This window comes from Delphinus delphis, chromosome 18 (assembly GCF_949987515.2).
Source record: "Delphinus delphis chromosome 18, mDelDel1.2, whole genome shotgun sequence".
Taxonomy (NCBI): domain Eukaryota; kingdom Metazoa; phylum Chordata; class Mammalia; order Artiodactyla; family Delphinidae; genus Delphinus; species Delphinus delphis.
In genome coordinates, this window is record NC_082700.1 from 4,693,787 (window position 1) to 4,837,965 (window position 144,179).

Here is a 144,179-nt window from a genome sequence, read left to right on the forward strand (position 1 = left end):
AACCCAGATACCTCTTTGAAAAACAGTTCAGCATCATCTTTAAAATTACAGATACGCAAACCCAGAACTTCCATTTCGCAAGGTACAGCCCCCAGAGAAACTGCACGTGTGACTCATATTCAGAAATATTCATAACAGCATTGCCCACTGCCAGCAGCCCTGTACAACGGCCAATTCCCAGTCTACAGTCAAATGAATAAGTAACTGTGGTCTACTCACTGGAGACAATCCTATAAGCAGTGAAAACCAGTGCACTAAGTCTGCGCACAACAGCGTGGCTGAATCTCAAAGCACGATGCTTTGAGAAAGAAGCAGGATAAAGGAACGGAACGTGACTCCATTCCTGTGCAGTTTAGAAATAACGCTAAAGTACAGTGTTTAAGGTACACACATGCATGCTTGCACTATAAAGGGCAGTAAAGAGATGGTTATCACACAGTCAGGTTGTTGGTCATTCTGGGAGGTCAGGGGGTTGACCAGAAAGACGCACACAGGGGATTTCTAGGCTGCAGGTATTAAATTGTACCTATATTTTTATGCAACTTTAGGTATGCTGGTTGTTATTTACCAGTAAAAGCAATATTTTCAAAACTTAATAAAATCTGGTCGAGCGCCCCCAGGAGCTGTCCTGCCTGGAGAAGCGTCACCCTCTCCTCCTCTGGTCCCCTCAGGCACCTGATCCTGCCTGCACCCTCAGCCCCCTCCCCACCCAGACGGCCCAGGGAGGTAGGCAGCTCATCCTGGGATGGAGGCCCGGGCTCTGGCCTCTCCCTGATGGGCAGGCCCTTTCTAGGCAGGAATGCCTGTTTCCTACCAGGAAAGAGGCAGGTGTGGGCTGTGAAGCAAGGCCCACTCAGCCTGTTTGGGTTCGGGGCCCTGACCTGCCTCCAGCCCAGGAAAGACGAATCCCTCACGGGGGCCACACTAGATTGTAAGGACCCACGTGGGGCTTTCTTGTTATAAAAAGCACACGTCTGCCTTCACCTCCCGGTCTCGGGCTTATCAAGGGCAAGCAGGGCTGTGCTGGGGCAAAATTCAAAGGTTTAGGATCTTCAACCTGTTGGCATCGGCTGTTCCCAAGGGCCGGAACCGCGGGGTTGAGGCAGAAATGGCAGAAAATTAAAGCCAGGCCGTCGGGGTAACATCTCTGAACCATGCTCCTTCTTCCATCCCTCCAGAAATTCCTGGTCCCCAAGGGTGACCGGATGCGGGATATTTCCGGTCCGCCCCAGGTCCCGAGGCTTCCGGGAACTTTTTTTTTTAATAGCTTGCTGACACCTGTATATAAAATACATTCTCATAACAGACATTTTCCGAAAGCCTTCCAACCGCAGAGCGTCTACCTAAAGCCTGAGAAGTGTCAGCCTCGGGCTTGTTTTCCCTCTGCGGAATTCTGCTGAACAGCTTCCACGGGCGGCGCCGCCAAAAATGGGCAAGAGCGGCCTGGGCCCACCTCCCAACGCATCAGCTGCGGAGACAGACAGAAAGCAGGCTTCCTCGTCGTCGCTGAACCCAGTCCCGCCTTCTTCCCTCTAATGAACTCAAAGGCCGCAGCACCTCGCCCTCCAGGGCGCCCCTCCGCTCCCATCCCCCCGGGACGCGCCCACCAACATCCCTGTCCCTTCCCTAAGCCCCCCTCCCCCTCCCTTCCGTGTCCATCAGGCCGCTTGTAGGGGTCACTCCCTCCGCCTCCACCTGCTTCTCTCGCTTCCCCGCACCGCCCTGGGCGTCCGGTCCTCCCTGCTTGTCCTCCTGGGCATCGCTGGCTGGGCCCTGTCTGTGCCATTTGTGACTTCCGGCTTCCACCTTTGCCCCTCTATCTTCAATTCTCCATACAGCAGCAGAGCGGCCTTTTAAAATGAGAAATCAGGGCTTCCCTGGTGGCGCAGTGGTTGAGAGTCCGCCTGCCGATGCAGGGGATGTGGGTTCGTGCCCCGGTCCGGGAAGATCCCACATGCCGCGGAGCGGCTGGGCCCGTGAGCCATGGCCGCTGAGCCTGCGCGTCCGGAGCCTGTGCTCCGCAATGGGAGAGGCCACAGCAGTGAGGGGCCCACGTACCGCAAAAAACATAAATAAATAAAAATAAAATGAGAAATCAGACCTAGCCAGGCTCCTTCCTCCCATCCCTCCCACCACGTGGCTTCCCTCATTTTCTGAGTAAGATACAAAGTCACCCCCACGGTGACGTGGCCCTGCCGGTGTCTCTCCTCACCCCGAGGTACTCGCCTTCCAACCCTATCCCCCAGGTTCCTTCAGTACGTCCAGCTCAGGCCCGGCTGGGGGTCTTGCCCCACTGGTCCCTCTGCCCCTATAGTCTTCCCTTTGATCTCCACGTGGCTCTCCACGTGATTCCCTCTCTGCTCTCACGTGTCCTCATTACAGAGGCCTTTCCTGCCCCTGCCTCCTCACCCCATCACCGGCTCTGCTCACCTGCACGGTTCACAGAGGTGCATGACGTCACAGGTATATATTACACGCCTGTTTCCTGCCGACTCTGAGCACAGGGACTTGGTTGGTCTGAATCATTTCTGCATTCCCAGAGCTGAGAACACTGACACACAGTAGGCACTCAATACGTATATGTTAAATGGATGAATCGGTGATTTAGGAATTATATAAATACTTTAAACATTTTATTTTACCTTAAAACACATATATATGGCCAATTATTTGCCAGTATTTTGACCCAGGGCCAAAGCCTTTTCTTTGCGCAGTGCCCCAACTGGGGATTCTTGCTGTCTCCTTTTTTGCATAAATCACACCTATAATGTGTTATCTACAATTTCAAATTCTGATTACTTTAAATGGGCAGGAGATCTTACAGACTGTTGAAAAGCAATTTCAGTACAGAATGCTTCCGTTCTTAAATTATTTTCCCCCAGTCTCCCCTACACTTACTTTAAAGCAAATCTTTAAGTTACCTATATTGAATCTTTTCAAATCATTCAACTCAGCTTTCAGAGAAGCAGTTCTCCCTTTTACACTCGTTATATTCACATATGTAATAGTTAATGGGCTGACTTCTTAGTGTGTAATCACATTTCCTAAGTACAATAACATGAACCACGGGCATCAGCGGGTTTAGGAACAAACCCAGCTCCCCTCAAAGGTGTGCAGGTGAGCTGGGGAGACACCAGGTTCACTGCTACCTGCCAGCGAGTTTGCTCCAGTGAGACAGCATAGAGGAGGTCGGAAAATAGGACTCCTGCAGAAAACAAGTCCCTGACGCAAGCACGTAGTTTATCTGATGGAAACCGGTCTGAGTCCCACAGGAGAGAATCAGAAAAGCAAAATTAGGGTGGCTAAATGTAGCGAAGATCCAAACACAGCCTAGGCAAGAGATTTCCCTCTGCCCCCCTGGCCAAGGAACTAGTGTTCATGAGAAGGAACTAAAGTTAGTATCAGAGCCATACTGAATGCTGGGTTTCAATCAATACAGTTAACCTATATCATTGGTTAGTAAACCGAACCTAGCTCTCACTCTCTAGTAAGAAAGACCAGATGGTCATCCTCAATTCTTTGGTGATCTTTAAATTCTAAATAAATTAATCCTTTTTAAAAGACAGACTTCTGGGGAGTTCCCTGGCGGCCCAGTGGTTAGGACTCGGTGCTTCCACTGCAGGGGGCCCAGGTTCAATTCCTGGTCAGGGAACTAAGATCCCCCAAGCCACTCGGTGTGGCCAGAAAAAAACAAAAAGACAGACTCTGAACCCGAAGTGAACCTAACTTTGAGCTCCTGCTTTCCTCCCTGGGTAACATTTTATACAACCCCAATGTCTCAGTCACCCTGTTCTTCTGGTCATTTGTCACCCACGTGCTGATGGGGAACGATGGCCTCAGCTGTGGGTCTCCTCCCATCCGGTCACTCACTGACACCCTCTTCCTAATGTCCCCCTGCTGGGAACCCGGCCTGGCAGGATCACATGCACATTGGTCATAGGATGTTCATCCTCTCCTCAGATGTACGGGCTTCAGAAGCCGCTGGGCCCTGGTCCACCATCCCCAACTCGGCCCAGATGTGGAATCAGTAACGAGCTCTACAAGCCAAGTTAAAAGTTTATAATCCTTCAGGCAAAATTTTAGCCACAGCTTTCATGGCAGTTTTCAAATCTTCCTTGGGAATGAGAAGGACAGAGCTCAAGGCCCAGGTCCTTTCCTCTGGGGCACTCATATGTATGTTTATGACACCTGCTCTCATCAAACCAGAGCTACAGGGACTTCCCTGGTGGTGCAGTGGTTTAAGAACCCGCCTGCCACTGCAGAGGACATGGGTTTAAGCCCTGGTCCGGGAAGAGCCCACGTGCCACGGGGCAACTAAGCCCGTGAGCCACAGCTACTGAGCCTGCGCTCTAGAGCCCACGTGCTACGATCACTGAAGCCCATGCGCCCTAGAGCCTGTGCCCTGCAACAAGAGAAGCCACCATAATGAGAAGCCCGCACACCACCATGAAGAGTAGCCCCCGCTCGCCGCAACTAGAGAAAGCCTGTGCACAGCAACGCAGCCGAAATTAAAAATTAAAAAAAAATAAACAGAGCCACGGTCCAGACCTTCCCCTTCTCTGATGGAATGACCAGTCACTTTGTTAGACACAGATGTGAGCTAGTTCTGCTGCCTTGACTCCCATTCTGGAATCCATTTCTGAATGACCTGATCATGGTGACCTGCAAAGGTGATCTGGAAGCAAACCGACGACACGCCGTGCAGACCGATTCACGGGTGACAGAGGACCTGGCAAAGAGGGCCCGTGCATCCAGCCTTCCCAAAGGGCACATACCCTTCGTGGGATCTCAGGCCCGACGGCAGTCAACGTTCAAACCACGGGGCCACTTCCTCTGTTCCGAGTCCTTCCTCGTCATGTGGCTTCCTTAGGAGTTTGCTTAGAGGGAAAATACGCTGTTCAGGCCAACACATATACTTGGTCAGTTTGACAGGTATATTTTTCATCATAAATTAATAAGACGACATTCAGACCTCTCCATTTGAATCTCACCATGTGTCTGTCTCTCCATGACCAATGGCCTCGAGGGTTCTGATAAGATAGTTCTGAACGTATGAGGCTGAAGGCCAGATCCCAAGCGAATACCACTGTGAGGCTTCCTGACGTCTGGTCAGCCTGTCCCAGATGATTAGGACGCAGAGCAGGGCTTCTCAGCCCTGACAGCGCATTAAGTGCATGTTGAAAAGAATGTGGAAACACAGAATTCCTAGAAGAAGACACGGGCTCTTTGACATCAGTCTTAGTAATATGTTTGTGGATCTGTTTCCTCGGGCTAGGGCAACAAAAGCAAAAATAAACAATTGGGACTACATCAAACTGAAAAGCTTTTGCACAGTGATGGAAACCAGCAACAAAATGAAAAGGCTGCCTACTGAATAGGAGAAGACATTTACAAGCGATATATTTGATAAGGGGTTCATATCCAGAATATATAAAGAACTCACACAACTCAATATCAAAAAAACAAACAATCGTTTAAAAATGGGCAGAGGACCTGAGTAGACATTTTGCCAAAGAAGACATACAAATGGCCAATAAACACATAAAAAGATGCTCAACATCACTAATCGTCAGGGAAATGCAAATCAAAACCATAATGAGGTATCACCTCACACCTGTCAGAAGGGCTATTGTCAGAGACAAGAAATAACGAGCGTTGGCAAGGATGCGGAGAAATGGGACCCTCCTGCGCTCTTAGTGGGAATGTGAATAGGTGCAGTCGCTATGGAGGTTCCTCAAAAACTTAAAAATAGAACTACCATACGATCCAGCAATTCCACTTCTGAGGATGTATCTGAAAAAAATGAAAACACTAATTGGAAAAAATACGTGAGCCCCTAAGAAATCTCGCCATTTGTGACAACGTGGATGGACCTAGCGGGTACTATGCTAAGTGACATAGGTCAGGCAGAGAGAGACAAATACCATATGAGTTCACTCATATGTGGAATCTAAAAAACAAAACAAACAAACATAACAAAACAGAAAAAGACTCATAGATACAGAGAACAAACAGGTGGTCGCCAGAGCGAGGGGTGGGGGGGATGACTGAAATAGGTGAAGGGGATTGCGACGTACCAACCTCCAGCTGTAAAGTAAGTCAGTCACGGGGATGTAACGTACAGCACAGAGAATATAGTCAATAGTGCTGTGATAACCTTGTACGGGGACAGATGGCTACTAGATTTACCGTGGTGATTAATTCATAATGTATATAAATTCAAATCATTATGGTGTACACCTGAAATCGTATAATATCGTATGTCAACTATTCTTCAGTTGAAAAAAAAAAGGGAAGAAGAACACCCGGCCTCATCCCAGATCAGTTAAAAGCAGAATCTTTGGGGCTTCCCTGGTGGCGCAGTGGTTGGGAGTCCGCCTGCCGATGCAGGGGACGTGGGTTCGTGCCCCAGTCTGGGAGGGTCCCACGTGCCGCGGGGTGGCTGGGCCCGTGAGCTGTGGCCGCTGGGCCTGTGCGTCCGGAGACTGTGCTCTGCGGCGGGAGAAGCCGCGGCAGTGGGGGGACCCGCGTACCGCAAAAAAAAAAAAAAAAAAAAAAAGCAGAATCTTTGGAGGTTTCCCAGGAGATTCTAATCAGCTGCAGAAACTGAGAACCACTGGCTTAGTGTATTTCCCTTTCTACGATGAAGAAAAAGCCCTTGGGTTCTGGAACCAATGTGTACAGTCTTCTAATCTGAGTTCTCCTAAGCATTAGTAATAGTACTGGTTACCATATCCTGGGGGCCTAATCTTTGCCAAGTACTATGTTATGCACTTTTATATACAGTATCTGAACACCTAAAAACAACCGTATACGGTAGACATTGTTATCCTCATTTTAAATGTTTTATTTCATTTGTTTACTTGAAAAAATAGACTCAGAAAGGTTAAGTAACTTGACCAAAACTCACACAGCTGGTCAGGTAAAGAATCCAGGTTGATCGGATTCCAAAGTCCAAGCTTCCCCATTCTGCCATGTTGCCTCTTAGCCTTTAATGATTGTAGGAAGCAGATTAGTCATGTTTTGGCCAAAATTCCATCCATGGAAAATCCAAGCTAGGAAGGTTGTTTCTCCAGAGACGGTTGACGTGAGGGAAGCGGCTTGTGTTTAAGAGAGTCAGCTCATTTATGACTGGAATCTAATTTTGTAGAACAGCAAACTAGAGAATGATTTTGAGCTGAATTACATTTGTATTTTTAATCAAGGGGCCAACATTATTGAGTATGTAATAACCCATCCTCTCTGTTTACTTTAATCCTTGAGAAAACAATAATTTCCTCCATTCATCTCACCCCCGCCTTGATTTTGGGGACTCACTGCCTGAGTCTGACAAGACTCCCGCATGGAACCAAATTATGTGCGTAAAATATCAAAATGAAGCATTGCTCTGTTGCAGAAGCAGTTGCTGAGATGTAAAGGGTCCACGGCACTAGGCTAGAAGCACTTGTGGGGAGTGGCCTCCCGTCTCCCCACACCCCCAGTCTGCCCGCCCTGTTCCGGAGTCATCAGTGGATCGCGGCACCGGCTCTTGGTTCCGTAACAATTGCTGGGAAACCAAAGAGCTGGGCTGAGTTGTGCAAACACTGCCCTGCACGGAACTCTGATCCCATCTCACACTGCTCACGAAGGTAATATCCTTTCATAAACTGGAGGATTAGGCTTCAGCGGTCAAGGTCAATGACGTGCACAGCGTCAGGGGCGCTGGCGTCCATAGTGCAGGTGCAGGAAGGACCCTCCTAACAACATGGTTGGATGGTGTGTCCTGACATTTTACTTCCCTTTGAGAGTTTGTGATGATCTCTCCACTTTGATGCTCTCAAACCCTGGACCCGCAGCCTGAACCCCGAGACACTGTTCCATGGAAACAAGGGATAAATCTGATGTTTAGCCCCGTGTCTCGGCGGGAGGTTCGTAAGTATCTGTTGAGTAAACGAGGGAGATGGGGGCAGGTGTGGCACGTGCCCAGGACTTTAGTGGGGGCCGTGTTTCGTTATTGCATCACGTAAACGTCACTGCTCTACCCAGCTGGCCTCGCCGTGGCGGGTCCTGGGTTTGAGAGGCAGCTCCATCCTGCCCGCAGGGGGCCCGGCCGGCCACGGCCCTCTGGTGGCCAGGAGAGCCCAGGACACGACGGCCCAGGGCGGCAGTGACATCCTGCTGAGGGATCCGTGAGGGTACGATGAGGATGAGGGCAGAGGGCACGGCCCGCTCTAAGGCCCGGGGCAGAAAAGCTGGGCCTGGGAGTGGAGGTAGGGTGAGGGCGGTCCACTGTGCAGGCTGCAAACTCGAGCCCAGCGTCTCCTGGGTCCAGATCCCAGCCCCCTCTTTCCCAGCTCCCACAGGGGAGAAGCGTCAGGCGGTGCGAGGGTAGGGCGAGCCCCGGCCTGCTCACAAGTGCTCCCTAAGTCGCCCCGTCACTCCTGTTCCTGGGGCTGCAGCCACAGTGCAGCGTGACTGAGGACAGGGCGTGGGCAGAAGCAGCCTTCCACCCCAGCACTTGGCACACTGCTCGGTAGGTATTAGACGTTCATCGGAACACAGCCCCTGAATCTCCCACCCTTCCCAGTAAAACAGAGGGCATGACCGCTGCTCCAAAGGGTTGAGGTGGGGATTAAACGAGACGAGACACCTGAACACTTTCCTGCACGATGCTTGGCCAGAGCAGGTGCACAGTAAAAGCCGCGTGAGTCTGACCTCCTCCTGGGTCAACAGGCCTGCTGGGCCTTTCTAAAGCAAGATGTACTAGTTCAGTATTTCTCAAATCCAGGGAATGCCTGTGTTCCACAGGACGCCAATAGCGTTCTGTGAAAAAAAAAAATCAGTGCCCAAATACTTTCTGAAATGTATTAAATAGTCAGAGACAGAAAGCACTAGGCACTCCTGTATGCTTGTCCGTATTATTTTTCACTGAAGTGCTACTAAGACGTGAAGACCATGGGGTTCACAGCTATGTGGTCCTGGGACTAGACAGGCAGGTCTGGAAGCCGAAGAGAGGGCCCCAGAGAGCTCCAAGTTCATCCGGGAGGTGACATTTCTTCAAATCAATGGGGCAAAGAGGTTTTATCCAGGGAATGACATTGGAACAAGGAGCTGGCTGTCTGATTTCTCCCTTGACTACTTCCAGGAAACATTCTATGATGTGCACAGAAGACGGATGTAAAAATTTTTAAGCCATTTTTCAAAATCTCCACCTCATGAATATTCAGACATTTGCACTCAGCAAAACACTTGCTCCGTTTAAGACACAGCAGTGAAGCGGTTCGTGTTGAGAATTCCCAGTGAATCAGCCACACGATCTCGTTCTGCACTAGCTCGGTCCCATTTCATGTGTGCGTTTTAGATGAGTTCTTCCAGCATGTATTCAGAAAGTGTGCACGCTTTAAAAAGAGCCCTCAGGGGCTTCCCTGGTGGCTCAGTGTTTAAGAATCCACCTGCCAATGCAGGGGACACGGTTTCAAGCCCTGGTCTGGGAAGATCCCACATGCCGCGGAGCAACTAAGCCCATGCACGACAACTACTGAGCCTGCGCTCTAGAGCCCACGAGCCACAACTACTGAGCCCGCGAGCCACAACTACTGAAGCCCGTGGGCCTGGAGTCTGTGCTCCGCAACAAAAGAGGCCACCGCAATGAGAAGCCTGCGCACTGCAACGAAGAGTAGCCCCCGCTCACTGCAACTAGAGAAAGCCTGGGCACAGCAACGAAGACCCAATGCAGCCAGAAACAAATAAATAAATTAAAAAAAAAAAAAAAGCACTCAAATTTCACTGTGGGGAACGGATTTACCGAGGCCAGGACTGGAGGCCGAAATGCTGATTAGGAGGCACAAGGTGGTGGCGACCTGGACCAAAGCCATGGCCTACAGATATCAAAGTAGGTGGGCTCAGGAGATTTAGGGGGTCGTCCTGAGAGGACTTGAGGTCTGGATGTATTGGCAGGATGGACATAAAGGCGTGGAGGACGATTCCCAGTCTCTGACCTGTGTACGTGAGTGAGGGCAGGATGGGGGTTGAGCCAGGTGAGTCTGAGGTGTCTGTGTAACATCTGGATGGAGCGGCCCACGTGACAGCTGGCTAGAAGGGCCTGGAGCTCAAGGCACCTAGGCAACAGGTAAAGGTTTGTCACTAGCATCGCTGATAGTCGGAGGCGTGGAGTAGGTGAGGTTGCCCCACCGGAGCGTGAAGAGAGGGACCAAACGGCCTGCAAGAGAACCCGCAGGAACCCCACCACGGCAGTCACGTCCTAAAGATCCCATCTCAGCGTCTGGTGTCCCAAACCCGCCCCCCACCCCCAAAGCCGCCCCTTGGCCAGGCTCTCACGCCTTCTCAGCTGGACGACCACAGCCTTCTCACTGGTCTTCCTCTTCCAGGCAGGAGGAATCTGCTAAAAGGCTCTTCGCAAGCGTCGCTCTGAGAAATCAGTCCTCTGCTTAGAACCCTCCCGAGGTCCCCTCTCTGCCTTTTAGGAAAATCCAGACTCCTTACCTGATCGATTATGCTCTTGGATTTACAGCCCTTCCTTCCTTGCCTCTTGGTTCTGACCACGCTACAGCCGCGCCTCCCAAGGACGTGACGCTTCCTGTCCACGGCACTTTCTTACATACTGTCTTCTTTATAATCAGAGGCGTCCCCTCTCTATCCCCTCCTTCTTCTGAATAACCCTCACTTCTCCTGGAAAGCCCGGCTCAAGTGGCGTCTCCTCTGGGCGCCTTCCCTGCCTGCAGTCTGATTTAGATGCTCTGCCTCTGTGTTCCTGCATTGTCTTACTTATGTCCCCATCAGGGCTCTCCACACTCTGTATCCTTGCAGTTAATTACTGGCCTGCCTGCTTGCTCCACTGAGCTGCCCAAGGCCTCACTCTGTGCTCTTGGAAGCTGGCGGCACACAGTGGGCTGGGCGCTCAATCACAGGAGCTGCATCAATAGATCCTGCTGGCACTGGCTGAGCCCTTGCAATGCAATCCTCACCCTCTGGACCCTCAGGCAGCATCCACAGTGATGTCTATTTCACAGGCGAGGAGCTGGATGAAGCCTGGCGTTTGCTCAGCTGACACGTGGAGCGGGGCCAGGATGCGCTCTAAACCACGTGAGTCTCCTCTGACACCTCCTGCGGAAACCGAAGAACATTTTACTCACGTTTTGTCTTTCTTCTTCAACTATGAGCTTATTTTCTACACCGTGAGCGCCGTGAGAACAGAAATGGTGTCTTAGCCATCTCTACATCCCCTGCAACAACTGAAGTGATGCTTTTCACATAATAACTCTTCAATATCTAAGAAATCAGTACTAGGTTTCCGCTGAAGTTTCTAGACAATGCTGTTGAGGGACTGTCGCCCTGAACTGTACCAGGTGTATCTTACATGTATCTCAATTCCATTTATGACATTCCTACAAGATGGCCTTACTTTTGCCATTTTATAAATGAGGAAAGTAGGCTTACGGGCTATGGGACTGGGTCCTGAGGCTCTGAAGGGCTGGCTCGCTGCCCACTTAATGTGTGTCTGATTAGCCCGGCATATAAAGGAGAAGGCAATGAACATTACGGTCACCAAGTGACCACCAGTTCAGATCTAGATTGGTGCTGGGAAAGATACCAAGAGACCTGTGTCAGAGAAACTTGACGCGTCAGCAGCTATCTCTGACAAGAGTTCCCTGTGGAGAGAATGGGAGCATATTTGATACCAGTGAACCGGGGACTGCAAGGCTGCCCTGGAATCAGCCCTCCTCCTATGGGACTGCAACCCCTGCATCTCACAGAGTGGCACCCGGCTCCTGGGGCAGGTCCATCAGATTCATCGGACTGGACTTCAATCTGTCTAGCAGTAAATTCACTTCACAAAACTTCCTTTGAAAACTTTGCAAGTTGCCCTTCAACTGAATTTTTTTTTTCTCTCGTTCTAAAGCCCCTCCACGGTCCTTAAGACGTATCACCTTTCCATAGAAGGAAATTATTTATGCCAGAGCAGAGGATAGATACGATTCATTTCCAGTAAAAGCTTTCAAGACACCCAACGTTCTTCACCATGAGGCTGCTAAGCTTATCAACCTGTCCTCAGTTATTAAATACCTCGGAATCACTGTAGACCTTGTAACACATTCTGGGAGTTCCCTGGCCACAGAGTAATTATCTCAGAAGTACAAGAGCCATTTCAACTTTGTACCTAATCTCAAATTCTACTGTTAAAGCTTTGCCCCGTGGCATGTGGGACAGAGGCTAATAGATCCTGAGCGTGTGAATTACAGTGATTCCCCGGCCATCAGGGCTAGGCCTCCCCGAACTGCCAGGCGGTGTGAGTTTGTTAAAAGCAAATGCTTATGGGGCTTCCCTGGTGGCGCAGTGGTTGAGAATCCGCCTGCCGATGCAGGAGACGCGGGTTCGTGCCCCAGTCCGGGAAGATCCCACATGCCGCGGAGCGGCTGGGCCCGTGAGCCATGGCCGCTGAGCCTGTGCGTCCGGAGCCTATGCTCCGCAACGGGAGAGGCCACAGCAGTGAGAGGCCCGCGTACCGCAAAAAAAAAAAAAAAAAAAAAAAAAAAAGCAAATGCTTATAAAGAAACCGTGGTATTCATAGCGTGGAGTACTATGACGTAACCCCCAAGCCTGGCCCTCCTCCAAGGTTCTCAGCAGAAGGCTTCTGTGTCGTAAGCTGTGCCAGTGAGACAAATCCAGGAGTCCTCCTAGACACTGCTCCCCTCGCCCGCGCCCCAGTCAGCCCGCGGCAGAGTCCTGTTGCCCTGAAGCTTCATCACACACGCCCACTCTGGCCCCTCCAGACCCCTCTCCACACCACAGCTCAGGATTTGCTTCTCAGAGCACAGATCTCCCCACCCCTGCCTGCCTGCTTTGGGATAGGATCTTAAGCCTTATGTCACTGTGTAACTACATTCAGTAAATCAATGTAAGTTCAACCCAATTCTCGTCAATAGCTTAATATATAGTAAAATAGAGTAGATATGATGTATAGAAGTCCAGACACTACATTGCTCATACGTGGGTTCACGATAGGAACTTAAAATATACATCTGTTGGGCAGAGTGCAATAATTGAGATGGCTTTTAGAATGATAAATACATGTAACGCTGGGAAAATAGGTAAGATGCTTATATTTTCTGAAGCTTCCATGATCCCATCTAATCATCTTATCCACGGACAGGCCATTTTGTAAGTCTACGTTCCTCATCATCCTATCATCACTTTTTATTTTTCCTTAAATAAGTGCGACACTCTGGCAGGTTATTAAAAACTAACCAGTCAAGTCCAGCCAAGAAATTCTTTTTTTTTGTTTGTTTTTTTGTGGTACGCGGGCCTCTCACTGCTGTGGCCTCTCCCGTTGCGGGGCACAGGCTCCGGACGCGCAGGCTCAGCGGCCATGGCTCACGGGCCCAGCCGCTCCGCGGCACGTGGGATCTTCCCGGACCGGGGCACGAACCCGCATCCCCTGCATCGGCAGGCGGACTCTCAACCACTGCGCCACCAGGGAAGCCCAAGAATTCATTTTTGCATCCTAAAACAAACTCCATTTGGAAAATGGTTCCTTCCTGAAGGGAAAAGCTACCAGCAAACAGAAGTTTCAGTAAATAGGTTATAAACAACACAAGTCATCATTGCTTTTATCCCCCCAAAATGTGCACAGACAGTATGCGATCACGGTCTTGTTCCTGGGCCTTGCAGTGGGTGAGACTCTGTGACGACATGACCGAGTACAGTAAACTCACGCCTCTTCTTCCGCAATCTTGTCAATGACCCAACACGCGCTTGCCAGGATGTACTGGGCAAGGGCTGCACCACCGCACAAGGGGAGCCATCGCTCCTTGGTCACGTTTTAATGTCTTCTACCAAGTTGGCCACAATTTGGAGGTCCCTAAATCTGAAGAACCTGAGTGTTCTCCAAAGGAAAGTATTTTGAGAGACGGTGGAGTGCGTCTTTCATGCAGGGTAGGTTCACCCAAGGCCGCTGTGCCCGCACAAACTGAAGGCATACGGAATCAGCTCCTGCCACCTGAAACCTAGAGACGGGTGTGCTTTGCTCAACCCACCTACCTCTTTTCAAGTGAGGGACAGGCGAAGGGGTGCTTCCCACCCTAACTGACCAGTGCAATCTAGATTCTCCCTGCGGTGAATGACAGCACCCGACGCCCAGCTAGTTTAAAAGATGCAGGGCAGTGTGATGTGGAGGGAATACGAGCCCTGGCCTAGGGCGCATGGCTCCCCGTCCGCCCTGTCCCTGCGGCCTCACGTGGGACGGAGCTTGTTTTTCTGGCACAACCTCTGAGCCAGCCTAGGCACCCCACCTGCCAATGGTAAAACGCGTCTGCTCGAGGCTTCATTTCTTATCTTCTCTCACTGCTGAGCCAACAGAGAGCTCTCCCTTGTACTTAAGGGCCTTTCTGCTCTTCCCACTGCTATGTCCCAACTCAACCCTAGAAGCAGAACACCCCCTAGACGGCAGCCCTTCAAATGCTGTACGTAAAGACAAGAGTTCTGTCCCTCTTCAGTATCCCATGAGTATTCCTTAGATGATTTCACTTTTTGACAATGCTCCCAACAGGTCAACTCCAGGTTGGCAGTGAACTTATAGAAACCCTGATCTAGAACTTCAGGTGAGTTCTAACACAGGCCCAAACCTGGGTGACGAGAATCACCTGGGAGCCCTTGAGAACTCGATTTCTCATCTTCAGTCGAAATCTTCGGGGATGGATCTCGGGAATCTGAACGTTTGTAAGATTCCTCCAGTGATTCTGCTCATTATCCAGATTCGGGAACGACTTCTCAGTGGAGTGGGACTGTTTTTTTGATCTTCAAAGAGTTTTGCTTCTTTGAAAACAATTAGAAGGTATGACGTTTTCCTTAAGTCCTAGATCAGTTTAATTATAGGGCACATCATTGACAGCAGGTGAGGAAATTTAAGAAAGGAACCCAGTATTAAGGTGGATTATAGTTAAGTGGCATATGATGGATCGTGTAAGCTTGTTTCTTCAGAAATCAGGGGTCCATAGTGGCTGCTTGAGGGAGACTTCCTGAGAGTGATTTAGAACCTTCCACAGGGCAACAAGGGCTTCAGATCCACTGACACTTGGATCTACTACCTTCCAGCTGAGTGACTTTGGGAAAAATCACTTAACCTCTGAAAAGCCTTAGTTTCCTCTTTTGTAAAATGAACCTCATAGACACTGTCTTCAAGATGAAGCTTTAAGAAACGTAAAATGCTGAGTCCAGGGCCTATCACATGCTCAACTCAAAAATGATGGGCTATTTCAGCAGCTCTGGAGATGTAAAAAAAAGGGTTATCACAGAAAGCACATCAATGAGGAGAAGAGGAAGGGCTTTCAAATAACAGGCACAGGTACTGGAAGACAAGGGAACTTGGAAAACGGGAGGGGTGGTCTTGGCTTTCCAACAGTCCACGAAAAACTCTTGAAAACAGACGGTGTCATTTACTCAAAGTTCAACATGATACAGATGATTATCTCAGTTCCCCACCTACGGGTACGGTGTTCACCCTGAGAACAGTCCTTCAGAGACGTGAATAAACAAGAGCGCCTCCAGGCCAGGGTTCCCAAGAATGGTGAGGATAAATAAACAGCAGTCACTCAACAGCTGACGAAGCTTCAAGTTCTCAAGTTCAAGTGCTGATTTTACAGGAGCAAGTACCACCCTGGAAGGGAGGAGGGGTGCTAGCAACAGTGACTGTTAAGATACCTTGCCCTCTGAGATTCTAAGTTTACATTTCTAAACTTGGGATTTTTGGAAGGACAATGCTACTAAATAAAGACAAATAAATGCAAGGTACGTGCTGAAGAAACACGCAGGCACGTACAGAATGCTATTTTACACAAATGGGATGTGTTCTGGGAAAATCTCTTTGGGTCACAAAAGTAGTAACTTCTGAGCAAAACCAGTAACACAGTGTCCGAAGTGTGTAGTACTTCTAGTTTGCAAATGCATTTGAGGAAAAAAGGAAAAAACACACAAAACCCCACAAGCACAAATAAACCAACTTTAATAGATATTATTTTGTATTTATATAGCGCCTTCTTCAAGAACCTTAGATGCTTTACAGACATTATATCTAATTAATCCCCACAACAACCCTGTGAGGTAGGTATTACTCCCATTTTACAAGATAGGGAGACTGAAGCACAGAGAGGTTAAGTGACTTGCCCAAGGTCACACAGTTAAATTCACTGAAGAGCCAGGACCTGAGCGCCTTAGCCTCCCAACTCCCAGGTAAATACCTCATGAGAGAATCTTTATTGAAAAGTAGCTTTAAAGAAAGTATCAAGAGTAGTAAGTTATGGGAGTGAGGTCTTTCTACTGCCGTCAAGGAAAGAAAAAACCCTACACGGATGGTTAGAGGCGACGAGACCCATATATTACATTCCTCACCTCTTCTCTTTGCCCAAAGTCTCAGGGCTCCTGTCTCGAGCCAACTTTAAAAGGTAAAGCCGCCAAGACAGAAGTCATGTGACTTAGAAGTGAGACTTAATTTAGAATATTTACTTTCAGTTATGATAATTTATAGAAATTTGTATTCCAATATACAAAATATGGGATAGCCATCCCAACATACATGTACACAGTTAGACAGCAATCAGCCACCATTTACAACTGAAACCCACCCCTCAGTTCCATCAGTCGGACCAGCACACAACCTCACAACGCGTTCGATATGGGTCACTTTTCTTACTTACTGTATCTGCATTTTCCCCCCCGACCCTAACCCTACATGTTTTTAAAGTATACTGTATTTCTGAGAAGCTTCAAGACATTTTACGTAGATGCAGCTGCACTCAGAGTGTACGCAGAAAACTGACAACCGTCACCCCATCGTCCCCTCCTGACAAGTCATCCTATTAAACAGGGTGTAGATGTGAACAGTGTGTGACTACCATGGAACTCAAAAACAACGCTAGAACTTGCTTTAATAGGAAATCTAACCTTGGCTTTTACTTCACTGTATGTTTTTTTAAATGCAAAATGTAAAAACAAACACAACATAATATCCCAATGCTGTACCTTTATGCAAATGACTTCATCTCTCTTTCTCATACATGTTGTGGCCCAACGCAAGGAAAAACTGGTTCAGCTTCACGTTACTCCTCATCTCCATACTGAAAGCTGCAGAAATTTCGCTTTAAATTCCAAGACAATTTGGCTAAAGCCCTCAAAATAAAAGATGCCTCCACCTCCGCGGCTATCACCTTGCCCACACTCTTGGTCGTGACTCTCTGTGCCGTGGCGGTAGATCAGGCAGGCCATATAATCTGTACCAGAACCATTCCAGCCAGGGCAAGGCTTTAGAAACTGTCTCTTAAAAAGCAATCTGTCAAAATATATCATCATTTTCTCCCAGTACATCTGTTTCAACAGCCCCATTAGCTAAGTGACCCTGTTAAAGATCGATCCATGGAACGAACAGGTGAAGTCATTTCCTGAGCTAAAAGATACAGATAATAAATGTTAATAATAGCAGCAGACAAAACATTTTTTTGTTGCTTGTTTTTCAGGTTCAACAGTATTAGTAAAATAAGTTTACGAAATTACAACGATTAAAAGAAAAAGATTCCTGCCTCGAGAAAACATGAATAAAGAACATCTAAGGCCTGATTGCTATTATCTTGAATATATATTCAATTATTTTTAGCAAGTTACATTCGGCCACTGTCAGACAACTTCTTGATGCATGGCAAAATGTCAACTGCAACGGTTTACGTACATCTTGCATCACACATATTACTTCTTGAAACTGCCAACAGAATGAAGTCTTAAACACAAAGTTAAATTCCAATAACATCTGTAAAGGTGGAAGGGGAAAAAAAATAAAAAAAGACTTGCTTTCAAAGTACTTCTGGTCGACCTCATTAAAATGTAACCCTCACAGGGTCTGTTAGCTCTCCAGGAGCTGGGGCTGGGATGGATCACTTCGTTCCAGGATAAAGAACATTTAAAAGTAACGTAGCTGCTATGACATGAGTTTTCCAAACGTGGCCTCAACCTGAAGCAGAGCACTGACGAACTCTCAAGGCCGCACACCACCACCGCACCAGGACTTCTTAGATCATTCCACAATGACAGGGAATTTGGGATAGTTTTTAATTTTACTGAAATTAAAACTGAATGAAATAAGTGACAACTAGGACAAATCTTTAGCCAGAGATATCAGTTCCTCCCGAAAAAGAGTATGTACCTCCTCTCACTGCTATTTTTCTTAAGGTAACTTATGATTTAAAACAGAGTTTAAAATTCACCTTAAAAACAGAAACAAAAGGATTAGTTAAACTGACAAAAACTAATAAAAATATGCTGAAATTTACGACAGAATCATGGGCACTTCATACAATACTTAGACTCTACCAGTTTTAAGTAAAATAAATAAGGAAAAAAATTATAATTACAAAGCCAGTCTTTCCCCTTGGGGAAACAAAAAGCCACTTTTGACCAACTGTTCCCTAGATATACATATACTGTATATTATTATAAGCTTCTTCAGAGAAGCAAACGTATTTGTCTTCCTGACACTGGATTCTAGTATCTGTTAGTTTCTTTACATCAGGAAGGCAACTGCAAGTGTTGGGCCCAAAAGTATTTCTGGTTTACGCTTGAAAAGACCACCCAGTATTGCTTCTCGATGTGTTCAACCAGGCAAATGTATGCAGTGTGTTCAACATCATCTCCTGCAATTGTCAGTACAACCTCACAGATTCCTTTTCTTTCTACTGCACCCCCAAGGAGTTCAATCATTACTGGTGCAATTAATGAAGAGAAAATGCATGTCAATTACTGGAAGGCTGTTTTACAAGAGGAGCTGGTATCTCTGATTTCACTGCCTCGTTGTATGGAACTGTGCAGACAGCATGATACCTGAGCAAATCAATCAACTACCACGGTAGGAAGAGCGTGTGAATCCAGTCTTTGCTTTACTGTGTGCAAAGTGTGCTACTGCCCCCTGAGCTTCCTGCATTTCTCTTTTCTTGGAAAACTGGTGCTTGATCCTTTCCCAAATAACCAGAGAAGAAATGAGGCAGAAGGTCTCTCTTCATCGCGGTTCCCTCAGTCCCGGGACTGATAGAAAAGGATGTAGCCAGACTCAGAGTTCTTTGAGATATCTGACGTCAACCCGTAGAATTCTTCGATAGCTTGTGCATCTATTTTCTGTGAGGCAAAACACAAACTTTAGTACAAAAACAAGCTCTTTGAACTGCTTGAATCCAATAAAATCTTCAAGCTTTCTTAGAATAATGCCTTTCATTTTCTCATTCATAAAACAGCTCTGCACAACCCAAATGGCTTAAATTAAAAAGACGGACGATGCCAAGTACTGGTGAGAACGTGGAACAAATGCAACTCTCATGCATAGCGGGGAGGAACGTAAAATGGCACAGACGCTGGGGAGAATGTTTAGCATCATCTTCTAAGGCTGAACATACAATCACCCTGTGTGTGACCCAGCAATTCTATTCTACCCTGAACTATAGGAAACCACTAATTGTCAACCATTTGGGACCTACAAAAATGGCTGTTTCATATGGTTCAATCTACAATATACCCAAGGAAAATGAGGGCCTATGTCCAACGAAAGACTTGTACAAGGATAATCAAGGCAGTTTTATTTGTAATAGTCAACAATGGACAAAAAGTCAAGTTTCTAACGTGGTTTAGCCGTACAATGGAAAATCAGACAGCAATAAAGAAAGAACTACCATTGCAGGCAACAAGATTGAGTTGCACAGGTACTGATGAGTGAAAAAGCCAGACACAAAAGCAGTCATACTGGATGAGCCCCTCATATTCAAACACAGGCAAAATTCATCACAGTAACATAGTAAAATTCAAAATAGTGGATTCCAGAGGATGGTGGCTAGGGGAGGAAAGCTGTGGGTACTGACCAGGAGGAGGAATAAGGGAGCTTCTTGGGGTGTTGAAAATATACTATATCTTGATCTAGATGGCGGTTACGTGTGGGCACGCATTCACATGTAAAAATTTAAGTTGTTTAAAATTTGCATGCTTTACTGTGCCTTATAGCTCAATAAGTTATTTTGTTAATAGTGTTTTTTTTTTTTTTTGCGGTACGCGGTCCTCTCACTGTTGTGGCCTCTCCTGTTGCGGAGCACAGGCTCCGGACACGCAGGCTCAGCGGCCATGGCTCATGGGCCCAGCCACTCCGCTGCATGTGGGATCTTCCCGGACCGGGGCACGAACCCGCATCCCCTGCATCGGCAGGCGGACTCTCAACCACTGCACCACCAGGGAAGCCCTAGTGTTTTTTTTTAAACTAGCTCTGTTGTTGAAAGATTTCCCTTGTTTTATTCTAAACATTTTTTAAAATTTTATTTATTCATCTATCTATCTATCTATCTATCTATCTATCTATCTGTCTATGGCTGTGTTGGATCTTCGTTGCTGCACGCGGGCTTTCTCTAGTTGTGGCGAGCAGGGGCTGCTCTTGGTTGCTGTGCAGGTGTGAGGGCTTCTCATTGAGGTGGCTTGTCTTGTTGTGGAACACAGGCTCTAAGCACGCAGGCTTCAGTAGTTGTGGCATGCGGGCTCAGTACTTGTGGCAGGCGGGCTCAGTAGTTGTGGCTCACGGGCTCTAGAGCGCAGGCTCAGTAGTTGTGGTGCACAGGCTTACGTGCTCCGCAGCACGTGGGATCTTCCCGGACCAGGTGTCAATCCCGTGTCCCCTGCATTGGCTGGTAGATTCTTAACCACTGTGCCACCAGGGAAGTGCCTATTCTAAACTTTTTTTTTTTTTTTTTTTGCGGTATGCAGGCGTCTCACTGCTGCGGCCTCTCCCGTTGCTGAGCACAGGCCCCAGACGCGCAGGCTCAGCGGCCATGGCTCACGGGCCCAGCCGCTCCACGGCATGTGGGATCTTCCCAGACCGGGGCACGAACCCGTGTCCCCTGCATCGGCAGGCGGACCCTCAACCACTGCGCCACCAGGGAAGCCCTCTAAACATTTTAAAGGTTAGCTGACCATTACAGCAATGGGACTGGATGTTAGGGAGCAAGAAGTAGAAATTAGACTACAATCTGAAGACCTGTCATATACAATGAGAAGCTGGAAGGAAAAAGTTAAGAGCAAAATACACACACAACTTTGAAGAAAAACAAGAAATTAGGAAACTACTTACTTCTACAATGTCGTCATCAAACAACAACCAAAAATCATGACTCTTAACTATTGCAATATAATGGCCTCGATTGGGACCACTGAAACAAAGAGAAATAAAAGTTAATTTTATACAAAGTTTATTAACATTGCTCTTCTATGCCCTATATTCCACGTTTTATAAAGTAGAAAAACTGAAACAGATAAAAATATTCCTTACCTATTCTTTCCCCCAAAAGATCAAGCTACATTGATCTGAACTGGCATTCAATTTTAAGACCAAATAATCAGTACTCTACTCTGAGAGATATAACCAGTATTCTCTTTATATAAAGCTATACTATAAAATTCTTTGTTGCCTTTTAAAATTATTATTATTATTATTTTTTTGCGATACGCGGGCCTCTCACTGTTGTGGCCTCCCCCGTTGCGGAGCACAGGCTCCAGACGCGCAGGCTCAGCGGCCATGGCTCACAGGCCCAGCCGCTCCGCGGCATGTGGGATCTTCCCGGACCGGGGCACGAACCCGCGTCCCCTGCATCAGCAGGTGGACTCTCAACCACTGCGCCACCAGGGAAGCCCTAAAATTATTATTTTTGAAGTGATTTTCCAATATGCTTCTATAAAAGATTTAAATAAAAATTTCTAGCATTTTTTTGGGGGGAGGAGAGGTGATCACAGGCAGAACACGCTGAATTAAACTATAAAACAACGCACGTAGTTATTTCTGAGTCTCAACCCTCGGCAATAGTTTTTCTCGAGGAAGGATTCCATGTGATGCTTGAAAAAGTACAGATATCGAATCCTGGGCTCTGAAATCAAGCTCCAACTTCATAAACTTCTTTAAACAAGTGACTTTTTTTTAGTATTATTAGTGCTAGCTTTAAGTACTTAACTCTTAGCACCATTATAATTATTATAATTGCCTCTGCATCTCATTTTCAACAAATCTGGAATACAGAAATCTAGAAGAATGTAAAAATAAAGGTGGGATTATTTCTTTTAAAAGAAATTCTTTTTTTTTTTTTGGCTGTGCCTCGTGGCTTGCAGGATCTTAGTTCCCTGACCAGGGATCGAACCCCGTGTCCCCTGCAGCAGAAGCGCAGAGTCCTAACCACTGGACCGCCAGGGAAGTCCCTAAAAGAAATTCTTTACAAAGAACACGTCAAAGATTTTTAACCTCTCCCAGTTTAAGTATGACTCACTATAAAAGCTTATATATACTTTTAAAATCAAATTATAATTCTACCACAATTATTATATTACAGACTTTGAAGTAATTTTCAACACAGATTATTCTTTATGGTGAATACTATTTTAAAAGTAGCAACCTCAGATATAAGAATAAGCTGCCTCCAAGTTTCCTCAGATCTTTGATTCCATAGTTGAGATGAATATCTTAGGTGACAAAATGACACAAAGATAGTACTTTTTCACTGTAGAGGAAAATACCTCAAAACTTAAAAAAAAACACCACTTTTAATGCTAAAATAAACCTCCAGTCTGATCATCACACCAGGGTTCTGTAAGGTACCCGATATTGTTTTCCTCTGTTCAGATGTCATCACTCTTTCTTTAGAAACATAATGCTCCGAAAATGGAAAACAAAGATTTCTGCTGAGGATAAGAGGCAGGAGATGGGCTGACACAGACCATGGAGGTTAAAGACTGTGACAGAAGTGGACTCCCTCCCAGCTGTCCTGACATATTCTGAGCAGAAAGCTGGGAGAGGGAGGGACAGCTAAGGAGAGGCTGGAGTACAACACGCTGTTAGTACAAGTTTGCAACAGCCAGGGGGAAAAGGATGAGTGACCTGTTTTAAAATTATTACAGGAGGAAATTCCCTGGAGGCCCAGGGGTCAGGACTCGGCACTTTCACTGCCAGGGCCTGGGTTCCATCTCTGGTCGGGGAACTAAGATCCCACAAGCTGCACAGTGTGGCCAAAAATAAATAAATAAAAAATAAAATTATTACAGGAAATTCTAAACAGTCAATGAAGACTGTATGTTCCAAATATAAATGTTGATTATGTGACACTCTTGTGGTTTGAGAATTTTTTGAGCTATTCTATAAATTAAGATCTATAGATGAGATAGTACACTCTATTGGCTAACAGGAAACAAACACACGGACTTATAAAATCAGAAAGCTTATCTTTGAAGATTATCTCCAAAACCTTTTAAAGCGTTTTTCACAATCATTAACATGATGAACATATCCAATTAATCTCAGAAAGAACTTATTTTGTAAAATCGCTTTAAGCAGTGTTTTTTTTTTTACCAATAATCAAGAAAAAAGGAAACGAAAAACTCACAGGACTTAAAGTTCCCAGAATAATATTTAAATAATAAGAACAAGTATCAAATCCAGGCAATAACACACTATTTTAATATGTAAAGGTTTTAAGAATGAAATGGTAAAATGCATCTGAAATATCCATTTGAAACAAACTTATTTTCGTCCTACAGCACCGAGGGCTACGGAAACCTCCAAAGGGCCTGCATATCTGAGCGGCTCACGAGCACCCTGTGCGCGCACCTGCCCACCACCGACCATCCTGCCACCATGGCCCACGGCCCTGTTACCTTCCACAGTGAACCACGACGGCCACGAGGTCGTACATTCTGTCAGGATTGGTTGCATCGCCTGAAGTGTTAAATAGACGAAGTTCTAAGGGAAAAACGACCCGGTAAGAAAGTTTTGTGTATCGATGAAGTTGATCCATGTATTTAAATCTTTTCAGATGCAGAGCTAGAATCATGGGCAGCTTTTTAACTTTCATCCTGTTAAAATAAACATGAAAACAAAATTTCATAAGACGTTCACCATGTCCTTAAAAGAACTATCAAACTTCACGATTCAAGTAACAGTTGATAGTTTTCAAAGCCTGGCACTGCCCACTTTTGCGTATTTCTACCCATGACTTTTGTATTAGCAAAGCAAAAGTCTTAAGACGGCCCCTGCCCCCCATCATCACCAAACCACATAATCTGACACAGCACTCGGTACGGCTCCCAAAGAGATATGATGGTACATTCCTTTATTAAGAACTCTGTACTTCTGAAATATAGGTCACTGTGCCAGCCGCAGGAAAAACCAGTTCCTTAAGGCCGCTCACTCCTTCGGAGGTGAATGGAGGCTGAGATCCATTTGTTCTATTCAGCTATATAATTCAGTAACAGACAGAGCAGGGGACAGCGAGAAAAGCATTAAAGACCATCCATTAAAGGTGTTTGCCAGAGACAAGGAGCAGCTCCTTAGTGAGAGCGGTGGCTGCGTGCATCCTGGAAAGGGAACAAAATAACCTGGAAACGCAGGAGTGAAGCTTTCACCTGTAAAGCACGGGCTTCCCCATTCCCCAACGCCCTGAAGGACCCCTCCGGGCAGCCTCTCCCCGAGATGCCTCTGCTCCCCCATTTCACTTCAGCGCCGACGCCTGATCTTCTGGCGCAAATAGCTGTTCTCCTCAACCCTCCATCAGCACTTTACACGCTCACTTCATATCTGTACAGTTTATTACACTATAAAACATTTAGATGATTACGGGTCTTTCTCTTCTAGGGTCTGGACTCCGGACGGACAGGAACCATCTCTTTTATTATATTTCTCCACCTAGCACACGTAGGTACTTGACAAACACTACAGAACTGAATTCTGTGTGTGTTCAGTGAAGCAAAACACTTTTCATGATTAAAAAATGAAACTTATTAAACCTCTGCCTCTAACGAAGTGAAAACAACTCATTTTACAGCATCATTCTAGATCTGCATTCTACAGGTCTTAAATGTGGTGCGGTAGCTTATTATTCCAGAAGTGTTTATTAACCTGGCTTTTGGAAAACATTAGCGAAAATAAATGTAAAACCTAATCGTTCCTGGAAAGCAATCTAGCAATACGAATTAACAGCCTTTATGGCCTTTGCCTCAGTAATCGAAACTAAATAGATCATCTCAAATACAAGACTTCTGAGAAGAATTCAGTTCTGGAGTTATTTTATATTGTGAAAAAGTAGGAGAATCCTAGCTATTCAACAACATGAAACGCTGAAATACATTACAATACAAACACAACAGAGTATTTTACAACTTCAAACAATGTTGTTGAAAGTTTCTAAATGGCATGGGAAAATAGTTACGGAAAGTAAAAAAGTCAAGATATATATTTATATATACAGTAATCCAACTCTTAAACATCAGATGTTCAATTAAACTGGTACAGAGTTGCTAAAACAAACTCTTTCAAAACAATAAAAGCAAACCATCCTTTGAAAATGTCCAGTGAGGTGCAAACCCACAAGGATTTTTCTAAGTGTTAAATACGTTAGTAGTGTATTAGACACAGGCAGTTAAGATGAGGAAGAGGAGACAGATATGGCCTGGGGGTTAGGAAAAATGTGCTTTTAGAAATTAAGCCAGAGCAGAGGGGGAAAGGCCCAAATGGAGAAAACAGAACATGTCCAAACGCTGGCTTATAAAACACGCCCCATCAGACAACACGGGAGGAACACGAATCCTCCCAGCAGCACTTCTTCCCAGAGGAAACCCAACACTTGTGAAGAGACACAGGATAAAGTCAAACACAAATATTTGTGGAGCCACATTTTATAGATGATGAGAGACTATCTCACAAAATTCTTCTCATACTGAAATGGCTCAGGAAGAAATGAACACATATATAAGCTGAGTCCAATTCATCATGGAGACCGTGCAGCAGAAGGAAGAACTAAGAAGTTCATTTCCTGCTTGAAACACCAATTCCACCAACACACCAAAGAACTGATAGGATTCTGGTTTTCCTTCCATTCAAACATGTGTGGAGAAAGGTGACCTTAGGGAGCTCTTGATCTCTGTCACTGTTGTTAAAAAAGTGGTCTCAGAATGTAACGTTTTCTCCAAAAGACAAATATGCTAAAGAAAAAAACGGGAGGACAGAGAACTTTTTTTTCCTTTTTAGTTAAAGTCTGAAATAGGCATTGATTTTTTAAATGTATTGATTTACGTATGCACGCATGCACGCATGCATGCATGCATGCTGTGCCGGGTCTTAGTTGCAGCACGTGGGATCTAGTTCCTTGACCAGGGATCAAACCCGGGCCCCCTGCATTGCGAGCACAGAGTCTCAAGCCCTGGACCACCAGGGAAGTCCCCGACATTGATTTTTATCTTCTGTAAACTGACTTATAAGTTAATTTTCCATTTAGATTTTTTTAAATGGCATTTACCTACTACACAATGATTAAAATTTGGATGAATTTATGATCTACATTTTCTTGCTTTTACATCTTTAAAACAATAAGGTGTGTTCATTTTGCACTAACGTAAGAGGTATTTACCTTCCTATTATCTAATTATAATTAGATAATATCTAATCATAATTTAAAACTATTTTTAAAAAGTAGAAGGATGGAAAAAGACATTAACAAAGTCAGCAAAGCTGGCTCTGGCTGATTCTAATATCAGACAAAGTAGAACCCAAGCCAAGGAGTGTTACTAGAGATAAAGAAGGACATTCCAAAAACAAAAAAGAAGGACATTCCATAATAAAGAGGGCCAACTGATCAAGAGGACACAATCTTCAAGTACCAAGTACCAAATGTGATAGAATTAAAGAAATAAACAGATAAATGCACAGAGGTAAAGTCTTTAACAGACTTCTCTAACCAAAAAAGTCAGTAGGAATAGGGAAGGTATGAACAACCAAATTACAGATCTAATCAACATTTATGGAACACTCCATTTCAAACTGAAGAATATGTGTTCTTCTCAAGTACAACTGGACATTCATTAATGTACTGGACAATGAAAGAAGTCTCAATAACTTCCAAAAGACAGAGATCACAGGATATATTTTCCTGACAAAAATTAAAAAACAAAAAATAGCAAAATCCCCCTGAAATATGGAAACTAAGCTATATGCTTCTAAATAATCCATGGGACAAAGACAAAATCACAAGGGAAATTAGAATAGATTTTTAAATGGATGATAACGCAAATACAACATGTTAAAATTTGTGGGAACACAGCCAAAGCAGCGTTTAGAGGAAAATTTATAGCTTTAAATTTTTACATTAGAAAAGAAAAAGGGCAAGTCTTGACCACACAGAAAAGCTTAATAATTGTACATAAAATTCCACAGTTTCCTCTTATAAACTTAATGTCAAGCACGACTAACTGGGGCACATGGTGCTGGGGGTGAGGGGAACATGACCTATGACCATGTGTGACTGTCAGCAGACATTTAAGTTGCCTCCACCTCTTCTTGGTTATTGTAAATACTAGAGCAATGAACACGGGAATGCACATATCTCTTTGAAAATCCTGTTATCAGTTCTTTTGGATATATACTTAGAAGCAGAATGCTGGATCATACAGTAATGCTATTTTTTTTTAATGCTATTTTTAATACTTTTGAGGAACCTTCACACTGTTTTCCACAGTGGCTGCAACATTTTACATTTCCACCAACAGTACACAGTTCCCTTTTCTGCATATCCTTATCAACACTCATTATTTTCTCTTTTTATTTGAAAGTGGCCATCCTAACTAATGTGAGGTGGTATCTTACTGTGGTTTTGATTTGCACTTCCCGGATAACTAGTTATGTTATCTTTTCATATGCTTGTTGGCCATCTGTATGTCATCTTTGGAGAAATGTTTACTCAAGTCCTTTGCCCAAGGATGTGGTTTCTACTGTTGAGTTGTGTGAGTTCTTTATATTCTGGATATTAACCTCTTATCAGATATCTGGTTTTCAAATATTTTCTCCCATTCTGTTAATATTCTGCAAATATTTTCTCCCATTCATGTCATTTCATTCCGTTGTTTCCTTTGTTGCACGTAAGTTTTTAAGTTTGATACAGTCCCATTTATCTGTTTTTGCTCTTGTTGCTTGTGCTTTTGGTGTCACATTCAAGAAATCACTGCCACACTCAACATCGTGAGGCTTTTTTTTCCCCTATGTTTTCTTCTAAGAGTTTTATAGTTTCAGGTGTTATGGTTAGGTCTTTAACCAATTTTGAGTTAATTTTTGTGAATGGTATGAAGTAAGGATCCAACTTCAATCTTTTGCATGTGGATACCCAGTTTTCCCACCACCATCTGTTGAAGATCATTGAGCATACAGATGCAGGTTTATTTCTGGGGGGCAGGGGTGCGGTGATAAGCCTGGCTACCTACAGGGGCACTGACCAAACTATTAAATATATAAGGATAATGGGAGCCAATCTGTACTGTCAGAGGAGGGGCTTACAAATATTAAAAAGGAGAAAACCAGAATAAACCCTATGGTGTTGGATGAAACTGGAGGTACTGTTGTGAATTTGTGGTTTTTCGATACAGAGAGACCAACAGATAAATAAGCACAGATGTAAATGTGTGTACATATGTACACACACGAGCACACATGTCCTCCAGCTCTGTTCACTAAGTGGGCCCAGGAACAGTGACACGGCAACGGCAACGAGCACACCTATACCACGGTCCTGGTTTTTAAACGTTATTCTCCCCCTAAAAGGAACCAGGGCTCCTTCGAGAAACGGCTGGTACCAGCGTGGGCGGCAAGGAAGGGACAAAGCGAGCCTGGACATCTTGTTGCACTACAGAGTAAAGAGGGGCTGGAGAACGAAGGGACGGGGCAAAAGACACAGGAGGCAGCGGGAAGGGGCTCCTGCTGGCCAAATCGGGATAATGTGAACATGAAAATAAACGAGACAATCATTACCCACGGGATAAAACAGGAATCTCTGAGTTCTCACTGAGATTTAAAAAATGAAAAAAACTGTAAATATCCCCATTTCTCATCAAATTTTCAATCTCAAAATACATATGAATTACAACTGGGGAAAAGCACAGCTTCACAGTGAAGAATCCTGGGAGACAGCACCTCAGTCAAGTGTCCAAAGAGAACAGTACCAGTAACGGGATGTGCAAGACAGAGTCCCAGAGCAGGCCTCAGACTGTCCTCGGAAAGGCCGGGTGCGAGGATGCTCCTGGGCTAACATCTGGGAACTTGATTGGGGGGTGTCCCCACCGTTTCCTAACTGACAAGCGTGTCTCGATGCCCCTGAGAACTGTCTGTGCAAATCATATGGTTTATGCTGAACACCTGCTTTCCTTCCGGGAGGCTGGAATTTTGGCACATGCCAGGCAGAGGATGCCTACGTGTCCAGCCCCCAATAAATCTCGGCCACCGAGTTGGTAAGGAGCTTCCCTGGGAGACAACACTTCTCCCGTGTTATCACATTTGATGCTGGAGGAACTAAGTACGTCTGTGTGACTCCACGGGGACAGGACTCTTGCAAGCTGGCCTGGCTTCCCCTGGGCTGATTGTACTTGTCCCCTTTCCCTGTAATAAATCTCAGCTGTGAGCACGACTATACATGCTGAGTCCTGCAAGTCCTTCTAGTCAATCACCAAATCCAGGAGTGTCTTAGGAACCCTGACACCTGACACATATTATAGAATCGTGTGCCATTTAAAAGAACACAATGAGAAGAACACAGCATCACTTCTGTGTGATTCCCGCCCAAAATACATAACCTGAACCTAACCATACAAAAACATGAGACAAACCCAAAGAAGAACATTCTATAAAATAACTAATCTGTAATTTTCAAGTGCCAAGATAAGGAAAGTCAAGAAAAGACTAAGGAACTGTTCTAAATGTAAAAAAGACTAAAGAGACATGAATACTAAATGCAATGTGTAATTCTGGACTGGATCCTTTTTTCTATAAAGGACATTACTGGGATATCTGGTGACAGTAAAATAAGGTCTACGATAACAGTAACACATCAGTGTTACTTTCCTGACCTGGATGGATACAGTACATAGGAGACTTCCTTTTTGGTAGGAAACAGCTACCCAAGTGTCCAGGATCTTGGGACATCATATCAGGAACTCACTCTCAAATGGTTTAGGGTAAAAAAAACACATTGTTGGTATTGTTCACGCAACTTTTCTGAGTTTGATTCAAACTAAAACGTAAAATAATCAGGATGATGATGATGATGATGATTCAATTCCTTGATACCAAAATACCGTCTTCATAATAATATACTGAGAGAAGGTACAAAACGCCATGTAGGAACAGTGGAAACTAGGGTGAGGGTGAGGAAAGTACTTTCCCCTCATCCTTCCTCACCAAGAAAAACTTTACATAATCAAGAAAGCTTCAAAGCAAAATATGTTAACTGTATCGGTTTATGATTATTAAACAGTCACTAAATGCAGAAAGTCACCTGAGGGTACAGAGTTGAATACTGTTTATCTAGGAATTACCTAATGAGTCTGAGCTGTTGGTGATAAAAGAAAGAATGTTTTCTCATTGCAAATTGTCCTAGATCGCTTTCAGCTAGAAAAGCCCATCCACAGCACTGGCAAAGAATCGCTATAAATGTCAAACACGCTGACTTACCGTTTATGTGCTTCCTGTTTGCTGCGGCACTCTTCACAGTAGTATTTGTATTCACTGCATAGAGTTTCTGTGTTGCTAAAACCCCTGTGTAAAACACAAAATGATTCTGTCTATACCAGAAAGGTATGTATTCATTTAAAAATATTCTAAACCCAAAGACAGTCATTACATGTCAAAATAAATAACTCTGCACTTACCTTAAGCAGTGAGTAATGGATGTGTTTTGTTCCACGTCAACAGAAAGGTCTAAAAAATCTTCATCTTTGCTGCTTATCTATAAAAATAGGGAAATACCTTTGATTTCTTTTTTTTTATAAACATCTTCATTGGAGTATAATTGCTTTACAACCTTTGATTTCTTTAATCACTGTTCCAAAATGATAGAATTAAGTGCACTCTATTATTAGTATTATTAAGTATAATTAAGTATATAAAGAATCCTTTTTCCCCCAAGTTATTCAAAAGGACACTGAATGAGTAACTTTCATTATACGTAGAGGTAAAACACCAAAGTGCACCTGTGACTGCTTACTGGCAAAGGCTACTGTGATGTGAAATTCCATTACTTCCCCTAATCTTGGTAATACTGTGAAGCATAAAACAAACTGTACCATATACACTATTTCTTTAAAAAAAAAGGCCAAGACTGAATGAGAATGTTTGGCAAAGGATGTGATATCTGTATTGTTTTATCATTTAAGAAAAAAATTTAGCCCAAAATGCCAAACTGTAATCTTCACTTATGACTTTCTTTTATTTCCCCCCAAAATTGAACAATGTTCTGTTTGAATTATGAATAAATCATCTTATAAAAATGAAGTTACTATTTATTCATCTGAACTGGAGTAGGACAGAACTTTAGTCATCACTTTTCCTACGTGCAAGGAGACGACGCGATGCAATGGGAGGGACCTCCGACTCGGTTCCCGGGGCCTCCCACTCGCAACGACTCTACACCCGTTGACGGTTTGTGATGACTTTTCAATACAACACCAAAAGCATTTAAAGAACATCGAAAGCATTTCCATGAAGGAAAAAACTGGACTTTATTAAAATTAAAATTTAATACTTAAAATTAAAAACTTCTCATCTACCAAAGACACGGTTCAGAGGATGAGAAGACAAGCCACAGACTGGGAGGAAATCTCTGCAAGAGACACACCTGATAAAGGACTGGTATCCAAAATATACAAAGAACTCTTAAAACTCAACAACAGGAAAACAAACAACCTGATTTTAAAAATGGGTCAAAGACCAGTACAGATACCTCACCAAAGAAGATGTACAGATGGCAAACAAGCACATGAAAAGATGCTCCACATCATATGTCATCAGGAAAGTGCAAATTAAAACAAGACACCACTACACATCTACAATAGAACAGCTAAAATCCAAAACGCTGACAACAGCACCCGCTGATAAGGATGTGCAGCAACAGGAACTCTCACTCACAGCTGGCGGGAATGTGCAATGGTGCAGCCACGCTGGTAGCTCCTCACACAACTAAACATACTCTTCTTACCACGCGATCCAGCAACTGTGCTCAGCGCTGTACTAACCAAAGAGGCTGAGAAGTTATGCCCACACAAAAACCGGCACATGCACGTTCATAACAGCTTTGTTCATAATTATCAAAACTTGGAAGCAACCTACATGTCCTTCAGTAGGTGAATGGATAAACTCTGGTACCTCCAGACAATAAATCGTAATTCAGCAATAAAAAGAAATGAGCTGTCAAGCTGGGACCAGACATGCAGGAACCTCAAATACACACTGCTCAGTGAAAGAAGCCAATCTGCAAAGGCTGCATACCCTGCGATTCCAACCACATGGCATCTGGAAAAGGCAAAACCATGGAGGCAGTAAAACAACCAGTGGCTGCCAGGGGTTGAGGAGGAGGGAAGCAGGAATCCGTGGAGCACAGAGTGAAACCACTCTGCAGGATACTGTAGTGATTGACACATCATTATACATTTGTCAAAACAAAGAGAAATCAAAGAACAGACAGCACCAAGAATGAACCCTTAAGTAAACTATGGATTTCAGATAATAACGTATCGACATTGGCCCATCAACTGCAACAAATATACCTTACTAATGCCAAGGATGTTACCATTAGGGGGAAGTGGGGAGGGGGGCAATTTGGGAACTCTCTGTACTTTCCACTCCATTTTTCTTAAATCTATTTAAAAAGAAAAAAAAAAAAAGAGTTCCTTATTAGTCTCTGCCAGTATAAGTTTATCCGATTCAGTTAACCGAGTAGACTATGTTATTCTTTCCAACATCCATAAAGCATTTCCCTTACCTTTCTAGCTTGTGGACTCTTTTCCAGTTGACCACGCTACTCTCCTCTGCTACTAAAAACTAGCAGTACAACCATCTCAGTAAAGACTGGATTGGGCAAAAATCATCAGTGAATGCTAAGTCTGGGGGGAGATTCTGATGAGGAACGAGAATATCTGTGTCTCCCACAGTCTCCCTACTAGTTACAAGGGCATAAAAAACAGTCATTATGAAGTGGAGAAACTGAACAACATCCTGAATCGGAGATCAAAATTAATTTTACCAACGAGGGGCAGAAGGAACTGTGTGCCTGTATGTGATATCCTGACGAGGACACATTAACTATGAATTGTTCCGGCCAAGAATGTACAAACCGGGGCTTCCCTGGTGGCGCAGAGGTTAAGAAACCGCCTGCCAATGCAGGGGACACAGGTTCGAGCCCTGGTCTGGGAAGATCCCACATGCCACGGAGCAACTAAGCCCATGCACCACGACTACTGAGCCCACGTGCTGCAACTACAACTACTGAAGTCCATGTGCCTAGGGCCCGGGCTCCACAAGACAAACCACCGCAATGAGAAGCCCACGCACCAAAACAAAGAGTAGCCCCCGCTTGCCACAACTAGAGAAAGCCAGCGTGCAGCAACGAAGACCCAATGCGGCCAAAAATAAAAAATTAATTAATAAAAGAAAAGAAAAAAGAATGCACAACCTGCATCTAATTAGAAGGAAACATCAGGCAAACTTGATACGAGGAATGTTAGATTAAAAGGGGGAGGGGCACAGTCTTTAAAAATGTAAGTATCATAAAAGAGAAGAAGACTATGAACATGTTCCAGATTGCAGGAGGCTAAAGGAAGCGTGGTGACCACATGCGATGCAAACCACTGAACTCCAAAACCAGACCCTGTGCTGAGAGGAGGCTGTGCTGTAAAGGGGTCACTGGCAGAACTGGATAAAGATGCCTAAGTAAGAGTCTGACCTTTCATTCGTCAAGGGAGAACAAGGTAAGAACTTAACAGGAGGCCTGCGTTATCCAACCCTACGAGTAAATCGTTTTCAAGAGATTTACCTACTGCTCATCTTTACAAACTACCCGGCAAGTGGGTAGTTTCCCTCCTTGAGTGTGCGCAGTAGGCTTCAGTTGTTATTCCAACCATAAACAACAAACATGATTGTAGGAAAAGGGGCAACAGATTAATATACTTCCCTGACCTGTAGGTTTTACGAGCTCAACTAAGACTATAATTTCCAGAATATGGCTCTACGGTCTCCTGTAGTGAAACAAACTCAAATAGTTCAAACGGCAGCAAGTACTTCTCTGCCACCTCAGTATTCACTATTAACCAGCGGACAACTGAGAGGCACATCTGTTGCAGTCATTACTCTACACCTGAGGATTACAACCTCCCAGTGCATCTCTCACGCCCAAAGAACACTGAATATAATGGATTAGATTTGTTCTACACGACATTTTATGATATACTTACAGTTTCACAAGTAAGACATCTGGTTTCATTAGTTAATGTTCCCTGAAAAATCTCATGAACCCACGTTGGGTCTGGTGTGCTGTTGTTATTTTCACTGTCAATATTACCGTTGGGCAAACGACCATTTTGCTTTTCCTGCTTTCTCTCTTCTTGTAAGATATCGGCAATCGTGTTTAGTAGGTAATTTAAGAATTCATGGGCATCTTGCTGCATGTAGTTGTCAAAAAGCTCTGAAAATAAGCATATTTCAGAATTAATAACTTCATTAAAAAACTAAATTTAAAAAAGAATAGTATTCTATCAGAGCTAAGTAAAATGTTTGGAACTGTTAGAGTAAGGTATCTTTCACATATACACATTATGACTGAATTTGGAGAAAATAAAGTTACGATGAAAGAGAATCTTTAAAAGAATACTAATAGATCAATGAGAAAAGAGCAAAACCTATCCTCACACATAATGTACTGAGGAGATAAGAAACAATGGCTTTTTATTAACTCATTTAATCCATTACTCCACAAATATTACAACATGGCAAGTTTTTTTTATTTTTGGCTGCTGCATTGGGTCTTTGTTGCTGTGCGCGGGCTTTCTCTAGTTGTGGCGAGCGGGAGCTGCTCTTCGTTGCGGTGCGCGGGCTTCTCACTGCGGTGGCTTCTCTTGTTGCAGAGCATGGGCTCTAGGCGCGGAGGCTTCAGTAGTTGTGGCACGTGGGCTCAGTAGTTGTGGCTCGCAGGCTCTAGAGCGCAGGCTCAGTAGTTGTGGCGCACAGGCTTAGCTGCTCCGCGGCATGTGGGATCTTCCTGGATCAGGGATTGAACCAGCATCCCCTGCATTGGCAGGCGGATTCTTAACCACTGCACCACCAGGGAAGTCCCAACATGGAAAGTTTTAAAGTAGAAGCTGGACAACCTCTTGGCAGTGCCAACGCAAATGCATAAGAACCACAGAGGAAGTTGTTAACATTAAAAAATACTGGGCCATACATGCTAGAGATTCTGATTAAGTCAGAGATGAGGCCTGGAACCTGCACTTTTCAAAGCTCCTCCAGGTGACTCTGCCGTGCAGTCAGGCTTAGGGAACAAAGGCATCATGAACTACCTATTTAACCCAGAGAATCTCTAAGGCCCCTTCCAAATGTGAGGTCTGTAACTCTGTGGAACGTTCCCTGTAGTTACAGGAATAAGTAAACGTCGTGGAAACCTGAGGGTCGCTAACATTAAGTGCTTGACCTGTGCTTGCATCACGCACCCTGAGCCTGAAGAGGAAGGACTTCAGGGGCAGGGTCTCATGCCCTGTGACACTGCTGTTAACGGTATTTCACAAGCGAGGAAAGGGGATCAAGTGGTAAAGTCACTGCCAGGAAGCGGCAGGGCCCGGATTCAAGCCAGGCCATCCGGCCCCAGCGAGCCATACACAGGCAGCCGGGGCCACCTGGCCACACAAGGCGCCCGCGGTCCAGCCAACAAAACGCACTCAGATGACCACCCAGTCAGGAAGCTTCACCTTCAGAGCTTCCGTAAACATTTAATAAGTGCCAGGAAGTTCACAGTTTACAGTTTTTTAAACGATAGAATAGAAATTGAGAAGAAAATTTAAGGAGAGCCTTCCTAAAATAAAAGGAATTAAAAAATTACATTTTAGAAGAGCTACAGACATGACTGCGTAAAACTGAGTTCCATGCATTAGATCTCATTGAAAAAGTTAAAAACAGTGAAACCTGCAAGTTATTAACATCTTCAACATATAATATAAAGAGTTTATCTCAACACAACAGAAAATACAAAGTTGGCAAAGGACTTGAAATCAACAATTTATAGAAACAAAACTCAAAAGTTTAAATAAAACACATGAAAAAACATTCAACCCCACTGTAACGAAAAAGGTCTTGATTTTCCTGTCTCTAAAATGGAATGCCATCTTCCTCTGCAAGGTTATTATAAAGATAAAATGGGAGCAAGTGAAAATATTCATTTTCATGAACATTAAAAGAAAATAATGATTTTAATCTAGGTGTCAAAAAGACCTCTGAAAAGTATCACATTTAAGATGCAGGTGCTAGAGCAGGACTGTCTGCTCCATCCTGTGGCTCCACCTCTGGCCACGGGCATGTCACAGGCCAGCACGATGATGCAGGACTGCACCTGGAGCCACACTTCACTTCTCTGCCATAAGTCTGTCCTGAGGGGCTTGATTAGCCTTAAACAAACTCCCTATGTTATTTTTAAGAACAATAAAAGCCCTGAGTCCTAAGAGTCCCTGCATTAGTCCATGTGGACTTAACCTCTGACTGATCTTTAATTTGCTGTACTGCGTGTCTTCTGGGTTTTGCCCACGAGGGACAGTGGATCCAAAGCATCTGACACCACTCCCACCACCTGCTCTGGCAGACGTCACTGCACGCCACCCACACCGTGAGACGCCTGCACCTCTGCAAACCCTCCGGCCATCCCCTCCGTCTCCGAGATCAAGCCAGGTCGTGCTCGGAACCCTCAGGTGGCGCCGCCAATGGACCGGTCTATGCCAAGGCTGAGATGACTGAGGTCAACGACCTTTCCCCTTGCCTCTCATGGCAATAACCTCCATCCCTAAGAACACCGCCCTGCCCCTCCCCCCAGTCTCCCAGCCTCCACTTATTGTACCTCATTTCCTTCCTCATCCTTGGGATTTTCTTCTTTTGCAACCCTTTGTCTGCTGTTCCTTCTAAGAGCTGCTTTCTGTTCTAAACTCCCCATTTCTTCAACCTTTGGCATCTTCTAGCTTCCTGCTGCCACCCCTAAACCACTACACTTTCACTTGCATATAAAAACTCTCCCTCGGGCTTCCCTGGTGGCGAAGTGGTTGAGAGTCCGCCTACCGATGCAGGGGACGTGGGTTCGTGCCCCGGTCCGGGAGGATCCCACATGCCGCGGAGCGGCTGGGTCCGTGAGCCATGGCCGCTGAGCCTGCGCGTCCGGAGCCTGTGCTCCGCAACGGGAGAGGCCACAACAGTGAGAGGCCCGCGTACCGCAAAAAAAAAAAAAAAAACTCTCCCTCAATCAAGAAAGCGCATAAGATCTGGCCATCCTACCCTTAACCCTCACCCTTCTGTGGTCATGGCTAACCTCCCCTCGCCCACTAATGGCCTGACCCATGGTTTCTCCATCCACCCCGACTCCTGCCCTAACCTGCTCTGTGTCCAGGCAGCTCCTGGACGTGAATGGGGCCCCTCAAAGACCAAGAGCTTCCATCTCTCACTCACCCCTCCCCAGGTCACAAATCTAGAATCACCAACCTCAGGAGGCCCACTAAGATGAGGACTACAGGGAGATTATGCTAGAGGCAATTCGGGGTCTTGAACAAAGTGGAAACAGACTGGGGGGTCATGGAGAATACAGAGGGAGGGATGATGGGAGAGGGCCAGGAAAAAGACTTGTAACCACTGCTAAGGGCCTGGTTAGGGTGAGGGATGAATAATTCACCACAGTGGGTAGCTACATGACGGCTTAATGCCACAAGCTAGACTCACTCTTCCCTCTTAAATTATTTTAGCATACATGCATGTTTTTCAAAACAAATATTTTTGTAAAGCAGAAATATGCAAATGTTTTTATTTTTTTAAAAGATTTTTTTAAAAGATATCTTTTGGGGGGGGATGTTCCTTTAATACAGAACAATGACATCATATTCAAAGAAATACCTCAATTGACCTGAATGCTCTACAAATGAGATGCAAAGTAAATCAGAAAATACTCTATTTTGTTAAAATATTTTAAATATTATCATCCATTTTCTATAAACATAGTAAACCGAACATACCAGAACCTTGCAGAGCCTAAACTACAAGCAGCCACTGTAGTTTTAAACATCAACCAAGACCACGTAAACATCCAAACATCATCGACTAAATGGCCTCACGACAGTCCCTGTAAACTGTATTATATCTAATTTCTAAACCCTTAGCTTTCTTCTGGGTGGCTTTCTTCTCTGCAAAGCAGCATAATGGGCAAGGCGGACTTCAAACTTGCTTTGGCAAATTAAACAAATTCACTCATGCATTCACTCATCCAACAAATATCTAGTAAGCACCCCCGATGTGCCAGGAACTGGATTAAGTCCTCGGACTACAAAGGTGCATAGAAACAAATGGCTCCCGACACTGAGGAACTGACAGTCTAGCGGGAGAGACAGACAATGTCAATATTAAATAAACGTATATGAGGGCTTCCCTGGTGGCGCAGTGGTTGAGAGTCCGCCTGCTGATGCAGGGGACACGGGTTCGTGCCCCGGTCCGGGAAGATCCCACATGCTGTGGAGCAGCTGGGCCCGTGAGCCATGGCCGCTGAGCCTGTGCGTCCGGAGCTTGTGCTCCGCAGCGGGAGAGGCCACAACAGTGAGAGGCCCGCGTACCGAAAAAAAAAAAAAAAAAAACGTATATGAAACATATAAGCTATCAAAGTCCTGGTACAGCTGTAACATCAATGCAAAAAAAATAAAAGAGGGAAACTGAATCACTGCCTAAAAGTAAGTTTTCTTCATAATTCAGAAATAGCTACGCTTTTCATCATACAAAATACCTTTCATGCTCTTTTGGAGAAAAAGGATTAATGAATATAAGAAATTATTTACTAAAATCTATTTCATAGCTGTTATTTGTGAACAAGTAGTTATTTCCTCGCTTGAGGAGGACGAATACTTGAATATGTGTTTATATTTTTGTATCTGTGTCTCTGCATAGCACCTGAAATGCTGCTGTGCACATACAGGTTCCCGGAGAAGCAGCACCCTTCCTCCTGCATTCACTGCTGTATCCCCCGCACTCAGAACAGTACTGCCGCACATTAGACGTGCCTGACATTTCTCGAGTGAATGAATGAAGGAACAGACAACAGGGGTTGGAACAGCTCAGACGACATGAGAAGAATAAACTTGGCCCCAACCAACCACGTGAATAATGCACTTTGCCTCGAGCCAGCTGGTCTGACTTCAAGTCCTCCTTAGATGATCCAGCTGCGTCAACTCAGTTGGTTAGGTCACAAACCTGTGTGTTAACTCTTCTAAACAAGGGAGAGCTGACAGGAGTCAATGGTCATAAGCGGACGGCTTCGTCTCCTACCTCCACGACTGCAGGGGTCTCCCGGCCAGTCGCCATGCTTCTCCTCGCGCTGCCCATGGGCGCCCCTTCCTGCCGCCAGGCCCCCCGGCGGCCAGGGGACCTTCTGATGCAGAGCGGAGCCCTCCAGGGGCCTCCCGTGGCCTTTTCACAATAAACCGGGAGCTGCCTGGCCCTTCCTTCTCTCTGACTTGACCTTCATCTCACTCCTCTCTACCTGCAGTAATTTTCTTGCTGTCCTTCAAGCACTCAGGGCAAGTGCAGTTTCTGTCCTACCTGCTTGGAACAACCCTGCTTCTGATCTTCAAATGACTTGTCTCTCACTTCACATCTCTGCTCTCACACCACTTATCAACTCCCTCATCCTCTACCACCTTGCCCTGCTTACTTTTATTTGTAGCAATGACACATTATCTTACGTAACTGTTTGTCTGTCTTTCTCGCTAGAATGTCAGCCCCATGAGGGCAGAGGTCTGTCTTATTTCATTATCCCTAATTCCTGCACAGTGCCTGGAACACAGTAAAGACTAAGCTTTTAATCATTAATGCAATGCAAATATCCCCGTCATCAGAGACAACATACATATGGAGCACCTGTTGTCACACCACGTGCAGGAGCACAGTGCTATAGTGTCTTCTGCTGCGAATAGGTAACATAAATGAAAATTTTAAAAACAAAAATCCATTACTGAAATTAAAATAGATTCTTTCCAAGGGATATCTAAATGATTAGTAATATAAAGCAATAGTGGTTAAAACAATATAGAGCTAACATCCACTGGGAATACAGAATGGGAAGTTTTTAACGTAACATGGAAGGAGACTGATTTAAGAACACTCCAGAAAATACATTCTAAGATGGCGGTGTGGGAAGATGCCGAGTTAGCGTCTCCCAACTAGGGTGCCTGCCAGCCACTTGTGGGGACCTTGACGCCCAAGGAGACGAGAGGAACCCCCAAGTGAACAGGCAGGACGTGGGGGGACTGAAGTGGGAGGAGAAGTGGAAGCCAGACAGGATCGGCGCCCCTGAGGCCGGGGAGATCAGGAGAGGCAGGCGGGAAGGGCCCTTCGGGAGGAGTGGGAGAGGAACAGAGGGCAATGGCCTGGCCCACTTGCGCCGGGAAGCCTGCTAAGCGCCCAGGCTGGTACCCCCGCTCCAAAGCCCCCTCCAGGCCTCGTGGGCCAGGAGGGAGGCTGGGGAGAGCAGGAGAGGCAGATGGGAGGGACCCTCCCGGAGGAGAGGGAGAGGAGCGCAGGGCGTGTGTCCTGCCCACTCAGCCCGGGGAGCCTGCTGGGCTCCCAGGCCGCTCCTCTGCCCTCCAGGGCCCACCCCTCTCCCTGGCCCCGGGGGCATAGGAGGGAGGCCGAGGGGAGAACAGGAAAGGCAGGTGGGAGGAGCAGGAGAGGAGAGTAGGGCGTTTGCCCAGCCCACTAGAGCCCAGGAAGCCTGCTGGGCTCCCAGGTGAGGTCTCTGGCCCTCTGAGACCAGGGGTGGGGGGCACGCCTGGGCCCCTTCTGTTCCTTCAGCCTAAGCCCCACCCCCCACAGCCCCAGGGCCTTTTCCAGTCCTGTGGGTCCTAAGAATAGGCCCCACCCACTACCCAAACCTCGCCCTTGCTTAGGCCCCGCCCTCCACAGCCAAGGCCTTTTCCTCCTCTTTTTTCTCCTTTTCTTTCTTTTCTTTTCCTTCTCCCTCCTCCTCTTTTTCTATTATTGTGGTACTGATGTACTCTCCGGTTGTTGATTCATCTATATTTTTATTTTTATAGTCTTTCTAACATATCTGTTAGTTTCCTACTCTAATTTTATTTTTTACTTTGTTATTGTTCTCTTTTTTTTTTTTTGCCACCCCACGTGGCTTGCGGGATCTTGGTTCACGAGCAGGGGATCTGGCTGAAGCTCCTGCGGTGGGAGCTCTGTGTCGAAACCACTGGACTAACAGAGAACCTCAGACCCCAGGGAATATTCACTGGATTGAGGTCTCACAAAGGTCCTCAGCTGAGCACCAAGACCCAGCTCTACCCAACAGCCTACAAACTCCAGTGTTGGAAACCTCAGGCCAAACAACCAGTAAGACAGGAACACAATGCCACTCATTAAAACAAAAAAAAAAAAAAAAATGAGATGACAAAAAATATGTCAAAGGTGAAGGATCAAGGTAAAAACCTATAAGACCAAATAAATGAAGAGGAAATAGGCAATCTACCTGAAAAAGAATTCAGAGTAATGATAGTAAAGATGATCCAGAACCTCAGAAATAGAATGGAGGCACGAATTGAGAAAATACAAGAAACGTTTAACAAAGATCTAGAAGAACTAAAGAACAAACAAACAGCGATGAACAACACAGTAACTGAAATGAAAAATACAGTAGAAGGAATCAATAGCAGAACAACTGAGGCAGAAGAATGGATAAGCGACCTGGAAGACACAATGCTGGAATTCACTGCTGTGGAACAGAGTAAAGAGAAAAGAATGAAAAGAAATGAAGACAGCCTAAGACACCCCTGGGACAACACTAAACACACCGACATTCAAATCATAGGGGTCCCAGAAGAGAAAAAGAAAGGGTCTGAGAAAATATGAGAAGACATTACAGTCCAAAACTTCCCTAACATGGGAAAGGAAATAGTCACCCAAGTCCTGGAAGCACAGAGAGTCCCATAAAGGATAAACCCTAGGAAAAACACACCAAGACACATACTAATCAAAATAACAAAAAATAAATTCAAAGAAAAAATATTAAAAGCAGCAAGGGAAAAACAAAAAATAACATGCAAAGGAATCCCCATAAGGTTATCAGCTGATTTTTCAGCAGAAATTCTACAGGCCAGAAGGGAGTGGCAGGATATACTTAAAGCGAGGAAAGAGAAAAACCTACAACCAAGATTGCTCTACCCAGCAAGGATCTCATTCACATTCAGAGAAATCAAAAGCTTTTCAGACAAGCAAAAGCTAACAGCATTCAGCACCACCAAACCAGCTTCACAACAAATGCTAAAGGAACTTCTCCAGGCAGGAAACACAAGAGAAGAAAAAGACCCACAAAAACAAACCCAAAATAATTAAGAAAATGGTAATAGGAACATACATATCGATAATAACCTTGAATGTAAGTGGATTAAATGCCCCAACCAAAAGACACAGACTGACTGAATGGATACAAAAACAAGACCCATATATATGCTGTCTACAAGAGACCTACTTCAGACCTACAGACTCATACAGACTGCAAGTGAAGGGATGGAAAAAGATATTCCATGCACATGGAAATCAAAAGAAAGCTGGAGTAGCAATACTTGTATCAGATAAAATAGACTTTAAAATAAAGACTATTACAAGAGATAAGGAGGGACACCACATAATGATCAAAGGATCAATCCAAGAAGAAGATATAACAATTATAAATGTTTATGCCCCAACATAGGAGCACCTCAACACATAAGGCAAATGCTAACAACCATGAAAGGAGAAATCGACAGTAACACAAAAATAGTAGGGTCCTTTAACACGCCACTTACACCAGTGGACAGATCATCCAAACAGAAAATAAATAGGAAATACAAGCTTTAAGTGCCACAACAGACCAGATAGATTTAATTGATATTTATATAACATTCCACCCAAAAGTGGTAGAATACACTTTCTTTTCAAGTGCACATGGAACATTCTCCAGGATAGATCACATCTTGGGTCACAAATCAAGCCTCAGAAAATTTAAGAAAGTTGAAATCGTATCAAGCATCTTTTCTGACCACAATGCTATGAGACTGGAAATCAATTACAGGAAAAAAAAGTGTAAGAAACACAAATACACAGAAGCTAAACAGTGCGCTACTAAATAACCGAGAGATCACTGAAGAAATCAAAGAAGAGATTAAAAAATACATAGAAACAAATGACAACAAAAACACTACGACCCAAAACCTATGGGATGCAGCAAAAGCAGTTCTAACAGGAAAGTTTATAGCAATTCAATCTCACCTCAAGAAACAAGAAAAATCTCAAGTAAACAATCTAACCCTACAGACTTAAAACAACTAGAGAAAGAACAAAGAAAACCCAAAGTCAGTAGAAGGAAAGAAATCATAAAAATCAGAGCAGAAATAAATGAAATAGAAATTAAGAAAACATCAATAAAACTAAAAGCTGGTTCTTTGAGAAGATAAACAATACTGATAAACCCTAGCCAGACTCATCAAGAAAAAACAGGAGAGAACACAAATCAATAAAATTAGAAATGAAAAAGGAGAAATCACAACTGACACTGCAGGAATTACAAAGGATTATAAGAGACTACTACAAACAACTATATGCCAATAAAATGTACAACCACAAAGAAATGGACAAATTCTTGGAAAGGTACAATTTTCCAAGACTGAACCAGGAAGAATTAGAAATAATAAACAGATCTATCACAAGTAGTGAAATTGAAACCATAACTAAAAATCTTCCAACAAACAAAAGTCCAGGACCAGATGGCTTCACAGGTGAATTCTATCAAACATTTAGAGAATAGCTAACACCGATCCTTCTCAAACTCTTCCAAGAAGTTGCAGAGGGAGAAACACTCCCAAATTCATTCTATGAAACAACCATCACCCTGATACCAAAACCAGAAACAGGTATCACAAAAAAAGAAAATTAAAGACCAATATCACTGATGAACATAGATGCAAAAATCCTGAACAAAATACTAGCAAACAGAATCCAACAACACATTAAAAGGATCATACACCATGATCAAGTGGGATTTATCCCAGGGATGCAAGGATTCTCCAATATACGCAAATCAATCAATGGGATACACCACATTAGCAAATTAAGGAATAAAAATCATATGATCATCTCAGTCGATGCAGAAAAAGCTTTTGACAAAATTTAATACCGATCTATGATAAAAACTCTCCAGAAAATGGGCATAGAGGGAACCTACCTCAACATAATAAAGGCCATATATGACAAACCCACAGCAAGCATCATACTCAATGGTAAAAAACTGAAAGCATTTCCATTAAGATCAGGAGAAGACAAGGATGTCCACTCTCGCCACTCTTACCCAACATAGTTTTGGAAGTCCTAGCCACAGCAATCAGAGAAGAAAAAGAAATAAAAGGAATACAAATTGGAAAAGAAGAAGTAAAACTGTTTCTGTTTGCAGATGACATGATATTATATATAGAAAATCCAAAGATGCCACCAGAAAACTGCTAGAACTAATCAATGAATTTGGTAAGCTTGCAGGATACAAAATTAATGCACAGAAATCTCTGGCATTCCTGTACACGAACAACGAAAAATCAGAAAGAGAAATTAAGGAAACGCTCCCATTTACCATTGCAACAAAAGGAATAAAATACCTAGGAATAAACCTGCCTAAGGAGGCAAAAGACTTGTACTCAGAAGACTATAAAACACTGATGAAAGAAATCAAAGATAACATAAACACATGGAGAAATATACCATGTTCTTGGATTGGAAGAATCAATATTGTGAAAATGACTATACTACCCAAAGCAATCTACAGATTCAATGCAATCCCTATCAAACTACCAATGGCATTCTTCACAGAATTAGAACAAAAAATTTTACAATTCGTATGGAAACACAAAAGACCCCAAATAGCCAAAGCAATCTTGAGAAAGAAAAACGGAGTTGGAGGAATCAGGCTCCCCTACTTCAAATTATACTACAAAGCTACAGTAATCAAGACAGTATGGTACTGGCACAAAAACAAATGTACATCAACAGTACAGGATAGAATGCCCAGAGATAAACCCACACACATATGGGCACCTAATTTATGACGAAGGAGGCAAGAACATACAATGGAGAAAAGGCAGCCTCTTCAGTAAGTGGTGCTGGGAAAACTGGACAGCTACATGGAAAAGAATGAAATTAGAACACTCCCTAACACCATACACAAAAATAAACCCAAAATGGATTAAAGACCTAAATGTAAGGCCAGACACTATAAAACTCTTAGAGGAAAACATAGGAAAAACACTCTTTGACATAAACCACAGCAATATCTTTTTTGACCCACCTCCTACAGTAAAGGAAATAAAAACAAAAATAAACACATGGGACTTAATTAAACTTAAAAGCTTTTTCACAGCAAAGGAAACCATAAACAAGACAAAAAGACAACCCTCAGGATAGGAGAATATATTTGCAAATAAAACAACAAAGGATTAATTTCCAAAATATACAAACAGCTCATGGAGCTCAATATCAAAAAAACAAACAATTCAATTAAAAAATTGGTGGAAGACCTAAATAGACATTTCACCAAAGAACACATACAGATGGCCAAGAGGCACATGAAAAAATGCTCAACATCACTAATTATTAGGAAAATGCAAATCAAAACTACAATGAGGGGCTTCCCTGGTGGCGCAGTGGTTGAGAGTCCGCCTGCCGATGCAGGGGACACGGGTTCGTGCCCCGGTCCGGGAAGATCCCACATGCCGCAGAGCGGCTGGGCCCGTGAGCCATGGCCGCTGAGCCTGCGCTCCGCAATGGGAGAGGCCACAACAGTGAGAGGCCCGCGTACCGGGGAAAAGAAAAAAAAAAAAAAAGAGTAGTAACCTAGAGCCATATTATTTCAGCACCTTCATATGTTTTAGGGAACGAGATATGACCCATGCTCATCTCAATTCATGTGATAATGAACAGTGTCAGCTGACTTAAGGGCAGGCCTCCCCACTGATGTGTTTAAAAACCAACACTAAAGGCTTCTCAGGTCATATTTCTGTGCGCATCATTGTATTTAATAGAGAACAAATCTAACGAAAAACGCTACTCAATTTTATTTCTGCAATGATTGAAATGCCTACATCCAAACAAACGAACAAACAAGCAGCATTCTACATGTTTCTTGAGTCCATCTGAACCTTCTGAGGTAGCACACCACACTGGACAGAACACTGGGCCCAGATGTCAGGAAGAAGTGTGGGGCTTGACAGGTGCCCTTAACGTCTCTGAGAGCCAGTGACATCATGTAAAGTGAGGAAGTAATGTCTAACTTATGCACTTGCTATGAAAATTAAATGAAAAATATTTTAAGAGAGAAAAGAGAAGTGGGATGCAATCAGTAACTATTTTTAAAAGTGGGGTGGGGACAGGAGGTAAAGTTAAAACTACCTACCCTAAGCCAGAAAGTTTACTTTATTGTGTTAGGTCTTTCCTTTCCCTGGGGTGTGACTTCTGGCAAGTCTTTTAGCTTCTGTTTTTTTCATGGCTAAAATGGGGTAAATAACATGCTCTCTCATCAGGTTATCGTAAGGATCAAATGAGTTAACATACATGAAAGCATTATGAGAACAACAAATGAACAATAAGTGAAAGAAAAACACCCCAAAACCCCACAACTCTTCTTGATAGAAAAGCCAAGCAGGCAAAAAAGAGAAATTATGATTTCTCATTTCCTGGCACACAGAATTTGATCTTTGTACAACATACTTCAAACAGCAATCACACCTCACAGTGATCACTGTGTGACTGTCTCGTCACTAAACTGGCACTGCATTAGAGACAGGAATATCACCGCTGGCTTTTCAGCAGCTAACGCATCATCAGCTGATGCTTGTTGCACCTGATCTTCCTGTTAAATAAGCAATACATTAAGAAGTAGACGAGGGCTTCCCTAGTGGCACAGTGGTTGAGAGTCCGCCTGCCGATGCAGGGGACACGGGTTCGTGCCCCGGTCCGGGAAGATCCCACATGCCGCGGAGCGGCTGGGCCCGGGAGCCATGGCCACTGAGCCTGCGCGTCCGGAGCCTGTGCTCCACAACGGGAGAGGCCGCAACAGTGAGAGGCCCGCGTACCGCCAAAAAAAAAAGAAGTAGAAGAATTACCATTTTCTTTCCGTAATCTTGTTATGAACTTCTTAGGAGGTATGACTCCAACCTTTTTCTTCTGGGTAGCAATGCTGTGGAAGAGGTCTGCTAAGCACGTCAGAAGACTCTCCTTCTTCCTAGGTTGACTCTTGTACGCGAGAACTTTTTCCCGAAATGGACGACAAAAATAAAGTGCTTGAAGAACTGAATTGCAGTAGCAAGTATTCCCAAACTAGAATAGAAAAAAACATTTTTGTTAAATTTGAGGCAACACAGTTTTCAGAGAAAGAATGTCTATGCCTAAAGCTGAGAGAAGAGAAAGACAAGATAGGGAATTGATGATCCTCATAACTTAAAAGGTATCTGAGAGCACAAGTAACTGTCCTGATTGCAAACCACCCAATTCTAACATTAAATGGATGCTCCTGGCATCAGTTTCAGGTTAAAACGGAAGAAAAATACATGCAATAAATCTGGCCTTTATTAAAACTGAGTTAAAGAACTACATAGTTTAAATAGTGAGATTAGTTAAGGTTTAGGCTTCTGGCGAATTCCTTTTCCAATTCCCATTGTTATGATAGTACTGGTTGTATACAAAGCATTTTCTATACTGTACGTGTAAAAATGTAACTCTCAAAAATTCTTTAAAAAAAACGTAAGAGTGAGGTTTACTATCAGGTTCTTCAGTGCCATCCAAAAAATAAACAAAAACAAAAAATAAGAAAAAACAAGATACTCTGAAATATTAGATGAAAAAGTCATCAACGTGACAGCCTAACAACCACTGAAATGCCGAAATGCCAGGTCACATTATTCTCCATCCGTCAGAAGGATGTGGACTCGGCTCCAGAGTTGAACCCTGAACTGCAGCCCCACCTCTCACTGGCCACGTGGCCTGGAGCAGGTGACTGATCACTCAGCCTCAGTTTCCTTCTCTTTAATAGCAGGGGAGAAAGTCATCCTACTTTACAGAGAAAATAACACAGGGTTTAATAAATATTTTTCGCCTTCTTTTTTCCTTCCTATTAATAGACACTGACTCCCGAAGCTGGCTAATAAAACCCCTAGAAGTCCATCACTGAGGAGCTGGGGAGTAAACAAGGGATGAGGACAGTTCTCAGAGAACTGCCACGGGGCGGGGTCAGGCATACAGTAACCAGAAACAGGCAAGTGGAGAGAATGCTGAAGAACGGGCACTCTTCAATTATGTCCATAAATACATGCACACGTTTGCTTATATTTTAAAACTAGGAAGAATATATCAAAAGCTAATAAAAATGGTTATATAGAGAGAGAAAGGGAAAAGAGTAAGAGCAATGAAAGTGAGACTGCTGTACACGTACACGGTTATAAAAAGTTTACCTTGTAACTATACTTTTAAAAACTAAATTAAAATGAAAAAGACAGAATAAATTCCTAAAATTGAAAATAAATAGAAATAAATCAGACCTAAACGTGTACCAAGTTGGTGGTAGAACTACGTAAAGAAAAGAGTGAGGGCTTCCCTGGTGGTGCAGTGGTTAAAAATCCGCCTGCCAATGCAGGGGACACGGGTTCGAGCCCTGGTCCGGGAAGATCCCACACACTGTAGAGCAACTAAGCCTGTGTGCCACAACTAGAGCCCACAAGCCGCAACTACTGAAGCCCATGCGCTTAGAGCCCGTGCTCCGCAACAAGAGAAGCCACCGCAATGAGAAGACAGCACCACAAGGAAGAGTAGCCCCCACTCGCCACAACTAGAGAAAGCCCGTGCACAGCAAAAAAACCCCAACACAACCAAATAAATTTTAAAATAAATATATAAATAAAGCTTTTAAAAAAAAGAAAAGAATGACTTCAAATAACTTTAAAACACAGGATTTTTACTATCCATGCCTACTGAACTACAGTCTAAGAACAAAAAGAACAAAGAAGTCTTAAAACAGCAATCAGTACTCACACTGTTAGAATTAACCCATTGATATTGCTATTTTGAAACCACTAAAGATATACTGTAAGACAAAGCAAGGAAGGAATTATGTTAATATCCCCTAGGAATCAAAAAAAACGTTTTTAAATTTATTTTTGGCTGTGTTAGGTCTTCTTTGCTGCGCACAGGCTTTCTTCAGTTGTGGCGAGCAGGGGCTACTCTTCGCTGGGGTGCGTGGGTTTCTCACTGTGGTGGCTTCTCTTGTTGGCGGAGCACGGGCTCCAGGCGCGTGGGCTTCAGCAGTTGTGGTGCATGGGCTCAGTAGTTGTGGCTCGTGGGCTCAGTAGTTGTGGCATGCGGGCTCTAGAGTGCAGGCTCAGTAGTTGTGGTGCATGGGCTTAGTTGCTCTGCAGCACGTGGGCTCTTCCTGGACCAGGGCTCAAACCCACGTCTCCTGCTTTGGCAGGCAGATTCGTAACCACTGCGCCATCAGAGAAGCCCGTAATCAAATTTTTTAACGTAAAGGAAAAAAGATACAATAGTAAAAATCAGAAGAGTAAAAGCCCTTTAAAGTTAAATTGGAATTAGAACTAGCAGTATAAACTCATGCCTCTTTGTAAATCTTAAAGTGTGTGTGTGTGTTTGCGTTCTCAGGTTCTGTCCACTGAAAAGGCCTCCACATCAATAAATTTCCCCTGAATCCAGACTGTGGCCTCTAAAAACCCTTTTCCCACAAAAAGGAACGAGGACGACTTACAGATACGGCTATACAACGTAATGGACGGAAATGTACAATGTACAAGATTAGCCTGGAATATCTTTTCCTGTGGCTTGAAGAGCCAACTTTCATCAAAAAGAATTACTGCAATGGATTAAAAAGCACATCAACTACACAAATATCTATGTGGTTTATTAGTCTCCAGTGGAAGTTGTAAACAAGAATATAAAAAAGCAAAGCATCAAAGTTCTACCCCACCTTTCTCATAAAAACCATATTTCAGAGGGCATTAAAGTTATTGTTTAGAGAATAATTCTGGCTAATAAATCCAGAAGAAATCATTGTAAATAATGGATTGGGTGATAATTATCCCTGGATACCTAAAACATTTGGTTAAAGGTTGGTGGGGAACTTTAAAATGGGGGGCTCAGACCTGAACGCCCAATGCATTCCAGCATCATTCAAAATGAACAGCCCAAACTTTACATCCCGTGATGTGGTGCACCAAGAAATATGTGGCAATTCCTATAAAGTATTCTTGCCTTAAAAAACAAAATCAAATGCCTAAACTTTAACCACGTGTCTAGATTGAACTACCAATTTACAAGATACTCAGGGAACAGAGGAAGAAGTTAAATACCCCAAAAAAGGAACAGGACAACGGACTCAGCGAAGATTTACAACTTCTATGTTCACATTGCCAGTCGGAGCCAAGAACTGATTTCGTAAAGACAGATGTGTTTACAGGCTTTCCAGAGGAATGCTAAAAGTATATGACAATGATGCACAGATATCACTGATCATGAATACAACCATGGATATCCTTCAATAAAGCCTATCCAGGGGCTAAGTACACCTGCAGTACAATCTCCAATACGACTAAGATTATCTTACCAATTAATCAGTATTAATTAGTCTGAAAAATACTAGTAATTGTACAACAGTCTAATGACTCCAATGACCAACAAACTATGGCTTTGTAAACTGAACAGAAGATACAATCCCCATAATTTGGACATTTTATTAAAGAATAAACAACAGGGAACTCTAACAACTTCCACAGAGCAGGTAGATAAACAAAAGACAGCAGCTCACAGTATATTAGAAACAATTATGATGATGAAGCTTTTGACCCACTAATAAAAAAGCAAATAAAATAAGCTAAGGAACTGGCATGTGGAGACTGCTGAAGTCCGCCTCCTGCTAATCTTCTGACTACAAGCAATAGGTAACATTACAACCAACCTTGGAGGCTTTCTACTATGGCCTTCTTTACTTACCTTCATCAACCCCATTAAAGAAAAAGTAAAGGTTGAAACTACTACTATTTCTCCAGAATAAACTAACTTTCAATCTTATTCATAACTTTGAAGCTTTTCCTTCAATTTCCCTGATTTTTAGTAGTGACTTTCACTGAAGTTCCTGAAACCTAAAAACACATCCTTCAAGTATATAGCTTTCATGCAAAAGACTGTCTGGGATGATTTCCTCTGCACTCTTGCTTCTGAATAGGATTGAAACCTACCCTGTGCTTTTTCAGCTGGTTCTGAAGATCAAAGGCATGACCAGGTTTAAAATCAGGGGAAACAAGTATTAAAGGTCTCATCACTGACTTCTCAATTGTTTATTGAACACAGTGACCTATCCCTGCTTTCTCTGAGTCTTGGGAAAAAAAAAAAAAAGATTTCTCATATCCCCATCAATAAGATCATTTTGAGCACATATCCCTAATACATGCATATTTGTTTAGAAATAATATATGTACTACATTATGTACACTAAAAATGTAACAAATGTGATTAAGATGAACATTCCAAATTATTATACTAATTTTTTATTTTCACTAAAAATTATTAAGTAAGAGCGATGAGACTTAGTATGCTTTTTTGTAAACTATGGGCTATAGATTTTAATAGAGCGATTTGACAGTTCAGTTACTTGGCTATGTAGTTCTAAGGGATATCAAAGTTGAAAAAGGTATCTCCGTAAAGATACATACATAAGACCAAGTGGAAAAGACTCTCTCCTTGACAGCCTTTACTTTCTAAACTATGGTATTAGATAGTCGATCCTATCTATCAAATTTGTTTGAATTCATTTAAGTAATTATCTGTCTTGACAGCAGCAAAGCCTGGCCACTGAGCACACAGGATCTGAAACCAAGCTATCTAGGTTCAAGTCTGGTTCTGCTACCCGACCCTAGGAAATTACCAAGCCACTCTCTCTTCGTCGGTTTCCTCATCTGTACATGACATTTATAACAGCGCCCACCTCTACAACCTTGCAAAGAATTAAATGAATGATCTGCGTGAAGCACTTACCATGGTTCAGAATACCTCATCACTACACGGTTATTTTTGAAACAACCTTTTTGAGCCATCTGTCCCTTTTGAAAAATTAGCTTAGCTGAAATAGATTAAATCCTGTAATCCTTAAGTCTCCACTTGAATCATAATAGATTGCAACAGCACAAATGAATAAGAGGGGTGATACTGTTAGCCTTTGGTACTATGCAACTTGCAGTGACATAGGAACACTACACACATGGACAGAGTAGTATGGGTGCCAGTGTCAACCAATTATTAAGAATTAGTAAAGCTTAACCTATATCTTTCCTTTTTAGATAAAAATAAACACTAGAAATGCTCATACTTTGGTCCCCAATGACTCATCTTACGTATTTCACTTGGAAACTACTGGTTTTAATCACGATTATGTCAACAGTATTACCTTTAAAAAATGTTTTTAAATGTTTAAGTGCCCCACGGTCCTCCATGCTGGCTGGCGACAGTGCCATCCTATGAACACCCTCCCTTCTACAGGAAGGCCCTCCTCCCCCGACCACAATCTGTTCAGGTGGCCCTGTTTTACATAGGTCTAGACCCCACGTGCCCCTACCCACCCCCCCTCTGCAGCCAGGTGAACCTAATCCAGATTCCCATGGACATCTGTTCCTCCCCCTCCCTTGCCCCCCTGCCCCAGGCTTCCTCACGGGAACCCACTTCTCTGTGCAAGCTCTGTATGACTGTCAGTCACAAGCTCTTTTGTAGACCCCGCAACAGGGTCGGGCACTGGATCCAATCTGGCCAGAGGCCTTGGGGCAGAGTTCTTTGGTCAGGTTTGATATGGACGGTCTGGGATCTCTGATGATATAAGATGGCCATCAGGTGGAGAGAAGCTAAAGGAAAAGGAAACCAATGCAAAAGAAAACAGAACCAAGAGACACAGGCCTAATCAACTTTACAACCTACAAAACCTTCCATTTTTATTTCTCACTCTCCTCCATAATGGCCCCTGTTCCCTGGATTCAGAGTTCCAACTAGTGACTACTAGCAATTCAGTTTAAAAAGACTTATAACGGTCTAGCCCCACAAACCTACTTGTGTTTGGGAACCTATTGTGTTAGAAAATTAAAATAAAATCATATAATGAAATGATTTTTAAAAGGCTATTAAAAATGGAGAGACTGGGCTTCACTGCTGGCGCCGTGGTTGGGAATCCGCCTGCCAATGCAGGGGACAAGGGTTCGATCCCTCGTCCGGGAAGATCCCACATGCCGCGGAGCAACTAAGCCCGTGCGCCACAACTACTGAGCCTGTGCTCTACTAGAGCCCGTGAGCCATAACTACTGAAGCCCACGCGCCTGGAGCCCGTGCTCCGCAACAAGAGAACCCACTGCGGTGAGAGGCCCGGGCACCACAACGAAGAGCAGCCCCCGCTCGCCACAACTGGAGAAAGCCCGCGTGCAGCAACGAAGACCCAGTGCAGCCAAAATAATAATAATAATAAAATTTTTTAAAAATGGAGAGACTGCACAGAAAGTAGGAGAGAGATACTACTAGTCTAAATCACTACTATCAACTTTACTAAAATAAGTACTCATTAGCTACAAGACAAAGGAAAAAGGCAATCTGGTTTATCAGATTAAACAATTTGCTTTCAAAGAATCTAGCTGACTATAAACAGCAGACAGTAAGGTGGGTATTTCACAGCAAGAGAAAAGCTTCCCCAGGCTCCTCTCCCTCCTCAGGGCGGCTTCTGCACCCCGAGCCACACAAGTATTTCCCCTCTCCTAACATCCTGTACCATCAGAGATACTAAGTATTCACAAGAGTTAACCCAACAGGAAATCCCCACTCTATTATGCAAATCACAGTGATGGCATCAGAGTTACCATTAAGAGTAAACGGCCATAAAAGCTATCCTTTGTGAAAATATTCCTCCAAGATAAAAACATCTACAACTGAAAATAATGGAAAACAGACGGTTATTGACAAAGTGAAGAGTAACCACTCTGCATTTTCTGGTAGATTAATTAACTGTGGGGTTTGGGGGTTTTTTTTTCCCCTTCTCTCCATAAAAAAAAGAAAAAAAGTCTAATTTTCTAACTGCCCAAATACACACACTATTTCCCAAAAGCAAGTGCTATTGAGTGATTCTACCACTTACCGGTCGGTCGCAAAAAGGGATCCAATCAGGCAGATCTAATGGGAACCCTTTTCAGTATTAGCTTTTTGTAAGAGCAATTAAAATGAACCTGCACACTTAGCTAAGAACAGACTGATGAAAAGAAAATGTACATGTGCCTCACTTTAACAGAATCCAATTGCTAGGAAAGATTAACCACCAAGTGCCTTCAAGCAGCTCCCTTCCATGTTGTTTATAACACTAACTACTGGGCAGACAGGCACAGGGACAGGAGGAAGATGTTCAAATGTTCACCTCTCAATTAACTAAGCCATCTCCCCGACCCCTCAAAGCTCCAACCTTAATTTTTAAGGGACTCTAATAGTGTGATAGCTCTACAAAGAAAAAAGGGGGAAGGAAACGAGAGAGAAGGGTGATGACAATTTAAGAGCTGAAAACAGGGCTTATGGAAAAGGTTAAAGGCACGCGACACAGCTGCAAAGTAGCCTGAGGGCACAGATCAAAGAAGAAGTTCATCACTGTCCTAGTTCTGCTGCATCTACTCCGACCACCAATTTATTTCTGCATATAATTCAAGGTGCTCCTCAATGTTTCACAGCTGGAGCCCTGGCTACCTTAGGGATCTCAATTCTTCATCATAATAACCAGGCACAGAGATCAGAAACTGTTCTCAGAAACTCCTGCTTTCCTTGGTTTTACTGAATCTCGGTTACTCAGCTTCAGGGAGAAATACAAATTCTACCTTTTGAATTTAGACTGATGCACGTGAAGTAGTAAAAATGATACCTTCTTAGAAACTTTTTTTGTTTGTTTTTTTACACACAATCAACACTGGTATTTGGATACTGGTATCCAATTAAAAACAACATACCAGCAGAAGAAAAAATAATATAGAGCTTTAAGACTCGTTTACTTGTTTTGAGGTTATCTGCAAAAAAGTCAGACACAAAATGGAGAGATTGGAATGTTTATGCTGGAGAAGGTAAAGGGAAAACAGCCTTCAATATAGAAAATACTACTACTCTAACTAAGGAAAATGGGTTCTTCTGGGACACTAAAAATGGGCACAACTTTTCTACAATTTAAGACACAAATTAGCTTTGGAGGCTGAGCCAAGTAAGGGCGGTAGCCACAGCCACAGGGAAAGGGCAACGAGACTGAAGAGCTGGGGTCTGCCACCCCCAGAACTGAAAGGAGGCTTCTGATCACTAGACCACTCTGTAAGTGTGCGCATTTCAGATATCAGAAGTAGAGGCCAGCCTGCTCGATAAACAAGAAAAATTAAATATATTCATTTAACTCTCCTCCCCATGATACCCCAATACAATGACAGTAAAAGAACAGATTAGGCAAAAACTCAAAAGGCCAAAGAAGACAATGAGAGATTAGAGGTATCAGCGAACTTCCAGAATACAGAAGGCAGATGGAGGAGAAGTAGCCCAAATGTCTCTAAGAGACAAATGGGTAACAACGGACTCACCTCTAAAGGGTCAGAGACGTTTTGTGGGGTGGGGACCTCTGAGAACACAAGTCTGGTCGTCAGTCTTTAAAAGGACCATTGAGACCCCCAGGCACTCAACTCTTCCTTCAGCTGCAGGTTTAGTCTCCACAGAAGATGAAGAGGAGACTCTGGGTGGAGAACCCTTAAGGACAGCAGTGAGGCACCGAGCAGGAAACAGGACCAAATAAAACCCCGAATAACCCCCCACCCCCACCCCAGACAGGCGCCGGAGGAGGCTTCCCGGCAGAAGATAAACAGCCCCAGAGAGACAGCTCCAGCTACTGAAATGGGATGGGGGCCGTGGAAGGGAGGGGCATTCGCCAGGGGCCACTCTAGACTGAAAGAGCAGCCCCACCACAACACAAGAAGCCCCAGTCATCCTTTCAGCATTTCACCCTTACAGATGAGTACAATTTGAGGAAAGCTTCCAACAGGAAAGATACCAAAGTTTAAAAGGGGGCGGGGAATAAACTCCAAGGTCTCAGAAGCAATCCAGTAAGCATCAGAAAACCTCAGCAACAACAAAAACTATAAATGACATCCTGCGAAAAGGAACAGAAAATACTGCCCCCATGAAACAAGAGAAGAAAAAAAGGTAACATTGTAAGAAATAAAAAATGCAATGAGCTGGACAAAAAAGTTGAAGATATAGTCTAAAATGTAGAATAAGGCAGATGATCAAAAATGGGAGAATAAGAAAAATACTCAGTCTAAGTGTTTCAGTATAGCAACCATATCAAAAAAAGACAAAACAGAGAAATTACAACGATAGGAAGAAAATGATCCCAATAGTAGTATCAGCAATGTTTTACAACTGAGGGAAATAAATCATCAGTCTGAATGGGTCCATAAACACTCAGCACAACAGGGTCCCCATCAAGACACAGGATTAGATTTCAGAACACTGTGGATAGAGAATATCCTTAAGGCCTCCCAAAAACGTTTTAAAGCGGGGAAAAAAAAAGCCCTGTACATAAGAGATCGAGAACCAGAATGGCATCCACCCTCTCAGCATCAACGGAAGCCAGAAAGCAGTGGAGTAAGCCCTGATGTAACCTAGGATGGATATCTAGCTCTAACAATAACCGAAACAGTCTTAAATATACAAGATCTCAAAGTCTGTATCCATGCACATTTCCTAAACAAGCATCTACAGAAGGTGTTCCACAAAGCAAGGGAGGAAAAACCCGGAAAGAAGTCGGGAAGAAGGAAAGGAGACAAGTGCAGGGAATGTGAAGGGCGATGGAAGAGACATCGCCAGGTACAGGCTACACAGAAGGAGCACGGGGGGGGGGGGGGGCGCTGGGTGGTACCTGACAGGCACGGCTCAGTGGAAACGGATACTGAGAAGGTCTTTTTGGCTTTCTTTAGTTCTGCTGAAGGCTTTGGGAAGAATAAATGAAAGTTTAGGACATGGAAAAATAAAGCAATGATAAATTCCATATTGGGAGAACGGGGGAAAGTGAATTTGGGCAGGGATGGTGAGAAAAGAGAGTGAAGTTTCTTATCTGCCAAAACAGGAAGTCAGTAGTTTGTTTGTTTTTTTTTTAATGGCAGTATAAGTACCTTATTTAGGCTGTAAGGATACATTCCAGAAAAAATAGCCCGAGGACTAATGAGTGGCCTCCTCTAGGGAGGGGAAGAGGAGGAGGGTGGGCACTGCTGACCCTGTGTTACTAGCTTATACCCAGCGCAGACGGACAGAGAAGGGTCCCCAAGCAAGGCAAGACACACATACCACTCAACTGCCCTCCTCAAATTGCACAAGGAACCTATCTGTACATAATGACGTGCTAGTACTCAGTAACACACCAATCTGTTCAGCATAACTTACTTTCTTACCTGTATTATCACCAATACACATATTTTAAAACACTCACCATGGACCCACCTAACAGTACAGTGCAGCATAAACTACCATGACAACTACATAACAAAGATTCGTGGTGTTTTCTCATGATTCAGGAAAGAGTTAAAACTTCTAAAGAAAGTTCTTCCAAAGTTTTAATAATGTATAATTACAATGATTACCTCCATAAGGGCAAGGCTATGTTTTTTTCTTATATTTCACCCTTTTAAATCTATACCACTGGAACAACGCCAGAAGCAAACTGACAAAGACGCTATAGACACATGGGGGCATTTACAAAACTGTATTTATATCTGTACATTTGGACCACTTATATTTAGACACGTAAATAATTCTCAAAGAATCAAAGAGATCAGTTGGTCTAGGCCATATGAAATTTTGGTTCTGAGAAAATTCTGACACAAAATAGGAAAAAAAATCAGGCCGACAAGTTAGAAACTGTTCCAAGACTCTTAAGACTTCAGGCAATGGGGACTTCCCTGGTGGCACAGTGGTTAAGAATCCGCCTGCCAATGCAGGGGACACGGGTTCGAGCCTGGTCCAGGAAGATCCCACATGCCACAGAGCAACTAAGCCCGTGCGCCACAACTACTGAGCGTGTGCTCTAGAGAACCCATGAGCCACAACTACTGAAGCCTGTGCACCTAGAGCCCGGGCTCTGCAACAAGAGAAGCCACCACAGTGAGAAGCCCGCACACCGCCATGAAGACCCAACACAGCCAAAGAAAATAATAATAATAAATAAATAATAAATTAAAAAAAAAAAAGACTTCAGGCAATGTTGTTTCCCTCCCATTAGAGATAATTTTGAAATTCCAAGTCATGTTTCTTGGCATTAAGTCTACTGATACAAAGGAACAAATTTCCTTTAATAAATTATGAATTGCATTCATCATTCTTAACACTACTTCCAAGCATAATTTGAAGGCTATGTATCAACGGATACTTACATTGACTAATCCAAAATAGTGCTCATTGACTGGAAACTGTTCTGGACCAATCTCTTTCTCTAATGCCGAGGCATTGGCGCCCTATAAAATGAAAAACAGACATCTTAGTATTTACAGTATTTTCCCAATACTGTCACAGTTATATACACATTACAGAGAAACCCTTAAAATAATTTTCTTGTTGGGGCTTCCCTGGTGGCGCAGTGGTTGAGAGCCCGCCTGCCAATGCAGGGGACATGGGTTCGTGTCCCACTCCGGGAAGATCCCACATGCCGCGGAGCGGCTGGGCCCGTGAGCCATGGCCGCTGAGCCTGCGCGTCCGGAGCCTGTGCTCCGCAACGGGAGAGGCCAGAGCAGTGAGAGGCCTGCGTACCGCAAAAAAAAAAATAATAATAATAATAATTTTCTTGTTCCCTGTAACTACCTAACATTATGGAAAGAAAACAAAGGGTGATAGTGAAGAATAAAGGCTTTTAATAATATGACCAAAAACTAGTTTGCAGGAACATTCTCATGGACAAAGCCTGGATCAAGGAATTATATCAAATCCTGTTCCTTGTTTTAAGTAATGGATGTGAGCCCCTGCTGAATCACATGGTCTAACAGGAGTGTCATCTCAGAGCAGCCATCTCAGAGAGCTGAAATTCTGTGAAATTAAATATGCATATATTCAGTGACCTAACACTTCTTCAGAGGTATATACCTGAAAACTTCTCACACAGAATAAAAGGTGACAAGAACGTTTGCTGAAATGTCACTGACGACTGCACAGCTGACTGCAGTCTAGATGGTCCATAAAATGACAGCATACTATGCAGCAGTCAGAATAAATGAACTAGGTTTACATACAAAAACATGGATACTTGTCAAAAACATAATATTAGGTAAACAAAGTAAAAACGAGATCCACATATATATATAAAACAGTACATGGCAAATGGGCTGGAAGAATGTACATGAAACCCACTTGAGTGGGGCTGGAAGAGGGCCGGGATGTGGAACTGCAGGGTGAAGGACAAAAAGGAAAAAATAAAATAAAACCCAACAAAAGAGGGGCCTTGCCCAGACAGTAACTGTGTGTCATGGTCTCAGGAATACGACCGACTCAATTCTGTGCATCTGAGGTCTCCGAAGGAAAAGGGACGGGGAGTCAGGGGAAGTGGTGGGCAGCACACAGGCCCTGAGTACCAGCACACACTAGCAAATGGGCTCAAGACGTAGCCTGAAAGGGAAGTAAAAGCAATTCTGAGAACACAGTAACTCTGCATCAGTCTACCTGGAAATTCCCAAGAACACACCCTACCAGACAAATACAACTGATACTACTCACAAGACAGCCCAACACCACCTTGCGGAGCTGCACACAAGACGACAACACGACACACACACCATGCCTCCCCAAGGGTGCGACCACGGTCAACACCACGGGGTGCCCATAGCCCACCCCTGCTGTTTCCTAAGCCTGGGAAGCCCAGACCTTTTTGTCAGACGACGCCTCTTCAACTTCCTGATGGGCCAGGCCTGAAGTAAGTACTGATGAAAGGGACCAGGTGGGTTGGTGGTCGAGTTCCACCAAAACGAGACATTTCCTCTAAAATGCCCTCCAGCCATCCAGCACTTGGATATATACACGATACTGTCTGTATTTTTTAATTTAGGAATTACTATTCGGCTTTCTATAAATCCCCGACACAATCACTAGTTCACAGATACTATTTATTTCTAAATTTGGCTCTCCATGAACTGTTTTATAACAACATGAAATTCAGTTATTACAGCAACTTCAAGATCCACTGAATAGAACCGTCTTGGTGGAAGGCTACAAGCCCGCTCTCCGCCCCCGCCAGCTCAAGTATCTTGTCGCAGAATTTCCTCACATATATTGAAAACTATCACTAAGCCACATGCAAGAATTTAAACTGATATTGGTGTATTCAAATGAGTATAACCCCTTTCCCACACACACACAAAAAAGACAAGAAAAGGTGCTATTATCCAAAGTACGACCTCATGCATCTATGTACTTGGGACAATAAAATGCCGGTACACATACCTGGGGAAAGCATTTCTGGCCCTCGGGATGAAGCAAGAACAGAACACCATGTGAGCATTCTCCGCTGTAACACCGATCCATGTGCTCGGACCACCCCATGTCCCACTGGTGTCCCTACACGCTTCCAGGCGCTGCTCAGAAAGCCCTTCCCCCACCCATCCTGGCCTCAGGGTAGTTTTGACTACAGTTCAAGTTCTTAGCCTCTCTGTGCCCCAAGTCCCTAAGGGTAAGAGGGAAATGGTACCAACCACCTTACAGAGCGGCTACGAATAAACTGAGCTGAAGCTTTTGTGAAAGCATCTGGCTGTGCCTTGTACGTGAGCCGCTGTCCGTAAATGCTGCTTCCCTTCTCTCCCCTCCCTTCAATTCCAAGGGGAAGAAAAGTTACTCTCATTGGCCAGTAATATTAATAAATATGACCGGCTCCATGCAATAGCTAAGAAATAACAAGAGAAGGAAACAAAAATCAGAAGGAGGAAATGAGGAAGCTTCATTAAAAAAACCAGATCCTCTCCTCAATCTGGCCAACTCCACAACACGGCCCCTGGAAGAACCCTCATAGTACTCCCCCAAAGCCGAACCACCAGCAGAACCGCAATCCAACGAGGCTGGACTGAGGAGGAGGCTAAGTGCGATGAAGCGGAAACTCAGACCACTGTCCTTTAACCTTTCTGGTAATTTAAGAATGTTTATTTGCAAAATAAAAGGGCCAGTCTCCTCAGCAATTTTCTAAACCCCCAGCTCTAAGCTTATCTGCTGGGTTTTCAAGTAAGCGTTTACACAAACTTAGGTTTTCACAGCCGAAGATCAGGTAATTTCTAAAGTGCCTTCTAACGTAACATTCTGTCATATTTCCAATCCCTTTTATCGACACTTCTGAGGACACTACTGTATTAACACAAAGCTCCCGGGAATTCTAAGCCAACCGACACGTGCTGAGCAACACGATTCGACAGGGAGGGACTGTGGCTGCAGATACGGCAAGGGCAGCAGATCGACACGGACAGTACAGAGAGGACGGAATTCGCTTGGCGACAGTTCTAAAGTGAGGCACAGCACAGTAAACTATACCTCAGTAGAGCATAAGGACGCCGCAGAGCGGATCCTGTGAACTACAGGAGGAGAGTCCCACGGCAGGAATTCAAGACTTTCTTGCAGAAATGACCAGAGCACACACCTACCTCTAGCCAAATGCTAACTACAAAGGCAAAGTGTAGACAAGGCAGTCCAGTTTCCGATGAGTGCTTTTTTTAAAATTTAAGTGTTTTCAACACTACAGTTAGTCTAACTGGTGAAAAACCACCACGAAGCCGAAAACTTGCCACACAATTTTTAGTGCGTTTACCAGAGTTCTCGAACATCATCCCTTGAAGATGTTATTGAAGGCTGACACTCCCTATCATGTCAAATAACAGTCAAGCACCGCAAGATTTAAGTTGAGCCTAGAACAGGTCAACATCCAACAGTAATGGCTCTGAACAGCCTTGCATCCCCACACTTGAGAAATAGGACCCTATTGCAATTAACATTGCTTTACAGAATCACGATTCTTTACTGGGATAAAGGGAAGAAACGTTGGTGTTCTCAGTTAGGAATTTCTGCTCTAAAGCTTTCGTGAGGAACAGGATTCATCTGTTTTGTCTGAGAACACAGCACGCTCAGAAGGAAGACGACATTCTTTCTGACCGTTCTGTCTCCATTTTTGTAACTTACATAAGATTATTTTAGACTCAGTACCTATTACTACAAATTCATCAAGAAGAAGTAATTAGATATTCGTGACCCTCCTGATGAAAACAACCAAAAGGTGAATGAATTTTTTAATTAAAACAATAATAATTTACTGAGCTGGTGAGAAAATAAGGAATCTGCAGAAACCAAAAAACGAAGCCATGGGAGAACCCTGGGAGATAAGCAAATGCCAAAGACAGATTTTACATGGAGGTCACCTGCCAACACTAGTAACCTGTGCACCCTACTCTGACAGCTGGATGGAACAGAACATGGTAACCAGGTGCTGAAGCTTAGGGCCCACTAAAGACAGGGAGGCCAGCAGAAGACCCCAGCATGACAGTGAGCCCAAGAGGGCTACGTCTTCAGCTAAGGGGGAACGAGAAATAACCCTGCACCACAGAAGGAGATGGCAACAAAACCTGCCTGACTTGTCCTTGGTGTGGGAGTGGGGGAGATGATAAATACCTTCCCAACAGTCATAACCACAAGCTGGTCCTAATCAAAGCTTGTGACCCAAATTCACACATGCTATATGATCTTACAAACAAACAAAATCAGGCAGAAAATGTAATTCAAAGAGGTCCTGAGTTGACAGTGCCCTCTTCCACCCTACAACTAGCAACCAACGGAATTACAAACTCACTCTAGAAGACAAATTCAATCCACCCCACGAAGAATTCCCACAAATAAAACTCGAAGAGATTTGAGTTCACAATCAAAAATCACACATACACAGAAAAACAAAGCACCACGAGTAAAAGCCAGCAGAAGCACAGATGGCGGAATTAGATTCAAGATATTAAATACCAGGACTATTTCAGACATGATGTAAAACAAATGCTTAATATGTGCAAAGAAATAGCAGAAGCTTGATTATAAGAACAAAGATGAGAATTTAAAGCCGAAGCTGATTTTTTTAAGAACCAAATAAACTTCTAAATATAAAAATTATAAAACTTTTAAATATAAAAATTAATTGAAAGTTAAAAACTCAATGGTAACTATGAAGACAGTTCAAAACAACAAACAACAGTGGTTCCCAGGGATTAAGGAGAAGGAGGGATGAACAGGCAGAGCTGAGAGGATTTTTAGGGCAGTGAAAATACTCTGTACGATACTATAATGATGAATACATGTCATTGTACGTTTGTTCAAACCCACAGAAAGTACACCAAGGGTACACTGTAGTGTAAACTATGAACTTTAGGTGATTATGATGTGTCAGCATAGGTTCATCAATTGTAATAAGTGTGCCACTCCGGAGGCGCTGTTGACAAGGGGTGAGGCTGTGCACGTGCGGGCAGGAGGTATATGGGAAATCTCTGTACTTTCCCTTCAATTTTGCTGTGAAACTAAAACTGTTCTTAAAAAAAAAAAAAGTTTAATAAAATAAATAAAATCAGAAAGAAAAAAACCTCAATAGCTGTGCTTGAGAAACAAGGTTAATATTGGATAATATTTTAAAATCAATATCCCTGTCAATATAATGCTACTAATTGAAACTAAAGGTTTATTAAAAATAGGAAGTATTATTTTACGGAAAGAATTTCATGGAAAAGTGGAGCCATTATGGAGCTACTGAGAGAGACCAGGGTACACTAAAAATAGCACTCAACTAGCAAAGCTACAGGCTTGAGTCTGGCTCTGGCCATGCCACTAACTAGCTGTAATACCTTGAGAAAAAAATGCTGCTCTCTCGGGACCTGGGTTATCTCGTATGTAAGATCTTGATCTCTATAGTACCTCCATCCCCACATTTCTAACAATGTGTGAACCTACTGGCTCTTCCAATCTTATTAAAACATTAAGGATAAAATGTTGCACAGTCTATTAAAGGTCAGACACTAACAAGGCTCTGGATGAAAGTTAGTACAGCATCATCCTCAGAAACAATCATCCCATGTAAGACTTTGCAGGCCATGGAGTGAGTGCCTCCTTAAACCTACCTAGTATGATTCTTAGAACGCTGAATCATGCCAAAAATAACCACCCAAGCAGAAGAAGAGCAAGTTGAAACTATAAAGATACCCTTTATTTGTTGATAAGGATACCTATGTTTTGAAGATACCATCTGCAAATAGGAAAAAAGAAAATCACTTGGGAGACAGCTGCTTCTGATTAAATAATGTTTACACAGTCAACCGTGGAAAACACACATCTGACTGCCCTGCATGTGCCATTATGAGAAAGAAACAATTACACAAAAGCAAACTGACACCCGGGAATGTTTTCAAGAAAGTAAATTAAGGAAATCTCTTCCACAATCTAAAGCTAGACTATGGTAGAAAATGGTATCTAGGAAGACATATCATTTTGAAAAGCTAATTATGTTCAGTGTATACTGTTTAAGAAGACAGGGTACTTAATACATTTTAGTAGGAAATAAAAAAATGATGAAAACCTAAAAGATGAACATCTCCATCAAGAAAACATACTTATCAAGAATACAGTCGTCCCTCAGTATCTGTGGGGAATTGGTTCCAAGGACCTCCACGTGTACCAAAATCCACGGATGCTCAAGACCCTTATGTGAAGTGGTGCAGTACCTGAGTATAACCTATGCACACCCTCCCGTACGCCGTAAGTCATCTCTCGATGACTTATAATACTCAATGCAATGTAAATGCTATGCAAATAGTTGCCAACACACAGCAAATTCAAGTTTTGCTTTTTGGAACTTTCCAGCATTTTTTCCCCAAATATTTTCAATCCTCGGATGTGGAACCCACAGATACGGCCGGCCGGCACTTCCTCCTTTACATTAGATAGTTACAGTTCTTTATAGCAGATAATCTGTATTTAATACAAACATGAGAAAATACATTTTCCCCACTTCTGTGTTTCAAGTCATATCTTAGAATCCAGTGTTTACCATTCCAAGGTTAATACGAAGTGGGTCAGATCAGGTCAGTACCCAAAGGAGAACTGCCAAAACAGGCAGGAAAGGCTTCCTGATGATCAAAGGAGCAAGTGACCTTAGCAAACTAAGAACAGTTCTGGAGGCACAGGAAGAGCTGACGTGAGGATGTGAACACATCCTCTGACTGCTGTAAAAGGATGACTCCAAAGTACGAAGATGTAAGAAACAAGTTTCTGTCTCCTAAACAAGAAAACGGAGAAGAAAGAGAAGGCTGAAAGTCCATGCCTGTTCTCCCAGGAAACGCTGTACCCCCGAAACTAAGTCAAAGACAACAAACATTTTAATGAAAAAACAAACCATTTCCATACCCTCAGTTTCAGGCATCATAAAAATCATCTCAAAGCAGCAGTCCTTCAGAAAGGATGAACCTCAGTAAGCATCTGAGTACTTCCGCCCAGCCCTGTGCCAAACACTGTGGAACGTTATTTTCAAACAGTCACACCCATTAGTGGCGGGGTGAGGACAACTCAGTGGGTCACAGCCACCAGTGTCTTTTTCAGTAAAACAGAACAGATGACAGTACATCTCCCTACCAAGAGTAAACAACGGTTTGTGGAACTTTGGTTCCAATATTCCAGTATGCATACATGAGGTCTAACTGTAAAGCTAATTTTCACTGTGGGTTCAAGTCAGAAAACTTTTGATATACATTAAAAAGGATACAGAGAAACTGCCGAAGTCATAACCCAACTGAGGAGTACACAGCGAAAAAAAATTAGTGTTTCATGATGACAGGTAGAAAATTATTTTTAAAATAAATCTAAAGTTATAAAGGAGAGAACAGATACCAAACTGCTCTGCTACAACACAGTACGCACTACAGGGTGTCAGGACAGGAAAGACGCTGAGAGCTGGAGAATTCGGGGAAGGCTTCACGGACGGAACGAAAAAAGCCAAGCCTCGATTTTCCTTCCGAGGTATTTTCATCAGCGCTTTGCATGTGCCCTGATGCACGTGAGTGAGGGTGCGTCCCCCTCCAGCTCAGGCTGTGCGGCACTGAGCGAGGCCCACAAACCGGGAGGCCTGCCTTCCTGGCCTGGTTCTACCACGTGAACAACTAAGCGGCGTCACCTTCTGCAAATCACTGCTCACTTTCCTCACCAGCAAGGTGAGAGAGACCAGATGTGTGGCACCTACTGAAAACCTAAAATGCTTCAATTCTAATACAGTAGCAATATAGAGTCACATTGAAGGTGCAAATTTAGGGCAAGCTATTTCACCCTGAACCCCACTTTTCCCATTTCCCAAACAGGGCAAACGACAGCCCCTCCGTGGCCTGTTTCCACCAAATGGACAGGAGGCGTTCAGAGCGAAGCCTGGCACAGAAGGCACTGAACACGCAGTCCCTCTGCCCCTTCCTACTCCCACCTTGGGCTGGACCCCTCGAAGACCTGAAATTCCCTCAGTGACTGACAAAGGATCTGGGGGTCCCACACTCAGGACAGTCATTCTAAGAATCTTAGGCCCACCACAGTGGTCTTCTCTGCTTGTAACTCTGCCATCAGAGTTAAAACGGGCTCCACAGAAAGGACAAAGGACCCCGGGACTGGCCCGGACCTAAGACGGCGCTGCCCTGTTGCAGCAGATCACAGGGGCTGCGAGTGCTTTTGAGAAGCAGCGGCCACACGGGGCAGAGCCACCCTGGCGAGACGGGCTGTGCTGCCAGCAACACTCAGCAGCGCAGGGAGGTCAGAGCCCAAGGCCAGCGCACGAGGCAGGGCCCGAGGCAGGTCCTCCGGAAGCCATCTCCGTGAGCTCCTCCAAGAAGGGGAAACCGTACAAGTTCACTGTCCAACGGTAGGTGTGCACACGTCCGTGTGTATGTCTCATCCTCCCTCCTACCCGCCTGACCACACCCCGCCCCCAGGATTCTTCCCAGAAGAAATTAAAGCTTACTTTCTCCTTCAACTGCCACCATAAGCACATATTACACGTGTAAAATTCCTCATCTAAGCTCTTCGGGAAAACTCAGTTCTATGATTAACCACTGGCCAAAGACTGAAAATTTAAAGTTACTCAGAAGTCGGCACTTATGTAATCCTTTTCACCTAAAAGTGATACATGTACAGACATGCCATGTAAAAAACAGAAGCTTAGGGCTTCCCTGGTGGCGCAGTGGTTGAGAGTCCGCCTGCCGATGCAGGGGCCGCGGGTTCGTGCCCCAGTCCCGGAAGATCCCACATGCCACGGAGGGGCTGGGCCCGTGAGCCATGGCCGCTGAGCCTGCGTGTCCGGAGCCTGTGTTCTGCAACGGGAGAGGCCGCAACAGTGAGAGGCCCGCGTACCGCAAAAAATTAAAAAAAAAAACAGAAGCTAAGCAACAAATTACACATCTGCATCACTACTGTAAATCAACGACTAACGACCAAACCAAAAACAACAGGCATATAATTTTAACCTCTAAAAATTCAAATATCCACTAAAACTCAATGTTCCTATCAGACGTGAGCTAAAAGCTACAACCTTCAAATTACCTGACCTAGTATCTCCAACGAAAAGTTTGTTTATATAATTCGTGGCTAAATGTGTGTTACTTACAGAGAATATTTATAGGAAGAGAATAAAGACATAGATTCACTTCAAATCTTTGAAGTCAGTCAAGGAATGGAAAAGTGTTGGCACTGACCCGGTGCCACAACCAAAAAACCCATGCTTTGACCTGTATGTGATCACGAGACGAGGAATTACTGAAAACATCTCGTGAATTCATCTCCGCCGAAGTAACAGCGGCGACACTGGGCATCTTCAGCAAGAATTGCTCTGTGACTCCTTCACATTTAGCTTAACAATAACATCAGAAAGAAAATTCTCCAACATGACCAAACATACTTAATGATCTGAATGGGCACAATGAATTTTACAAATCCAACCCTTCTACCAACGCCAAATAATTCACAAAATACCTTCATGGACGGTTAAACATTTAAAACACGGCTATATCTGAACTCCATCACTGGCACCATACCTACGACCAAAAAAGGGGGCAAGGTTTGGTTTTCACAGCATCTCTGCACACCTTTCAATGCAGAGATTCACCTGCATGGCCAAAAAAAATTACAAGAAATGTTTCATCATTTTAAGCCCTTTCTACCACATTCTTGACAGTTTTAACATTCTGTGTTACCAAATGTTTCAGCTCTATCAAAAACAAGGGGCCCTGGACTGGTACCAGGCCAACCCTCAGACACCTGACTTGGATGCCTGACCTGTGCGGTGGTGCTCAATCAGAAAGTGTGGGGCAATGCTCTTCCACTTTAGAAAACATGAACACCTCTATTTTCCCCAAATCCTATGTTACAGTAAAGTGAATTATTTGTAAAGTCCCTCAGATTCCTGAGAGGAAAATCACCATAGAGTTAAAAGGTATTATTAAGTCGAAGTGAAATCAAAATTATGTAAATTATTGACTGACTTATTCTGTTACTATAACAACAGAGTTCATACTCCGGATTCTAGGGGCTAACTGTAATAAAAACTAAAATTATCATCAAACTTAAATAGTTTTGTCAAATATAGAAAGGAACTGACTGCAGCTGGTACCACGTGGAGTCCTGTCCAAAACATCACTCAGAGTGGAATGATGTCACAGAAAGGACAGAGCCGGAAGTTCCAGGGGTCAGCCCCTCCACCAACACCATTCAGCTGAAAAAGCCTCAGCATCAACTACTGCAGAACACTTACGACCAGGGGTTGTAAAACTCTTCTGATAAATTGAGAACGCTTTCTAACTCATTTTATGAAACCAGCATTACCCTGACTCTGAAGCCAGACTAAGACTCTATAAACTACAGGCAGTATTCCTTACGAGTAGATGCAAAAACCTCAACAAAGCACCAACAAACCCAATTCAGCAACATATTAAAGGAATTATTGACCAAGTGGGATAAATATCCAAAGTAAAGAACTCCAACAACTCAAGAACAAACAAACAACCCAATTAAGAAGTGGGCAAATGACTTGAATTGACATTTCTCCAGAGATGATAGACAGCTGGCAAATAAGTACGTTTAAAGATGCTCAGTATCACGACTCATTAGAGAAATGCAAACCAAAATCACAACGTACCCCTGCGCACCCAACAGGATGGCCGGAATCCAGGGGAAAAAAATGGAAAATAACAAGCACTGGTGAGGATGTGAAGAAATTTGGTGGTTCCTCCAAAAATTAAATATGGCGTTACCATCTGGCGCAGCAATTTCAATCCTAGGTATATATCCAAAAGATGTGAAAACAGGAAGTCAGACACTTGTGTGTCAGTGTTCACAGCAGCATTAGTCATTACAGCCAAAAGGCTGAGACAACTCCAAATGTCCATCAAGAGAGGAATAAACAAAATGTGGAATAATATAACGGAATATTATTCAGCCATATAAAGAAATGAAGTACGGATTCATGCTACAACACGCATGAACTTTGAAAACATTATGCTAAGTGAAATAAGCCAGACATAAGAGGACAAACAGTGTATGATTCCACGTACATGAAATACCTACAACAGACAAATCCACAGAAGACAGAAAGCAGACTAAAAAAAACAAAAAAAGAAAGCAGACTAGAGGGCAGTGAAGTCTGCAGACAGGGAGGGCAGCGAGGAATGGGGAGTTTTACTGAACGGCTACAGAGCTTCCAGTTGGGGTGATGAAAACATTTTGGAATTAGATAGTGGTGACGGTTGCACAATATGCTGAATGTAATTATGTTACTGAAATCTACACGTAAAATTAAAATGGCCAATTTTATGTTATATATATTTGACCACAATTTTAAGAAAAAAAGAAAAAGACTAGGTGATCAAGGGTCAAGGATGCTACACTGGGATCCCAAAACAAGAGTTAATAAAGACGCTTCCTTTCCCACCATCGTTTTCCTGGAGGGCAAGTCACTTGCTGAAATCCAAAATTTCTTGGGTGAAAAACATAACTGCAGGGATCAGATAAGGCCAAGTGCGGCTTGTTTAGTGTCACAAGCCCAAAAAGATAAGTTAATCCTTGAAGCAAACAACATCTACATTCAACTGCTTTGATTCAGCAAGCTACAACAGTGCAAAACAAAGACATCAGGAAAATTCTGGGACGCACCTATGTCTGAGAAAAGATCCGCTCAGCAGGGCTGAGAGTAAGTGTCCTCCAGCTGCTGAAACTGCAAGAGGCTGAATGACACCCAGTGTTCATGGGTGGCCCTTCTTAAGAACTGCAGTAAAATTCATCTTTTAAAATAAACACAGATTTACATACTTTAAATACAACTAGAATACAATTTCAGAATGCAGGGAGAAATCAGCGTGGGAACCTGAGTTTGGCGACATTATAAACTTCCCGTGCGGAGGCAGCGGGACCAGCGGGGGCCCGGAATCGGGGACAGAGTCTGAGCCCAAGCTCCGCACCGCTTCATGAGCCATGAACAAGTCACTGTAGCCGGCTTGGTCTCCTCACCTTTTAACACGGGGAAACACCTACTCTGCCGAGCTCACAGGTGTGGAAATCAAACAACGAGGGTGAAACTTCACTTCGTAAAGGAATTAGAAACATCAGTCACTCAAATTCTCCTAAGTGATCGTTTTAGCAAACTGATCAACACAATGGAAAATTCCAATAGAAGACAGTGATGTACTTGTACTTTGTTTTGGAAGCTACTTGTGTAGGTAGAAGGAAAATACGCAGCTCTTTTTTGTGGCCTCTCCCGTTGCGGAGCACAGGCTCCGGATGCACAGGCTCAGCGGCCATGGCTCACGGGCCCAGCCGCTCCGTGGCATGTGGGATCCTCCCGGACCGGGGCACGAACCCGTGTCCCCTGCATCGGCAGGCGGACTCTCAACCACTGCGCCACCAGGGAAGCCCCACAGCTCTTTAATCTATCCAAAAGTCTGAAGTTAGCTCCCTCTGGACAGCTGTAGTAAAGACTAGAACCAGCATCAGATCCCTTTTGTATGCCTTGTGTAACACTTTTATTTAATAAATACTGCAGGTTCACAAACTGAAAAACAATGCAAACTGTGGAGGGTAGAGAGTAAAACCTAAGTGTTAATTGCCACTTCCTCCCTTCAGGTCCTTTCCCCAGAGACACCGGCTGGGACCAGCTTGGTTTCAGCTCTAGGTGGTTATTATCACAGCTGTAAATAATCGTTATCTCGTCAACAGCTTTAAATCTGCCCTGCAAATGAAAAACGGGCACACACACACTCCTCCAACTCTCCTTCCCCACGTCACCTCCTAATTTTTATTACAAATCATTAGATTTAATACTGCTTTAGGGAATCTAGTAATTCTACATTTAAATCTCTAGCTAGATTAACCAACTTCATAAAGGACTAAATCCCGCTATGAAACCAGCTGCCTCTGCCTCTCCCTCCCTCCTTCCTCCACTTGTTTACCTACGCAGGGACCGTAACACTTACATTTGCTTCTGTAGTGACAACTAGATCTGCCACCCTTTACTCAAAACCCAAGAGCTCCATGGACAGCGGCCCAGGGGGCAGCTAACGCCGCTCAGGAGCTTGGCTCGAAGCAGAAGGGGAGAAAGGTGCTGAACAACTTCGACGTAAGAAAAGCTTAGTTACGCACACGAAAGGCTTTACAGGTGACTGCCAGAAAACAAAGAAAATATCATCACTGCAACAAAAGGCGGTACAGGAAAGCCAAAAAGAACAAAGCGAAGGAACAGAAATGTGGCCCTTGATCATTAAACTACTGCCACTTAAAGGAGAACCAAGTTTCTTGTTCTCTTCCAAGCTCCCGCTTTTCCTTAAGTTTCTGGAAATCCTTGCTTAGCTGTTCTGACTCGTGAATGAAAGATGACCAGCATCGGTATCTCTGGCTGGGATTCCTCCGCATTTGTCCTGAAAGCGCTGGTTCCCAGTTCCAAGGAAGCGGGTGCTTGGAGGAGTAGGGAGGCCGAGTACCAGGGGGCGTGGCTGAGGGTGGCTGCATCCCAGCCCCACGTCTGCAGGGACACCGGCCCACCACACGCCCCTCCCCGATCTCTCCACTCCTGAGCCCTAATGGCCTATCCGCCCCCCAGATAGGAGGTCACCCGCTCTCTGCAAAGACCACGTCTCTGGCCTGACCCCACGTGCCAGCTACTCTGTGTGAACAGGAAGAGAGAAGGCTCCCCTGAGCCAGCTCTTCCAGCGATTACCATGGTGATGGCATCACAGCCACACGCCAACCGTGAACGGCAGGCTCCAAATTCAAGCTTCCACGAGGGCTCTCCTGGCAGGACCACAGTCAATTGTTCTGTTCAGTGGTTCTTTTCTTTCCTGTCACTACTTTCCAATCCTCTAGGAATTCCTCAAAAAGATCTGGTCCATCGGTAGCACCATTTACCCTCTACCTCTGCTGAAGTTTAATGACTTAGCACGAGCAGGCACTCAGCACACGCGTGCAGACACATCTTTCTGTTACTCCCACAGACACTGCCTGAGAGGTGGATGTGCACAGACTGGCCTCAGGGTCCTTTAGGACAGATTTCTTATAAAACGGGAGTTCTTATTTTAACAAGTGTATTACTTCAAGGAGTCTACTCTCCACAGAATATATTATCTAAATCATATAAAAAAACTTTACTAATAAACACCTACAGTAATGGAAAGAGCCCCTCTGGTGCTGAATCAATCTCAGCAGAAACGCGCAGCCCACACCAAAGGCTGTTTCAGTCAGACCACTGCTCCCAGCAATAATTTCCAACAGTGTTCTCTTCAATATGACATATAGAAACGTATGAGAAATTTATAGATCAATTATCTACTTCAGAAAAATATTCAAACTTGTTCTAATTTATAAAAAATAATTTTACTAGTCATACATATAACTGAAATGTGTCAGCACACTCAGACAAAAAGGACTAAAGAAGCTCTCTTTATAGGGTTGCTGAAGGCCCATGGGACAGAACTTGGAGGCAATGTCCAGGGACGTGCTTTGACCAAAAGCAATTCAATTTCTAAAATTTCTTTATCACATTTGGCTTGCCATCTAGACTCATCTTCTGTTACATTCTGAAACTGACACAGCAAAAGGGGAAAAAAAGGTCTCCCCTATTCAGTCCAAGAGGAGGGAGAAGTAAGAGTTCAGTGAGTCCAGGGTGAGAATGCACACATCACCTGCCCAAAAAGACGGGGCACCCTCGGAGAAGAGGGAGCTTCTTTCCATCCCGGTCCCCTAGAGTCTCTCCTATTACCAAACAACACTCTCACAATTACTTCATTTTGAACAAAGGGTTATCCGAGGAGGTCTGAAACAACCCCAATAAATGATAATTCCAATTCCTTTAGAAAAGAAGTCAGAAATTTGAACACATGTATTAATTATGCTAGAGATACGATCTCATTATAGTACGTGATGGATGTCATAACAAAGGCGCCTTTCAAATCACTTTCATAAAGGGTAGACTAGGTCAGCAATCACTGATACATTATATGGCGATACCGGCAAACGAGCAAGCAAAAACCAGTGGTCAATACTACATGAACAGATATGCCATTCCAAGCCACAGTACCCACCAATGCTTCAAGACCAATTTAGCAGTGCTGCCCGTAGGGATAGACGCACTTAAACGAAAGGAGAGATGACGCGCTCGGACCAACTGCGCCGGATGTCACAAAAGTATCGAGAACAAAACGCTGCTGCTAAAGATGCCTACGAACAATCCGAAGATGAATCAAATTACATCATAAAATGAACGAAAACATTCACAATTTACTTTTTATCTCAGATCTCTATGGGTAACAAAACTTATAAATTAAATATAGGTAACCCTTTACTACATCAGCCGCATCCCTAAACATTTACATATTCAAACGCTTAAACATCGAGGTCTACGAAATACACAAATCCTAAGATATCTGCTGTTTTCTACATAGGATACGACCATATGTCCACATGCGCAGCCAGAGCAAGCTGGGGAGGGGGGCGAAGGAAACATGCTTCCTTCACTGTCGAGCTGGGTGAGACGCCCCACCCGGAACCCACGAGCTTTGTGTTCACGGGGTTCCTTCCGTCTACAAGTCAGGCAGAACTCCGGCTAGAATTCTTCCCACCAGAGGCCGGAGTTACTGCGGAGCTATGTTATCAGGGGACTGTCTCCCCAACACAGGTCCACGTGAAAAGCAACTGCGAAGAGCAGGCGAGGTCCCACCGCCGGCGGATTCTGAAATGACTTTGCGCACATGTGTGTAGCTGCCTACCCACTAGGCACCACGAGGACAAAGCAAGGTATGGACTAGACAGTCCACATCCGCAGGGAACATACAGTACAGAAGAGGAAGACCAGGATCCAGCACATAAAACTTTAAGTTACACAATATTTCGATAATAAAGCGATACCCGGGATTTGCCTCAAAATAATCCGGGAGGTTTACAGTAGGTGGGACGGAAGGAGACACTGGCTGGTCAAGAGGTGCTCTGGGCCGCAGCCAGTGGATAGGTGCACGGCAGCACATGATACTATGCATCTACCTTATAGATGTCTGTTTTTCTGTAATAAAAAGAGACTACGCTTGGTTAAAACAAAATGCAAAACACGATTAACTGCCAAATAAGTGACACAGATAACTGATTAGTTCAGAAAGAGGCAGCCCCTCCACATAATATAATCACAAGTAAGATGTTTACCACACAAAGCAAGAATTAAACCTCAGTCAGACTGAGACTTCTCACTGATTGTGAACGCATCATTGTGGTGGACAGAATTAAAGCGTTCTCCTCAAGTGTGGGCAGGGCCAGGGACTTGCTTCCAACCAACAGGATACGACAACGTCACGGGACGACAATTCTGTGGTTGTAGAAGAGTCTGCATTGCTCCCAGGCTTGCTCTCTGGCTTCGAAGAAACAAGCTGCAGTGCTGTGAGACAGCCCATCCCCTGGCAGAGAGGGCGCCGCATGGAGGAGAGGATTACACGGAGGACAGGTTCCATGGAGGAGAGGGAACTGTAGGCAATCTCTCAGCGCTAACAGCCAGCCAAAAGCCAGGGCCCTCACTCAGCCCTGCCCTCTGCAAGGCTGCAATCAGTGTGTCGGCCAGAGCTCAGTTCTCATCACAGCCTCAACTGGCAGTGGATCTGTTATATGATAAATGTGTGTTGGTTTAAGCTGCTAAATTTGTGACTATTTTCAGTTCCAAAGCTCTACATTTGCCACATTTTGTATCGTGTTTGCCCCTTTAGTTGTGCTATTATTCCTTCTCTTGAGTTTAAAGAAATCATGATTCTAGAACTCTAGGATAATCCATGCTCACTCTGCAGCAGGACGACGCCGCCCCGCCCTGCCTGAGACAGTATGCCAGGTGCCACGGCACACCCTTCACTTCCAAAGGGCCCCAGGTGAGACAATAAATGATCCCGCAGCCTTGTATTCACATTCTATATGTTAATCATTATCTTGCCAGGCACAGTCACCTTATTCTTTTCAGTTTGCTCCTACCGAATACACTACACATCTCTAACTATTACTGTTAACATTTTGCTGGACTTTTCCCAGACTGATGATTTCTTCGGCAAAGAAGTTCAGCATACAGATAAAAATATAACATTTAAGATGCAGACACACTTAACGGAGCGCCTTCGCTTACATCTGAATGCAGTATGATTAGTTCCTGTAACGCTGATATACCCTACGTTCCTACAGCTGTGATAAATTTCCTACAGCTTATGCTACACACGTGTATAAAGCTGTTTCAAAAACTGTCGTTCTTAGATAAACTTAATGTCTGAAACTCCTTTAGAAAGACAGTTTTCCCACAGCAATTCTAAACATGCAAGGCCCACCTTAAATTATCTTACATGGTAGGATATAAATAAATGCAGGTAAAGTCATACACAAGTACTTGCCTATACTGATTCCGATATTTAATTTAAAAACAATTTCTTATATGGCTAATGTGTACTAGGTACTATGCTAAGGACGGAGTATACAAACTTGACTTATCCCTACAGAAAAGGAAACTGAAGTTCTGCCTTTGTTGTTCACCATCAATGTACAAGTGACAGTGAAAAAGATATTCTAGGATTATTGTCCCTCAAAAAGGTTCTACTAATTACCCTATAATAAGGTAAAATACAAATTAAAAGCTCACTTCCTACTTGCAAAACATATTACTAGTGTACTTTCATTAAAAATCACAATATGCAACGTAAAAAGCTATTTACGAAGCCCATTTAAAGTTTCTCATCTAACATAATTCTAATCTCAAAAACAGACTAGTTCTTTTAATACATACAGTATGTTTTTGGTAGGGCCTAACAGAGAAAAAATAGAGAAACTCCTGCACTGTCCCATGAAAGAGAAGATGGTGGGAAGATGGTGGGTAGTGACTGGGAGGGAACATGACAGTGGCATCAGAAGTGCTGATGATGTTGTTTCTTAATATTGGAGCTGGTACACAGGTGTATTTAATCTGAAAATTCACTGAGGTTTATACTTATATGTTAAGCAAATCAGTATAGTTATGAAAACATATAGAGAGTCAAAAGTTTTAGATTATGAAATCTTGATCTATATCAACAAGGTATATTAATCAAACAAATAATTTTTAAGGCTTATTATGTCCCCATAGGCAATATAAGCTACAATAATATTATAATAATAATAAGAGGTACCATTTATTAAGTATCTATAATGGGCCAAGGACGATACTAGGTACTTGATATATATAATCTATTTTATCTTCAAAACAACCCTTTTAGATATTATCCTAATTTTATAGATAACAAAACCAAAATTAGCACTTTGAATCCTTAAGAGACTGGAAATTTGACTAATACTACTCTTTCTTCATACGTAAATGAAGCTATATCTAGCTATAACAGATTCATTTTAAAAGATTAACTTGAAATTAAAAATTTTTAATTGCAAAATGTTCATTTGCTCCAACAAGAGATTGGAAGATTTCACAATTATTTCCATGTCAGCTGACAGTGAGTATTCAGCCAAAACAACGTACTAAAACTACAGATTACTACATAACTTCAAAACACTACACAGGAATTCCACTAAAGCCTTCTGTAAGCACTCCAATTAAAAAGGAAGAGGATTCAAAGAAGTTAAGGGGAAAAAACTAATGTTAAATCTGATTTGAAAATATTAATGTGAACTATTTAAAAATATGATTTCCTTCATTGAATATGTGTGTAACTTTTAATCTAAAGGTTAATTTTTTTCACTAGAACCTAAATTAAGAAAGAGGTAAGTATAATTCAAAACTACAAAGAGAAGGCCCTACTCCCTGGTGGGAAGTGCTGACGCGCCAGGGTTTACAGGCGCTGATGATCCCTGACATCCAGTGACTCCACCACTGTGCTGGACAGACCCTTCCCCGTGTCTGTCCCTCCCCCTTTCTACTCACCCAAAACTGCCTAAATTTTTAATAAATTTATTTATTTATTTTTGGCTGCACCGGGTCTTCGTTGCTGCATGCAGGCTTTCTCTAGTTGCAGCAAGGGCGGGCTACTCTTCGTTGCGGTGCGTGGACTTCTCCTTGCGGTGGCTTCTCTTATTGCAGAGCATGGGCTCTAGGCGCATGGGCTCAGTAGTTGTGGCGCACGGGCTCAGTAGTTATGGCTCACGGGCTCTAGAGCGCAGGCTCAGTAGTTGTGGCGCATGGGCTTAGTTGCTCCGTGGCATGTGGGATCTTCCCGGACCAGGGCTCGAACTCATGTCCCCTGCATTGGCAGGCGAATTCTTGACCACTGCGCTACCAGGGAAGTCCCTGAAACTGCCTAAATTTTGACTGGGGATCTCCACCTGCAGTAAGAAGGTAATGTGTAGACAAATCAAGAGAAGTGCTAGTATGTTATTAAAACTCATTTTGCTGATACAGGGAATTCATAATTTGTGACTGAGTACACAGTGAGCCATGAAAACACAGGGCTGCTCGCAGACACCTAAGGAGCCGACGAAGGGACCTAACATTTACTGAACAAGACCCCTGACATACTATCTTATTTACTCCTCCTAGTAACCTCAGAGCAGTATTTTTGGACAAGCAGTTGAGTATGGCAATTATAAACAAAGACTCTGGATCCAGACTTCCAGGGATTTGAATCCCAGCTCTGTATGACACTGGGAAAACTCCTTAAGCTATCTGTGCCTCAGTTTTCTTATCGGTAAAAGATAACACCAGTTCCAACCTCAAAGAACTACTGTGAAAACTAAATGAATTAATACATGTAAAGGGCTTAGAATAATGTCAAGCACACAGTAAGCACTACCCAATTGTTACACATATTATTTTTGGCCCATTTTACATGTAAAATAAACTCAAGGGTTTAAGGTAATATGTCCAAAGTTGTAACTAATAAATGGCAGAGGGGAAACTTGAACGCGGGTCTGTGTCAGACACAGAACGCCTACTCTTCATCACACTACCCTCCCCAAACGTCAGGTTCTCCTCAAGTAACCATACAAGTGTAAGACATTTCCCAGTGAGTCTCCTTCTTGAAGAATGACAGGTAGCAAAAGACATGAAATTCTGAGCCCCACTTTTCCACGTGGCAACGGTAGCCCTTCTGCGTGAACCATGTGCCACGATGCTGCTGAGCCAGAGTAACCGATCAGGGCTAAAACACACCTTGTCCGTTTGGCTAAGGAGCTGAATTTATACACTGTTTCTATGGGAGAATCAATAATGAGCGCCAATCAACCGACTTTAAAAAGACCTTTGAAAAAAAAAGACCTTTGGAAATCAGTCTGTTAGTTGAAGACTTCCTGCATAACCACTTTCTTCCAATGCTTGCTATTCCAGTTTGGTAGCTTCTCAGAAGGAAGGACAAATTAATAATAACATAAACTAGTTCCCACATAACTTCAATCTAAACCACTATGTTGAAGGAGTTCATTTAGAATCTGCTTATCCTGTGAAATATCGGGATCTCAGATTGAGTTCCCCTGTACTACTTGTTACTATAAAAGGCTAGTTGTCATAAGGTCCTTTTTTAACTCCAAAACTCTCTAAATCTGTTACACCAAACTTTTGTTATCAATAGAGAAAATGAGAAACAACAAAAATAAGTATATCTTGGTTTCCAAGACATCACAGAATAGAAAGATATAAGAGCGAATATATTAAAATGTCTGATTTGAGAGCACTAACATTAATAATTAACTCAATTACCCACAGGACAGTAAAAGAATATTTAATACAAATTGTTTTAAAAACCATGTTTGCCACGTATGGAAACGACCAAGAGAACATACAAAAAACATGTTGTCAAATACTAGTAATTGATTAATGGGTTATAGGTGACTTTTAGTTTCTTTACACATTGCTGTCCATCACAAACATTTATTCCTTTTATAATCAGTAAAACAGTAAAATTTCTTATTAAGCATCCATGTAACTAAAAGAAAATATTACACAGCTGTGAAAGACTTGGGTGTGGGAGGCTGGGGAGAAGGTGACGGATTGAGCAGTCACAAGGAGGAAAAAAAAAATCAAGCAGTCAGCTAACTACTGATACATCGACTTCCAGAAAAGGTCAGCCATTATTAGTTTAATGCAAAATTAAGTATAAATTCCACCAACTACAGAGCTCCAATCCTGGCTCATAAGTGAGGTTAGAGATATTTTAACTAGTTAGTTTAAAAGATACCCAAACTAACTAATTGCTACTCCCCTTAAAAAACTACAGTTCCTTGAGTCCCTATCTTATTTCTGAAAGAACTTAAGATGGCAATACTCCTTTAAGCCATCTGTTATGAATTGAACTGTATCCCTCGCCCCAAAAAAAGATATATGGCAGTCTTAACTCCCAGTAGCTTGGATTGTGACCTTACTTAGAAACTGGGTCTTTACAGAAGTAATCAAGTTAGAATGAGGTCATTAAGGTGAACCCGAATCCAGTGACTGGTGTCCTTATAAAAAGGGGAAATTTAGACACAGACACACACAGAGGGAAGATGATGTGAAGGGACACAGGTAAAAGTGGCCATTGACAAACCAAGGAACACCTGAGGCTCAATACTTCCAGGTGAGGCTATCAGAGGCTAGGAGAGGCCTGGAACAGATCTTTCTCTAACATCTTCAGAGGGGGCATAACACTGCCAACACCTTGGATTTGGACTTCTGGCCTCCAGAACTGTAAGACAATAAATTTCCCTTGTTCTATGCCACCCAGTTTGCAGCTCTTGTTACAGAAGCCCTAGAAATCTAATACACCATCCGATAAACATGCAGCGGGACACCCTCATAACCACTGCCTTTCCAAAGAACACTGAACAATTTTATCTGTAGAATAAATACACAGTGAAGCTAATCTACAGGCACAACAACATATAACTCATGAAAGGAATTCATACTATCATTTCATTTTAGTTTGTGTCCAATTTTCTTATGAATGTCTTCTGTGAGAATGTAATATTTAACTATAGTAATATATTCTTGGTTGAGACGTAACGATTCTGAATTAATCTAATCATTCTGACCTACAAAGTTGATATATTATACTATAACGAAAATGTTCCCCCCCCCCCAAAAAAAACAAACTCCCAACTGAAAGGTACAGGCATTTAACATAAACCAGAATTTAAGAATATATAGGTCAGGGCTTCCCTGGTGGCGCAGTGGTTAAGAATCCGCCTGCCAATGCAGGGGACACAGGTTCGAGCCCTGGTCCAGGAAGATCCCACATGCCGCGGAGCAACTAAGCCCGTGAGCCACAACTACTGAGCCTGCACTCTAGAGCCTGCGAGCCACAACTACTGAGCTCATGCATGTAGAGACCGTGCTCCACAAGAGAAGCCACCGCAGTGAGAAGCCCGCACACCACAACAAAGAGTAGACCCCGCTCACTCCAACTAGAGAAAGCCCGCGTGCAGCAACAAAGACCCAACTCAGCCAAAAATAAATATAAATAAATTTATTTTTTAAAAAAAGAATATATAGGTTATAAACACAAAGAGACCCACAAACAGGCACATGATAGTGAAAATGCTGAAAGTCAAAGACAAGGAGAAAAACTTGAAAGCAGCAAGAGAAAAAGGATGAGTCGCTTAGAAGGGACGCCAATAATACTGACAGCTGACTTCTCAACAGAAACAAGGCGGCAAGAAGGCAGTGGGGTAACACAGTCAAAGTGCTCAGATAAAAAAACTGCCAACCAAGAATACTAAATCTGGCAAAGCTTTCAGACTAAAGGTGAAACAATGATTTTCCCAGACCAAACCAAACCAAACAACCCTGACAGTTTTTTGCTAGCAGACATGACTTAACAAGAAATACTAAAGGAGGCTGTTCAGGATGAAAGCACGTGACCTCAGATAATAATTGTTGTCCACATGAACAAAAAAAGAGGACCCGTGACAGCAACTGTTTCACTACAGAGGACACCATAAACACATTTTTTTCTTTCTCCTCTTAACTGATTTAAAAAGCAATTGTATAAGATAGTTATGTATGTACAATATATAAAGTATTACTGGGCCCATGGTATAGATAAATGTAATATACGTCATACATATACCAGTAACAGCACAAAGGGGCGGGTTGGAGCAAAGCTGTAATGGGCTTAGCAAATAGATGGTAAAGTACTAATTATGACAATGTATTGCTGTGTTTATAACATTAACAGATGTAATATATATAAAAATAAAGCCCTAAAAGGGGAGAAAGGGAATGGACCTATATAGGAATAACATTCCTATATACCACTGGAATTATGCTAGTATAAATCTGAAGGTGATTCTGACAAGCTAAGATGTATATGGTAAAATTTATAATTTTATAAATTTTTTCCGACTCCTGTCTTTTTTCCTATTTCCCCTTTATTGCTTTCTTTTGCATTAAGTGTTTTCTAATGTAGCATTTTACTTTCATTATTGATTTTTTCATATATATGAAAAAAATATATAAAGGACTGCAAGTCCTTTGAGGACAAAGTCTGAAACTTAAATGCAACTCTAGTGTCTAGTACATAACCTACTTAATGAACATCATTGATACTGATTTGTAAAAATGAACCTGACTGCTCCATTGTTGCATTGGGATAAATCGTATCCCCCAATAAAAACACCTGAAAGTCCTAAGCCCCAGTACCTCAGAATATGAACCTTATTTGGAAACAGGGTCATTACAAGGGTAATCAAGTTAAAGGTCATCAGGGTGAGCCCTAATCCAGTATGACTGACGTCCGTATAAAAAGGGGAAATGTGGACACAGAAACAGGCGTGGACCGAGGGAAGACGATATGAAGGAACAGAGACAAAGTGGAGGACATCAAGTGAAGATGAAGCAAAGACTGGAGTGATGCATCCACAAACTAAAGACTGCCCGGGAACCACCCGAAGCTACAGGAGAAAGGCAGAGAGCAGCCTCCCCACAGCCTCCAAAGGCGCCAGCTCTGCCCACCCCCCAGCCCCTGCTGATTTTGGACTCTGGCCTCCAGAGCTGTGAGACCGTAAAACTCTGTTATTTTAAACCACAGTTTGGGGTTCTTGGTTTTGGCAGCCCTAGGAAACCAACACAACTGACGTTAAAGAAAATGAAAATATGCAATCAGTATTATATAATCCAACCTTTCTAGTATGATCAACACTGAAGATGATGGAGAAATGAGCACAGTTCTGACCTAGAATGAAGCAATATAATGACAAAGAAAAATGTCCATTATATTCAATACATTAAGTGAAAAGAGCAAGTTGCAAATTTTATTGGGGGGGGGTGATGACACACACAATACTGTATGTTTATATATGCTCAGGTAATGTCCAGCCACACAAACACACACACACAGACTCTAACAAATAATTAACTCTTGGAAAGGGCTGCCCCCTCCTTCTCTTTGCAAGAGATAGGTTTTTTTACTTCACACAATTTTGTACTCTTTAAAATAATAATTTTTTTTGACTTTTTAAAAATGAAGAATTAAAAGAAACTACTGTTTCCAAGGAAACCAAAGGTCATAGTATTCTTTAACAATGCATACAGCTAAACCTGAGTGGTTTATTTCACTTTTAAAATTCTCATTTTGATAGTTCAAAACAATTCATTCAACCTCAAAGGCATATATACCGCCCCATTTCTAAAAGTGACCACGTCATTATAGTTCAGAATCAGTACTAAACATAGGTTGGCTGTAAAAAAGACAGAAGGAAAATAAGACAAAAATAGGTCTATTAATAAAAATTTCCCATAGGCAAGTATTTAAAGAAGAGTTCTGCGGTATTACAAATAAATAGATGAAGAGATAAATGCTTTCGAATACTTTTTTCTAGCATTTAAATTCAATAAAAATATATAATTGACAGCTTTAAAAAAATAATATTTACCAACCACTCCATGTCTACCAGGAATACAATTCTGAAGCTTTTTACAAATATTCTATCATGAAATTTCATTTCTCAACAGGGCCACGCCTACTCAGCCCAACCTTCTTCCTGTCACAGCACCACGTCCCATTTAGAGAGGGCTCACCAGCTTTACGTCAACCAAAAATGGACCCAAATATCCTAATTCTTGTTAAGCATCCAGCCTGGATTTATCGTCTCTACGTTTGCTAAACCGGCTTGCGAAGTACTCAGCACCAGCACCACTAAGGCCACCGAGCGCCAGATCTCCACACACATTCCCCGGGAAGCTGAAAACTACAGAAGTCACCTCCCACCTCACCAAGTTTGCCGAGATGACCCTGGTCATCATTAACAGAACACGCTGAGGTGGTATAATCAGCACAGTGCGGTCCCAGAAGTAAAAAGGAAAGATGGTGACATCTGGGGTGAAACACTGCAACCAAGAGAGAGAGACGGCAGGACACGAGAAAGGAAGGGCAAGGCAGCCATGCCACCTTGAAAGGACTAAGGTAATAGAACAAACCACAAACAGAGAGACAGAAAAGGTGGAAGAGTCCACTTACATCTTTTCAGTTGAAAAGGGCAATCTATAAGTGTCTTCAAAGAAGAAGACAAGTGAAGAAGATGCAGATTTCTTTCAAAGAAGATGCAGATTTTCAAGTGTGGTCATCAGGTGAAGGCTGGATTTTCACAGGGAAAACCCACCAGAAGTTGGGTGTTCTCTGCACGACCATAACCCATTCGGGACACACCGAATGGGAAGCTCTGTAAGACCAGAGCTTATCATGGTCATCTCTGTATTCTCAGGACCCACATACACCCTGACAGAATGCAAGCCTCCACGAATGCTTCCTGAAAGTACTCATGAAGAAAGACACTTTACAAAAAAAAACAAAAGACAGAGAACACGTCGCTATTAGCTTAAAAATAATAAATCCACCCCTCCTTCCATGAAAAGCACTTATATACTTACCATCAGGCAGAAGGCTTACTTAGGTCACTGAAATAAAAAGCACTAAAATAAAATCAAAGGCAATAATATTCTAACTCCATTAAAGTACACCACTATTCACAAGGAGGAAATGCTGGTTGGTTCCTGCACCTACGAAGCATTTCAATAAGAACATCTGTCTGTTATCACTGGAAGAACATCCACTTCTTGTTTTCAGTTGGAAATAAATTGTTATTGGCATGCAGCTTTAGATGCATGGACGACTACAGATGGAGATTCTAAGCACGCTTAGACATTCCGTAGACACCACACAACTCTTAGGAAAAGCTAATGATCTTTCTTTTGAAGCAGCGGCAGCAAAGGATAAGCCAGTGAACACACAGGAGAGTGAAGATACACAGCACCTCACGCAATCATGTTCTACATTAAATATCACGTACTTCACACTACATGATATCACAACATTCTTGACTGAGTACTTCTGTGAAAGTAAAGACTTCATAGGTTTTCTTCCAAAACGAATTACGTATGTAAACTGTCTCTCCCCTTCTAATACAACTTCTATGCACAAGGTTTTAAATGATGAAGTCTTATGTATAGTTATTTTCAACAATACTGGGTCTCTGATTAAATTTTTAAATTCAGCAACCCATTAACGCCTCACAACATCTAGCATTTACCCTTTTCTACCGACACCTTATTTTACAGATATTCAAATAATCCTCTCCTAAAAAAAGCAGGTTGGGTAACTGCACCGCAGGCCAACAAGAGATATCATTCCAGTGGGGGCAGAGGCATGAGTGAATCAAGTGCAACAATATGGCCTCAGGAAAGAACAGGAAAATCTGAAAGGAAATAAGGCCTGAAGCTAACACACACTTCATTCTAACAATGACAAAAAGTTGGTATGCTATTTTTTTGGTAGAAAAAATAAGACTTTTCTTCTAAAAGTAGTATTCCCAACTTATCTAAACTTCTAGAACATATTTGAGAATGTTACAAATTAGAACATTTTTATTCCCATACGAAAGGAATAAAATCTTTCTACAAAATATTCAAAACAGGGAAAAAAGATAATCTACATTCTTAGTTTGCAATATAATAATCTAGCTCACTTAACTTCAAAGTAAATGTCTGCTTTCTCAGAGGCATATAGTATTAATAAACTAATTTTTCTTATGATGAAAATGAACTAAAATAACTGCATTTTACTTTAAAAATTTCAATTTTGGTTACTAGAATTAGTAGTGCCAATGAGTCCTTACCTCATAGAGGGGAGCAAGTCACTTTACAAAGGTAATAATAATAACTACAAACACTACAGATGATTAACCCTGGGCCAGGTACCATTCTATAACCCTATGAAGTAGACATTATTTCACCCCCATTTTACAGACAAGAAAACCGTGGCACAGCGAAGTAACTTGTTCAAGGTCACACTCACACCCACAAAAATAAATGCAGAATCTCAAAAAGGGTACAAATTCAAATCTTTTTTTTAAATTTAATTTAATGTATTTATTATTTTTGGCTGTGTTGGGTCTTTGCTGCTGTGCACAAGCTTTCTCTAGTTGCTGCGAGTGGGGGCTACTCTTCGTTGCGGTGCTTGGGCTTCTCATTGCAGTGGCTTCACTTGTTGCAGAGCATGGGCTCTAGGCACCTGGGCTTCAGGAGTTGTGGCACGCGGGCTTCAGTAGTTGTGGCTCGCAGGCTCTAGAGCGCAGGCTCAGTAGCTGTGGCACAAGGGCTTAGTTGCTCCGTGGCATGTGGGATCTTCCCTGACCAGTGATCAAACCTGTGTCCCCTGCATTGGCAGGTGGATTCTTAACCACTGCGCCACCAGGGAAGTCCCTCAAATCTTTTTTTTAAAATGGCATCGTTAAAGAAAACAACGTCAAAAATAAGTAAACAGCGTGGATTAGCCTGTTAATGAATAAAATGGTGATATCACTAACCTCCAGTAAATATTTTTGAAGGAAGAAATATTTACTTTGGACCGTAATTTTCCATAAATTCTATAACATTAAAAAAAAAAAAAAAAACAGGGGGACCTCCCTGGTGGTCCAGCGGTTAAGACTCTATGCTTCCACTGCAGGGAGTGAGGGTTCAATCCCGGGTCCGTGAACTAAGATCCCAGAAGCCAACCGGCGTGGGCAAAAAAACAAACAAACAAGAAAAAAACAAACTAGGAAACTAAGTATAATTCATATTTAACTATATCTAATTCCACGCACCTTATATTATTTAAAACATCATCAGATGCAACCTACTGAATGGGAGAAACTACTGCAAATCATATATCTGATAAGGGATTAATATCCAAAATACATAAAAGAACTCAGACAACTCAACAGCAAAAAAAACCAATGCGATCAAAAAATGGACAGAAGATCTGAATAGACATTTTTCAAAAGAAGACATACACATAGCCAACAGTAACATGAAAAGATGCTGTACATCATTAACCATCACAGAAATACAAATCAAAACCACAATGAGATATCACCTCATACCTGTCAGAATGTGTCAAAAAGACAAGAAATAACAAGTGTTGGTGAGGATGTAGAGAAAAGGGAACCACACTGTGCACTGTTGGTGGGAATGTAAGTTGGTGCAGCAACTATGGAAAACAATATGGAGGTCCCTCAAAAAATTAAAAATAAAACTACTATATGATCCAGCAACTCCTCTTCTGGATATTTATCAAATAAAACAAAAATACTAACTCAAAAAGATAAATGCATGCCTGTGTTCAAGGCAGCGTTATTTACAACAGCCAAGATATGGAAACAACCTGAAGTCATCAATGGATGAATGGATAAAGAAGATGTGGTACATGTATACAATGGAATATTACTCAGCCATAAAAAAGGACTAAAAGTCTTACCATTTTCGACGACATGGATGAATATCATGGGTATTATGCTAAGTGAAGTAAGTCAAAGACAAATACCATATTATCTCACTTATATGTGGAATCTTAAAAAAAAAAGGCTCATAGAACAAAGAACAGACTGGTGTTTGCCAGAGGTGGTGGAGGTGGGGGGGTGGAGAGAAATGGGTGAAGGGGGTCAAACAGGTAAAAGAAAATCAATTAAACACAATTAGCATTCCCAAAATGATGGTATCAACAATCATTTATAGGGCTTCCCTGGTGGTGCAGTGGTTGAGAGTCTGCCTGCCAATGCAGGGGACGCGGGTTCGTGCCCTGGTCCAGGAAGATGCCACATGCCACGGAGCAACTAAGCCCGTGTGCCACAACTACTGAGCATGCGCTCTAGAGCCCACGAGCCACAACTACCGAGCCCGCATGCCACAACTACTGAAGCCAGCATGCCACAACTACTGAAGCCTGTGCGCCTAGAGCCCGTGCTCCGCAACAAGAAGCCCGCACACCGCAAGAAGAGTAGCCCCCGCTCACTGCAACTAGAGAAAGCCCGTGCGCAGCAACAAAGACCCAATGCAGCCAAAAATAAATAATATAAATTAAAAATAAATTTAAAAAATAAATTAAAAATAGGCAAGACAAGCTCTGGGAGGGAAAGTAAGTTATTTTCTTTTCTGCTGCCTTAAGAGTTTCCAAACTCTTTTTTATAGAATACGTTCCAAATTTTCTATAATGAGAATGTGCAATTTTTAATGTCCAATATGTATTTTAGCCAAATTCGAATGATCAGCAGGCTTAAATAAAACTTATTCTAAAGGATCTCTCTGCTAAGGTCCTCAAACACATGTTCAAACATTCCTTATCCAACCATTTATATGACAGAAGACTCCTTATTTTTGAAGTTTTCATCTCTCCTAAATTAACAAAAACAGCAAAATTATTAAACCAATGGCAACTCACTTTGAATGTTCCCATCACAGGAAACACTTTTTTACTACTAAAATATTAATAAAAATTAATTAAATATTTCACTAATAAAAGAATCACAGCCACCCTATTTCTCAAGAAGGAACAAGGGCTGCTATCATTTACTCTAATATTCGGACTACATGAAGAGCCCACCCCGCACCCCGACGAGCAAGGCACCGCGGGGTTTGAAGTTTTCCTCCCGCCCCTCCCTCTGGAATGATAAACTGCACTGACCACACACGCACCTGACTCTGCGTGAGTGACCCCAGTGAGACTCAAACAATAAGAAAAGACAAAGAGCCAGTCTCACCTGTGACTTTCCTGCAGTAAGTGCAGTCAGCTTAAAGTTTCCCACGCGCAGGGTGCTGTGCTGGGTACAGGCTTTTTCAAAGCAAACCTGTCAGACCCACCAAGCAGCAGACTTGTGGCCTTGGCTTCAATGACACCATGTTCTAGGGGATCTAGCTGACACCCAGTGACTGAGGGTGGGCAAGGAGCCAGGCCACCCCACGATCGACCACGTTCGCCTGCAACGACTTCTCCTTTATCCAACCCCCTCCCTGCACGCCCTTCCCCACCAGGACTCCTACAACCCAAACAGGAAGCGAGGGTGCTTCTCACATCCGTGGAGCCCCCAGCGCTGTGCTTCCTAACAACCCTGACCCGTATGGTCACTTTCTACTCCTGGGCCACCACAAGCTGCTCTACAGCTTCCACTTCAATTTCAAAACACAGGCCATTCCTCTACATGCATTCGGTCACTTTCCCCATTATTTCACAATTATGAGGTATAATATTAAATATTAGGTAGCTACTCTGCACCAGGCCCTGAAGTCTGAAGCTACTTCATCAGCAAAACAAGCACCACGTGACACTGAAATTATTTCATGGGCAAACAACAAGAGGCATTTCTAGAGGAACCCTGCAAATTGATTCATTGTAACCTAAACATAATCACTCACACTGTCAGGCTGTAACACTAACTTAAGAGAAACAAACTTAACTGACTTTCGCATGTCAGAGGAACAACTGTGATCTAGAATAAGACACATCAAAAGAGATTTGTTTTTAACAGTTACTTAATCCTATTAAGGTATTGCTATTTGCCCAGGTACCTTGTGTTGACATGTGAAAAAATTATGTCAACGTTATTATTTATAGAATAAAACGTCAACTCATTATAAGCGTTTTCACAGCTGCTGATTCTGAGAGATCATTCTCATTAGGACCAGCCCCTCTCCTCTGCATCACCCCACACACAACCCCAATCTCAGGCATGTTTAACCAAACTTACTGCCCCCAGACATCAGCAGAAGAAATGAAGGATGCGGGGGGACTTTTACTGTATGCAGAAGGTACTGCTCCACCAAACTGTGAAATAAATGATAGTCCTTTCGGTTAAGGCCTTCAGAATCCAATAAGGAGATAACAGAAAAATTTACAACACAGCAAGTATGGTAAGTGCTACTGAGATCACAAAACTGCTGTGAAATTGTATGAGGGGGATGGAGGGTGGGGAGGGACAGGGCTAAGATTATTCAAGGAAGGCTACCTGCTTGAGAGACAGCTGTGACCAGGTCAGAAATCTACAAAGGCACAGAGATAAATACCTTTGCTTTTCTTGACTGTCGATTTTGTAGTATCTCAGAAGACAGACTGAAGTTCTCTTTAAAGAATAAGATTGCAGGATACTTTGACATATTTAGCACTACCTTGGGAGCGCATCAGAATGTATTCAAATATGAACACAGGCACATACAATTTTAACACTACTTTTTGGATCAATCTCATTTGGCCGGCCACTGATGTTTCCCTATCTGCCAACAATACACACACACCGCATGTGATTAATGCACCTGAGCGGAAGCCCTAGAGAGAGTTTTGGAGTCTAAAATTCTTGAGATCAAAATCCCACTTACTCAGTGTTTGACTTGGCAAATCTCTCTCTGCCTCATTTTCTTAACCTGATTAGAGCATATATCAATACGTTTATGTGAATATTGTTTGTCTCTCTTAACTAGAATGTAAACACTATGAAAGCAGAGGCTGTCTTGATCACTGCTGTATCCCCAGCACTCAGCACACCCTCTTGTGCGTAGTAGGTGCTAAATGTATACCTGATATACTTGAGTGGATGAAACAGTGAAGAGCAACACATCACTCCACAAACTCTAGACTTTGACAGTGAACTATGACCTGACAATCTGTGTAGCTCAGCAATCTGGTAAGATTATCACTTTCAAAGACTTAATTATCACATTCCTTTAGAAAGACAATAAAAACTGGCATATCTAAAAATAATTAATCTACCTGATCCTTGGAAATCCTTTTAATACAGCCCCTTTCAGCTTCCCTGGTGGCGCAGTGGTTAAGAATCCGCCTGCCAATGCAGGGCACACGGGTTCGAGCCCTGTTCCGGGAAGATCCCACATGCCGCGGAGCAACTAAGCCCGCGCGCCACAACTACTGAGCATGCGCTCTAAAGCCCGCGAGCCACAACTACTGAGCCTGTGAGCCTCAACTACTGAAGCCCACGCACCTAGAGCCCATGCTCCGCAACAAGAGAAGCCACCGCAATGAGAAGCCCACGCACCGCAACGAATGAAGCACAATGAAGACACAACACAGCCAAAAATAAATTAATTTTTAAAAAAAGAAAATTAAAAAAAATACAGTCCCTTTAACATCAATGGTTCCTAAAATATGAATTGTGCAAGAAAGACAAACATCCATTTGAGGAAATGGATTCTTCATGATTCATTCTTCAGTGTGATGTCTTTAATACTGTAGACTTTAATCCCACTTGATTTCAGCCATTTTTATACTGTTCCTCAGCGTGCAGTACAGAATCTGCTTCTAAAGCATCTTTTCTATCTGATTCACCGCTCCTTAAAGAAAGGTATATGAAACGTACCACCCTTAAATGGAAGATTGCTGGGGGGGGGGGGGGATCTCCCACATGCATAAAAAGGTCTGATAAGCCATAAAACAGAAGGAGAGATTTCAGAAGTCTTTAATAACATCATCACTAGGCCCACGTGGTGAAAAATAACTTTTTTTCTGTGATGGCTCATACTTAAGATGGCAAGATGTAAGTCATAAGGAGCTAATAAAACGAATTCGCCCCACCGTGTGGAAAACTGGTTCTTCTGACCAACCACAAAACACCAAGATTTAAACGCACCCACGTTTTGCTCAACTCGGGACTTTTCCACAGGCATTAGTACTTTTCCCTTAAAGTCGATTTAAAAGCCCCAGTAAAACACAGACAGCAACCCTTGCCGTCAGTTCCTGCACAGAAACACTTGAAGCCACACACTGATGCGTCTGGGGCGTTCAAGTAAACAGATGACAGGAACGCTTAAGCTGCTTTGAAGATCAACGTGGATTCCCAAAGCCAAGATTGCCACCTTGACACGCAGCTGGACACGGGAAAGCTTGTTCCTCTCAGAAGAGGAGAAAAAGGGGAAATTTTCGACAGCACTTATTTAAAGTTTCCACCTTCACACACACCCCCTTCCCCTCGGCGCCGGCGGGGACTCGGCCTCGCCAGAGGCGCGGGGAGGAAACCTGAGCCGACTTCCGTGCCCTCGCGGCCGGTAAGGGGACCCTGCCTTCCCGCCGCAGCCCCTCGCCCGCTGGGGACCCTCCGGGCCCGGCCAGCCGGGCCCGAACCCGTGCGCCGCCGGACGGAAACGCGGGCGCCGCTCGTGTACTTCCACCTCCGGCCCCGGCCGGGCCCGCGGCCCGGCTCGCGCGCCCACAGCCCGGCGCCGCAGGGACCCGCGGCCGAGCCCGGGCACCGACGACCCGCGCCGCCCCCGTCGGCCACCCTCGCGCGCCAGCCTCCCGGGGCCGCTCCGCGCTTGCTTGCGCCCCGCCGTCCAACCGCCCCCGCCCGGCCCGCGCCGCCCCCTCCCGGCCACGGTCCCCGCGCTAGGCCCCGCGGGCGGCGAGGGCGGGGACGAGGGCCGCCCGCGCCCTCCCGCCTCACCTACCATGGTACAGATGGAGGCGAATTTGGAGACTGTCATTAGGATTTCCATCCGCCCAGCGCCATCTTCCACCCAATCACAGCGGCGGCGGCGGCGGCGGGCGGGGGAGGAGGGCAGCCGGGCCGCCCGCTCGCACCGCAGCCAGCGGGCGGACCCCGAGCTGCCGCGGACCCACGCACCGACCCTGCTCAGCCGCCGCTGCCGTCGTCGCCGCCGGCGCTCCGGCACTCCCTGCCGCGGGCCCCAGCCCCCGCCTGCCGGCTGCCCGCCCGCCCCCGGCTCCTCCCCGGCGCAGGGCGCAGCCGCTGCCTCGCGGCCCGCGCCTGCCCGCGAAGCCGCCCGCCGCACACCCCGCCCAGCGCACTGGGGAGCGGGCTCCGCCGAGGCCCTAATGCCCGGCCTGCTGGCAGCTGCACTGCCCGGCGGCGCGCCCCGCCCACCCCCTCGGGGCCCCGCCCACTCCCCGCGCCGGCACCGCCCGCTCCCCGCGGATGCCTCCCCGGCTCCGGAGCGCGCGACTCCGGGAACTCCCGCGCCGGCTCCACCCCGCGCTCGGCCGGGGCGGGGCTCGGAGGGGCCACCGCCTCCCGCCCGCGGCCCTCGCGGTCCTAGAGCCCGCGCGCCGCGAGAGGGGCAAGAAGGGTGCTGGGGGCGACCAGCGTCAATCCTGGAAGGGGCTGACCAGCAGCCTCTACCAAGGGCGAGGGAACAGCTAGCCCAGACAGAAAACTGAGGGGGTGATCTCGATAATTCTGGGTGCGGTGGGAGGAAACCTGCTTCTGAACGGTTAAAATAGCCCGGGTCATCCAATGTCCCAAGCACCTAAAATGTAAGGTGGTTTCTTTTTACATACATTGGGTGAATAACCTGGGTCAGAACACCGTAATTTCGCGAAAGACAAATTAATTAATTAAAAGTGAAAGAGGCAAAGAAGAAACTATATTTGGCTCCTTGAATTAAGAAAGGTAAATTATGGGGAAGGGGGCGAAGCTGATTTCCGCCCGCTTGTTGGCCATAAATTTAGCATTTGGTTATAAATATAGTATCTAAATATACTTGTTCTGAAAGTTGAGTTGCAAAATAGGGAAGGATCTCAACCCAGCAGTGATGGTGTTATTCCCAGGGACAAGAAGTCCCGCAAGTAAGAAAAATGTCCTGTGAGAAATGCTGAAGCAGTATTAGCCAGGGGGGATAGTTCCTATTTTCCGCTTCGACAAAATGCATCATTGCACCCTGTTCTTCGTGTCAGACAGCTCAGCTTCGTTTCTTCCTATTTGAGAAAGAAGTTCAAGTTAGTAGAATAACTTTATAAATTATTGTATTAGAAAGCTTGTGATTTTTCACGATTGAAGAACTGATGGGATGCTTTTTTAGTTTCCCCCATTTCAGTGGGGCAGAAATGACAAATGACAGACGAATCTCTAAAATCAGATATGCCTTAACTCTTCAGTTCAAAACATTTAAAACACAAAACATTCAAACAAAATTTAGGTGAAAAATAGATTTCTGGTACATGCATGCTGTTTCCATAGTGATTTCCATTATAAGCTTGCTTGGGGGAAACAAAATTGCACACAGAATATAGCCAAGTCCCATAGTAGCTGGCCTGCTTCTCCAGGCACCTGCCTCCCTGGAAGCCGGGACTTCCCTCATTGCCCTGATACCCGAGCCAGTGCTAGAATGTGCCAGAACCACACATTCAGGTAGCTGGACCACCTCCCCATTTCCCTGCCTAGACTTGGAAGTATCACCCACCTGAGTTGTTTCTTGCTATGTTCCATCCTGCTTAGACCTCCAGGGCATGCCTGGGCCTCCTACCAGTGTTGCCATGCCCATGACAGACTGGACCCTATCTGTCTCATCTATTTGGATGAAAGTCTAGTTGTCATTCTGTCCCGTTGAACAGGTCTAATGTGTCAGAATTTGAGCCCCATCTCCATCTAGGCTGCCCACCAAGATCTTTCCTTGTCCATGGAACAGAGGCCAACAGGTTTACACGTAAGTGTATGTAAGAACAAGGGCTTTTCTAAATGGATTTCTGGTAGAATTATCTGAAGTTGTTTAGTTGATGATATAGCCATCTAAATTCACAGATGAGGGACTTCCCTGGCAGTCCAGTGGTTAAGACTCCACGCTTCCAATGCAGGAGACACAGGTTTGATCCCTGGTCGGGGAACTAAGATCCCCCATGACGCGTGGCGTGGCCAAAAGATTTTAAATTTTCAAAAATTTAAAAAATAAGTTCACAGGTGATAACACAGATCCTAATAGCAAACCTCCCAATGCCTCACCTCCCCAGCGTTAAGGTTGAATGGAAAGGCACAAACGTAAAGAGAGAATCTTCCATGTGCTAGGTGATGCACTGGGGTGTTTGTTTGTTTGTTTGTTTGTTTGTTTTTTACCATATGTAATGCAGATGAAGATAAGATATAGCTGAAATGTCACACGTGTACCCCCAGAACTTGAAAGGGATCATCTGGACTTAGAATACAGTTTTTACCTGCAACCGTATCAGCTTTACAAAGAGCTTCATTGTACGTAGGGAAAGATGAGTTGGTGTACAACTGACCTCTTTCAGGCCTTCCTGAGTGTATCAGCTACAAATTACACCCAGATAACTTCAGGGACCAAGCAAGTAAACAAATTAGGTCAAGCTCATTCCATTTGGTTAGCACGATGTTTTTAAATGGTTTTGTTTGAATAATTTTACACAATCCTTTCCGGTCCAGTTCCTTGCAAGCCACTTCATCTTTTCTGTTCTCTTCCTGTCTCCACTTAACCACGTGCCACTTCATATATTTCTGCCACCTCTCTTTTCCACGAAGCCATTTGGGTTTGCACCAGCTGACATCAATGGGTGAAATGCTGTGCTGCCCTTGACGGGGCGAGGAAGGATGTGGTGGAGAGGGGGTGGAGAGGCGTGGAAGACAGCCACAGCACAGGGAGTGCTTATCAAGGGATTACGCGTGCGCCAAGCATTTCCTCAAATCCCCATCACAACCCAGTGGAGTAGGCGCTATTATCGTCCCCATTTTCTAGATGAAGAAACGGAGGCACAGAGAGAACTTTCCCAAGGTTGCACACGTAATAAATGATGGAACAAGGATTTTGGCCCCGCTCCAGAGGCCACGCTTGTATCCACCCTGCTAACCCAGCTCAAGTCAAAGTGCCTCATTCTGACTCTAACAGAAGGAGGCTGAGAGGCACTCACTCCTTTGGGACCAGGTTACAGCTACAAAATAAACACAGGTAAGTACTTCTTTGTCTCACTTCCCTCATCGGGAAAATAAGGGTAATGACTATTTCTACCCCAGAGGGGTGTGACACGGATAAAACATGGAGACACAGTTAGAAAAGTGCCTGGCACTCAGCATAGACTGGAGAGCTTTGAATGGACATTCAGTATCAACATTTTAAAAGTCAGGATGGGCAAGTACCGCCCTCAGGCTGCCAGTTTACTCTCTCTGATATAACAAGCCTCTGCCGTGTGCCAGTCGCCTGATTAGTATTTTATTTTATTTTGTTATTTATTTATTTATTTTGCGGTACGCGGGCCTCTCATTGCTGTGGCCTCTCCCGTTGCGGGGCACAGGCTCCGGACGCGCAGGCTCAGCGGCCATGGCTCACGGGCCCAGCCGCTCCGCGGCATGTGGGATCTTCCCGGACCGGGGCACGAACCCGCGTCCCCTGCATCGGCAGGCGGACTCTCAACCACTGCGCCACCAGGGAAGCCCCTGATTAGTATTTTAGATGCATTTTCCAGTGTAACCTCCCAGGGCCCTTGGAGCTGGATCATTTTGTGCTCATTTTGCCACGTTCACCATGGCCCTGCCCAGCCAGTGCAGGGCCAGGGGCCACACCCAGACACTCCGACTTGAAAACCCAGGGTCTCTCCCCTTCTCTACCCTGCTCGGTGACAGCTGAATGAATGAACCTTCTTGGTGGCGTTAATTAACATCATCCAGCTGTCCAGAGGTGGATGTGAATCAAAACACTGATGTTCTTTTGTTGGTTTGAATCAACAAATCAGTGACTTACTTTTCAAGGCTGATTTCCAATTCAGATGAGTAAGGTCAAAGCATATGCCCTATGGACATATGACTCTGATTTGCCGGGCAGCATAGCATATAGCTAATGTATCTAAACCTTTGTCGTTATTTAAATCTAGGTTTTCAAAGAGGCCAAAGGCACAGCCCCTTTACATTCTATTTAAAGCTGAAAAATGAGTTCATTCATTAAAACAGGTATCTTTTGGTCACCTACTGATGATTAAGAGAAATCTGTGCGCTCAGGGAGTAGACAGATGAGTTTTACGGAAAATGAGCTGGGAGAATGGAGAACTAAGTGCAGTCAGCTCTGAGGCAGGCGAGACTAACCCTGCCTGCAGGAGGGACAAGCTGAGGACAGCCTCATAATCCAGAAGAATAGGATGGACAGTGGCGGGGGAGGGGAAGGAGAGGGAAAGTCACGTGCGCTGACCCATGGGAGCCAGAGGGACGTCTAAGGCTGCGGCACTGGGTGTTCTGTGGAGTCTGTGGAGATGAGTGTGGAACGTTAAGGGGACAATCTGACCCACAGGGACACCAGCAGGGATTATGGTCTCTGGAACGTCTACCATCATATCCATCAGTACTAAGTGGTAGAATCAGCCTACCTGAAAACCTGTTTCTTGTTCTTCATAATCTCCATTTGGATTCCCACCCTGGAATTTGTTGAGGCTAAACATGGCAGAGAATCTCAAGGAGACATCAAACTAACAGGTATGTACCTGGGGAGAAAACCTTGACTTCCGGTGAGCACAGAGGTCAACTGGAATATTTTCTTTCGTACTTAGCTCCTCACTAAGCAGGGCCTGACTGCAGGAGGCTGGGGAGCATCCCGGCTGTTTAGGAAAAGTGCAAAAGTTGCAGAGCTTACCTTGAGAAGGGGCTACCTTTTCAAATGCTTCCATCAGCCACTCCTTTCTTCTGTGAAAAGGGGAGAACAGAGAGAGACAGAGCCATAAAACGACAACCCTGGATACAAACATGATCCATTCCAGTCATGTAATTACTCAGCAATGTGCATCTGAATTGCTTTTTTTAGTCAATACATATCTGTTGAGTACCTCTGACTCGTGAAGTCTTGTTGGAAACAGGGAACAAAGAAGCTTGTTCCTTCAAAGAGTGTGCCATCAGGACTTCCCTGGTGGCACAGTGGTTAAGAATCTGCCTGCCAATGCAGGGGACACAGGTTTGAGCCCTGGTCCGGGAAGATCCCACATGCCGTGGAGCAATTAAGCCCGTGCACCATAACTACTGAGCCTGCGCTCTAGAGCCCACATGCCACAACTACCTAGAGCTCGTGCTCTGCAACAAGAGAAGCCACCACAATGAGAAGCCCACGCACCACAATGAAGAGTAGCCCCCGCTCACCGCAACTAGAGAAAGCCCGCGCGCAGCAACGAAGACCCAATGCAGCCAAAAAATAAAATAAATTTTTAAAAAAATGAAAAAGTAAAAAAGCATGCCATCTGGTTGAGAGAGAAGACTTGTACACAAATCACTTTAAGTACCAGTTGTGTAACTTATAGTATTATAAGGGTTCAGAGAAGGAAGTGATTGTTTCTTCTTTGGGTCATCCAAAATACTACCCCTTACTAGAGAGTAGGGTCACCTGATCCAATGGGAAAAGTTGGGAAATCTCAAAGAGTAATATAATTATATCTTTTAAGTAACACTTGCCTGTCTTATTCCTCAAGCACCGACAAGCTCCATGCCACCTCTGAGCGTTTGTTCTGGCCGTTCCTTCTCCCTGGAACACTCCCCCTCCTTTACAGGGTCACCTCCTCTGGCCCTGATGCCACCAGATCCCCTCCTCTCATGTAAGCTCAAGAGAACTGGAACCCTATTTTAGAGCTCTGTCCCCAAGGCCTGAGAAAGGACAGTAAGTGCTCAATAAATAAATGTTAGTGAATGAACAGAAACGGATAAAACACCTACACTTTAAGTATGTCCGCCTCCAGAGCAAATAAAAACAGAAGAATCCTGGTACATAGAGCTGATTTATCTTGACTGATCAACACAATGAATGTGAAGTCTCAGAAAGCACTTGCAGGGCTTCCCTGGTGGCGCAGTGGTTGAGAGTCCCCCTGCCAATGCAGGGGACACAGGTTCGTGCCCCGGTCCGGGAGGATCCCACATGCCGCGGAGCGGCTGGGCCCGTGAGCCATGGCCGCTGAGCCTGCGCGTCTGGAGCCTGTGCTCCGCAACGGGAGAGGCCACAGCAGGGAGAGGCCCGCGTACCGCCAAAAAAAGAAGAAAGCGCTCGCAGATACTCTGCTGTTTCTCTGACTGCCTTCCGTCTGGAGTTTCCCATTTTCAGTTCAGCATTTACTCAGCTCTTATGAGAAAGTTCATCAGAAAAAAAAAGGAAAAGAAAAGAAAATGTACTTTCTGGACTCCAGAAAGTCTCAAGCATCTGCAACTTCCCCAATCACAGTTCTGATTTTCTTTACTGTGCCTCTAGGTTTTTTCCTCTGGAGACAGCTTCTCACTTCATCCTGCCCTCTCCTTAACCACCTGCTTCTCAAAAATGTCAGGGTGGTTTTTCTATATGATTTACCAGAGTTTAACATACACTTGGAGTTTGTATTGTAAACGTTCGGCTCTAACTTGTGATTTTACTGCCATTTTTGCCTCTTCCCGCCCACCGGGCCTCCTGGGCACTTGACCTCGAGGAGCCTGCCTAGGGTACCTAGTACGGGGCAGCATACCCACTGGGGGTTTCCTGGGACACACAAGCTCTTCATCACTTGAGACAAACAGGCATGGCTCCCACTTCTTCTTTTTAAAAATTATTGAAACAGCAGAGCATAGCAATGTTAAACGCAAAAATTCCAAAATATATTTAGCATACAGAAACTCCTGTCAGACATACAAGAAACAGTTCATGGTGATTTCCCAGGATTGTGGAAGTGGGAATGGGTGAATTGGCGGACAAGATGGAAGAGAGAACTTTACTGCATACTTTTTATGCTTTTTGAGTTTGCAAACATGCAAATGTATAACTATTTCAAAAATTAAGTAAATTGAATTTTTTTAAAAACTTAAATAAAAGACAGTTATGTGACAATATTTTTAAGTTACTAGGCACAATCCAAACCAAAAAAAAATTTTTTTTTAAGTAACTTAGTGCAAGCCTAGTTCAATTCTGGTCTGTCTCTGCCTAAATAGAACACACACTTGAACTCTGACACTTCCTTCCTTAGGACTCTGGGCTCTTCTGCCTGCATTGGCTCAGACTCTGCAAGTTAAGGAAGATAACAGTCTCTTTACAGAAGGGCAAGCTTTCGTTTGCCTGCTTCAGGAGGGCTAGCAATGGGTGTTTCTCCTGCTCTGTCAAAAGGAAGAGGCTGTGGAGGAAATGAGAGATGGGAAGAAGGGAAGTGAGCCCAGAAAGTCCTCTCTGTTCCTGGCGCTCCATCCTCCAGGCCCCAACAGAAACGAGGTGAAGTGATCACAGTTCCTCACGTGATCACGTGATCCATGATCACGTGACCACCATTACCCAACACCTGTCCACAGAACGGTCCTGTGCTTTTCCCCAGCACAGGAAGAGTGCTCATCTCCCCAGGCAACTTAACCTTTTCTGGGTGTTTTTGGAGGGCTTGTTTTTTTCTTTCCTTTAGCCTTTCCCAATTCCTTCTGGTCAATTCTACTACGCGTGGTAGAAATTTTACTTTTTTTTCCTTTTAACAACAGTTACACATAGGAGCAGATATATCTGCTTTCTGACACAAAACCTGAGGATACACAAACGACAGATGATACCAGAATATCTTTGAATAGGTCTTCCAGGTAACAGGGAAACGCATGCCCATCTTTCCAAGGCTCAAGCCCAGGGCTGCTCCTTTTGACAACCTGGGCACACAGTGTCCCCAGAGGAACTGCTTCCTTGTTTTTGCTGCCTGTAAGCAGCAAGGAGCTTTTTATTTTAAGGATTCCACTGTCAGTCATTACGAAGAAATAGGAAATAGACGACGAAAATAATAAATAAGGGAAAAAACAGATTTTATAAAGCTCTACGGTTGTTAGTAGTAGTCGACTCCCGAGATACCAATGGGCTTCAAGTTAAGAATTAGGGTGCCGCCTTGGCCGAGTCCCTCCCCTCCACCCACAGAGGATATCCAGTCTGCGATCCTGAACAAGCCCTTTACCCTCTAAGCTCCAGTTTCCTCGTTATACGAAGGGAAGATCCCTACTTCATCAAGTTGTTGGGGAGATTAAATGAGATACTGCACATAAGGACTCAGAACCACAGCTGGCCCCCAGGATGTGTGAGATAAAAGAGTGCCTGGCTGCCTCGCTGGATTCTTTCCTCTTTTCTCCTCAACAAGATGATTCAGAACAGTGTGTGGTTGCTTGATTCAAAGAGTAATGAATTCACAATAGCCAGATGTGGAAACAACCCAAGAGTCCATCAACGGATGAGTGGATAAACAAACTATGGCAAATATATATAATGGAATATTATTCAGCCTAAAAAAGGAACAAAATTCTGACACATGCTACAATATGGATAAGCCTTGAGGACACTATGCTAAGTGAAATAAGCCAGTAGCAGAAGGACAAATACTGTATAATCCTACTCACAAGAAGTATCTAAAATAGTTAAATTCCTAGAGGCAAAAAGTAGAACAGTGGAAGCCAGGGGCTGGGAGGAGGGGGAACGGAGAGTTGGTGTGTGATGAGTACAGAGTCTCTGTTGAGGCTGTTGAAAGGGACTTGGGTATACACGGTGCTGATGGTTGGACGGGAGCGTGAACGTACTTAACGCCATTGAACCGTACACTTAAAAATGGCTCAAGTGGTACATTTTATGTTACATATATTTTAGCACAATAAAAAACAATCATTAAAAGAACTCACCAAGGACTTACAGATAACGCCAGTGTTCCTTCATACGGACTTCCTTTGCCCTCTGGTCCCACAGATCACTTCAGTTACGTTGACTTGCCTCCAGATTCACCTCTTCTGCCACCCTTAGGCGCTGTCTCCTCAGCGCTCCCGGGGGTCTGCCCGGGGATCCCTGCTCCATTCTGAAGCATGACTGGGATGCGGAGGCTACAGACACGCCAGGTATGCCTGTGGCTCAACTTGAAACCAGGCCTCGGTCCCTGCCCCTCTGCCCGTCTGCTTTAGTGCTTCTCCTTCACAGGCTTCCCCGGTCTCCCTCTTTTCCACCTGTGCTGACCCTTTGGATCGAGTGACTTAGCTTTTGGCTTGCCCGCTTGGCTGGGCACTTGGCCCTGCGAGGTTCAGCTTCCTGTACCTGCTCCCCGATGACTCTGAGTCTGCCAGGCAGCTGAGGTCATTTTCTGCGTGTCCCCAGCAGGAGCCACCAGTCACCGAGGTTGGACACTTGAGCATCACCCGTCTCTGCTTTCCCACCTCTGCCCTTCCATCAGTTCCACCTCAGGAACACCTAGTGTATGTGCTTCCTTTGGGACCCGCCCCCCCATCCCGCTTGAGATCAGGGCCCAGCATCCCCTAACGAGCCACCGCACCAGCCTCCATTCTTGTCTCCCTCCTCTAGTCTGGGTCCCTCTGGGCCTCTCTCCCTGGGACAGCCAGAGCTGTTGTCCCCAGATGCAAACCTGGTCCTGGTGCTCTGCTGCCGAGAAGCTCCACAGGTCCCCAGGGCTGCAGGACCAAGCTGAAGTTCTCTGCTTGCCCAGACAGGTCCCTCGCCTTGGCGCCCACCTGCCACACCAGCTCCTCCCCAACCGCGCCCACTTCTCATCCCAACACACTGAGGTCTCCCTCTCCCCTCGCGCTTCTGCCACCTCTGCCTTCGCCCACGTTGCTCCTCCCGCCAAGAAGGAGCATGTGGCCTGGTTTGCCCAGAACAGTCTCTGCTTACACCTGTTGCTCGGTGTAATTATTAATAGCCTTCCTTTCGCTCTCCAAAGTGTCCTGGCTTAGGCAACAAATTGTGTGGTCACTGCATTTGCCCTAATTCTTCACCTGGCAAACCTCTGCTCATCCTCCACGGTCTGCTGGATGTCGGAGGTGCTGGGAAGCCTTGCCCGTCTCCTGCAGGCAGTGCCCACTCAGCCTTCTCCCTTCAACTTCATGACAGTGTCTATCACGGCGCATTGTTAGGGAATCGTCTGTCTCCCCCGCTGGACTCCTGGAGTCTTATACATCTTCTCATCCCCAGCACTCAGAAGAGTCCCTGACATAAAACAGGTGATCAGTTAAAGTTTGCTGAAGAGGAATGAAAAAGATAAATTCATTTATTAAGTGAGAACTACGTGCCCGGCGCTGTTCCAGACGCTTGGCAAAGCAGATGACCATCCACATTCTCATGGAGTTCACAGTTAAGGGGAGGAAATGGACAAAAGTTAGTTTCTGAACAGATCACTGGCGGGGGGTAGGGGGATTTGCTTTGACTAAGCAGGCTCACCCCCAGAGCTGGGCTGTCCCCTTGAGGCACAAGGCTGTCTGAGGGATGAAGACCACCCTGGCCAAAGCAAGCATTCGGTCAGAAGGGAAGAAGCAAAATGTGTTGATGAAAGCGGGATCAGGGAGATGCTAGGATGCTGGCTTTGAAGATGGCCAAAGGGGGCACAAGCCAGGGAAAACGGGTGGGTCCTCAAAGCTGAAAAACGCAAGGAAATGGACCCCTTCCTGGAGTGTCCAGAAAGGAATACAGTCCCATCCAGACCTCGAGTGTAGCCCAGGGAGACATGTGTCAGACTTCTGATCTTCAGAACCAGAAGATTAAATTTAAGTTCTGAAAAGAGGAGAAGGGGAGAAGCAAGGAACAGATGCTGGGTAAATGCATCCATTTGGTAGGATTAGGGGAACGACCCACTTCCAGGCCAGAGCTGCCTCTGGTCATGTCTTCTTTCCATCCTGTCAGCGTATCTCTGGGGCAGTATGTTTAACTCGTTTGAATGTAATTCAGAATGTTATCATAAACTTACATTAAGCACCACTGATAGTCATTTTTAGTCATCATAATATCAAATCTGAACGAAAATATTCCCAGACAGATTGCTCCCATTCAAATATTAAAATAAAAACAAATCAACAGGGTTTCCCTGGTGGCGCAGTGGTTGAGAGTCCACCTGCCGATGCAGGGGACACGGGTTCGTGCCCCGGTCCAGGAAGATCCCACATGCCGCAGAGCAGCTGGGCCCGTGAGCCATGGCCGCTGAGCCTGCGCGTCCGGAGCCTGTGCTCTGCAACAGGAGAGGCCACAACAGTGAGAGGCCCGCGTACTGCAAAAAAACAAACAAACAAATCAACAGACATGAAAATGGCAATATGGTCTATCCCATGGACATAGGTTCCAACAGAAGAAGGCACTCAGGGCACAGTAATTACCGGGCCAGACCTCTTCAGGATTAGGCCTACCCTGGAAAGCCCTAAATACCTTTCCTCCTGGGTCTACTATTAAATGGCCTGAGAAAGGCTCAATCCTATAACCAAAGCACATAAAAGAAATTTTCTTCTCACTGTCTTTTTTTTTTTCTTCCTTCAGAGATGACATAGCAACAGTTTTGTGGATAAGAATATCAAGTAGGCGTTTTGATGATGCTGATAATGGAGTTGGTTGCAGAAAATGGGAGCTGCATCAGACAGTACCGAATAAATTATTTTGTGCTGTCTCCTCTTAATGCCTGGGTTAAAGCAACCCAAGCCAATTGCAGTTCCGCAACACCGTGTGAGTGCTCCAGTGAGGCCGAACCCTGCACCATCCAGCGACCCATCACCTGTTTGAACCTGAAAAGGTGTCACTCTTAATCTGTGCCTCTTCATTCCATGCCTCCGCTCTAATTTAAGTAATTCTCCTGCTTCCAATACTGCAGCAGATTTCTTCCTTCTTCTCTTTCTTTTCTTCTTCTTTTTTATTTTTTATGAAAATTTTCAAACATATAAAAAAGTAGAGGGGGGCTTCCCTGGTGGCGCAGTGGTTGAGAGTCCGCCTGCCGATGCAGGGGACATGGGTTCGTGCCCCGGTCCGGGAAGATCCCACATGCCGCGGAGCGGCTGGGCCCGTGAGCCATGGCCGCTGAGTCTGTGCATCCAGAGCCTGTGCTCCGCAGCGGGAGAGGCCACAACAGTGAGAGGCCCGTGTACCGCAAAAAAAAAAAAAAAAAAAAAAGTAGAGGGAATAGTAAAATCAACCCAATTTACCCATCACCCAATTTTTCTACAAAATATTTACATATGGTAAAATGCATGGATTTGAAGTGTACGATGTTTTGATAAATGTATTTACTTGTTTAACTGCCACCCCTAATCAATATATAGAACCTCCTCATCACCCCAGAAAGTTCCTTTGCCATCCCCCAGTTTGGCGGTTATCAATACATAGCCATGCTTGTTTCATCGGTGCCCCTACCCCTGGACCCTCCAGGATGACTTTGAAGTAAATCCAGACATCGTATTAGTTTATCTGTAAATATTTCCTTGTATTTCTTTAAGAGATCACCAAAATATTATCACACCTAAATGAACAATAATTCCTCGGGGCTTCCCTAGTGGCGCAGTGGTTAAGAATCTGCCTGCCAATGCAGGGGACACGGGTTTGAGCCCTGGTCCGGGAAGATCCCACATGCCGCGAAGCAACTAAGCCCATGCGCCACAACTACTGAGCCTGCGCTCTAGAGCCCACGTGCTACAACCACTGAAGCCCATGCGCCATAGAGCCCGTGCTCTGAAACAAGAGAAGCCACCACAATGAGAAGCCCGTGCACCGCAGCGAAGAGTAGCCCCTGCTCACTGCAACTAGAGAAAGCCCATGTGCAGCAACAAAGACCCAAAACAGCCAATAAATAAATAAAGTAAATAAAATAAAATTTTAAAAAACAATAATTCTTTAACATCAAATACACAGTCTGCATCCACATTTCCCCAGTTCTCTTTTTTTTTTTCGCGGTACGCGGGCCTCTCACTGCTGTGGCCTCTCCCATTGTGGAGCACAGACTCCGGATGCGCAGGCTCAGCGGCCACGGCTCACGGGCCCAGCCGCTCCACAGCATGTGGGATCCTCCCGGACCGGGGCACGAACCCGCGTCCCCTGCATTGGCAGGTGGATTCTCAACCACTGCGCCACCAGGGAAGCCCCAATTCTCTATTTTTTTAAAAAAATATTTATTTGTTTAGGCTGTGTTGGGTCTCAGTTGCGGCATGTGGGATCTGGTTCCCCAACCAGGGATTGAATCCGGGCCCCCTGAATTGGGAGCATGGAGTCTCACCCACTGGACCACCAGGGAAGTCCCTCCCCAATACTCTTTTAATAGATTTACACTTGGTCTCTTCACTTTTGATCTATTCCATTGATTTTGAAAACCACTCCAGATGAACATTTCCAGTCCACCATCATGATTACCTACTGTGTGCTCCTTAGTCTAGCATACCTGGACTCCATATATAACTTTCCAGTTTAAATTCCATTGTTCCTCCTCACCCAGCTATCATTCCACAAAAGAAAAGTAGCTTTTGTATGAATAAACCTGTTTCCCCACTGCTGAGAATTTGATTATGTGTCTCTTCTCTCTACCCTGCCCACAAATGTTCGTTAAATAAATGTTTGCTGAACACCGACTAAGCACCAGGAACGAGCTAGTAGCTACAGAATAAGTAGCTACAGAGTAAGTAGTGAACAAGATAAATATAGTTCCTGCCCTCAAGGAGATCATGGCATCCTCCCCTCTCTACCTGTTGGAACCCCGTTTACTTTAAGGTAAAGTCCAAATGTCACCTCCACTGTGAAGACTGCCCTGATCTCTTCAGGCAGAAGTATTCTTTCGCTTCTCTAAAACTCCCGCTTTGCTCATTTGTTCTGCTTCTAGCCTACGTGCCACATAAGGACTTTGAACATAAGACATGTAGACATAGTTACTTCGTCTTTGTAATACTTTCACCATCTAGTGGGAACACAGTGAATGACTGAATGAATATGTTAAGACTAGTTATTTAAAAAACTGCCCATGGACTGCTACACCTGAAACAACTGTTTAAGGAAACATATCCGACACGGTTTCAACTTGGCATAGGTGACTGCAGTGCCTTGAAGACACTTGGGGAGAAAGTTCATCTATAAAGCAACTGGCAATTGGCCCGGAGATTAAGAGGATGTACCCTGAAGTCTTGTCATCTTTTAGTTATTTTGTCCCATTATAGTATGTTTCTGAACTTGGCACAGGGAATTAAAAAGCTGATTTTCTATGGTCGGAAATTCTTAAAAATACTTCTCTGTCATTATAAAACTTTGAAAACGTGTAAAAGCATGAAGAAAGAAATTAGAGTCATCCATACTCCACCATTCAGACAAAAATCACGGCTAACGTTTTGGTGTATTTCCTTCCAGTCTTTTTCGTCTGCAGTTTGAAGAGAGTCTGCTGTGGAGTGCTGGATCTCACTCTGATGCTGAGGATGGGCGGACTTACGGAGGAGAACATTCTGCTTTCCGTATTAAAGCAGCGCCGTCTCTGTCGCCTCCACGTTCTGCCTTTCCTCGCTGATGACTGTCTGTTTCTTTTTCCCTACATTGCGTTCTACCTCTTCCCCCACTGAATGCAGAGTTATGGTTTTGTGACCCTACTTCGGGTCTTCACTCAATCTCTGGTCCCCACATCATGTCCCTGATCAGCATCTCAGAGCCCTGTCACTTCAAATCCATTCATCGCACCTCCTTGACTCTGAAACCCAGTTCCTGGGCCACATCTTGTCTTTATCATACTTTTGCCCCACTTGTAAGCATTTTCGCATGGCATTAAAAAGACTCTGTAAATTGAAATTGAATAGTTGCGTATTATTCTCTTTTATGTTTGGCCATAATTATCCTAACCATCCTCCAATATTGACCTTACGTTAGTTTCAATTTGCCACTATTGTGAATAACATTCCAATGAATATCTTTGTGAATAAATCTTTAACCATGTATCAGATGACTTTCTTAGATCAACTGTATAGAAACAGAAGGACTGACATAAAATATGGCACAAAATATTTGATACATATTGCTAACTTGATTTCTAGAGAGTGTGCAGACTTACACTCCCACAGCAGAATATCGTGTGTCTTGTTGCATTGTTGCCAACCTTGAGCATTATTGCCAAAATAGAGAACAGAAGGGAATTTGGAATAAAAAGAAGATTTCTCAACCTGATCAAGAGCATCTGAGGTACAGTAGAAACTAACACAATATTGTAAAGCAACTATACTCCAATAAAAATTATTTTAAAAACTGAAAAAAATAAAAAAGATCATCTGAGAGATGGACTGGGAGTTTGAAAAAAAAAAAAAAAAGAGAATCTGAAAAATGTACAACTAGCATCACAGTTAATGGTTTCAGACCAAATCCTTTCCCCCTAAGATCAGGAACAAAGCAAGGCTGTCCACTCCAACCACTTCTATTTAATGGTGCATTATTTTAAAATATTTGCTTATATGAGATAGTTAAAAATCACTGTGCATTTTAATTTGCATCTCTTTGTTTTCGAGAGTAACTTTTCTTAAGTTTATTAGCTATTGGTAATGCTTCTTTTGTGAATTATGTATCTGAAGTCTTTGCCCACACTTCTGTTGGTGTCCTACGGTTTTTTAAGTTATTTGTATGAGCTCTCTATATTTTTGTCTTAAATATTTATTTTTACAAATTTGTAGTTTGCTTTTTTTGAATGCCACATTTTTGCAATATAGAATTTTTATTTTATTTTTTAATAGTGATCAAAACTATAGAGTTTGTCTCTTTTTAAGTTGTTTTTATGCTTCACCATTTCTTCTTACAATTGCATGGTACTACAGAAACAATACTGCTTCCATATTCAAGAACTAGTTAGGTGGTTCAAAGCCCTATGAACAATTTTCCTATGAAAAGTAGTTCTTATATCCTGCAACTGATATTATTTGTGTCATTATAGTGCATCAACATGAAAAAAAAATGGCTCAGAGAATCTAATTTGCAATATTGGTTCAAAGTTACAATGTGTAGGATTTATATTCAGCTCTGAGTCATGCTTTTATCTATAATTCTCAATTAAAAAGATGGTGAGGTTGATTATTCAAGAAGCCAGAAAGGAGCGTAAAAATTTATGAAAGAATTTCACAAGGATAGTTTAATTTGGACTGAAATTTCACCTAACTAATTGTTCAAAGTAGAAATGAAGCGTTTTCTCCTGTTCAAGAACAGCTAAAGGAGAATAAATAAGAACGGTTATTTTCATGTGTCATCAATCAATAGTTTATTGACTATATTGAGTATTGAATTTTCCAAAGGTTGTTAGTCTAAAAGGGGATGATTTTTTAATGTTAGTCTGTTAGTTTATGAAAGTGACACTAACGAATCTTTCATTTGACTTTATTTGTAGCTTAAGTCATGTATAATATCTCCAGGTCAATAGCTGATAAATTACTGTATTTTTATCATACTTCATATTCTATTGTCTCATAATGAGTTTGGATGTAAGATAAAATGTACCTCAGAGTAATTACTTTCCAGAATTAATATCAGCATGTGATGAATAAGATTCTTATGACATCAATATTCTCAACATAAAACAAAGGGAAAGTCCAGGTGAAGCCATTTAAGAGAATAATTTAGACGAAAGAACAAGAAAGAATCCTGGATTACTGAGCTTCAGAAAGAATGCATCTATCAATCACAATTTCAAAATACATCAGTGGAAAGAGGAATACTGCACCTCACAGCACTGCTGAAAGGCGCTCTGAATTTGGAAACACACAATTTGAGCCCCTAGCTACCTTGCCTGCTCTGCTTCCCCTATACCAATTCACTCCAGCCTTTCTAGAATTTGCTTTCTGTCCCAGCACAGTGCCTGCATGGAGCAAGGACTCAACGCATGGTAACTTTTATGAACACCTTTGCGGTAGGTCCTTGGGGAACAGAATCAATGCTCATATGCCAGGAGGGTGGGCTGTAGGGTCAGGCTGTGGGATGTGACCTTGAGCATGGTTATTTAACCTCCGGGTGTCAGTGCACTCTCCTTTAAAGTGAAAATAAGAATAGCATCCTAGGTTTATGTCAGGATTCAATGAAACCAGATACCAAATACCTGGTACATAGTAAGCACTTGGTACACTTGAGCTGCTCATACACAGAGGAGAGAAAAACACAACCAGCTGGATATTCTCTGTCTGTATCATCCTCTGCAAGCGAAACAAAACAAAACGAAACATACATAAACACATTCTAAGGGCCGCTTAATCAGGTTGGCTTCATGAAATAAATAAATACCCTCCCCGCCACACACACGTACACACCAGCAGTTTAGGAAAATAGAATTTAATTTCTCTCACACACTAAATAAGCCAGAAGGTAGCCAGGGCTGCTCTAACCAGTACGTGATTATCTGGATCCGGGGGGCCTTTCGTTGTATTGCTCTCCATCCACAGAGAGTTGCCTCATGGCCCTGGAGGGATCCCTACCATCTGATCTCCTTTTCCAGGCAGTGAGAAGGAGAAAGGGGGAGAAAGGGCCTGCCCTTACCCTTTAAAAATATTTGTCAGTAGTTGCATCCAACGCTTCCATTAACATTCCATTGGTCAGAACTTGGTCTCAGAGTCCCACCAAGTTACGAGGGAGCCTAGGAAACAGTCTTTACTCTGAGTGGTCGTGTATCCAACCAATAACTGGGGGTTTGAGCACAAAAAATGGAGAGAATGGACACTGGGAGGAAAACAGCCCGGCAGATAACAGGCTGGCTCAGAGCAGGAAACAGAATGATGATATTTAAGAATGAGGTCAACCCCCCAACTTTATGTATTTGCTTCCTTATTTGTTAGGGCACAGTTGTCAGTGGTTTGCTTCATTGTGTTTTATGTTTTAATCCTAAGAATTATGAAAAGGATTACGGTCTCAGCCCTCCTGGAAATGTTTACCAGAAGAGTGTCCAATCCATTCCGACCTCAGCGCTTAGCGAGGAAAAGCGCCTAGGAAGGATTTCGAAGAAAAGCCACCAGATGACTAACTGCTCAGAATAAGACCTAGGACGGACCTTTAAGGAAGGAGCGTGAGCCAGCCAGGGAAAGAAACGGCTAGAGGGTGACTAAATAGTGATCTCCTGCTGCCAATGGACTCTGCCCCAGAGGAGAGGAGGAGGCAGAGGAGGGCCAGCTGCTCATCTCCGCTGAGACGGGAGAGAAGGGAAGAAGCAGAAGTGGCTTAGGGTGACCTGTAAGGAGAAATGTGCTGACCGGGCGGGCGGCTGTTAACACACCGCAGGTGGAGATTACACGCGGACCTCTCAGAACTCTGAGATATTTGCATATGCTCCTCCCCGAAGGCGGGGTTGGGGGCAGGAGGGGCGGGGCACAGGTTGAGGGTGGGTGAACCACTTGAACATCAATGGTACCCTGTCCCGTGCCTTGGTTTCCCTCATGGAATAACTCTGTTTCGGAGTTCAGAAAAGGGATACTGTGTTGATCTGAAAGATAAGTTCTGGTTTTGCATGTGTATAAAAACCAATAACTACACAATGTCAGTATCTTGCAGATTAGATCCTACAAGGAGAGAGGAATGGATTTCCCATGTTTTAAGATATCATTTTAAGAATTATAGTAGTAATACAATGGCTTTCCAGTCAAGATGGTACAGCAAGGTGCATTTCATCCTCTGTGAAAACAGTAAGCAATGCCAAACGAAATATACACAGAGGAAACTTTTTTAAAAAAAGATAGAACATGGCTCAGAAATAAGACAATTACTCATGAGGACAAGAAAGAGAAAAGAAACGGTAAGAGCCGAGTGGGACCTGGGCTGTGGGTCTCAAAACAAGCAGTGGTGGCTGAGAATCTGACTCCTATGGTGATGAGGACAGAAAGTCCCACCTGAGATTAAAGACCAAAGCCATGGTCACTGCTGAAGCCAGGCTCTGGGGTACAAAACCCCCTTCTCCCCTTTCCCTTTCCCTTCTCTAGATCCCACTCCGCAGGGGGAAGGGGTTTCCCTCCGAGCTCTCCTAAGCTCTGTAAAAGGCGGCCACCCTGTGAGGTGAGGTCACCACGATCTGCAGGTCTTTCTGCTTCTCTCCCGTTCCCTATTTCTGTTCAAGTTTGCCATTGCTCTTACATCTTCATTCTGTCCTACAACTATAATTAAGTCTTTTGTGCTCTGTATAGAGGTTCAGTGCAAAAACAAGTGATGCGACTGAACTCACAGAAAAGTATAGTGTCATGACACCTGCGTCACGATGAAAGACTTTTCTAAATTCTCTGTATAGCTCAAAATCACGTTTTAATTAGCTTCCTGTTCGGATCATGACTAGCTTGTACAGTATTTGTTTTGTCTTCCCCAGTTTCTAGTTTCCTTTTGTGTGTATGTGTGTGTGCATGTTTACATGTAGTTATTGAAATATCTTCACTTTGTCATTAAGTATTTCTAGGTTCCTAAATATTCAATGTGTGTAATGAAATCTATTTTCTTCCTAAAGACATCTTCTTGTTGGGCTTTTACTTCCCGTTTTAATCTGAACTGACAGCTCTCCAGGCCTGTTACACACATGACCCCCTGTGGTTCCTGGGCTTCTGGGATTCACACCTCCCTCTTTCGTGGATTCCTTCTCCCTTTGGGAGGAGCACATCCTTGATTAATTTTTCCAGAAAGGGAATATGGAGAGATAAACTTTGTGAGTGCTTAACATTTTAATTTTATCCTCACATTTGCTTGTCTGATTGGATGTAGTTTTAAGTTTGGGGGTCGTTGCTCCCCTATGTTTTAGCAAACGATGTCACTTTAGATATTCCTGATGCTAATGTATTCCTTATTTCCTATGAGAGACTTCTTTTCTTTCCTCACTGCAAAATTTAGCGGTTTTCTTTTTAAACTTGGCATTCTGGACCTTAATCAAAATACGTGTGTGTGTGTGTGTGTGTGTGTGTGTGTGTGTGTGTGTGTGTGTATTTAATTCCTTGTCTTTGGTACTAGTCAACGTTTTCCACCTGAACACTTAAGGTTTTTTTCAGTTCAGGGAAATTATCGTTAGTTATTTCTTTAAACACTTTCTTTTCATCCACTGTTCTCTCCTTCCAAAACTCCTATTAGATAGATATCGAATCCTCTATGTTTCTTAACTTTCCCTCATTTTTGCGTCATATTTTGGAATATCTCTCTGTCCGTATCTTCTGGATCACTGTTTGATCTTTTACTTCGCTCAGACCTTCTACTTTTGAGTTTTCATTTTAGCAATCATGTTTTTAATTTTTGAGAATTTTGAATTTTCTCAGGGCTCTTTTTTCATGGCCATCTGTTTCTATTCTTCTTTTCAATGGATAAATAGTCTGTCTTTTGGAGTTTAGATCAGAAAGGTTTTTCTTTAAGTGCTGTTTCTTCTCTCCCACTCGCTGGCCTTTCACAGCATTAGTTGCTTTTAAACCTCTTACGATCTTTGATTGGCAGGGCTTGGCTCAGGAATGATGGGACACATTGATTTTTACAGGCAGCTTACATGCGTTTCCTTTGCAAATAGCTATAGACCCATTTACCTGAAAGGCCTCTCCCCCGCCCCGCTCCCACCCTCCATCCCCACCAGAACCGGGGGCTGGCTAAGAAGTCTGTGTAAAGGGGTCCGTCCCCTTCACAGGCAGGCTTGGAATTGTGAGAACCCACAGGAATCCCCTCTGATAGTGGAGACCTTTACCTGGGGCTCCGTATGGGGGTCCCAAGTCTTAGCCCCCGCTCTGCCTCAGTCTGCTGCCCCCACCCCTTCACGTGGGATCTCCGCAGACACAGCTTTTACACTGTCGGAGTCAGGACTCCCAGGGCTGCGGCCCCAGCAAGTGGTGCTTCTCCAGATATTTCATGGAGGGGAGGGACTAACTGTCTGAGCCAGTCTCCAGATGGCCCTTCAAGTCATCCCTCCTTCTCTCCCAACTTGCTGACTCCAGGTCCTGGAATTGCTCCAGGGCTCTGCCCGGAAAGACAGCCACTCCTTCCATGGTGGTCTGGAGTTATCATTCTGTTCTGCTGTGATCCACTGTCTATCCACTTTCTGTCTTCTACGAATCTTCTAAAATGTCTTGGTCGAGGACGGTGCTTTCTTGTTCTCAAGGCCCCCACGTCCTTCCACTGTTTTCCTACATCCTTTCCCATTTCCCTGGGATCTACTCGGCTCTGGGCTTACAAGTGGGAAGAAGACAGGCATGGTCCCTTTTCTCGTGGGGTTTATGACCTTGAGTAGCTGAACAGACAACTCATGGCATTAGCAGTGTTATAGGAGGGATTCCCTGACCAGGTGAGAAAAGGCCTGCAAAGGAAAGGGTGTTTAAGCTGAGATCTGAAGGATGATCAGGTTTTCTGTCGGCACAAGAGGAGGGGTGTGGCCAGAACAGAAAGGAAGAAGGAACCGCAAGTGAAACAGCATGTGAAAATGTGTAATCCCTGTAGGCGAGGGTGGCCAGCACCTAAGGGATCTATCTGTACGTGTCCTTATGCCTCATGGGACAGGATGGGCCCAAACAAGCTGCCTCTGAGAGCTGCCTGCCTGTCCTAAGCTGGTTCCTTTCCTGCGTTTTTCTTTCAAAGGACAAAGGGCATCAGGGTCTATAAAGGGCTTCTGCTGGAAATGCTTATGCATATTATCTCCCTAATTCTCTCAGTATCCCAGTGAGATAGGCATTATCAATACCAGTTTAGAAGTAAGGAAATTGAGGGTCTGAGAGGTTAAGTAACTTGTCCAAGGCTAGTAAGTGGTAATGCTGGGATTTTAATCAGTTGAGGAATCTCTAAAGTATGCTTTTCTACAGCAGGTACCAATGTCTTTTTTCCCCCAATTTTTAAAACTGTAGTAAAATACACGACATACAATTTAACATCTTAACCATTTTTAAGTGTACAGGTCAGTGGCATTAAGTACATTCATATTCTTGTGCAACTGTTTCCTCCATCCTTCTCCAGAACTCTTTTCATCTTGCACAACTGCAACTCTGTACCCATTAAATAATAACTCCCCATTTCCTCTCCCCCTAACCCCTGGCAACCGCCATTCTACTTTCTGTCTCTGTGAGTTTGACTACCCTAGGTACCTCATCTCATTGGAATCATGCAGTATTTGTCTTTTTGTGACTGGCTCATTTCACTTAGCATAATGTCCTCAAGGTTCATAGGTGCCAATATCTTAATACCCTGTACCTCCTGATAATCTCCAGAAGGAAGAATGTGCCCCAACTCGAGCGGAAAGCGGGAGGCATTAGGTTGTGATAAAACTCAACCTCATTCAGGAGACGGTTGAAACACTGGTGTATCAGCAGAGGACACTAGAATTTTCAAAACCTCAAATCCTGCCCTTGCTAGCATATAAGATCTCTGACTCCATTGTATATTAAATAGTCAGAAAGTGCATCCTGTCCTGGCAGTCTAACTTCAATCGGTTTGATCCAGAAAGCTTCCTGCCCAGTGACATGACTCCTAAATTCTATTCTTAAGAAAGGACCCCTTCCTTAACACTGGAGCAGGGTCTAATTATTCATTCGTTTATCTGGTGTGTGCTATGTCATGTTCCAGTACGGTGGCTGGTTTCCATTTGCATCTCTGACCCAATCTCCACCTTCTCCACTCTGCCTGTGTCCCACGGGCTGACCTATAGGATTGGTTTTCAGATGGACTTAGGTAATTGGAGGCACCAGCAGGAGATTGGAGACTGATTGGCAAATTCATTACCCTGGCTTTCTCTCAGCAGGGTTGCTGTGGGTTGGCTGCTCGAAAGGCAACACTTTCAGGCACCTGGTATGCACCTAATTATCTGGAAAATGCTTACACTATGCCCTTTCTCTATCAGCAAAAAAAAAAAAAAAAAAATTAAAAGTAGTTTGCCTTCATGTGCCGAGGATAGCACTATATCTTAACTGTCCTGCCTTAGAGCTGAATCAAATCCTGCTGTCGTAATATAATCTGGAGGGAGCTTGCTTGTCTCGCTATTCTATGGGGCATGGCGCTGGCCCATTACACTGATGGCATTATGCTAATTTGATTTGGGGAGCAGGAGGTGGCAGGCACCTCAGGTGCGTTGGTAACACGTGGACTTCAAGAAGTTGGGAGATAACCCCCTGGGAAGTCCACGGCTGTGACATCACTGATGGTTCCAGGGGCCCAGTGGTCTGGGGCATGTTGGGGTGTCTCCTGCTACATGGGAGAGATAGCTGCTGCATCTCGCCCCGTGTACCACATAGGAGACACAACATGTAGTGAGTTTAGAGGCAAACTAAACCATAATTTTCTGTGTGCCGCTCTGACCTAATTACTGGGTATCTGACAAGGCTACTGGTTTTGAGTGGGCACAGGGTATGAAAGGGGTTCAGAAACAAATCCAGGCTGCGTTACAAGCAGTCTGAGCAGCAGACCCAGTGGCGTGGAAGGATCTGAGGCAGACAGAGATGCTATCGGGGGCTCCTGGCAAGCCCAATAGGACCCAAGTAAAGTCAACTGCTGATAACTGGTTTTTCAGTTGAAAAGCAGCTCCTGGACTGTTGCAGAGCCCCATAGGGACTGAACATTTGACCCTGGGTCACAAAGGACTATGTGATTTAAGCTGCCCATCACGCCCGGGACATGCCCAGCAGCATCGCTGTAAAGTGTGAATGATACATTGAGACCAAGTTCTGCAGGTCTGGAAACCACAGCTCAGTCAGTCCAGGCTCCACGGTACCTCTCCCTACTGCCTGACTGCCTCTCAACACATGCCGATGGCCTGAATGGCAAGTTCCCTGCAGCCTATACAGAGGAGGAAAAGCGGGGCTGGATTTATTAATGGATGCATATGGTAGGGTGGAACCAGACAGCAGGGATGAGCCGCTGAGCTGCGGCCCTGCGCAGGGATGGCCTGAAAGTAGGGAGGGAGAGGCGGTCCCCCCAGCGGGCGGAACTCCAGGCATTCCTTCTGGTTTATTCCGTATGGAAGGGAAGGAGGTCTGAGGAATGCCATCCATCCAATTCATGGCCAGTGGTAACATGTTCACCACGTTGATTGGGGACTTGGAAAAAATAAATTGTCTGTTTAGTGACAGGAGAGCTTGGGGAGAGACGTGTGGCTGGACTTTTTGGAATGTGCACAGAACGTACGCAGGCTGTCAGAATACAATTCCACAGACTGGGAGGCTTAAACAACAACCATTTATCTTCCCACAGTTGTGGAGGCTCAAAGTCCGAGCTCAAGGTGCCACCAGGACTGGTTTCTGGTGAGGCCTCTCTTCCTGGTTTATAGAAGGTGGCCTTCTCTCCGTCCTCACCTGGCCTCTCCTCTGAGCATGCATAGAGGGCTTTTTGATGTCTCTTGGTCTTTTCTTCCCTTTGCTCCTCATTTTTGTTTATTAAAATCTTTTTCCAGCTTTACTAAGCTATAATGAACATATAATCGTCCTCTTCTTCTAAGGGCAACAGTCCTATTGGATTAGTGCTCCACCCGTATGACCTCCTTTAACTTTAATTATCTCCTTAAGGCCCTGTCTCCAAATACAGACACACGGGGGTTAGGGTTTCAACACATGGATTTAGGAGGTACAACGCAGCCCAAAGCGATAATCAGGTGGTCAAGATGATGCACCCTGTGGACGTGTGTAAGTCTCTTCCTCGCCACCCACGTGCCTGCTCCATGGGCCCACGAGCAAAGGACACGTGAGGCGGGGGTGGAAGCTGTGCACAGGCCAGTAGCATACTCTCTCACCAGCGCTGGTCTGGCTCCTGACAAAGCTGAATGTCCAATCTGCCAGCAGGTGATCAACACTGAGACCCTAAAATGGCACTGCTCCTCAAGGGGACCAGCCGGAGACCCCTTCCATCACGGAGGGGCCAGAACCAGCCTCAGAGAGACAGATCTTTGCTCCCATCACAGATTTTCCTTCCCTGCCCCCAGGACTTCTGCCAGCACCAACATTCCTGAGCTTAGAGAATGTCTTATCTATCACCATGGTGTTGCAACTCAGCATCTCCTCCCCAAAGAAGATGCATTTTCAGAGGCTGTCATTTGCCAGTGGGAGCTTGGCCATGGAATTCACTGGCTTTATCACATGCTTCATTCCCTAGAAAGAGATTGCTTAATAGAGGGGCCTGCTGAAGACAGATATGGTGGCAGCCGGAAGGCAAGACCCTGCAAGGTGGGTACCTGCCTAGTGGATGCAGTCAGTTCCCCAAACCAGCAGCCAGCATTTGGTGCCACTGCCCCCATAACCGGACTGCAGTGGTCTGGGAACCAAGGTGGGGGGATAGGAGTGGCCCTTCTCACTATGACACCAAATAACCACCAAAAGAAGACCTGCTTCCTGTCTGACTTTGGGCTTGTGGCCTCGGAAGGATATTTCTGCAGGGAACACATAGTTCCATTCAATTGGAAGTTGAAACAGAGTCTGACCCTCAGCTATTTGGGGCTCCTCATGCATGACAGCTTTTAAGATCTACTCTCTTAGCAACTTTCAAATATACATACAGTGTTATTAACTATAGTCACTGTGATGTACAGTACATCCCAGGATTGATTGATTGATTGTGGCCGCACCATGCAGCATGCAGGATCTTAGTTCCCCAAACAGGGATCGAACCCATGCCCCCTGCAGTGGAAGCGTGGAGTCTTAACCACTGGACCTCCAGGGAAGTCCCAGGATTTATCTACTTTAGACCTGGAAGTTTGCACCTTTTGACCACCTTCACCTATTTCACCCACCCCACACTCATTTTCAGGTTAAAGTGGGAACAGAATCTTAAAGACCTGTCCCCAACCTCCTGATCCAAGATGTAGCAGAGTAGCATGCAGGATGGAAGGCAATTCCGACTCCCCAGAGCTTCTCAAACTTTAATACTGTTACATGTCATCTGGCGACTTTGTTAAACTGCAGAGTGATTCATCAGGTCTGGGTGGGGTTAAAGATTCTGAATGATAACAACGGTCCAGGTGACGTTGTCCTTGGGTCTCACTTTGAAGTCATACAAGGCTGTAGCTCTGTGCTTCACAACCTGTTACAGTTTAGGCTCATCCCGGGGCTTTTAAGAAATACTAATGTCTACTCCCCTCTCCTAGAGATTCTGATTCAATTCACCTGGGGCTTGGGTAGCATTATTTTTTTTTTTTTTTTTTTTTTTTTAAGTCTGCCATATGATGCTAATAGTTCCTTAGAGGAATGTTTTTAGGACTAAGTGACACAGTTGATTATTTCCAATTCATTAATGATGCATTTTGAAACAACCTTTCATTCAATCATCCATTCATTTATTCAACCTCCAACTCTATGATTGAACGGTCCATTTTAGAGAAATTATGTCTATGACTTCATTTTTCAAATAATTTTTAGCATTTTCTAGAAACACCTACATTCTTTATGCTGGATTTTCATCGGGTTACTACATAATGACATTAAACTCTGAAGAGCATCCTTCCCACAAATTTCACACTAAGCTGCTCCTTTTGCAACTAGACAATAGCAAAGGAGAACAAAATTAAAAAGCTTAGACAACGAAGAAAAAAAAATCTATCTTCAGTTTATATTTTATTAGAGGTGACTTGCCAATCTGATGATAGGTTAAAATTATCCAGAATAAAAAAAGAGTGAGTAGTTATACAAAAATCTTCTTTGTTAATTTTTAAGCACTTCCCTAAGGAGTTATGCATATAACTAAAATTCTAGGTGACTTCACCCAGAGAGGTAGACTTTGCATCTATTCAATGCTTGCAGGAAAGAAGGTAGAAACACCGTTTCAGTCTTGCTATGAATGTCCTTGTGGATGGCTCCTTGTGTGCACGTGCAGAAGCGGTTGTAGGGTACATACTAGTAGAACTGCTGAGTTATAGGGAATGTGAACATCCAACTAGCAAGGTATTCTCAAATTGTGTCCAAGCGGTTGTGTATATTATCATCCCACCAGCAGTGTGTAAGAGTTTCTACTGATCTTTGAGACTGACTTGTGATTATAAGACTTAGTTTTAGCCAGTTCAGTGGGGTTTATGTGGTATGTCATTACAGTCTCTTTTTGCATTTCCTTAATTACTAACAAGGGGAGCAACTTTTTGTATGTTTACTCACCATTTGTGTTTCTGCTTCCTGTGAAATATGTTTTCATGCGTTTGGACCGTATTCCCATTGGTTGGTTGTCTTTTTCTGTTCGTTTTATACGATTAATCTGAATACTACTTCCTTCTTCAGCTCTATGTGTCTGCAAATACATTCTCCCAGTTTGTAGATTGTTTCTGCACTTTCTTGTTGGCCTGCTGATGAACAGAAGTTCTTAATTTTAACACAGATTAACATAGTCAATCTTTCCAATTAGAGCTTCCTGTGTCTCGTTGAAGTACTTCTTTCTTACACAGAGGTGAAGAAAAGATAGTCTCCTGTTTCTAAATGCTTCAAGGTCTTACCTTTCACATTTAAGTGTTGAATCCTTCTGGAATTACATTTCGTAAGCCCACTCTTATGGGCTGATTCACATGTAGAAATGATGCCCACAAATTCCCCCCAGAAGAAATTGCCTGGTGTCTGCTCTGTGGCCTATGAAATCCTCCCCTTACACACATGAGTCTGTCACTTCCTTGCAGGCCGGGATCAGGAAAAACCTGGGGAGCCTTACAGTCATAATTACTTCAGCCCAACCTGGTAGAGTGAATTAGTTCCTTAGTTCCCAATCCTAATTGATCTGATAATGGCAGTAAACGTAAAAGGAAATTATAACGCTAAATACCGAGCAACGCCCCCCCCCGCCCCCCACCAAAGTGTACTTTTAAGCCTCCGTACCCTGCATTTTGATAACCATTAAAAGGACTTTCTGTAAAAAGAAGAACACTAGTTACTCCTATATAAGTAAATTAGCCAAATAACACAAAATAACCAATTAAAGATACGGAATTTAAAAGCAACAGCCAACTCTGCAGTCAAATCCATACCTCAGCGGCAGGAACTTGACCAAGGAGGGCTGCCAGAGGCCAGCACTGCTGACACGTTGCTCTGTTTCCAACATGATGGAGCACTTCAGACGGCAGTCAGGAGAAAAGTCAAGCACTCTGCACTCCGAGATAAACCAAACATTACAGGGTGATCCTAACTGGTTCAGATCTTCCTCCAAGATACGAAAATATTGAAAATCCTATAAACCTGGATTTCCAAACAGAAAGAGTTTAAAGGCTGATTTTGTTATGTTGATGTCTGAGAATATATTTGGTCTTTATAATCTCATGAGGGAGTTGTCTATAGCCACCATTAACAGACTAATGTAAACTTGGGAACCTTGATAACTCTGTGGTTTATTTGGTTACATACCTGTCCAGTTCTCTGTTTGAGGAGTGAATCCTTCAGAAGTTTGGCTTCCTTGTTCTCTTTGCAAGCACTTCCCTTTTAAGAACCTTCTGACTCTGAGTCCCCCTTTGCCTTGTTCAGTTGGATTCTTCGTTTGCATTTTGGTCCCCTTTCTCATTTGGTAGTCCAAGCTTTCAACAGGATAAGGTTTCTTTGTTCACGGCTCACCCACACATCTCTCGTTTTGACTAGGAGCGTTTTCACTGACGGTTTACACAGATCCTCCTGGATACCGTTCAGAAACAGTCTCTTGGTTTCCTCTGGAAGCAGCAATTCATGGACATGTCTTCTCGGAAACATACAAGAGGAAACCTAACCACACTTGTAATGGTACCTCTTGGGTTTGTTCCGGGTCCATCCTAAGCAAAACCTACCACTTGGAATTAATGACTTATTTTAGCAATTTCTATCCTAAGACTTCCTTATCAGGGAGAAAAAACAAAACAAAACCCGCTCAGTATTCCCAACCTTATAAACCCCTTGCCATAACAGAAGAGCTTGGGCACACGTAAGCCAACAGTTGTCTCCCATTTGCTTTTCATTTTAGGAAGAGTTTACGTGTTTTCTCGGGATGGCTGCGGCCAAACGGCAGTATTTGTAGCTCACTTGGGACGGACATTCATGGGTTCCACATTCTCACCCTGTCCTGGGATCCTAGGACAGAAGGTTAATGCCAAGGCCCTGAGGTAAACACAGTTTTGAATGCGTATAGATGGAAACCATCAGAAGCATCCCAAAAGGAAATGGCTTTCGGGTCAAAACCAGGAAAACGCTCGCCTTCTGAAATTTTAAGGTTCATGGGTCCTGGGTTGGGATCACGGCAACTTTTTATCCTCTTCTGAGGCTCCCAACCCAGAATTCAAGCTCTAAAGACACAGAGAATGTCCCTTGACAACAGGCGGACTCCACGCAGACGCCACCCCATGTCAACCCTCCTCCCTGTTTCCATCCAACGTGGCAGCCAGAGCTGAAGCGGAGCCCAGGACACAAGCAGCAGAGAGGAAGGAACGTCTCAGCACTCTCCGTCGGACTCAGCAGGACACACCACGGGTCTCAGAGAGTCCGAGCGAGCCGGCGGTGGCTGGATCCAGACGGAATTGCAGCATCGTGCGGTGCGCGCTCAGCGCAGGCACAGCGCTCTGATCTCAGCCGCCAGCCTCCGGGGCTGCGCTGATCTGGGAGCTCTGTGTCTGAGGCATATCGAGACACTGTGGACAACTGAAAAGCCCATCCTGATTCTCCCTTACCAAACGCCCGAGGCAGGTGAGGCGTGAGTTATGTTTGCAGGATGTCAAACAGGGGTCTTCAAAAGAGTCCAGGTAAAAGGACGGATTGATTCTTTTCTGGATCTTCTCCCAGGTCACATAAAAGTTCACCATCCCAGGGCCCGTGTCCAGTGCTGAACTTTGGAATCAGTGAAGACCTTCACCAAGTATCCCAGTGCCACGTTTTCCTGGATTTACTTATTCCAGGCAAACTGAAAACCTTCTAGGCAGATGAAAAGCCTTTTGTCAGTCTGCACGCCCGAAGAGTGAAGGCACCTGAGGCAGAATTTGCGTCCATACCTCAAAGGTGACCCCACACAGGGGGCCGGTCAGTGCCTTCCAACTCAGAGGACTCCCAGCCAAACCTGAAGGGATCTGGGCTGGATGCCACTCTTTTATTGGAACCAGTAATATCACACCCACCTCACCCACTCTCTCCTTTGGGCAGAAATCAGTGAAAACAGCAGAGTAGAGAACCCTGAAACTTCATCCCTCAACAACAGCAATGAAGAAGCTGGGAAAAATTACCACAATGAACTTCTTCAGCACTCTAGAATCTAATTCTTAAAACTTACAACAACAAGGGGAAAGCTTAACAAAGAAAAAAGCTGAATTTTGGTAAGAGAGCTCTGTGGCATTTTAACGTGCCTTGTCACCACCCTGACTCCCCAACACAGCTACACACTTGAGGACAGAAGCCCACTTCCCTGGTGCAGGTTACTGGTACCAGAGAAACCAATACTGACCTTACTCTCAAAGAATTGTAGTTCTGCATTCTGACCTGTATGGTAGCTCCCTGAAAGATCTGTTTAAGGGCTTGCCTGGAGCTTCCCCAGGGTTAAGGCAGCTTCCTGGGTGACATTTGCCAAAAACATTTAAAGACAAATGTATTAGCTGCTGCCGTGTGCAACAAAGGATAACAATTAGGTCAAGCAATAGAAAAACCAACAATCCTGGGAAAAAGAGGCTTGAGAAGGGCACACTTCAGGGAATCAAGGCTTTGAAAAGTTTCCATGTATTCCAGGGCTCTGGAAGGCCACATGGAGGCCTGGTCTCGACACGTGCTCAGGACAGACCTGAGAAGGCTCAAAGCTCTCAGCTCCGGCTGAGCTACAGGCTCCCTGTGAGCAGGAAGTACATGGCCTGGGTGGCCACTGAAGGAGCACCCGACACAGAGCCCATCTGAAAAGACCGAAAAGAGCCTTTAGTGCCTTGTTTTTGGTTTTTCTGGTTCCAGGCATTTAAGGAAATCTCTGCCAAACCACTATCTGACCCCTAGGGGGAAAGGGCTTCAGTGGCCACACGTTACAGAGAATATGCTTTAAAAATTAGTTCAGAAAACCACTATCTGACCACTAGTGGGAAAGGGCTTCAGTGGCCACACGTTACAAAGAATATGCTTTAAAAATTAGTTTAGAAAAGTCATTTAAAAAACAAGCAACATGTATATATAGAATGGATAAACAACAAGGTCCTAGTGTACAGCACAGACAACTGTATTCAATATCCTGTGATAAACCATCAAGGAAAGGAATATGAAAAAGAATGTATATGTATGTGTATATATATATATATATATATATGTGTGTGTATAACTGAATCACTTTGCTATACAGCAGAAATTAACATAACATTGTAAATCCACTATACTTCAACAAAAAATATTGATAAAAAGAAAAATAAAATAAAAAACAAGCAACAGCAAATCATGGGGAGGGGGGGAAAAGCAATTTCCAGAGTTGCCACATTACAATATTAAAAAAGTCAAATTTTCAACAAAAAATTACAAGGTGTGCAAAAAAAGAAGAAAGTATGGCCCATTTACAGGAAAAAGAAAAATTAACCGTCCTTGAGGAAGCCTAGCCATTGGACTCTGGTCACTGGACACTGAGTCAGAAAAAGCTTTAAATCAGCTATCTTAAATATGTTCAAAAGGCTAAAGAAAACCATTGAAAAACAACTAAGGGAAACTAGGAGGATGATGTCTCACCAAATTGAGAATATCAATAAAGAGACAGAAATCACAAAAAAAGGAATCAATTTAAAATTCTGGAGTTGAAAAGTACAATCACTAAAATGAAAAACCAGCCTTCAGCAGTCAGAGGAAAGAATCTGTGAATATGAGATTATCCAGTTTCAGGAGGAGAAGGAAAAAAAATGGAAAAAATAAACAGAGCCTAACAGGACTGTGGGACATGATCCAAAACACCAACTTACACTTAACAGAAGCCCCAGAGAAAAGGGCAGAAAGAATGTTTGAAGAAATAATGGCCAAGACAGCCCAAATTTGGCGAAAGACATGAATCTACACACCCAAGCTCAGTGAACTCCAAGTAATATAAACTCAAAGAGATTCACACTAAAACACGTATAATCAACCTGGCAAAAGCCTAAGACAAAGAGAGAACCTTGAAAGCAGCAAGAGAAAGACAACTCATCCTGTACAAATGATTCCCAGTAAAACGAACAACTGATTTCTCATGAGAAACGATGGAGGCCAGAGGCAGTGGATTACATTTAAAATGCAGGCAGACCTCATTTTACTGCTCTTCACTTTATTGTGCTTGGCAGATACTGCATTTTTTTTACAAATTGAAAGTTCATGGCAACCTCCTGTTGAGCAAGTCTATTGGCACCATTCTCCAACAGCATTTGCTCATTTCATGTCTCTGTGTCACATTTTGGTAATTCTCACAATATTTCAAGCTTTTTCATTATTAATATATTTGTTATGGTTATCAGGGATCTTTGATGTTACTATTGCAAAAAGATTATGACTCGCTGAAGCCTCAGATCATGGTTAGCATTTTTTAGCAATAAAGTTTTTTTTTAATTAAGGCATATACATTGTTTTTTTAGACATAATGCTATTGTATACTTAATTGACTACAGTATAGTATAAACATAAGTTTATACGCACTGGGAAAACAAAAAATTCCTATAACTCACTTTATTGTGATATTACCTTTATTGCAGTGGTCTGGAACTGAACCCGCAATCTCTCTGAGATATGCCTGCATGGAAAGAGAAAAACTATCAACCAAGAATTCTATATCTGGCAAAACCATTCTTCAAAAATGAAGTAGAAATTAAGACACTCCCAGAAAAACAAAAACTGAGGGAATTTGTCAGTAATAGAGCAGCCCTAAAAGAAATGCTAAAGTGAATCCTTCAGGCTGAAGTGAAAGGACAATATATGGTAACTTGAAGCCTTACAAAGAAATAAAGAAGAGCAGTAAAGGCAACTACATAGAAAAATACAAAAGCCAGCATTATTGTATTTTTGGTTTGTAACTCCTTGTTTTTTTCTACATTATTTAAAAGACAAATGCATAAACAACAACTAAATATCTATGTAAATTAGCACACAATGTAGAATGATGTAATTTGTGACAATAACAACATAAAATGGGGTACATAACAACATATATGGAATTACATAGGAGCAAACTTTTGGACACAATTGAAAGTAACTTGGTGTAAATGCAAACTAGATTGTTATAAATAACAATGTTAATTGTAATACACAGGAGAAGCACTAGGAAAATAACTAAAACAAATGAGTAAAAGAAATAAGAAGAGAATCAAAACAGTATAATAAAAAAAGTTAAACACAAAAGGAGGTGGGAATGAAGCATTGAGGAACAAAAATTATATAAGATGTATAGAAAGCAAATGGCAAAATGACCAAAGTACTTCCTTATCAATAATTACATTAAATGAAAATGTATTAAACTCTCTGATGAGAAGGTAGAGATTGCCATAATAGATTTAAAAACATGATCCAACTATAAACTGTCTACAAGAGACTCACTTTAGATCCAAAGGCATAAATAGGTTGAAAGTGAAAAGATGGGAAAAAATTCCATGTAAATAGTAAACAAAAGACAGCTGGGTAGCTATACTAATATAAGACAAAGTAGACTTTTAGAAAATAAATTGCTACAAGAGACAAAGAAACATACTCTATATTGATAAAAGGGTCGATCCATCAAGAAGCTGTAACAATTATATCTAATAAATGAGTTCCCAGTAAAAGAACTCCAAATATAAAACCTAATAAAAGACCTAATAAAATAGCTCCAAAGTATATGAAGCACATAATAAAAGAGCTCCAAAATACATGAAGCTAAAATGGACAAAATTAAATGGAGAAATAAACAGTGCTACAATAATAGCTGGAGATTTCAATTTTGAGGAACTGCCAAACTGTTTTCCAAAGTGGATTCACTATTTTAGATTATCATCAGCAATGTATTTCTCCACATTTTTCCATATCCTTGTCAACACTTGTTAATATCTGACTTTTTAATTATAGCCACTACAGTAGGTATAAAGCAGTATCACATTGTGGTTTTTATTTGCACTTCCTTAGTTACTATTAATATTAAGCATCTTTTTATGAGCTTATTGGCCATTTGTATATCTTCTTTTTAGAAATGTCTATTCAAACCCTTTGCCCATTTGAAATAAATTGGGTTGTTTTATTATTGAGTTGTTACAGTTTTATATTCTAGATATGAGTCCCTTATTGAATATATGAGTTGCAAATATTTCTCCCATCCTCAGGTTTTTTCACATTCTGGAAAGTGTTTTTTGAAATGCAAATTTTTAATTTTGAAAAGTCTAATTCATTATATTTTGTTTTACTTCTGTGCTTTTGGTGTTGTATCTAGGAAATCACTGCCAAAACCAGGGTCACGAAGACCTTGTTTTGTTCTAAAGTTTACAGTTTTAGCTCTTACATTTAGGTCTGTGATCCATTGTGAGTTAACTTTTGCATATGGTATGAGGTTGAGATATAAATTCATTTTTTTGCATATGTGGATGTTCAACTATCCCAGAACCATTTTTGAAGACTCCTTCTTCTCCATTGTGTTTTCTTGGTAGTTTTGCCAAAAATCAATTGACCATAAATGTAACGGTTTATTTGGGGCTTCTTAATTCTACTCTATTCATCTATAGTTTATCCTTTTGCCAGTATCACACTGTCTCGATTACTGTAGCTTTGCTTCAAATTTTGAAATGGGGAAGTGTAGGTCCTCAGACTTTATTCTTCTTTTTCAAGATCATTGTGTCTATTCTGAGTCCTTTGCATTTCCATGAGAATTTTAGCTTGTCAATTTCTATCCTCCAATAAAAGGCCAGCAAATATTTTAATAGGGTTTGCACTGAATACGTAAACCAAATATATTTTGCCTTTTAAACAATATTAAGTCTTTCTTAATCTAAGAACATAGGATGTTTTTCCATATATTTAGGTCTTCTTTAATTACTTTCAACAATACTTTGTAATTTTAAATTTTTTAGTCTTGCACTTAAGTAGATTTATTCCAAAATATGTTAACTAGACATTGTGGTGATCATTTTGCAATATATACAAATATCAAATCATTACGTTATACACCTGAAACTAATATAATGTTATATGGCAATTAAACCTCAATTGAAAAAAATTTGTACCTTAAATTTTCCTGAAGTACTGCTCTCATTGCATCCCATAAATTTTGGTATATTTCATTTTCATTCATCTCAAAGTATTTTCTTTTTTAAAAAAACATATTTATTTATTTATTTGGCTGCACCGGGTCTTAGTTGCAGCACGTGGGATCTTTGTTGCAGCATGTGGGATCTTTTAGTTGCAGCATGCGGGATCTAGTTCCCTGACCAGGGATCGAACCCCAGCCCTCTGCACTGGGAGCGGGGAGTCTTAACCACTGGACCACCAGAGAAGTCCCTCAAAGTATTTTCTAATTTCTATTATGATTTCTTCTTTGATCCATTAGTAACTTACAGTGTATCATTTAATTTCCACACATTTGTGACTTCCAAATTTTTCCCTTATGTTTCCATTGTGGTTTGAGAACATACCTTATATGATTTCAATTATTTTGAATTTTTTGAGAGTTGTTTTATGGCCTACTATATGTTCTATCCTGGAGAATGTTCCATGTGCACTTGAGATGTCTATTCTGCTATTGCTGTTTGAATATTCTATAGATGTCAGTCAGGTCTAGCTGGCTGATATAGTCTTGCTAATTTTCTGTCTGATTGTGCTATCCATTATTGAGATGGGGTATTGAAGTCTCTACCTTTTAGTTTTGAATTTTATATTTCTACCTTCAGTGACCTTCTGTTTAATCTTAACGCTAACCTCAGTGTAATCTTTTATAAAAGTTAGATGTCACTCCTCTTCAAAATTCTCTAATGCCTTCCCACCTACCTCACTCAGAGTTCAAACCAAAGTACATACAACACCTAGAGGTCCCCCACTACCTCTCACCACATTCCATGCCATCTCCCCTCCTCTTTGGTCCAGCCCATTGCCAACACCCCACCTCCAGCATTGCTTAAGCATGTCGGACACTGACATCCACAGATACTTTGTCCACAGGATCTTTGCACTTGCTGCTCTCTTTGCTTGAAATGCTCTTCTCTCAGGCATCTGCATGGCTTCCTTCGTCACTTTCTTCAGCTCTTTGCTCCTTCTCAGTGAGGTCTTCTCTGATCACCCTATTTTAAATAGTAATGTCTCATCATTCCCCTTTCCTGCTTTTTTTTTCCTCCATAGCACTTGTCTACATCTGTCACAGTGTGTATATCATAACATAATCATGTAAATGGTATATTATTTATGATCTGTCTTTCACCACCAGAATGTAAACTTCAAGAGCACAGGGATTTTTGTCTGTTTTATTCCTCTGTATCTCCAGCGTTAGATCAGTGCCTGTCACATAATAGGTGCTCAGTGAATGCATGCTCCATGAACGAATGAATGCCCTGAGTACTACTGAGGAAACCAGTCAGCTGGGCAGCAGACTAAGTTGGATTCATTATCAATCTCAAGTGGACCCTAAACCCCAATTCATTCTGTTACTATAAGACTCTGCAACTGTGAACGAGTTTTCTTAAAACTCCATTAATACTATTAAAATCCAATGGGGCCATCATGTTGCTTCCATCCATTTCCATCTTTTCCATCTCTATTTCCAAATATTTTTTGAGCATTTACTACTTGCTAAGCACTGGATACGAAGTAGTATGCCTATAGTGACTAAGTCCTTACCTTTATGACGCTTACATTTAAATTTTCTGAAATCCATTGTGCCAAAGAAATCAGACCACTAACCCCAGAAATCCCTTATCCAGTTTATCCTCCAGTTTCAAATATCTTCTCCTAGATCAACTAAAATTAAATAGAATTCTAGCAAATGATTTAAATTGAACCTTACCAATTTCATGCATGTAAATCAGCTTTCAAATTCTACAGAAACCAACTTTTAAGTATCACAGATTCGTGTAAACTAGTTTGAAGAAAATAATTGGCAATGGAATTGTATTTACAAAATGTGAAAGCTTTGTGAAAATTAGCAGCATTAAAACAATGTCTGACGAAGATTATTCACGTAACACTTTTTGCTTCAGCTACAAGTCCCGGTGCTAAAACTTTTCAAAAGCATCTTGTATCAGTTACTTTGCAGAAGCATATTGATGTCATTGTGGTTCATTATAATGGTTAAAGTTATTATCGTTTTTCCAAAAAAAGTCTATTTCAAAAATTCCTGGCATCTATGAAACTGTAGCCAGAGTAATTTTTCTAATGGCTAAAAAGGTTTTAGTCTTTTGTCAGCAAGTACTGTAGTCAAAATATTTCAACCACAGATTCTTCTTCATTCCATCAGAGTACAGCCAAGTACCTGAATGACAGCAGAAGGTAGAGACAGGACACTGTGCTAGTCAGCAGAAAATTCTGAATCTAATCAGAGGACAGAGGCCTAATTGCTCACCTATTCCATTTGACAGCCAGAAAGACTATTTTGAGAAAACGTCTGTGGATTTCTTTTTAAAGTGTCTCCAAGAGAAATTTTAACAAGCATAATCAAGTGTGAGTTCCATACCTATCTGATTTTCCCACAAATCTGACCTAACAAGCAGTTTCACTGGAAATATAAGGACGTGAGAGAATAACAGTGAAGCAAAATTAGTCTAATTACAGGATAAATTAAAAATCCAAGAACTTGAACTTCCATGGTGGCGCAGTGGTTAAGAATTCACCTGCCAATGCAGGGGACATGGGTTTGATCTCTGGTCCGGGGAGATCCCACATGCCGCGGAGCAACTAAGCCCATGAACCACAACTACTGAGGCTGCGCTCTAGAGCCCACGAGCCACAACCACTGAGCCCACGCACCACAACTACTGAAGCCTGCGCACCTAAAGCCCATGTTCCGCAACAAGAGAAGCCACTGCAATGAGAAGCCCACGCACCGCAACGAAAAGTAGCCCCCGCTCGCCACAACTACAGAAGGCCCACATGGAGCAACAAAGACCCAACGCAGCCAAAAATAAATAAATAAATAAATTTATTTTTTTTTAAATCCAAGAACTTCAGTTCAAGACAATTCAGCAGTTGCCATTGCAATTTTGATAGGAATTGCATTGAATCTATAGATTGCTTTGAATAGTATGGACATTTTATCAGTATTTATTTCATTCCAATCCATGAGCACAGAATATCTTTCCACTTATTCGTGTCTTCAATTTCTTTCCTTAATGTCTTATAGTTTTCAGTATACAGGTTTTCACTTCCTTGTTTAAATTTATTCCTAAGTATTTTATTCTTTTTGATGCAATTATAAATGGGATTGTTTCCTTAATTTCTCTTTCTGATAGTTGTTAGTATATAGAAATGTAACAGATTTTTATATACTGATTTTGTACCCTGCAACTTTACTGAATTCATTTATTAGTTCTAACAGTTTTTCTGATGGATCTTTAGGGTTTTTTTGTCCACACACACAGACACACATATATATAAATATACATATGTAGTGCAATATTACTCAGCCATAGAAAAGAAAGAGATCTTACCATTTGTGACAACATGGGTGGACCTTCAGGGCATTAAGCTAAGTGAAACAAGTCAGACAGAGAAAGACAAATACTGTCTGATCTCTCTTATACATGGATCTAAAAAAAAAAAAAAAAAAGACCAAGGTCTTAGATATAGAGAACAGACTGGTGGTTGCCAGAAGCGGGGGGAGGGGTGAAGGGTGGGAGAAATGGGTGAAGGGAGTCAAAGTGTAAAATTTTTTAAATAAATAAATAATAAGTAAAACAAATTTAAGGATAACTTAATCCACTGTGCTGATTCATTTACACTTAGCTCATGAAAATGTATTTTGTTGTAAAATAGATAGCTAGTGGGAAGCAGCTGCATAGCACAGGGAGATCAGCTTGGTGCTTTGTGTCTACCTAGAAGGATGGGATAGGGAGGGTGGGAGGGAGACGCAAGAGGGAGGGGATATGGGGATATATGTATATGTATAGCTGATTCACTTTGTTATAAAGCAGAAAGTAACACACCATTGTAAAGCAATTATACTCTAATAAAGATGTTAAAAAAATAAAATGTATTTTGTAAGACTGTCTATTATCCAAGAAATCTTTTGAGCCTTTTTAAGACAAGTCTTTTGTCTTTGAACCAGTGAGTTCTAATTTTCCATATGAATGATGCTTGGACCTTGAAAGATAGACGATCAGTTGATTTTCAACTTAGATTCTTGAAATTTTAAGTGAAATGAAAACTTGATATTCTGTTTATTGATGGGGCACTGAATAAGGTCATTAAAAAAAAAAAATTCTCAACTCAGGTCCAGATAGCCATATTATCAATCAAACAGGGTTAACAAAAGACGTGAAATTTGTCTGCCACACATTTCCAAGTTGTGCCTTACTGTCTAAACATAACTAGGTCTCCATAAATCACTGCAATGTCTTTCCCAACTCTCACTTCAATACTTTTTCTGCCTGAATACTCCTGATATTTGATTAGGTTCTTCCTCATGTTGCTCTGGCCTTAAAGTCTAGGGCAGTTGAAGATATTTTAGAAGCTGGAGCAAGAAACAGGATTTGAGAACAGAAAAATCTGGATGCAGATAATGAGGATCTGAGTTATGGGGTTGATATTCAGTTTGAATGTCTAATCACATGGTCACAAGCTTGTTTATGCCTGTTTTCATGTAGAGAATCAAGTTCTGGAAGGGTACAATCTTGGTCTTACTTGATTTAAAAAAAAGTTTCTCTTCACTTTTTTCTGCTTCTCAAGATCTCAAATGAAAATTTTCATTGAAAAAAGATTATTTTGTGTAATTATTCTTCACCATATGTTTTTCAATTATTCATAGTATTTCTGCCTCATTACTTTGGCTATCATTACAGTGACATTTTCCTGGAGACAAAATTCTCATTATATACTTTCTGGTTTTTTTTTTTCTACAACAATTTAATTTCTGAACTCACCCAAACTTCAGCTTAGGATTTTTTTTGCTTAGGATTGAGTCTACATGCCAAGGGTCTAACGTATTTTTTTTCTTTTTTTAACATCTTTATTGGAGTATAATTGCTCTACAATGGTGTGTTACTTTCTGCTTTATAACAAAGTGAATCAGCTATACATATACATATATCCCCATATCCCCTCCCTCTTGCGTCTCCCTACCACCCTCTCTATCCCACCCCTCTAGGTGGTCACAAAGCACGGAGCTGATCTCCCTGTGCTATGTGGCTGCTTCCCACTAGCTATCTATTTTACATTTGGTAGTGTATGTATGTCCATGCCACTCTCTCACTTCGTCCCAGCTTACCCTTTCCCCTCCCCGTGTCCTCAGATACATTCTCTACGTCTGCGTCTTTATTCCGGTCCTGCCCCTAGGGTCTTCATAACCATTTTTTTTTTAGATTCCGTATATATGTGTTAACATATGGTATTTGTTTTTCTCTTTCTGATTTACTTCACTCTGTATTACAGACTCTAGGTCCATGCACCTCACTACAAATAACTCAATTTCGTTTCTTTTTGTGGCTGAGTAATATTCCATTGTATATATGTGCCACATCTTCTTTATTCATTCATCTGTCGATGGACACTCAGGTTGCTTCCATGTCCTGGCTATTGTAAATAGAGCTGCAATGAACACTGTGGTACATGACTCTTTTTGAATTATGGTTTTATCAGGGTACAGGCCCAGGAGTGGGATTGCTGGGTCGTATGGTAGTTCTATTTTTAGCTTTTTAAGGAACCTCCATACTGTTCTCCATAGTGGCCGTATCAATTTACCTTCCCACCAACAATGCAAGAGGGTTCCCTTTTCTCCACACCCTCTCCAGCATTTATTGTTTGTAGATTTTTTGATGATGGCCATTCTGACTGGTGTGAGGTGATACCTCATTGTAGTTTTGATTTTCATTTCTCTGATGATTAGCAATGTTGAGCATTCTTTCATGTGTTTGTTGGCAATCTGTATATCTTCTGTGGAGAAATGTCTCTAGGTCTTCTGCCCATTTTTGGATTGGGTTGTTTGTTTTTTTGATATTGAGCTGCATAAGCTGCTTGTAAATTTTGGAGATTAATCCTTTGCCAGTTGCTTCATTTGCAAATATTTTCTCCCATTCTGAGGGTTGTCTTTTTGTCTTGTTTTCATTATATATTTTCTACACTAGAAAATCCTAACTGGTTCTTATTTGAAATTGTCCTTCTGCCAATACACCAAGACAAAGGGCAAATCCGATGGAGTTGACTGATACTCAGAGTTTCCAACTAGAGCCTCACACATAAGAGGACAGATCCATGTTTCCTCCTAGCTTAGAAAATTTGCCCCGATGGAGTTAAAATGCCAATGTCTCCTGAAAACCAAAATAAAACAAAACGTATACTTTGTTAATCTGCTTCTACAGAGAAAAATACAAAAGTGGAAATAGAGATGTGAACTTACTTTAATGACCGAAAGTTATGGGTTTCTCTTAGTAGTTTACTCAAGCCTGGTGCAAAATCACAAATTGGCTTCATTTTAATGTCACATTCCTGTTCATTTGTTGACCTTATTTTCTAAGGCTATTGGATGGCTTTCGTTTCTCTGAGTTTTTAAAGTTGTTATCCATCTGTACGCCTTTACATATGCAAAAATACTTTCTGCCTAAAATACCCTTACTACTTGTTCTCTGGTCAAAGTGTGACTCCTTCATCAAGTTCAACATCCTCTGTGAAGCTTCGTTGCTCATCCAGGGATTCTTCTCTCCCATGCCCTCCTCTAATCTAGGCGCAGTGGGTCATCCACAGAACACCCACACTGCTCAACTCCATGTCGCCTGCTTTTCCACTTACAGTAGTCTAGCATCTTCCTCTTCCACCAAGCTCTCTGTGGAGTCCTTGAGGGCCAGGATCATGTTTTATTCATTTTTATAGTCTCATTATGCACTTCAGTACCTTATTTAATCTAGATGCTTATAAATACTGAATGAATTTTGAGTTTTCCTACTTTCTACATTTAATGTACTTCACATTTCTTTAAGTTTCAATCCTTTTCTTATTCTTTTTTACATTAATGATCTCAAACCGGAGGTAAATTGACCTTTAGACACTTAGGAAACCACTTTGGTTTTCAGATCTGTATGATAGAACTAATGACACAAACCTACTTTAAAAGCCTGTAATAAAAATAAATGCCTTACTCTCTTCAGAGGAAAATGGTAAATAAATAAAAATAGAGGTTCACTTTGGAAAACCATTTGGCAATTTTCTGTGAAGTTAGAGATACCTTATGATCAAGCAATGCTCTAGGTATCACCCAGAAGAACAGAAAACATATTCACAAAAATATTTATGGCAGCTTTTTTCATAGTAGCATAACACTGAGAGGAAAAAACCAAATTTCCATCAAGACGAGAATGTATAAATAAATTGTGGTAAATTCATATAGTAGAATACTACTTATCAATAAAAAATAAAATAAACTACTGGTACAAGCAACAACATGATTGAATCTTAAAAACACTAAGCTGAAAAAAAAAAGAGCCAGACAAAAAGTGCACATACTGTACAGTACCATTTATATGAAATTTAAGAATAGGCGAAACTAATCTATGGTTATAGAAATCAGAATGTTGGATTGTTCTAGTTGGGGAGGGGATCAGCTGGGACAAAGCACAGGGAATTGTTAATGGGAATGGCAATATTCTGGATCTTGATTGGGGATATTGGTTCCAAGGCTATATATTTACATTAGTCAAAAATCATCCAAATGGGATTTCCCTGGTGGCACAGTGGTTAAGAATCCTCCTGCCAATGCAGGGGACACAGGTTCGAGCCTGGTCCAGGAAGATCCCACATGCCACGGAGCAACTAAGCCTGTGCGCCATGACTACTGAGCCTGCACTCTAGAGCCCATGAGCCACAACTACTGAGCCCACGTGCTGCAACTACTGAAGCCCGCATGCCTACAGCCTGTGCTCTGCAACAAGAGAAGCTGCCGCAATGAAAAGCCCGAGCACCACGACGAAGAGTAGTCCCCACTCGCCGCAACTACAGAAAACCCGGGTGCAGCAATGAAGGCTCAACACAGCCAAAAACAAATTAATTAATTTTAAAAAGTGTACAATAGTGTGTCACTAATTGAAACTGTAGCATACTAATGTTAAGATGTTCACAAAAGGGTAAACTGGGTGCCAAGTATACGGGAATTCTCTGTACCATTTTTCTAAAAAATTTTTTTGCTAAATCTAAAACTACCCTTTAAAAACTATTAATATTTATTAATATTGATTAAAAATAAATTATTTAGAAAATATTAAAAAGTATAGTGATGAATAAACCATCACCTCCCATGTATTCAATAACCAGCTTAAAATTAGTCAAAATAGTTAAAGCCTCCTGTATACCCCTTTCTTTACAGTCCCCTTCCTACCAGACAAGACCACTTTTCTAAATTTGATTTTCATCCCCTTGTATTTCTTGACTACTTTCACTACATATGCATATATGCCTAAGCAATATATAGTATTGTTTTGCATGTTTCAAAATTGTACGTGTATAAATTGTCCTATTATGTATGTTCCACATGTCCCTCTTTTTGCTTCATCACATTTGCGGGCTCAGTCTTGACTTACTGGCATATAATATTCCACTGTATGAATACCCCATAATGGGTTTATGCTCTTATTGGTGGACGTTTCCAACTTTTTGCTTCTATTCCTAGTGCTGTTGTGGATATCCTTGTCTACATAGCAAAGTTCCCATAAGATAAGCAGTTAGGAGCGGAATGCTGGAATTTGGTATTTGCATATTTTCGGTTTCACTAGATTTTGCCAAATTGCTTCGCAAAGTGGTTGTAACAGGGGTACGTACCTACCAGCAGATGCGTAGTGTTTCGACGCATTGAGGGGAAAAACGTTTGAAAGACATATAAACCGTACAACATGCTTTCTTCACCATAATTTTGCTTTTGTGTCCACGTAACCATTCCCACAAACTGCAGTTCGGAGCACAGAAAAGAACTCAGACAACGTTAAGACCAGACGGCTCCGACGCCCAAGGACGCAAGCACACACCCATTTCGCGCGTGGTGTCTGGCGCAATGGCTGACGTCATCACGTTCGTCATCACGCTCGCGACGTCTGCGCCTGTTTGACGCCCTTGAAGGCCCCTTTCCGGGCTGTCTGGCAAGATCCAAGTGTCAGCTTGTGTCGGTCGGTTACCTCTTTTTCGCAAGAAAGGAAAATATCCTCACAGGTTCTTCTGGTTCTCAGAGACGACACCCTTACCCCGGAAAGAGTGGCTGTCGGCCGGCGTTTTCTCAGGCAGCGCCGCGGGCAGCCCGTAGGCCCTTGTAAGGCGCGCGCGCAGCGCCGCCTCCTTCTTTTCGGCCGGAACCGCCATCTTCCAGGTGCAGTACGCGCGTGGCTCCCGGAGCCTCTTGTCCCTCCCCCTGTTCTTCAGGCGTGAGTTCCAACCCTGTGGCCGCTGAGGCCGTGCATTGGAGCCCTAGGGAGATCATTTAGCCAGCCTGGGGCCCGCTGGCCTGGGTGGTGGAGCTGTGTCCGTCCAGACTCGGCGCGGCGGGCGCGGGGCCGGGGACCAGGCTGCGATGCCGTGGGTTTGCGGGGGGACAGGCTCTGGAAAAACGAGGCCGAGGCACCGGGGTGAGGCGATTCTGGTCCATCGGGAAAGGAATTCGTCCTTCCAGCGCCCCCACGGCTTCAGCCCGCCTCTCCTGGGCTTTCTCGGTTCGGCTCTGGCGCCGCGTGGCCGCTTGCTTTTCCAACGCCTTCAGTGTGGCATCGTAACCCCTGTTGTAAGACCTAAACTGTAATGCCCTGGGGTAGGGGCTTCGGGGCAGTAGGAGCGGGTTGAGAACCAGGCGCCGGTTTTAATCTCCCGAGACCTGGGTGTGTGTGTGAGAAAGTCGGGGATCGTGGTCGGAGAACTGCAGAGGTGCCCCCGAGTCGCCCTGGATGAAGAAGCCCAGCCCATTCGTCGTTGACGTGGGAGATTTCCGGTTCTCTTAATTCTGGCCCGGGACCGCAATTGGAGAAAGGGAAAATACTTTGTTTGCCACGGGTATTGTTTTGTTCATGCCAGGGCAGCAAGTGTTAAGCGAAGGGATTCCTGAATAGCTGTGTCTGATTTAGGCGTTTAGGGGGAAAGTTAACTGAATAACCCCTTAGTCTTAGTTTTGCATCTGTGTCTAGTTTGTAGCAGCCAGCTGCCAGAGTTGAGGAAACAGCGGGTTGCGCCCCTGTAATGGGTCCCATTTTTGGTAGTATTTATAGACTTTAAATTGTCATTGCTTGGGACGTTAAGTATCGTTTTTAAAAACTCACTCGATTATATGTGTGTTGAGTCCTGATGGATTTCGAACTTGGAAAAATGGGTCTAGTGGAAGGAGCGTGGGCTCTGGAGTCAGAAAGGACTTCCAGGGCTTCCCTGGTGGTGCAGTGGTTAAGAATCCGCTTGCCAGTGCAGGCGACACGGGTTGGAGCTCTGGTCCGGGAAGATCCCACATGCCGCAGAGCAAGCAAACCCGTGCACCACAACTACTGAGCCTGCGCTCTAGAACCCACGAACCCCAACTATTGAAGCCCGCGCACCTAGAGCCCGTGCTCTGCAATGAGAAAAGCCCCCACTCGCTGTACTTAGAGAGAGCCGGTGCACGACAACGAAGACCCAACGTGGCCAAAAATTTAAAAACTAAATTTAGTTTTTAAAAAAACGAAAGGACTTATTACTGATTCTGTCACTTTGTGTCTCCATGAAGTGAGTTGACCTGCAGAGCATGTCTCCTTGTTTATGAACTTAAGGGGAGTTTATATGAACTTAATGCAAATGTAGCCATGAGAATTAAAACAGTACTTGTACTTGATAGATTCTTCTCACCATTTAAAGTGAAGTGTGCATTCGTTGTAACAGTGATTTGGCTTTGGTGGGTTAGCTGGAACATTCTTCGGTCTCCTTGCCACACAGGTTATATGAAAAAGGTACTTAGGAGTCACTTTTCTTTACGGTTAAGATGTAATAAATTGAGAGGTTGACTTACATTAGAACGTTGTCGACAACCTAAGCTGGTCTTTGGTGTATTTTGCCTTGTGGTAGGAGTAGTCGGCAATGGTAGTTCTGCCCTTGGATGATCTGAGGCAATTAAAACCATTATTTTGACCTTTTGGGAAACAAAGTGAAAGGTTCAACTCAGTAGCCTATACGTGAGTTCTTAGGCAGTGATAAAGTACTGTTTACTAGTAAGCGCTTTGCATGTGCTAGGAATTGCTCAATGTTTTGTAGACATTACCTTAGTTGATTATAAAAGCATTAATACTGTTTTACATATGAGGATCAGGGTTTTAAATGTTGGTCTCCCAGCAGGTAGGTGGCAAAACCAGGTCAGTGATTATAAAGCCTTCTACCTCACATTTTCTGGTAAACAACTGAGTAATTAGATATATGAAGTAAGTTAGAGATTTTTGACAGTTAATAGGCGCGGTATTAAATCCGTAGGTTGATAAGAAAAGGGGTTTAATCCATTATGTATAAATGCAAGACTGAGTTTTGTCGTGCTTTGCAACAATAAACTGCCTTCTAGTTGCTAATTCCAGTGTTCTTGGCAGTCTAAGCTGGGTTCTACAGATGTAGTGTGGCAGAAGTCCTGTTGTGTTGTTACATTCTAATAGGGAAAATACTGGTTTGGGTTCTAAAATCCAGTTCTGCTTCTTAGGAGTTTTAGGCAGTTTTGGCAGAAATCTTGGTAAAATTACTGTTTCTTACCATTATAAGAGCTATTGATTTGTGAACCAGCTTTTTAGATAGTTGCCTAATTCTCGTGTTGCTACTGAACTTAGTGCATTTGTAATTACACATTTTTTGGTTAAAGGGGCAAATGTCAATTTTGCAGTTGTATTTGACTCTTTGATACTTTCTGCTTTCAGTAATTCGCCAAAATGACCAACACAAAGGGAAAGAGGAGGGGCACCCGCTACATGTTCTCTAGGCCTTTTAGAAAACATGGTGAGTAGATCCACCCTCCTTGGGAGCAAGCGTGGCATACATTTGTGTTTTATTACCTATGTGTTGTCGTTCATATAATGTGTTCTTAATAAATGGCATTAATTAATCAGCATGTAGCTAACTTATTTGTAATAAATAAAAAGCATGAATTTTATATAGTGGTTCTTAAATTGTCGACTAGCGAGATTTTAAAGTACACGTAACTGCCAAAAAGTAGTGTGTGTTGAAAGCTAGTAAGCTTATATATTTCTCTTACTCTTGACTTTTTAATCTTTATTGACTGTATTGGGGTTTTTTGGGTTTTTTGCAGGAGTTGTTCCTTTGGCCACATACATGCGAATCTACAAGAAAGGTGATATTGTAGATATCAAGGTAAATTATAAAATTGGGGAAATAACTACAGAGTAACATTAGAAGTTAGAAAAGTTGTGTTTAATATTAAAATCTGAATAGGGTGTATTGCATCTTTTTTTCTTCCTAATCGGGGGAAAATCCATTTCCTGAAAAAGCTCGTGAGAGTATAGAGTAGCTATTTTATGTTACATTTTTATTTTTGTAATAAATTTATTTTTTTTGGCTGCATTGGGTCTTTGTTGTCAAGTCTTCATTGCAGTGCGTGGGCTTCTTATTGCAGTGGCTTCTCTTGTTGCAGAGCTTGGGCTCTAGAGCGCAGGCTCAGTAGTTGTGGCGCACGGGCTTAGTTGCTCTGGCATGTGGGATCTTCCCGGACCAGGGCTCGAACCCGTGTCCCCTGCATTGGCAGGCGGATTCATAACCACTGTGCCACCAGGGAAGTCCCTAGAATGGCTATTTTAATTTTACTTTAATAAACAAGAGCTTTAAAAGTGCTATTCTTCAGTCTAAGAATTTTCTCATTACTTGTTTTTAACAGCTAGTGGAAAAATTAAGGGGGGGAAGTCCTGTGGATTTGTATTTAAACGTGTCCTGGCACTCTAGAGCTTAATGATGATTGTCTTTTTGATTGCTAAAAGCAACGTGAAAATGACATTTCACCGGCTCTGAAAGCTCTTGAGTTGCCATCTAAAGAAGAAAAAATCTTGGAATATCTTAGTTACTTTGGATTTAAATGGAGGGGGAAATTGCTGGCATAACGTTTATCTCCTTTCTTAACAGGGAATGGGCACTGTTCAAAAAGGAATGCCCCACAAGTGTTACCATGGCAAAACTGGGAGAGTCTACAATGTTACCCAGCATGCTGTTGGCATCATTGTAAACAAGCAAGTTAAGTAAGTAATGTCATAGTTCTTTGTGCCTACTTAGTATTCCCTCACACCCCCCTTTCACTTTGCCAGTTGGACTTATGTCTTTATTGGTCATTCAAGTGGGGCAAAGGAAATACCCTTTTAAAACTCAAGCAAACTGGGTGTTTGTCTTGTAACCTGTCAGAGGAAACAAATTGTAATAAACTTACTGGAAAGTCTTGTGAGGTTTGTTAGCTAAGCCGTTCTGGTTTTCACAGTGTAAAAAGTTTAATAAGTTGTAAATTTTATTAGTGGTCTGGTTTTGCTTAAATTATTTGGTATTTTAGAGTCTGTCACCTCATCAGAAGAGAGCTTAAAAGTGGGGATGTTTGGGCTTCCCTGGTGGCGCAGTGGTTGGGAGTCCACCTGCCGATGCAGGGGGCGTGGGTTCATGCCCCGGTCCGGGAGGATCCCACGTGCCGCGGAGCGGCTGGGCCCGTGAGACATGGCCGCTGGGCTTGCGCGTCCGGAGCCTGTGCTCCGCAGTGGGAGAGGCCGCAGCGGTGAGAGGCCCGCGTACCGCAAAAAACAAAAAAGTGGAGATGTTTGCCTCAAAGCCCTATTCAGTAAGATTTAATAAATGATTATAAATTTGCCATTACCTTGTTGATTTATCCTATCTGTAGGTAAAAAAAAATTCATGGTTTAATTAATAAATGAAACTGTCGAAAGAATTCTCTGAATTTTGGCTGTGTTTTTGACGCACTTAGGAGTTTCTTCTCTCTCCAGGGGCAAGATTCTTGCCAAGAGAATTAATGTGCGTATTGAGCATATTAAGCACTCTAAGAGCCGGGATAGCTTCCTGAAACGGGTGAAGGAAAATGATCAGAAAAAGAAGGAAGCCAAAGAGAAAGGTACTTGGGTTCAACTGAAGCGCCAGGTGAGTGCTTGGCAGGGTGTCTTGGTATTACATACATTATTAGTTCCGGGGGCACTTTGAAATTGAGTTACAGTACTTTTCATAATTATTCCCTCGCCTTTTTTTAATAGCCTGCTCCACCCAGAGAAGCACACTTCGTGAGAACCAATGGAAAGGAGCCTGAACTGTTGGAGCCCATTCCCTATGAATTCATGGCATGATGGGTGTAAAGAAAATAAAAGACCTGGACTGTGTAAATGTTTCTCTTAATTGAGTAGAAGTGTGTGACCCCCTTCCCCAAACAAATATTTAATTGTGTCCGAATTCAGTGGGTGACATCTTTTTACTTTTCAAATTTAGTGGGGTTTATTCCTGAAAGATGTGAGGTAGTTTGTTGTGCAGTGTATTCCATTGATTAATAAACTGCTAGATATTACTTATAAAATATTTGTACTAGTTTGAAAATAGTTTCAATTCCTATGAACAAAGGATTTAAAATGAATGAAAGTTATCTGTTATAATTAAGCTCAGGAAAGTTGATGCTCAAAATTGCATCATAAATTAGGTAGCTGTGTTTTGAGGATCAAGAACTTACCTTTGAAGCCTACTATTTAAATATACAGGGTTTAAAGCCCCTTCCTCGTCCTTTGTGAGTTACATGTTAGTTCTGAGTTGTTCAGACCTTTCGTGCAGCAGGGCTCAGAAAAGTATTAAAAACTGGAATAGCTTTTTTATTTAAACCGGGTAAGTATTTATATAGCATCTAATATGTTAAGTGGCATTCTAAGCACTTTACGTAATGTACTCGTAAAAAACTTGGAATAAGTTTTGTTTTGCTCATTTTATATGAAAGGAAGCTGAGGCACAAGTAACTTGCCTGAGGTTACAGGTGCATAGTGTTGGGCAAAGATTCAAACCCAGGCAATCTGGCTGCATAATCAGATTTTAGTCATCAGTTCTATATTGCTTCATATTAATAGGAATATTTTAAAGCTACTCTGTCTAGTTGGAACACCATTTTAGGTTTTGTTACTTCCTGGATATTTTTAATAGGATGTGGTAAACATCCAGTAGGGAATTGATCACATCTCATCGCCCTGCCTTCAGTATTCTGTGATAATACCTGTAGCAAGCTTATTTAAAATGAAAACCTTGGGCTTCCCTGGTGGCGCAGTGGTTACGAATCTGCCTGCCAATGCAGGGGACACGGGTTCGAGCCCTGGTCCGGGAAGATTCCCACATGCCACGGAGCAAATAAGCCTGTGTGCCACAACTACTGAGCCTGCGTGCCGCAACTACTGAAGCCCACACACTTAGAGCCTGTGCTCCGCAACAAGAGAAGCCACTGCAGTGAGAAGCCGGCACACTGCAATGAAGAGTAGCCCCCGCTCACCGCAACTAGAGAAAGCCCGTGCGCAGCAAGAAAGACCGAACACAGCCATAAATTAATTAATTTAAGAAAAATGAAAACCTTGACTACTCACTTGGTATTCTGTCCCCACTATTAGACTTGAGGACAAGAACCTGTTTATAATTTTAGTAAATGCTGTGAATAGGTTGAAACCCAATGTTAGTGGCCTTCAGTTTCATCTGGTGAAGTGTGATGGTAATAGGGCTTGGAATCCAGCAAACCCGGGCTTTGCATCTTGGATTCCTAACCTAACTCAGTAAATGGTGGTTATTAATTGCCCTCAAAGATTCACATCTAGTGGTAGAGGGTTATGTTTAACCATGACTCTGTTGGTCAAAAGAAATTGTTTACCAGCACCACCACAGAAAACAAGGAAAACCTTATATACTGCATCAGTTGGCATCTGTGTTCTGTGTTTTTCCATCTTAAGTTACCACTTATGCACTAGGTTGAAGTCACTTTGCATATTTTAAAATTCTATTTCATGAGTATCTTTCATAGCTGTTTCTTCATTCCTGCCCCATTAGGCACATTGTGATTTCTCCTGTAAACTATTAAAGCAGCTTCAAGGCATGATGTTTATTGAACCTCCTGCTTTATTGCATATTGCTTAACCTGCGTGTCTATAACTCATGGTTTAGTTCTTCAAGGTATGTGTAACTAGTCTGGTTCCTACTAAATTGTTTTTCTCTTTATTTCTGTTTTCCTACGTGATGGCTTTAGCTATTGGGAAAATTGTGTTTATGGAACTGCTCTTCATTGCCCCAGTTTTGCACACGCACTTGCCTTTGCCTGAAATACCCACACTTTGCTTTGTTCGTTTGATGGAATTCTGCTTGTCGTTCACTCACCTTGAGTCATAGGTGAACCATCCCTGATTAAAGCATTTTAAGGAGAGGAATGAAAGTGCTTGGAATCAGAGATTACTTCTGGTTTGGGTTGGTGGAATAAATTCCCCCACATTTTTGTGTGTTTGCTTCTCACAGTGTTTATAGTTTTTAAAACCTTCTGCCTTCCTCACTAGACCTGAGGGTAGGGACTCTGCCTTATATTTTGTACTTCTGGTGCCTGGCACATAATATACACTCAGTAAATGCTTTTTAATGAGAAAAGCACTGCTTTTTTTTTGTTTAAGACATTTTCTACTTTATGTTCAGTTTTATTTTCCTATGTACTTTATAAAACTATAGTGTTTCTGAATTTTGAGGGCTAACCAACTATTTTGCTCAGGAGTAATTGGGATTATTAAATCCTTCACGTGGAAAAATCCGAGACCTCAAACATTTCTTTGTTCGTTCTCCAGCCAGTCATGTTAACCTTGCTGACTGTTGCTGCTTCTGTAAAATGAGGGTGTCATCTGCAAGTAGGGATTGGACT

General features: G+C 43.2%; 2 protein-coding genes and 2 non-coding genes across 5 annotated transcripts; 3 read left to right on the top strand and 1 right to left on the bottom strand.

Moving 5' to 3' along the window:
- Positions 1–15,981: 15,981 nt before the first annotated feature.
- USP12 (ubiquitin specific peptidase 12) lies at positions 15,982–92,635 on the bottom strand. Its single transcript, XM_059995909.1, has 9 exons — positions 92,394–92,635; positions 58,609–58,689; positions 47,251–47,464; positions 34,300–34,529; positions 30,724–30,800; positions 30,527–30,610; positions 23,698–23,895; positions 21,134–21,212; positions 15,982–19,149 (listed from the first exon to the last, which is right to left on the bottom strand). Exons 1-9 carry the CDS (start codon positions 92,439–92,441, stop codon positions 19,048–19,050), a joined length of 1,113 nt encoding a protein of 370 aa, XP_059851892.1. The 5' UTR covers positions 92,442–92,635; the 3' UTR covers positions 15,982–19,047.
- A 43,974-nt stretch (positions 92,636–136,609) lies between these two features.
- Positions 136,610–141,838, top strand: RPL21 (ribosomal protein L21). Of its 2 annotated transcripts, XM_059995912.1 has the most exons (6): positions 136,610–136,658; positions 139,192–139,270; positions 139,581–139,642; positions 140,405–140,517; positions 141,262–141,412; positions 141,523–141,838. In XM_059995912.1, the coding sequence occupies exons 2-6, from the start codon at positions 139,204–139,206 to the stop codon at positions 141,610–141,612; spliced, it is 483 nt and encodes a 160-aa protein (XP_059851895.1). In that variant the 5' UTR covers positions 136,610–136,658; positions 139,192–139,203; the 3' UTR covers positions 141,613–141,838. The 2 variants fall into 2 exon arrangements, with proteins under 2 accessions (XP_059851895.1, XP_059851894.1); XM_059995911.1 differs by lacking the exon at positions 136,610–136,658 and having other exon boundaries at positions 139,166–139,270.
- Positions 140,228–140,298, top strand: LOC132413998 (small nucleolar RNA SNORD102). The gene has a single exon (XR_009516876.1). It is a non-coding gene; the product is annotated as a small nucleolar RNA SNORD102 (small nucleolar RNA).
- LOC132414004 (small nucleolar RNA SNORA27) lies at positions 140,562–140,688 on the top strand. Its single transcript, XR_009516882.1, has one exon. It is a non-coding gene; the product is annotated as a small nucleolar RNA SNORA27 (small nucleolar RNA).
- Positions 141,839–144,179: the final 2,341 nt, after the last annotated feature.

Excerpts from the sequence above, each read along its gene's own strand:
- USP12 (XM_059995909.1), bottom strand. The coding sequence starts at position 92,441 with ATGGAAATCCTAATGACAGTCTCCAAATTCGCCTCCATCTGTACCATG. Across the intron at positions 47,465-58,608 it reads ACTATTTTGGATTAGTCAAT|TTTGGGAATACTTGCTACTG; the intron begins GTAAGTATCCGT and ends TTTCTATTCTAG. Across the intron at positions 23,896-30,526 it reads AAACAGGAAGCACATAAACG|GATGAAAGTTAAAAAGCTGC; the intron begins GTAAGTCAGCGT and ends TTATTTTAACAG.
- RPL21 (XM_059995912.1), top strand. The coding sequence starts at position 139,204 with ATGACCAACACAAAGGGAAAGAGGAGGGGCACCCGCTACATGTTCTCT. Across the intron at positions 140,518-141,261 it reads ATTGTAAACAAGCAAGTTAA|GGGCAAGATTCTTGCCAAGA; the intron begins GTAAGTAATGTC and ends TTCTCTCTCCAG. Across the intron at positions 141,413-141,522 it reads GGGTTCAACTGAAGCGCCAG|CCTGCTCCACCCAGAGAAGC; the intron begins GTGAGTGCTTGG and ends TTTTTTTAATAG.